General features: G+C 41.5%; 3 protein-coding genes and 2 long non-coding RNA genes across 8 annotated transcripts in view; 2 read left to right on the forward strand and 3 right to left on the reverse strand.

Annotated features, from left to right (window-relative positions):
• Positions 1–13,559: 13,559 nt before the first annotated feature.
• LOC133218366 (uncharacterized) lies at positions 13,560–37,028 on the forward strand. Its single transcript, XR_009727111.1, has 3 exons — positions 13,560–14,826; positions 32,081–32,203; positions 36,564–37,028. It is a non-coding gene; the product is annotated as an uncharacterized LOC133218366 (long non-coding RNA).
• On the reverse strand, positions 15,657–19,691 carry LOC133218363 (interferon alpha-inducible protein 27, mitochondrial-like). Its single transcript, XM_061364740.1, has 3 exons — positions 19,501–19,691; positions 16,739–16,885; positions 15,657–15,840 (listed from the first exon to the last, which is right to left on the reverse strand). Exons 1-3 carry the CDS (start codon positions 19,646–19,648, stop codon positions 15,812–15,814), a joined length of 324 nt encoding a protein of 107 aa, XP_061220724.1. The 5' UTR covers positions 19,649–19,691; the 3' UTR covers positions 15,657–15,811.
• A 3,178-nt stretch (positions 37,029–40,206) lies between the features above and the next one.
• ALG2 (ALG2 alpha-1,3/1,6-mannosyltransferase) lies at positions 40,207–42,104 on the reverse strand. Its single transcript, XM_061364698.1, has 2 exons — positions 41,760–42,104; positions 40,207–41,127 (listed from the first exon to the last, which is right to left on the reverse strand). The coding sequence occupies exons 1-2, from the start codon at positions 42,090–42,092 to the stop codon at positions 40,225–40,227; spliced, it is 1,236 nt and encodes a 411-aa protein (XP_061220682.1). The 5' UTR covers positions 42,093–42,104; the 3' UTR covers positions 40,207–40,224.
• A 183-nt stretch (positions 42,105–42,287) lies between these two features.
• Positions 42,288–75,092, forward strand: SEC61B (SEC61 translocon subunit beta). 3 transcript variants are annotated; one of them, XM_061364742.1, is made up of 4 exons: positions 42,288–42,527; positions 42,628–42,725; positions 43,064–43,165; positions 74,945–75,092. In XM_061364742.1, exons 1-4 carry the CDS (start codon positions 42,525–42,527, stop codon positions 74,982–74,984), a joined length of 243 nt encoding a protein of 80 aa, XP_061220726.1. In that variant the 5' UTR covers positions 42,288–42,524; the 3' UTR covers positions 74,985–75,092. The 3 variants fall into 3 exon arrangements, with proteins under 3 accessions (XP_061220726.1, XP_061220727.1, XP_061220725.1); XM_061364743.1 differs by lacking the exon at positions 74,945–75,092 and adding an exon at positions 73,886–74,932; XM_061364741.1 differs by lacking the exon at positions 74,945–75,092 and adding an exon at positions 47,113–47,447 and having other exon boundaries at positions 42,306–42,527.
• Positions 75,093–122,469: 47,377 nt separating this feature from the next.
• LOC133218367 (uncharacterized) overlaps positions 122,470–144,179 on the reverse strand; it is a 24,974-nt gene continuing 3,264 nt past the window's right edge. Inside the window, exons 2-4 of one of the 2 annotated variants that reach the window (XR_009727113.1) lie at positions 143,374–143,494; positions 137,065–137,137; positions 135,006–135,089 (exon numbers count right to left, since the gene is read on the reverse strand). This is a non-coding gene — a long non-coding RNA (uncharacterized LOC133218367). Of the gene's footprint in view, positions 122,805–135,005; positions 135,090–137,064; positions 137,138–143,373; positions 143,495–144,179 lie in introns of those variants that run through there. The other variant, XR_009727114.1, reaches the window with a different exon arrangement.

A 144,179-nucleotide genomic window follows, 5' to 3' on the forward strand; every position in this document is an offset into this window, starting at 1 on the left:
GAAGCCTAAATATAGCGATCCTTTTGGCCCTCATTTATGTCAGAAACAATGTCAGTTTCTAGCCCGTGTCATTGTGGGGGAAGGAGACTTCAACATGTGACACAAAAGGGAACAAAAGATGTCTCCAAACACACTTAACATAACTCTCTTGCTTTCTTTTGGAGTATGACTCATGAGTTTTAAGTGATCAGTAGAGCCTCCGCTTCATTAACCCTCCACTCAAAATAGTCCTGTTACCTCTGATAAGAGAGGGGGATGTCACTTTATTGAGCGTGGTGTCTGTTATCTACACCAGAGTGGAAAAGCAGGAAGGAAGTGGGCAGGCCCCACGCATTGAAAAGGGACAGTTTAGGTCCCTTGTTGCATTTGCCAAGCTCATTTAATACCTCTAATTCTGGCGAGTGTGATCTTCACAAGCATTTGTAACACGGTTGGTGATTTCGGGCTGAGGGGCAGACCTTTCCGAGAGAGCTGTACAAGCTGAGTTACAGAAACAGAAGCTGACACCAGGTCTGAGTGTAATGCAACCGAATTAAAATTAAGAATGGTTGGGAACGTGCTTGGCTGTATTCTGCAGGCAATGAAAGGCTATTTCCCTAAAAATGCTATCTCGATGATTTGTCCCATTTATATTCTTGTCTTTTTATTTATTAGTTACCTAAACCTTATAAAGCAGAGCTTCCCCCATCCTCATGAGGCAGGTATGTATACAAATGGCAGGTACTGATGAAATGTTTACTGAAAAGATTAGCTTGTCAATGAGGCAAAGGATGGATATTGATCCCCTTTCTATGTTTGTCAACCTGTAACCTGTTTAAGAAATGGCCTACAGCAATGAAATCCAATCAAGCACTCTCTGCAGCTCCAGTTTTCTTGTAATATAGGGAGGGGATTCAATCACAGTAGAGGAAATGAACCACTTATCATATAAATGAGACTGAGGCAATTAAGAGGTTACAGGTTACAAGTGAGAATAGTTCTGGCTGCAATACAGGATTAAAAGATGGGTATTCTTCTGTGCACCTGAGCTTTTCTGTGATCTTTCTATGCTGAGGGGTTGTTACGCACCTGAACTAGCAGGGTTAACAGAACCAAGTGCAGTGTGTGCCTCCCCTAACTAAACCCCTGTTTGTTAACTGTGCTCGACATGTTCTCAAAGATGTGGCCAAAATAGTTTTCTGAGTAATTAATACCACTGGCCAGTCCCTGAGGCCACCTGAAAAACAAGTTTTTAGTTTTATGAGAGTTGTGAGAGTGGAATTTTCATCTGATTCAACATCAGAACAAAACTGAGTTTTTCCTAATGTCATCCTCCTACCCCACTTCCTCCCAGTAATGTAAAACTCAGGCCTAAGCTCTGTTCAAGACCAGTGCTGCAGCTGCCAGGCTGTAGAGAAAATCTTCATTCCTTGAACTGAAACAGTTTTTATTCACATGAATGAGTAAGAGGGCAGCTCGACTTACAGATGAGCTGAAGTAGATGACCTTTCATCTTACCTCCAGCAGGGTGGATACCCATGTACAACATCCAGTTTTAAGGTTCAGATCCCTATCCTGAAACAGAGAAAACAGCATCTGGTATTGAAGGATTTGCCATCTGGGACAAGTGATCAATCCGTTTGCTTTCTTAGGTCTGGGTTTCCTTCTCCAGAAACACAATCCTGGGCCCTACAGGGAAAATATGAAATCAATTTTTCTATTAAAGGCTTAGGTCTTGGTACTTGTGATGTGTTGACCCTGGCTGGCCACCAGAAGCCCACCAAGCCACTCTGCCATCCCCCCTCCTCAGCAAGATGGGGAGAAAATAGGATGGAAAACTAAGGATAAGCTAATAGGATGGTCAAGGTAAGGATAAGGAGATCACTCACCAAATACTATCACTGCCGAAACAGACTTGAGGAAATGAATTTAATTTACTGCCAATTAATACCAGAGAAGGACAGTGAGAAATAAAAACAAAACTAAAACCACCTTTTCCCTGCCCACACCCTGCTCCTGGTGCCTTCTTATAGAAGCCACCCCTGCAGCCCCCCACTGCCAGAAACTTGCCACATAAATCCAACACGGTACTTCTGTGTTTTGCAGCTGTAAAAGTATGCCACTGCAAGCATCTGATCAGTGCTTAACCTAGAGAAGGGAGTTTTCTTCTTACTCTTGCATCTCCAGTGCATTTTCTTTTCCTTTTCTAAATATTATTTTTCCCAGTGGATGCCTTTATTGACTCAAATATGCAATGAAATAGACTTCAATTGATAAGCAGCCTTCAGAGCAGAGATCAGTGTAAGATTATACATGACAGTCAGTAATAAGGGAGAATTTAGTGAACTCATTGACTTGGGGTAGGCAAGGAGATACACAGCCCTCCATCCCTGCTCTTGGCGTGAGCTATTACCAGCAGTGAACCTGGCAGCCTGTCCTGTCTGACAGGGACCTAGCATGTGTCTCTAAGTTCAACCCAACAGTCTGTACCCATAACCCCAAATCCCCTTTTGGGACAATGATTTTAGCACCCAAGAACCAAACAAGCATGGAGGCTTTTCTCTCCCTTTAGCTGAAGGTACAGAGAGACCACAGCTGATCTAGAAGTCTTTCTGAACACGTGCCTTGCATTCACCTCCCTGTGTGACCCTGCCTGGGGAGCAGAACAAGCTCTTGTGCTTAGTTTACCACCGGTGCTGGGTTAGTTTACAGTTTTTAGCAATTCACCTTGCTCAGGTAAATTGTGTTGTAACTGTTAGGGGCTGTTGTAGGTGTATATGTACTGTGCTGCTTAAGCTGCATCCACCCTTATGGTGGTGGCTATTGCCATGTTTGCCACCTTCCAGGTCCAACCTCAACAATCTCTTTCGAGTGGAGCCGAGTCCTGGAATCTTGTCTCTTCTTTTCCATGTTATTAAAACAAAATAATAGCAATTCAGTTATTAAAAACTGTGAAATAAATGACAGGAGCTATTCCTCAGGAGTTTGAAACCTTTGTTTTGTGACTCAGACTGGCTCAGACAACAGGAACGGGATCTGAATTAAAAGTAAATTTAAAAAGCTTGAAATAAAGAAAAGGGCTAAATGTTTCATATCCAATAATGTTGAATTTTTCATAAGTAATAAATCTAATGTGAAATAAAATGCTGAAATACAGCTGTGGCATGGTGGTTTATATTCCAGGAACCCCAAGTACAATAAATATGCACCAAAAAATTAGTATAGACATTGAAATGCTCAGGACAGAGTAAAACCCTTGAAGGGAGTTATGGCATTATCTTGCTATGTAGATACGTTGATGGTCCAGTGTTCCCAGTTGGCAATGCCTGCCACTCATTTGTAGGAGAGAGGAGAATTGTACGCCTGGTTCCTTCTCTTCTCCTGATACCATGTCCCCTAGAGACCTACTGTCTGCTTTGTTAATGATTAAGAGCTAACTACAGAAGGGCACGTATCAAGTATGGACATATTATATTGTGTCAGAATTGAGGAGGAAGCCTCAGCCTTGTGTCCCCTGTGCCTCTCTCCAGTATTAATCTTCTCAGTACATGAAATATTTTTCACCAATACATAACCTCAGTTATTACTTCCTGCCATTAAGTGCAGCAAATACTCAGACACTCTTCTGGAACATTTCCAAATGAAATCTCAGAGTCATTACATTAACCTTTTCCATTATAGAGGAGAAGGAAATTAGCTATTGGCACACACAGAAATACACAGAAAGAGGTACGATATTTTGCATAATTGTATTTTTATACTTTCTGACAATGCAAAGAGTTAAAGAAAAATGTTAAAAAACCTGCATGCTTCATTAAAAACTCTCGATTTCTCTATTTTCAGCAAAATAAGCCATCAGTGTTAGATTCTATAATTGACACCATTGCTTAGGGAACAAACCTATGAATCTTATTAGAGACAAATTCATTACTTTAAGTCCACCCTTAGGATGCAGAGCTCATAAAAGAAACCTCTGGAGGGTTCAGCTTAGGGGATGAGATGATTTCAGGCTGCAAATCTACAGATTTGCTGTAATTAACCTGAACTAATTATTGTCAGGCGATGGGTCAGACATCCTGGATAAAGGACCCTGGCTGGTTCTGTGGTCTACTGGGTTTTCAGTAAGACAGCTGCTTGTTAAACAAAGAAAAAGTACTGAAAGCACAGCCCTATGTATTCTTAAAGTAAGATAAATCTTTCCACTGGGGGAGAATGGCAGAGGCCATTTAAAATGCACAATCAAATGGCCCAACCGAAATATATTAATGTTTAATACTTTTGAGCTAGCTCACAGCAGGTAACAATCAGTAGCAATGGTCAAAAACAACTCCTAGGCAAGCTAAGCTGGTCTCTATATGAAGTGAATGACTGTTTGCCTACTTTTGCACATATCATGAGAAGGGATCTATCTGAACACTATTTATGCACTGCAAACACACTGTTACAGTCCTGCAATGGATGCTGCCCTGTCACTGTGCTTCCACTGCTACTATTTTAACTTGCATGCTTTAATTTTTCTACCATATATACAAACCTCTGCTAGATTCACTCACTCAGCCTGCATGCAAGCAGAGAGATAGATGTGTCCCCAGGGTGTGGGTAGGAGTCCCTCTGTGTGACCTGGAGAATAAGGGGCTCTGGCTGCACTGCTGGGGCTGGCAGGGACTGGTTGTCATGAAGTGGTTTGCTGGGTAGGTGTATTTGAGCTTCTAAGGATTGATATTTAATACGAGGTAATCTTTTGCTTCTGATTACTTCTTATGTAACCCTCTGACCCTGTAAATATCAAGAATAGCTTACAATGCATTGTTTCCGTTTCCCAATTGGGGCATCCTTCTAACAACATTGCATCTTCCTGTTGAGAGAGCAGGAGAACCAATCCCAGGTAAAAAGTTCCTTTTCCCCATTCTTCTGTCCAGGTGCTCCGCTGACCAACTGTACTTTGGCCTTATTGAAGCACAGGCCTTTTGGTCTTGATGTAGACAACACCTCTGATGTTTACAAGCTTGCCTCTGTTGACTATTCCCATTTACAACTAAAAGCTGTAAACCCACAGCCTTTGCTCTACTCTGACCTCAGGTCCTTTTCCACTTGCACTTCACTCATGCTATCATAGTACTTCTGTTGCATACTCCTACAACAGGGGGAAAGTCTCCACAACCCTCACTGCACTGTGACTCACTAGCTCATTAACCCTCATTAGCTGTGACTGGTATTTCAGATGTGGTTTGGTCAGGAAACCATAGGCTGAAGCAGAACCAAACTACTCTGTCAGCCCGGATGGAATGGCAACATGGGATGGAGAAGCCAAACTCCTTTCACATGGCTACATTTAACTAGCAAAACAAGGACAAGAAAAAGAGATTTAGATGATACTAAAGGGATGCTACTCCCTTCGTCCTTCTGTCCTGCAGACAGCACACTACCCATCACCCCTGCCCACCTTGGGCTACAACAGGCTCTCCTAAAGAGACTCTGCAGTGTCACCAGTCCTGCAGTGTGGTAGAGGTGAGAGCAGGTAATACTTGCAATTCTGCTATATGAGAGAAAAGCAAGCATTTCCTTGTGTGTCTGGATCAGTAGAAGGCCCTCTGAGAAGTGGTCTCTCCCTGATAAGTGCAGCTTAGGGCAAGATTATTGCACGCTTGCTCTGTGGCTCTTTATGACAGGTATGACAATAAAAATTAGTTACCAGTGAATGAAAACCTTAACAGCAGCAGGAAAAGCTGCAGTTATCATGCATCACCACTGTATGCCACTGCAGACTAATTACTCTGGTGTATCCCAGAGATGAGGCTATAGCAGACCCCCAGAAACATTTAGTTAATATTAAATTATAATCCTATTACCTTTAGAGGTTCTCAGTGCTATTAATCTCACAGTTTCTAAATCAGCAGCTTAAAACCCGAAAACCACAATGCCATGAACACCTTTGTGTGTACATCATTTTTAAGCACAGAATATATAGTATAAAATTGCTGTCGGATTTATATCCTTGCATCAAACTAAAATGCACAACAGAAGAGTGCTTGGGTTTATATCTTGAAATAGATTCTAGAGTTAATTTACACCTTAATAAAATACTTTTTGGAAACTCACTAGGGGTGCTGCAAAAAATCTTACTACCAGGACCAAGTAAAAACAAACTTCATGCTGACAAAAACATGAAGAACTCGTTAAACATTTGTGTATAAATGCTTCAGTAAGCTTGTAAGTGCTGCTTACATGCTTTTTGAATTACAACCTGAATTAGGTCTCCATTTCTATTGCTTTCTCCTACAGGGATGGAGTCTGGAAGAATACTTTCATTTTTGGTTTCTTCAATTTTCTGATATTCTCATTTGTTGTTTCTATGTCTGGTTATTAATGGATTTAAGCAACTGCTCATTTCTGTCTCATCATACTTCTGTTCCTCTGTTTTCTTCAGTTTTTAGTCTGACTGCAGTTTAAACTACCATTTGCTCTAGATAAATCCTTATAAGATGGGTGGGAGAGGGAGGATGTCCAGGGCATAGACTCCCAATAAATAAATATAGAAATTATTACTTTGCCAAAATAATTTATTCTTAGAATTTTTAGCTTTTCTCATAGAAATTGTAGGGAATGTCTCCTCCATCTCCAAGGGTAAAAGCCAAGTAACCTGGAATTGTAATGCCTCCAAGAGCTGGGACATTTAAATTCAAAACTTCACACCAAATTAATCTTGTACAGGCTGCCTCATCACCTCTCCCAGGGGAATTACAGACCATCTTGGATCGCATCCTCTCCATTCCCCAGTCAGTGAGGAGAATGAGTGGTGCAACCCATGGGCCATATTTCCTTTTATTGCAGAGGTGCCTGCTCATCTTTGAGAATTGGTAACACTAAGATAAAAAGAGGTCAACCCAGAGCCATCTTTCCTCTTCCTCTGCAAAGGAGCTGTATGACATTAAATTACCTATTTACAAAAGAGATTAATATATAAAGCTGTATTAAAGAGGTGAAATGGCTGGAAAATATAAAATAAGAAAATGGAATTTCCCTTGAAATTTTATTCATAGAAGGCTGAGAGCTGCACTTTGCCACTGAAGCAACATCTATGAATTGTTTCAGTGCTGGAGACCTTTTCGGCTGATATTAAACTACTGATATTAAGCTACTACCGATAAAACTTTATGATGCTACTTCTGCATTAACACAATAGCAATTGCATGGAGATGGTACAAATTGATGCATTTTTTCTAAGAACTCTTCCTTGTCCTCTGGGGTTTCTATAGGCAATGTGACCCATGACTGCTGCCAGCAAACTGAATCCTATCCAAAGGTTTAGACCTCTATGTAACTTCAATCATCTCCTGAGCTACGTCTAGTAATAGTAACTACTTGTATGTTTGATATTGTATTTTACACTTCTGCAACAATTCTTATTTCTGACTGCAGTGTAATAGAGCTCTGTAAGGGGTTATTCCAATCCCACAAGTGAAGGAATTCTGAATCCCTTCCATAAGCCTTACCCTCTTAAAATAATTATTGGGAAAAAAATGGAAGAGTAATCATTAGTCCAATAATGGCTTTGGTGAAAGGAAACCTAAATTAAGTCATATTGGATCTCGGAAAATTAGATTAGGCAAATTAAGCATTTTACTTCTCTTTATAATCTTAAACCTATAGAAGGACTGCGACAGTGCAGTGCTGCGTGTGAGAGGGAAATAACTATCAGTTGTGAAATATCTTTAGGCTGTTTAGTAACATTACCATTCACAGCCACGGAATACATTGTATTTTATTGTAAACTTCATTCCTCAGAGAAGTATAAATCTTGGAAGTGTGTCAATACTTGGCAATGTAAATAGCCTCTGGAGGCAAAAAATGTGTAAGACCATCTATCAAGTATAAGAAGTTGATAGCAATTAAAATCAGAAATGTTTATGTATAAACATAAATTGCAGAGGTAGCTTAAAACCGCCCAGTAAAAATCTTGGCTAGGTGGAAATTCCAATTGCAAAAGACTGCAAAAAGCAACATCTGAATTTTAAGAACTGGTTTTGTAGTGTACACCTTTTTTTCCTTAGGAACAGTATTTTCTATAAAATTTTAATTCAATAACAGAAATACATTTTCTTATTCATTTATTTTCACATTTAGGCATTCTTACCCCTCCTTCTCTCCCCCTCAAAAAAACAAACCCCACCAAACAATGGATAAACCCAAGAGTAGTTGGATAAAACAGTGCTTGCATTAGATGAGCACTAAACCAGATTACATTTCAATGCTCACTTTTCCCCCAAAGTGATGTAGAGAAGGATGGGACTGTTTGAAGTTAATTACTGTAACCATTAATGATGAATATTTTTATAAGGCAATGTTTTTACAACCTTTTGTATTATTGTGCATTTAAATGCAATTATTAATTATGTCTCTTTAATGCACATATTCATTTGACCTGATGAGATGCATCCACAGGTCCTGGGCAAATTGGCCAATGAAGTGGCCAAGCCACTATCCACCATATATCCATCCATATATATATGTGGACATCTGGTGAAGTTACCACTGACTGGAAAAGGGAAAACATAGACCCCATTTTTAAAAAGGAGAGAAAAAAGAAGACCTCGGAAACCACAGGCCAGTCAGTGTCACCATAGCGCCTGTCAAGGTCATGGACCAGAGCCTCCTGGAAACTATGCTAAAGCACATGATAAATAAGGAGGCGATTGGTGACAACCAACATGACTTCACTAAGGGCAAATTGTGCCTGCTGAATTTGGTGACCTTCTGCAATGGATTTACATTGTTAATAGATAGGACAGACTGGCATCTTCCTGGACTCATGCAAAGCATTTGACACTGTCCCATATAACAACATTGTCTCTAAACTGGAGAGGCATGGGTATGATGGATGGACCACTTTACGAATCCATTCAGTGGATAAGGAGTTGGATGGATGGTTGCACTCAAATTGTTGTGGTCAGCAGCTTGATGTCCAAGACATCACATCCTTGTCTCTAAATTGGAGAGACATCAATTTCATGGACGGACCACTCGGTGGATAAAGAACTGGCTGGATGGCCACACTCAAAGAGTTATGGTCAATGGCTCAATGTCCAGCTGGAGACCAGTAACGAGTGGTGTCCCTCAGGGATCGGTGTTGGGACCGGTCTTGTTTAACATCTTTGTCGGTAACATGGACAGTGGGATTGAGTGCGCCCTCAGCAAGTTTGCCGATGACACCAAGCTGTGTGGTTCGGTTGATACGCTGGAGGCAAGGAATGCCATGCAGAGGGACCTTGACACGCTTGTGAGGTGGGCTGATGCCAACCTCATGGAGTTTAACCATGCCAAGTGCAAGGTCCTACACCTGGGTCGGAGCAATCCCAGGCACAGCTACAGGTTGGGCAGAGAAGAGATTCAGAGCAGCCCTGCAGAGAAGGACTCTGGGGTGTTGGTCAATGAGAAAATGAACATGAGCCAGCTTCAGTGTGCGCTTGCAGCCCAGAAAGCCAACCGTATCCTGGGCTGCATCAAAAGGAGCATGACCAGCAGGTCGAAGGAGGTGATCCTGCCCCTTTACTCTGCTCTCACGAGACCCCACCTGTACTACTGCATCCCGTACCCCAACACAAGATGAACATGGACCTGCTGGAGCAAGACAGAGGAAGGTCAGAAAGATGATCAGAAGACTGGAGCACATCTCCTATGAAGACAGGCTATGAGAGAGTTGGGCTTGTTCAGCCTGGAGAAGAAAAGGCTGTATGGAGACCTCATAGCAGCCTTGCAGTATCTGAGTGGGGCCTATAAGGATGCTGGAAAGAGACTTTTTATACGGGGAAGTAGTGATAGGACAAGGGGAATGTATTTAAACTTAAAGAGGGTAGATTTAGATTAGATATAAGGAAGAAATTCTTTACTGTGAGGATGGCGAGTTATTGGAGCAAGTTGCCCAGAGAAGCTGTGGCTGCCCCATCCCTGGAAGTGTTCAAGGCCAGGCTGGATGGGGCTTTGAGGTCTAGAGGGTCCTGCCCATGACAATGGGATTGGAACTACATGGTCAAGTACAAGTACAAATAAGCACTGTATTGACAAGAAGATGTGCATGCTCCTGTTTTTGGTCTAGTGGACAGTCTCAGATCATTGTATTTGGGTCAGTTCTTGAGGAGATACAAGGAGCACAGCTAAAACTCTGGTTAATGTGGTGGTAGAGAGGATGTGTTTGGCTGTAGGTGGACCCTGCCTCTTCTACCAAGGCTGCCATGACGTTGGGGATCTGCTAATAGGCACCCTACAGCACCACATCATATGGTAAATAGAGCCAGAGAGGTTATTTCCTTCCTTAAATATAAGGAGGTGGGAGGAGGACACCAACTTCACATGTGACTGTCTTGAAGTAGCTTGAAGTGGAGAGGTTCTCTGTCCACAGTGCGTTTGCTGCAGCAGGTGATGAGGAGTGAGTGGCCTTACAGCCAGTGCCACAGGCTTGAGGAACCTTACTCACAGCAGAAACAGTGCCAGGCTGCTGGGTGGAAGGGATAGGCTGTGGCTGGGAATCTTTGAAAGGAGCGATTCAAAAGCCATGCCTGAAAGTGGAATAAAGCTACAAAAAGTGAAACTGAATGCTGTTAAACAGAGCATAACGTGCAATGTTTATTTGAAATCAATGATGCTTGCATGCCTTCAAACTGCATTTTAATATTTAAATTGCTGCAAATGTGAGTTATAAAAATAAAATTATCACCCCCGATCTTCCAAGTTACAGTGTTAGAAATGAGATGGAAAGAGTGCCTAAGGCAGCTAAGTAAATGACACACTTCCCCCATCTCATGTTGAATTTCTTCCACAATAGGAGAACCTCTTTTCCCTCCTTTTCAGCTGTGGGAAAGATGTCTCATGGAAGGAAATCTTAGAATGGGACCCAAATGAGGAGCTGGTATATAACTGAGATTTTGGTGCTCCAAACACCAATACCCACCCCTGAGGGGACTGAGTGCACTCACATGAGTAGATTAATTCTGTCATTAGACAGGGAAGAAGCACCTATGTCAGGAGGTTCCTCTCATCTTCCGTACTTCCAGAGTAATATCAGCTCAACAACCATTTCTACGTCTGCTCCAGAATGGTGAAAGAGAAGAGGGCTTTGTTAAGCACTCCCAGCTTTCTAGAGGGAAAGAGTGGCTGGACTTCCTCACAGAGTCACAGCAGTACTGCTGTGTGCACATGCTGTGATGAAACCATAACACAAATAAGATGGTGAGATGCAATTTCACTGCAGATTGCTGCTATATGTTGGATCTCTCCCCTCCTTTGTTGGAGGAGTCCTTGGGCAACAGAGCTGTCATCATTCTTTGGCTTCCAAAGACAGGGCTACTTATGGGTCCCTCAGTAACATGAGAGCAAAGGGAAACTGTAAGAAGTAGTAAAAGTATTCTGTATTTTTAAACTTAGACTTTGTCTTATGGTCTCTCCATCAAAAATATGTGAGAATTTAATGGAATAAGACATGACAAATCAATAGAGAAAACAGCATCTGAACCACAATGCAAGCATTTGTTGTCTCCTTGTGCATTAAATTACCCAATTAATGTTTCCTGTTGCCTTAGCCTGTTCTAATAAGACTTGACTGTCGCTTATCAGCCCCTAATCTTCTAAATGATGAACAAGAACTGCAGCTGGATTTACAAGAGCCTTTGGGGCACAATACCAAACTCCCAGAGCGGCAAAGATCCATCCTTGGAATAATGCTTATTAGGGTTTCTCATTCATTACCATTTACTTCACACAGATATCTGCTAACAAGATCAGCTCAGCTTTATTATTTATGAAGTACTATTAAAATAAATATACTGGACAACCAATCTCTATGTATTACACATTTGTCAAAAAATAAGCTTTTTCTTGCATAAAAATGTCATTTCAGATAGCAACACTCCCTCAAACCAACCGAGTTTGCCTATTTCTTTGGCTTGTTTTTCCTGAAAGGGTGATCTACAGCTTAAAACATTTTATGGTAAGGAAAATGTTTCCAGAGTAACTGAAAGTAATTTTTATGGTTTGTGTGAATGAGTTAGCTGATTAGAATAACAATGTTGGTAGAGTTGTGAGTCATGGGTAACTAATAGGGATAAATGATTTTTAATAGACAACGGTCATGTTTTCAGAATGATAAATACTTCCCTATTGTTAAAAAAAAAAATTTTACTAAGAAAGGCTTCTTATGAACTGGGGAGGGGAGGAATAGATTCATTTAGATAAAATGCTATTAAATTGCCTGTATAGTGTCCTGTCAGACAACTATCGACCCCATCCCATGGGAGAAATTGATTTCTGTGCAGAGAGCTATGTGCTTTCTGCAGTGTATTGCTTCAGTGCTATTGCTCTGGTAATCACACACTGCTGCCTCTTCTCCTTTCTCTCTCTCTCTATTTGTTGTAGAAAGATTGATTGAGAGACATGAGGGATTTAAATTGCCATATTTGTTGTTATTTGACCTTTTCAATTATATTCTGTTAAAAATGTAAATACTTCATTTGTAGTAATGTACATATGAATTTGCTCAAGTGGTCTGCAAGTAAGGCTTTCAGGAGGAAGCATTTACCTTTGTTCTCCTATAGAACTGTAAGAGCTGACTCAGTTAAGTGAATTCTAATGCAGCAGAGGATGCTCCCTGCTTCAGTAAAGCTATCTGGGTTAATTCTCAACACATCAAGATCTGAAGATAAGAAAAAAAATCCAAATTGGTAACACCAGAACCATAGGAGTGCTGAAAAGTGAAATGATACAAGGTTAAGTGTCCTTGCTTTAGTTTTAATTGCTTTTCCTTCTTTCAGGCCCAAGTGCCTTTTGTCAGCTTTCACTAATGATAGTCATTTTTTAACAAGACAAAACCACTTGAGGTCAAGGCATTAAAGTTGAAACACAGTTTTAAATCTTCCCCCTTTGCAGGTGAGTAAGAAACAAAGTCTTTAATTGTCATGACACGATCACACATAGTTGCTCATAATACAGCATCAGTTTACTAACTGTCTAATGAGCTATGTATGTGCTTGACTTTTTTTACTACTTCTTGTCATTCTTTCACTAGTTTCATTAGTATGACTCACCTTAGCATCACCAGTGCTAAAACAGGTGTTTGGATGGTGGGAATCTAGGTCCTTGCTGTTCTCTGTGAATATACCTTGGCACTCACACATGGGGGAATCTCTGAATAGGAAAAAGCCAGTATAGAGTTTCTTGTTCTACCTCATGTCAGTGTTAACTAAGGGTATAGGAGGGAATAAAGATGTGCTGGTAGATCACAGTTATACTTTAGAAGTCACAGGCTGCTGCATTAGGCCTTGGGAGGAAAGTATAGGATGACTTTATTAGAGCCTTGCATTCATCCAGACTTAAAGACCAGTGAACTTCTGAGTCCACCAAAGCTATGCCAAACATCCAGAGTTTCAATGCTTTTATTTTTATTATGCTGGGTGGACAAAGCTGCAAAACCAGAACCACTGGTGATCTGTAAAGTCGATAAAGACAGGATGCAGCTTCTCCTTTGCCCTTTACTTGCCCATGTCCTTTAAGCTGTAGTAAACGGACATGAGATGGCAGAACTGTGATGAAACTGCCATGAGCAAGGATCATTAAGTGCCTTATAGAAATTCAGCTGTGCTCCTGGGCATTTAAGCAGCTTTCTCTACCTATGCCCCATCACCTGTTTGGTAAAGCTTCCTCAGTCTTTTTTGGAGGTGATATGAGGTCATGGGGCAAAGTCCAAGCCAGCAAGACGTTCCACCACAGCTCTCGCAGAGGGTGCACCAAGGCAGGAGAGGAAGGTGACAGCACCCTGTTGATGTCCTGCAGCACTTGTAAGGTTGCTGCCTTGGAAGGGATCAAGGATGACTATGGAGCAGGTTTGAAAGTGAGGGGGCAAGTGGGTTGCTTAGCTGGAGGCTAATTCAGTGAGGACAGTGGGAAAGGAAGGCATGTTATAAGGAGGGACAACAGGAGAACCAGACAGAAAGTTCATCGGAGTAAAACAGTCAGCCTCCCACTCCCTTCCCTCTTCAGGGGCTGGTGACATTGGTTTCCAGATCCTGTTGTTTGTGTTTTGCCAAAGGTTTTGCTTTGTGCTTAATGGTGAGTGAGGCACATGTGAAAATCGTTGTTACTGAGCTCTGGAGAAGTGATAGAGGAGAACAGAGGCAAGCTGGAAGAAAAACTTCTATTTCAACATGTAGGAAAAGAATCTCAATGGGGAGAGTGGTGAAACTTTTGAACAGGTTGCCTAGAGAAGCTACAACATCTGTTTCCTTCAATAGTTTCAAAACCTGACTGGACAAAGCCTTGAGCAAACAAGTCTAACATTAAGGCTAACCTTGCTCTGAGCAGAATGCTGGACTAGAGAACTGCTCCTATTCTCCTTGCACCATGGTCTCTTTGAAACGGAATATCTATGATTTTATAACTTCAGCTCCTGATTACATTTAAGCATTTGCCTGAGATACCACCTTGTGAGGGGAGCAGCTCCATCCCATGAAATCGAGACTTTGTTTTTCAATTGCTTTTTAATACTTTGCATAGCACAGCAAGTGAAGATAAATTTCTGCACCTCTTCCTCCATGCTGGCATCCTCCTCTCATTAAATAATTCCTTGTAACTTTGCTGCAACTGGAGTCAGATGCTGACTTCTCATGTCCTTTCAGGAAGGTGCCTAAGCAGGAGGGGGAAGAATGTATCTGGGAGCATAAGGCGCACGTGTACAAACAAGTCTCTCAGCCATGAAGAGATGCAGCTGAGATGGGAATGCTCAATCTGGGTGACAGAAGCTGCTGGAGAAAATCACTCACTGCAGTGCCATAAACCCAGTGCTTCTTAACTTCTGGCCTGAAGGTATGAGATTCTCTCCTTCTGTCTTGGGGTGAGGAAAGGGAAGGAGAAGCTGCACCCTGTGGTTTTGTTAGAAATACAAAGGGAGGAAGGTGATAGGGGAGGGAGGATGAGGAGCCAGAAAGACAGGAATAAGATAGAAACATGGGGGAGAATGTAAGTGGGAATTTGCATAGCAAATGGACAGCATTATGTGTGTTTTGTATGAATACATATGAAAGAAAAGAGTCTGGCATGTGGGTAAGAGCAAAAAGCCCCAGCAGTGACATCTATTCCAGAGAAGATGTCTCTTTTCCTTATCTTTTCTCAGGTATCATAAGAAGTTTACGGGAGTAATTTTTGTCTAGCTGTGACAAAGCTGACACTTCTCAATAAACAAACAGGGGCTTTAAACTAAATTAACGTGAAAGGAACCTTAGAAATAGAGGGATAAAAATATCAGTTGCATCTCTAAGGTATGAGATTTATTGAGACCTGCTCTCAGTTGCTTGTGTGTATTCTTAATTAAATAGGATTTAAGTTGATAGCCCAGTAGAAGCACATCCAAAGGGAGCTGCTGGATGCCCCTTCCCAAGTGTTTCTGTGGTTCTTTCTCACAACAGGGTGACTTTTGCACTCTGGTCGCTTTTTGTAAAACAAACAAAGCAAGCTACCTGTAATTGGAGAGTCCAGTGTTGCTAAGCCCAGGAATTTAGTAAGGCACCCATGCAGTCCAAAGTACCTTAGCGTCCACATACCAGCTTGTGTTCATTATGTGCCCGTGCTTCAGAGGATGTTTAATCAAGGAAGAAACTGCCCCTCATTCCTGTCCCCATTAGTTTAATGCAAGAATCCACAATTGTAATGTACTTTATTTGTGCATGTGTAAAAGGCTTTGCCTTTCATGCAGTGACAGGGAAAGCAAAGAAGGTGAGGAGCTGTCAGATAACTGCTGGTAAAGGATGAACTGCTTGCAGAGCTTACTTCTGGACTGATGTTTTTCTTCTATTCAGTGTCTTCCTCCTTTGCCACCCATTGCTAAGGACAAATACAAACATGGGAGAACAACTTAAAGCAAAATTGCAGCATAGGGGAACACAGAATATCTGAGCATTGGTTACAAACGTTTCCAGGTCAGAGACCAAAGGGTCTGCGTTACACTTTGAAAAACAGTTTTCAAATTCATAGCTTCAATCCTGTCTCCAGTTCTCTTGCAAACCCCACAGGATCCCACTACAATAATTAGCATCCTTATGGTGCATACAGGTACAGACTAAGCCTCCTCATATCTTGGTTTCATTTAACTAGGTGTGGGTTGCATTAACATGGCAGGGTGATGAGGAAAACTTGTGTTGTTCTCTGCTTTGAGCTAGTAAGTGCAGATTAGACTCCATTTACTAGCTCAAAAAGTGTCTGCTTTTGACCCACTGAATTTCCTTTAAAGGAAAAAAAGCTAAACTGTTCTAAAAGGCCACAAGAAGTGGACTTTATGATTACTGGCTCTCAGTCTGATAACTCCATTCTCATGTTTAATTATGTCATCCCACTGTTTTGTATGTTCAAGTGTGAAGCTCTTGGTTTGGTCCTGAAGTTGTGTTTGAAATTAAAAGTTAGTGAACTTCCACTGTGGTGCTGATGAACGCATAACCTAAACTTCCATGGGATTTCTTTCTGTCACTACTTGCTTCAGATTTCTGTCTCTGCAATCCACCCATACCTTTGCAACCTTGTGGCATAGCTATTTCCCTTGGTTCCCTAGTTTCAGCTTCCCAGCAAGTATAAAGCAATAAACAGGAGAAATGTTGCTTCAAGCACAGTGAAGCCACTTCTCTTATGTACATCCCTTCATCTAGTAAATGTACTCTTGAGCTGAAATACTGGTGACTTCTCAGAGGTCACCTGCTAATCATCTATCTGTATGAGGACTCTCACTCACAGATGGATTGAACAGTGGATGTTGTACCACCCCGGGGAGTTCCACCTCCATGAGAGCTGGCCTCCTTGGACATCATCTGGGAGGCCCGGGATGCAGCAGAGATGCCACTGTCGGTAAAACCTGATGAATGGGTTGAGCCTCTGGCACCTAGAACAGATACAAAGGAGATATTACTGACTGGAAAGGACCTTATGGGGTAATTATGAACTACTAACAAGGCTAACAAATGTACCAAAAGTCAGGGGGACTGCTGGTTACTTGCTGATGACTCATTCCATCAGTATACTGCTTTTTAGCTGCCACCCTGGGGAAAGGATGTGTGCAGTGTTTTGTGGATAGTTCCAGAACACAAAGAAAATCTACAACTCTTGTGCAGACTGTTTTTCATAGATCACCAAAACAGTTTCAGCAGTTTGTCTGTGCTGAGGAGCTACCTGAGGACAGTGGAACAAATTCCTACAGGAACTAAGGGTTGTTGCAGGCTTCACCGCTTACTGTTCCAGGTGACAGATATGTTCCTTTCACTTCACTTTCCATAGCATAAACCTGTACATAATAGATACCTGTCAAATTCAAACCCTGTGGTGGCTAGTGGACAATTTCTATATATAACTCCATCTCAGTAAAAATAAGCCCGAAGTAAAGTATTCCACTGCAATTTCTTCTCCTGGGAGAGGAGTAAAGCATTAATGATGACAAATGTTAGTGATAATGCTTAAAGCATTCCTGGAGAATGCTCAAATATTTTGGTGATGAGCTTGTTGTAATATCATCTGTAAAGTGATACTGAACAATACTCATGCCCTGCTGCAGAATCAGCCGCTCCTCTGAGCGTGTTTGTTCTGGGGGGAGGAATGGTTACAGTCTGAACGAAAAGGTTAAGAAGATGTGTTTGAAGAGTGAGAGATTTCAGTGAGCACCTGCGGAAATGAAATCAGGCCCTTTTAGCTCTCAATCAGGCAAAGAATGTGTGGCAAGCTCTCCTGCTGCAGGGAGCCAAAGCTCACACCTGTCTTGGCAACATTACAGAGCTAGCATTTTTCACATGGATAAAAGCTCTTTTGGAGTATCTCCTGTAGGCATGTCTAAGGTTTCCTTGAGTCATGCAGATTTCTCTTCACCAAAATAGTGGGTTTCATTAAAGTCCACAGTTGATACAGACATTGCAAGAATAAAACTAGGTGGTTTTAAATGTTTACTTTGCTTCTCTGGAAAACTACAACTTCGTGTTTTTCAGTGGCATCACCACTGAAGAGTTTGCCACTGACCAAGTACTGCTGTAGGCAAGACTGTGCAGGTGACTCTGTGTATGACTAGATTAAGTAACTGGCCTCTTCTGTGTACCAGGATTTCTCCTGCTAATGCAGCATGGTGCTTGAGGGCATCTCTCAAGCTCTCCCAGTTCTGCTCCTCTCCTGATTCTCTCTCATCTTCTGTTCCTCTGCTGCTACTATCCCTTCATCTCTTTGCTATTAAATATTCAATAAACACTGTACTCAGTAACCTAAACGCAATGATCAAGCCATACAGAATAAATATTAAAACATGCCCCATGGAGTCACATGCAGTATCTCTCTGAAGTAATTTAATGTCACTTAATCCCTCTCTGTCTGGAGGGCCACACACTATGAATAATACTGCAGTGAGAATCATACCTTAAAAAATTAACTTACTTCCTCTTAATTAAGTTTATCACATTTTTTACTGTTAAAAGGTGCCCAAAATCTGGACCCTGGCCAGCTCACTCAGCCAACCACCCATTTTATGTCTGGAAGATTTCAGCTCCATCCTTCAGTAGACTTCCGGCTGCTTACTACGAAAGGAGTAGACCAGAACATGACCAACATGGCAGAGATCCCCACCTATAACCAGCCTGCTGGTTAGTGTGCTCCTGACATGTGGGAGATATGGGTCTAAGGCAGAAAGTGTTTGGAAGCCTTTATCCAAGTCAGCATGCTAACTACTGTACTGCTGGGTAAAGCAGGACTGTACGGGTCACTGTTTTCTGTGGAGTGATGCTTTCTTAGAGATGCCTGCTGAACCAGGTCACACAGGCAAGACTGGCAGGGAGAATATGTTATGCATGAATCCCACGGGATCTGGGGTTAAATGGGTACCAAGCTGCTTAGGGTCATCAGGTCAGGCATTGCTCTGTGCATGCAACAGAAAAGCAAGCAGGGCTAGCTCATGTGAAAGCCAGCTATGCCTAGTTTTAGGACTTATATACATGCTGTCAAGAATGTGTATATATTCCCTTCATGAATTCAGCTCTTGCACTGCAGCTAATTTTCCTTCGCTATAGTGTCTGCATAACATTTTATGGGTTCTCCCTGTATGGATGTTTGTGAGTAAAGAGCAAGGGAAATCTGATAATTTATATGAAATATAAGTACACAGATCATGTTCTTGCATAAGTGTATTGTTGCTTATTGCTACTACAAATTCCCATATTATTGATGATACCTAGCAGAATGAAGAGATAGCACAAACATCAAACAAAACACTGCCCTGAATCTCATAGGCATGTGTATATTTGTGCATATGTACCTATATAGAAAATACTCTTCATAGCATCCCGCTCCTAACACAAAGTTCAATATAGAAATCATTTGTCTTCAGTGCAGTATAGACTGTAAGGTCCATAAGGTAAGAGAGAAGGTAAGAGAGAAGAGATTACTTGCCAAGCTTATTTTCAAGTAAAAAACCCTCTTTGTCTTTATGCAGTAAACCACAAAACCACACACACACAGAATAACTCATACCCATTTCCTGGAGAGTAGAGGTAGGGCCTCCAGAGTGCACACCTCCCCCAGAAGCTTTCGCTTCACGGGACATCATTGATGAAGCAAGCGAATCTCTTGTGATCCCGGAGGGAGAGAAACCAGCGTTGCGGACATTTTGGTCGGACATTTCTCTTTCTGATGGTGAGGAATCCACTGAAGCACTGAGAGGCTCAGGCAGCTTTTTTATACACCGTCTAGCTCACAGCAGAGAAATGAAACTGCTGCCACCATCAGAAAGAAATGAAAACGAAACTTACCCTCATCCATGAAATGAAACTGAACTTTATGGAAATGCCTTTTTAGGCACCCTCACATGAGGGTGGAATTTAGGCAAACCAGCTGATCTCCTCTTATGATACTAAAACAAATTAGTAGCATAATGAATCACTGATCGGAAACCAACGTGGTTGAGAACTTTGCTTCTTCATTCTTTTGCTTTTCACTCTGTTGTGCTGAATTGCACCTGCAGAAGCTAGCCCTTCATTTTAAGAATTAATACAGCCCTGAGTAAAGGCAATAGGAAAAAAGGCAGCAAAGTGGTGGTCATGCAGAAACTGCAACTCGAGTTTGTTATAGCACCCTGAGTTCAGCTGTGGTACAGCTGCCCCTGGACAAAATGGTTTGCAGAGAGCTGGAAATCAGAACTCAATTAACAATGAAATTAATTTCTTTATGGAAGGAATTGTTAGGGTCCCTTGCATCATACAAGCAGACTGACACAGATGTTTTGTTCTCCCTCATGGTAAAGCAGAGCCTCCATCTTTAATGAACAGGCCTTTGCAAATGGCACACATTCCTTTATCACAGTTTTTCTAAGCTAATAATTTAAATAAGGCTATAGACTCCATAGGTCTCCTCCCTCAAGTCAAGAGGAATATCTGGTTAGGTCAGACTACCACGGGGATGGCTCTCAAAGTGGAAATATACAAAATAAAAATAGAGCATTTTTCAGGGTTCTATAATATCTATAATATAATAATCTATAATATCTATATCTTGTACATGCTGGGTTATAGCGTTAAGGACGCAAAGCCCATTTCTTTCTTCTTATATGTGCTATATATCTAAGCAGTGGGATATCTGGCCCATGTACCCCTGAGCAGTACTGCTCTTTAAACTCTTTCAGTCATTTTTTCTTTAATTCATATATGTTAGTTTTCTGTAATTCTAAAGTGTGTAATTTTTCTTTTCTGTTTGCTTTAGGGCTTCTGTATTATGATGAATGTTTATCCCCATAATTTCCTGGGTCTCTCATTTATGATTTTAAATTACTTAATGTTACAAAATATCTACAGTTGCAGCTTAAATGCAAGTAAAATGCCACATAAGAATATGACAGTTAGTGCTATAGGCCCACTTCAAAGTGGCAAAAAAGACAAAAAATGTCACTTTCTTTTTATATATTACTACAGATCCCTCTTTTAAAACTGCTAAAATCTTTTGGTGCTTTTTTAATGCAAGTTATTTAGTACACCCCATCAGGAAATGATTATAGAGTCTGGCAAAGCTTCACAAGGCTTCACAAACATGCAGAGACTTTGTATGTGATGACCTTTCACTCCATCCTAAAACACAATTCATAGAGGATACACACAAAGTTGTTTAACTAAAATTACTTAAAATTAGACAAAATTTAAGTTTTATTGCAAGCAAAGTGCCTCAAGGCAATTCACAACTGTCAGAGACATTAGTGGATAAGCAGGGAAAGGAGAAATTAGTAGTATTATCATGAAAACAAGAAGAAACCCAATAAAATAAGGAGAGGGAAGTCACTGAAGAGATTCAAGGGAAGCCTTTGTTTACAGATGTGCCATGGACCTAGTCAGCAAGGCCATGACTTTAAAACCTGCCAAGTGGCTGCAGTGAGTTGGATGAAGAATGTGTGAATAGGCACAGAGGACACAGTGCTAAAACCAGCTGAGCTCTCCCTACTTTCATGCTCTTGTTACTGTAGTGACATGGCAAATAACAGTTATGGAGAAGTTCTGACCTAGTACGGGTTTGCATTTACTTGTTTTCAGCTTATTATGAAAACCCAAAAATCTCTTGTGTGAGAATGAAGGAAACCAAGGTCAATCTCTTGTACCTTGTCAGGGCTGAGCCTGCTATTAGGTCTTAACAGCCCTGGACAGACCCTGGCTACCATGACCAGACCTGAAACTGAGTTATTGACTCATGCTTCTGGCTTGACCTTGGACTTGCCTTACCACTACAAACTTTCCTGATGATTTGGACTCTCAGCTCAACCTGACTATCATCTCTGGGTTTGCTGTGCTCACCTTGCTCGTGATGGTGTAACAGGGACTCCCTGTGCCCTGGCAACACGTGACATTAAAATCACAGACTCCAGTGTAAGCATACCAAATGTCAACTCTGAAGTGGGATTAGGAACAAGAATTTAGTCCCTGAGCCTGCAGCTTGCAGAGGTCCTCTCTCTCCACCAATTCACCCAGAAAGACATGCTGCTTCTCTCCTCTGCTGGCTCTGTGAAATGTCACCTAGCATTTTTGCTTTGTTTTACTGGCATTTCTGATTAGCAAGTGTGACTTCCAAGGTGTTAGGTGAGTGTAGCTGATATCCAGTTGAGTTTACAGAGCGCTTGGCACAGGAGCACTAAGGCAGTTCTAAGTCTTTGTGGACTGCTTGTCAGAAATCCAAGCAGTGATAATTTAAGAGACAAACTGATGCAAGTTATAGTTTAAGTATGGAAGGAAACAGAAATACACTGAGCTTGACATTAAAACAGTAAATTGGACATGGGAATAATTTCCCTGTCCCAGAAGGTAAAAATCTGAGGAAAGGAGATAGGTCTTGTAAGCTGTAACAAAAAGCACCCAGTGGCACTTCTAAGCCTCAGAGAACAGAGAGTCAAAGCCATGAATACCAAGAGTACAACTGCCTTTATTTTCAGTGTCACTACAATTTCAGTAGCCTTAGGTGCTGAAGCATTTCTACATATAGTCTGATTTTTATACATAGGCTGATTTTTAACTCTCTGAGTGTCAGGTTTCATCCTTCAGTGCCAAAAATCATGTGCTGTCTAGACTGTGTGCTTTTGAAAGGAACTGGTAAATAGAGTCTTGGTTGGAAATAGTCTGAAAATCCAGGCCATAGGCATCCTTCCTTTCTTCAGTTAATAAAAAAAAGAAGAGGAAAGCATGCTAAGCTGAAATCACAAACAAACACATCCACATGTGCATGAAACTCTCCTATATTTTGCTCAGGAATGACCTTACTCACTCGTGCCTGTGGATATATAAACTGCTGTGTCTCTTCAGTATGTTTTCCTTGAAGTCCTCACTAGTGTGCCACTTATGAGGCATTTTCCTCACAGTGAAGCTGGGCAGCTGATCACAGACATTAATCTCTGTATAGCCTCCTTTTGATAGTCACCCTTCTTATTCCAATAACATGTTCATTGAAGTCACTTTTTCATAAATATTTTCCCATAAACCTCTGTTTCAAAAGAGATTATTCAAACAGCTTTTAAACAATTGCTCTTTTGAAGGGTCTAATTGAAAGAAATAAACCTGTAGAGAATCTCACTGAACCAAAGATCTTCAGCATCCAAGATTATCTATCTGTCACCCTGTGACCTGTTTCCTTCACACTACTTTTTAATTTTTGTAGCAATTACAGTGTATATGGATAATACCTATTAGCATATTTATGGTCATTGCTTCATATTTATTGTCTGCACAACTCATTAATCTTCATCTAGTGTTTGAGGCTGACAGCTCAATCTATTTTGCAATCTCTGGGCAGCAGCCATATCCAAAAAGCTTTTGTTTCCTTGTAAATAAACTGTGTTCAGGACCAGAGGACAATGGTACATCACGCAGTGATTGACACAAGCCATGGCTGCTAATCAAAAGTAGATTTTATTACCAGCTGAGTCAAGTGCATTATGGGGCCATTGTTCTAGTGCTGTCAGGGCAAGAGCATACGTAGTCAGTCACCTTCTCAAGATGGGTTGATTGTTCTCCAAGATTAGACAGAGTTGCCTTATTATCCATCCCAGACAACAAGGCATCTCACCCAAACAGACGCTTTAACAGAAACTGCCTGTACATTGAATTGATTTGAATTGCTAATGCATAATCTGTCCAGCACAGATGTGCAATGAATATTTGGATGTTGTTTTGCATGTCAGTTGAGAAGGCTGAATGATGAGGTGATGATCGTTCAGTGATGGGTGCTGGACATTTGCCAACAATTGAGTTTGAGCACTTTCCCTGACAGTAATCAGATCAGCTTCCAAAACGTCTTTTCTTCAATTCACTGACAATTTATGTTAGAAGATAATGCAACACTCTCACAGTTAACACAGTTGGCAGCAATTTGCATTTTTTTCATATAATTAAATTTTTCATTTCACCCAAGAAGAGATATATATACAAGCCACATATGACATACATATTCCAAGACACTTCCAAAGTAACCCCACTTGAATAAGAGGCCATCTAGGGAAGTACAAAATGTTGAAACTCTCCATAATACAGATGGCATTAGTTTCATTAGTTATAAAGCTGCATTTGCTGTGAAAAAAATACGAACCTTGTTATCAAGCTGTATTAGGTAAGGTCTCAAAAAAAAGCATTATTAATATAATACGCATTTAATATAGGACCATGGTCATGCTTACAGTAGGTCAGCAAACACAGTGTTGTGACTGAAAATATTTCAGTCTCTGTCAAGGTTGCATAAAACAGTACCAGAAGTGGACCACGCAGGGCTGATACTATGACATCATGGAACTGATAGGAGCTCACATGATTCACGTGAATGTGAAAGAGGCCTTTATGTAGTCATAATCATAGAATCACGTAGAATGACCCTGGAGGTCATTAGGTCCAGACAGGGACTTACCATGTTATTCACTCAGAGACAGGCTTAGTTGAGTTTTAAGTATCTCCAAGGATGAAGATTTCACAAGCTCTTTGGTCAACTTACTCCAGGATTTGACCACTCTTATAGTGATGGTTTTTCCCCTGTATACCTAGTCAGAATTCTGCAAGTTATGTCTGTTGTCCTTTCTCTGTGAGTGTCTTAAGAGCTTCTCCATCTTCTTTATATCCCTCATTACTTCAGACCTAAAAAGCAGAGTTAAAACCCTACCTTTAGGGCGTAAGTAGCTAAAGTGATATCGATAGCTTAGAAAATCAGGGGCTCATGGGGACACTTCTGATACTAATTAAATTTTACCTTCTAACCTTAGGTATGTGTCTAGTGTATCTTTAATCATACAGTGAAATACGTTCCCTTAGAAATAAATAATAATGCTTCTCAAAAACTTCTAAAGCTCTTTTCAGAATATATATTAATTAATGCAGGGTTGTTATCTGATAAAGGGAAGAATCACTTCCTTTAACTAGCTGGTTTTCCTACTAGTTAAATTTATTATAGCTAGGAAAAGAGTGGGAAGTGTTTGAGCCAAAAGTTTCACAACCAAGGTCAGAAAGATGTTTACAGGTAAGTTTGATTGTTCCACATATCAGCCTTGCTCAGGGTTAGGCTAAGTGGGTCTCATTTGGATTTTTATCATCAATTTCATCTGTCAAAAGCAAGTCATCATTATCCCCGCATTACAGTTGAAACAAATCACAAACTTGAAGTGGGGGCTGTTTTGGGAGGAAGAAAATTCCAATTTTGGATGCTTTAATTTAGTGTGTTATTATAAAGAGAATTAGAGACATGTAACACCTGTACACACTGCATAATTGAAATATCAGCTGAAATTCCATGGATTCCATGGATTTTCCAGCTAGAAATCCAGAAACAAAGCCTTTGAATAAGTGGCCTGAGAAGACTAAGTTTAGACTTTGAACAGAATTAGACGGCAAAATCTTACCAGATGTCCATTTCATACATATGGATTCCAGCCTGTACACTTCAGAGCTCCCGTAGCTGGATTCTACCTCACACTGGCACATCTGCTTTTGACCTTAATACTGTGTTGGTGAGCATAGTCAGTCTTAACGTTGTAGTTTATGTCAGGATTTTGCTCTGTAATACAAACATATCAGATGAGGCCCTCCTCAGAAGGGAGTCTGCAAATGATCTAGCAGTCCTGCCTTGAATGCTCAAGGTTAGAGGATTCACCCAGATCAAGACTCAGCCCTTTGAGAGCTCAGCCACGGTGTCACATTCCCCTTCATTATTTCATTGGGCTTCCCACTGATCCTTCCCTATCCTGAGATGTCATACACTTTTATGACATGTATATGGAAGCCTGGGCACCATTCTCAGGGCTGTTAGTTGATGCTGCGAGTGGTACTTGAAAGATGTCATGGAATAGCCAGTGCTTAATATTCTTAAGTGAAGTAATCTTTTATCCCAAAGACATGTAACACAAGCCATTATTCCTGTATCGAAGGATCCTCTCCTTAGGGCTAAAAGTCTTATTTTCCAAAGCATGGAAAGTTACTTCACCTGCCAAATAAATGTCAGCAGTCTAGTCTTTTCTTTTTTGAGTCTGCAAATGGAGGTAAAGATAAAGACAGATTGTCCCTTTACAGATTATTCTGTAACAGAAACACACGGATAAGTGGTAAAACTGTGTCATCTGCAGAGTAAGTTCCAGTTTATCTTGAGGTTGCAGTCTTCCCATGTATGGTTATATTAACAAAACCTCAGAATACAGACTACTGTAGACTGTAGGGAGGAACAGAGTATTAATTAGTTTATGCAGTCTTCAAGTTGTCTAGACATGAGGGAAAATTGTGAGTCTTTCTGGAACCTAAGAGGCAGATTCATGAAGGTAGACAAAATACGTAAGCCACTAATGGGTTTTACCTCTCCCTTAAGAGAATATGATGCCTTTTTTTTCTTTTCCTGGAAAAAAATGTGGTGAAAACAAAAATAAAACGTGAAAGAAGTGAATTAATGCTCAAAGTGTTATTTTTAGCAATACTGAGCTCCCAGTGCTATTCAAATGTAATCATAATTGCTGGTTTAATAATAGCATTTCGAAATACACCATCTACAAACAGTAAGTAAGCATACATAAAGTAAGCTTAGGAACCTTTTCTAGTCCATAGGCATCACTTGGGGAAGTTTATGTCACAGAATGTGCTCCAGGGGAAGTACTGAGCAGTTCAGAACAGCCCAGGTCACTCAGGGCAGGGAACCTGCCCTCACTTCTCCCTCAGCCAGGGAATCTGACCCACAGATGCTGCCACTGCAGGTTTGGTGGATCCAGTTCCACACAGAAGCAGCTGTCAGAAAAAGAGGCTGTGATGCCTACCATCTATAGTCTGACACAGAGGACGTGAGTTCAGTGGTGGTCTCTGCTATGTGGGTTGTCAGTTCTTTTCCTCATCTCCTGCAGCTTCTGCATCCAAGGAGTACACTCTACTCATGTGTCCAAGGGACCTAAGCAAAGTCATGTTTTCAGAAATGAAAGAGCAAGTCTTGTCAGAAGACAGAAGCTGAACACAGACAGCTTAAAACATATGGTCCTCCCCTTGCCTGTAAGTTGAGGATTGGTATTTTCCTATTCCCAGGAGATTTCTGAGGCCACATGCATTATGCTACTCAAGCATTATGGTAATAAGCATAGTATAAACATTTAATATAGATAAAGAGGTTTCAAATGCTAATACAAGTGAGTATCTATGAAAGCATTAGTGCTGGAAATGTTTTTTATGGATGCTTTGAAAAGCAATTAACAACAAAGTGGCCAATCTGTTACACAGAAAACAAGGGTTCTAAAGACCAGATGGCCTGATTTACTTCTCAGCTCCAGCTGCAAGATGTGTGAATAGGTTTCAGGCCATTTTTACAAAGGACTGAGAGGTTCCCTTGGAAGGACAGTAAGAGTGGCTAGTTCTTTTAGACTCTTCCAGGCCCTAACAACCCCTCGTTTTATGTTCCTTGGTAAGTATTTGCATCTGAAGGATGTTTGGACTTGTCATTAATCTTTTCTGATTTGAGAAGGCAGGCTACATGTTTGTATGACTTCTGCTGTTACGCTGGAGATTGAGTGCCATCTGGTTGAAGCTGGTGAGTCTTCTTACTGTCATTGTTACAAATAACTCTGACACAGCATCCAAGAAATCGTAATGGGTAGACAATTGTAGCAGCATGTGTAAGGATGAAGTACAGTGAGAAAAGCACACAGCAAAAGCCCTCCCTAGAAATATCATGGAACATGTCCTCTTGGCATCCATACTGAAGCATGTGAAGGATGAGAAAGAAATCAGCAGTACCCAACACAGATTTGCCAAGGTCATATTGTCCGTAGCCAGCCTGACTGCCCTCTGTGTCAGAATGGCTGGTATCCCAAGGGCTGTGGAAGCTTTCATAACAGAAAGAAAATAAAACATCTCAAAGAAAGATGCTTGCAGAGAAGTTTGTAACTGTAAACAAAAGAAACAACTTCCTCATCTCTACAGGATTTAGGGAAACAGTATGACCACGAAAGCTTGTCCTGGTTTTGACAAGGCTGCACATGGATAGATGCCTTGAAGCAACAGTGCCTTCAGCAATTAGCCTACTTTTATTATGAGAGAGGTGCCTGTAAGCTTTTGAACGTCACCAATTTATGACAACACAATGCAGGTCTTAAGAAAAGGTTCATTGAATAGATCTGAATCCTTGTGGCTACTTCTCAAATGGAAAAGAAAGTGCTCTCCTATTTATAATGCTAAAGCTGCTGGGCAAGACATACTGAAAGACTTAAATTAAATGTCAAATCATGAGGTACTAACAATAAATAATGGAGAGATTTCTGTTGCCTTTGGTGGCTGCAGATAAGCCACTGGATAAACTATTTACTGCAGGTAGGGTGAGCAGTCCTAGATGGATCATTCTGTCCTAGATGGTTCAGCTATGTGTTTTACTTGAATGAGTGAGCAGACTGGTGTGAGCCTGTGCTAATAACATCTGAGAGCCTTTATGGTGTCAGGCCCTTTCTATACTGTACCAAAGCTTCAAGAGCAATGCTCTCTCCTCTCTCCTCCTTATTCAATACAGACCCATCTAGTGTACTAGCCTTCCCTACATCATGTGTAACCTGTGGTGTGGCAGCATGCTCTGCAGATGGATGTGCTTTCTGCAGGATGCTGATCCATGATCCAGCAGGGCATTAACAGAGAGGGAATATGAGATGACAGGGTGCTGCACATGTGCACATGGCACCAGTGTGTGTAAAAGTGTTAATGTGGAGCTGGGATTCCTTTATCAGGTCTCTCAAACTCTTCCCCTCTTGTGCAATTCCACCTTACTGATTCAGAACCCATTTACTTCAGTCTTACAATATTCTCTCTTGCCTCCACCATTTCTCCTCCTCTCCAAAAGTCCCCAGACACATGTGAGGCAGTCATAGGCTGTAGAACTTGGATTTTGTCATTCAGGCCTGCTCTGTAGAGCATTACATCAATGCCTGAGAACTAGCAGCAGAGGCTGCTGTGGGTATGGCTCACCCATACATACAATCCCAAAGGCTGATACATCTGGAAGGAAACAAGTGAGAGAGTTCCATGAGAAAATCCATGCAGGAGCAAAGGGAGGCTCATTAACAAAAGAATTGCCGAACTTTCTGTCCAGTTTGCCATTTGTGCGCATCTCCTGGGCCTGCTCTGACAGAACAAATGGACAGGCTCACCCCAAATCGTTCTATTGCCCTGAGACAAGTCTGATAATCCATGCTGGAGCCTGTTCTGAGGAATGCTGTTCCTTGTCTGGGATAGCTGTCGGAGCTTAGTTAGACATATGGTGAAACCTTTCTTGGGAAAGGGTGATGGAGCAGAAGGCAACTTTCACCTTTATATAAGGAGGACATGGAAGAGGAAAAGTGCATGGACAGAGGAAAAGGCACAACACGGACTCTTGTGTAACACTTATTACTTCCAGAGAAATAACTGCAGTCCTTCCAGGTCATGGTGGTTCTGCTCTCTGAGACTGTCTCCCACACTCCCTCAGCCACACTAAGTTTGCAGACCTGGTGCCTGTCATAGCACCTGGTCTAAGTGGGGGCGATGGGAGCTGTTAGAAGACACTATTCTGGCAAAAAAAATAATAGTCTGTAGGAGCTGATTAGTTGCAAGAGATCACAGTATCCCCCAGTGAATGCTGGTTACATGACTGCAAGGGGGAAGAAGCTGCTGCAAATTTCCCCCTGTTCGCACCTGACCACCATGATCTAGTGATACTTCAATCTATCTGTTTCTTACCACTACCTGTCCTTCATGCCCAGGTCCGCTCTTACTGGTCTATTTGATTAAGACACTGGTGTGTGATGAGAGCTTTGGAAAAAGGGAAGGAGAGAAGTGGTGCCCTCTGAAGAAAATACTTTAACAAGTCAACATAAGTGGTTGCTTCTTGAGCTCAAGAACTAGCACACAAACACCAGTCCTGATGGCAGACCATCCAGTAACTATTCCCCACAGCACAGTGATATTTAGAAAGGTGTCCCAGTGGGAAAGCCATGTCAAGTTCAGTTTAAATATCGGCAACTATTCTAAAGGAGAGCTTGAATTGTACATGCTTGTAAAGTGCCAATGAAGCTGCTGAGAGGAGTAAGTGCCATGGGGAAAAAGGAGGAAAAATGTGTAGTATTTGCTGGCTTTTCTTAAGTACAGAGGAATAGGAGTTGAAATCTTATATGTTCAGTAAGATTTTGACACTTGTCAGTTCCTGCCATGGTTATGTCACAACTCATGTGAAAGTGAGTATCATCAGCTTAAATGAGATGTCGTCTGAAAGTCTATGGGTAACTTTCCGGCTGTAGGCCCACCTCCATCCATTTCCCTTGCTCTTTGCCTCTTTCAGGGTTGGAACAGTCTTTGCGATTGGCAAAGGGAATCTGTTACTGGGGGAATATTTTGCAGACAACATTGCAAAGGGGGAAAACTATTTTTATTCTTCCTGTCCCTGTGCACCAAGATGAGCACCAAGTACAGTATGATGGGCAATCTGGGGGAGGTGGGAGTTTCAAGTCAGAACTTAGTTACTTTGCTCAGCTTGTTAAGATGTGCTGTGAGTCTGGCAAAGCACCTTAGGAATCAGTTGCTTGGCCTTTTGTGCATTAATTCTCAGCAGCACAGTCCTAGGGTGAACTCTGACCCTAGAATCACTAGGGTGGATGTAACACATATGAAAAAGAAACTCTCATCTTGAAACCCACTGTGGGAGTCTGTCAGACTCAGATCCTGCCTGAGTTCTGTTTAATGCTCTTAAAGATGTTTAACTCACTGAAACTACAGCCTTTGTTATTTGTTCTAATCAACTTTCTATTGCCATTGTAAATGGCCTTGCTCTTTGCCTGGGTGAGAGAATTTGATATAAAAGGGTTCTAAAGAAGGAAGGGGAAAACTAGATGAATCCTGCAGGCAAAAGAGAAGAGATTCAAATTAAGTTGTAAAAAGAGTTCATCTTCCTGCCTGTTTATCGTCTGCTTATTATCCAGAGGAGTTTCCATCCAGGCAGCTGCAACACTGCAGTATCAGATTACCAGGAACCTTTTTTAACACGTTCATACCATGGTCATTAGAAAAAGTCTCACAGATCCTAGTGTGCTGTAGATTTAATATTCCTTCAGTCTTCTATATGGCTTTCACATACTTGTAAGAGAATAGCATCTCGGTGCCACATACAATTATATGCAGCATTAATCACAACAGGGAGCAATCTCTGCTCCTTGCGCATGGTGCCCATGCAGTCCAGTCTAGGATAAAACTGAGATGAGGAGAACAGTTTCCTGGGTATTTCGCAATAAGAAGGTGCCTCTTGTATCATAGTGATAAAGTGATAGAGATGGTAAAAGCATGATAAAAGCAAAGAGTGAGTGTATTGCATGTAGGGAGAAAGAGAGCGAGGAAACACAAGATATCATTGCCGATATAATCACTAGTTACTACAGTGTGACTCTGGACTTGAGGTATAACTGCTCACAGCATGATACAGCTTGGGTTTCGTGTGTTTTTTCCTTTCTTCTGAAGCACTCTTTAGCAGGCACAAAACAGTGTTGCTTGCACATAAAGATCATTTCATGCTTGGCACCCTGAAGTGATGTTATATCAGGTTCTAGACAAGGATATCAAGGATATTGTTTTATCCAGCTGAGTTCATAATAAGGTCTTCTATAAAATATTTTCTTAAATAAGAATATATTTATCTACTTGGAATTTAGGGAAAGAGGCTGTTTCTTCCTCCATTTAATTAAAATAAATCGAATACATGTACACGCATATATAAATTCTGATTCCTATTATTGTGAAGAAAATTATGTGTAATTTCTTGTGTATCTATACTCACTGCTGTTGCTCCAAATTTGTTCTTTAAGAAATGAATGTGGTTAGGGCCTATTTTATGTCTGATGGAGAAAAATGCCTTTGGGATACTGGTTCAAGGAGGAAGGTACTTACTCTAGAGAAAAGCAAATTTCTGGATGAAAAACCTGCCTTTGTTATGATTGCATGTAGAAATCTTCATTTCTCCCAAGTCTCAGCTTGAAGAAGATCCTGGCACAGTGCTTTATTTTAGGCCTTTGCATATCTTTCTAATCATTTTTATTTGCTATTTATTTTAATATTGTCTGTGATTGCTTTGCATTCAGTGGATCTGCTTCTTCAGAATGGATCCTTCTTCAAAGTTTACTGCTCTTCTACTTACAGTGGTCTCAGAATTCACTTTCTCTTGACCATTCATATGAATTGGCAGACCAATTCATCATTTATTGGTAAGTGCAAGATCTGGAGCATATGAGACAGTCTCCTTTGCTCATCTACAGAATTTTGCTTTAAATTACTTTGGGGGATAATATTGATGCTCGGACCCAAATAAAAAACAAGGAATCTACAAACGTAGGTATCAGCTTCTTTGCACCTTAAAGGAAGGAATGTTAATGCTTTATTATTCCTATGAGATGGATGCATGTTCTCTAATCCTTCTGGACTGACGTCTATTAAATCTTTTTAAAGGCACCTCTATAGTCCTTGCTGAAGTGCTTTGTTTGAGATGACCACAGATGGTATTTTAGAGAACCTGTTCACCTGCATGAGTCAGAGTTTGTGTTGCCTGATTTTAGTTAAATGGGTACGTAATCACAATCTCTTTCTTTTGTCAAATACGGACGTTTTCAGATCTGCAGGGTTAGATTACTGTGTTAGACTAATGGCAAGTGGCCTTACTCACTGCAGGGAACATTTTAAATTGAATTCTAATTAATAACTGCTTCAGCCTCTAGAAATGTAGCCTCATGAATAACCCCATAAGCCCCAACTTCTAAGAACTGACTTCCCTTTAAGAATATATAGGCAGAAAGTAAACTTACATCAGCATTTTAATCACTGTGGGGGACAGCTTGGACTGGGCCTTTCCCATCTAAAAGGTCAGATCTCCACAGTGGGCTTGTATATATACAAAGTATTTAGAGATGTGAGCATCCCAGATTATTTATGAAATACAGTAGGAATGCAAGCTGGGGAATTTTACCCTGTCACCTGTCATGAACTTTCATATAGCTTCAGTGATCAAAAATTCATAGATGAAGTTTCGCGATACCATTCACTTTATTCACAGTATGTCACAGATTGGTAGCTTAATTTAAAAGTGCCAATTTCTTGTCTTGCATTCATGCTGAAGTGTTACAAGAATATTTCTATGCAGAAAATTAGATGCTGCTGGAATAGGTGACAAAGTACGCTCTCCTTTAAGTATTATTAAAACAGACACTAGCACTGGATGAATTTAACATCCCCTTTCAGCAGAATTCTTTTGGTGTATTGCTGCTTATGACGATGCACAGATTTCCCACAGGACAGGAACACTTTCAGGAAGGGCGTTTTCTATTTTCATGTCCTTTAAGCACTGCACGTGCTTTTTGGGTGCCTTCTTCATCCATTTTTCCATGTTTTGGGATACTTAAGGATAAAGCTTCTGCCCAAGAACAGAAGAGGTCTGAATATGCATTAAAGATCAGATTGTATTTATATTCTGTTTCCAGCAGTGCCTGAAAGCAGGTGCTTATATCTAGCATTATTTGCATGTTACCTAATACAGTTTCCAGCTCCTACACACCAGTTACTGATAGACTTTCTAAGCAGTGACTGTATTTGGACCATCAATTTTAAATCGACCTATTTGCCAAACCATTTTTTAACGTGTTTTTGGCTTTTAGTGTTATTTTAGCACTAAGAAGAATAGTTCTCATAATAGAACTGTGCTGAGAGGAAGAAGACTTTATGGGGTTTTATTTACTCTGCAGTAAGCCTGTAGAACCTGCAGTCTAGTGCTGCTGTTAAACACGTGTCATCATGCAAAGGAGAAAGCAGCATAATCAACAGAACCAGGAAAAAAAGGACAACTGTATTTTCCTATCTAGTGTTTCTTTTCTTTTGCTTCTAGGTATCTGCAAAACACAAGTTTAACACAGAAGCATGACATTGTGCTTGCTACATGTAAAGGTGAGGAACAGGTTGAAACCTGGGAAGCAGTAGAAAATAACCTCCATTCATACAGTGATATCCCTCCAGAGGCTTTCTTCACATTTTGTTCCCATGCTTCAAGCAGGAATAAATAGTCGTGTTTGTTACTATCACTTCCAAATCCTAGTTTCAAACCACTGGGACTTCTCACAGTGTCAGAATATAGCTACTGTAGATAAATGGAATTAACTGATTGCTCAATAGCTGTGGACAGTGCACATGGAAAGGGTTTTTTTAAAGTCACTAGACAGCTCCTCCCAAGCCAGTCAGACCCCAGCCTGTACTAATGCTTGGGATTATTCTGCCCAAAAGTGTGGGGTTTATATCTATCTTTGATATCTTTCAGTTCTCGTTGGCTCCATCTTCTAGACTGCCCAGACTTGTGTCTGTGATGGTTCTACTTTCCAGCATATATATATCTCCTCCTAGCCTGCTGTTCTGTGCAAACTTTGTGGTGGCAATTTCAATACCACCGTCCAGATTGTTGACAAAGATGTTGAATACTATTGGACCCAACAGTGACTTCTGAGGTGCTCCACTCGTACTCTCTGGCCAGAGCCCATCCTCCTGCTCAAAGCAGGATCAGCTACAAGATTTGATCAGGCTGCTCAAGGCTTTATAGAGTCAGGTCTTGAAAACCTCCAAAGTTGGAGACTGTGCTCCCTATCTGGGCAGCTGGTTTCATGGGTTGTCTGTTCTCATGGTGACCAGAGGTTTTTCCTAATATCTAATCACAACCTTCCTTGATTTGATAGGGTTGGAACTAGATGATGTTAAGGTCCTTTCCAACTCTATGATATGACTCTATGATTCTATGATTCTATGACTCCATGATTCTATGATACACGCCCTTTGACTCTTGTCATTCTGTGAGGCACTACGGTGAAGAGCCTTGCTCCTTTCCAGTAACCCCTTACAAGAACTAGAAGGCTGCTACTAACAAGCCTACTTCCCTCAGCCTCTCCCCACAGATCACATGCTACTCTTTGACCAGGTTCTTCTACATACTCCATGCATAAAGAATTTAATGTTTAACAACAAGCCCACTGTTTTTTAAAGTTATCTTATGTTACATGGGATTTTCATCTATCAGAGTGATACAGCAATGTGCTTAAATCACAACTCAAGTACATATCATTCTTGGGAGAGTTTTGTAACTGTAATGTGCAGTTGAGTTACAATACAAACGCGATTCCATTACTAATCTATAATATATTCATCATCATGAACATGGGTGTTCCCACCCTCTGGGAAGGAACATGTGAGTTGAAAGCCACTCAAGCTTGTTTATCTCTTCAGAGTTCTTCCTGTTTGCTGTTTGCATTTAATACTGTATATTGGGCTGATTCATGCTGGTATACTTCCATTCTTTTTTATTAACTTGGGGACCAACAGCTACACAGATAGTTCATTCACCCAGCTGATACAGCCATTTGCCTAGAGCTGGCTCCCTTTCTGTTGAGGTAAGTTCACAGCTGTGCAACTGCTATGCTTGGCAACTCCCACATCCTGACATCTCCAGGCCTGTCTGGCTCACCCTGCCTGAATAATGTGGGATGCCCATCTTGTTATTACACAGTGGTCCTGGTCCCCTGTCCCTTAGTAACCAAATGGACCTTGCTGCTCCCTGACAGTCTAACTCTATCCTGACTGGATCTGCACAGGTAGTGAGAAGCAAGAGAAAGGATTGAGTGAAGGGAAACTGATACAGGTGGGGATTGAGGTGGCTCTGGATTTCTTCCTGGCCTATATGAGTGCTGGTTCCTCCACTAGAACCAAAGATAGCTTCATTGTCCCTGACTGATGATAAGCCCCCTTTAGAACATCAGGCATCTTCATTCATCTGCTGCATTACCTGTGCTGCCCCTGTGGGAGCTCTTTTTGGACCTCTCTCACCTTAGTGAGGCTCAAATGTCCTGTTAGGCTCCGGTCACTAGGTCCCTCTGAGCAGTCCTTTGCCATGTTAGTGTTCTTGGGCTTTACTTGATTAAGAAAAGGGTTTTTTTTTTAAAGGGTGAAGGAGGCAAATAGGTCTGTCCCATGTTTCAGGTGCTGGAAGAGGGGTGCCAATGAGAGATACATTCCTGACAGGCTTTGTTCTTCTGTATTTCTTTGTACTCTTGTCCTGCATTCCTACAGGAGCTGATGCTCGGATCTCTTCCTGCAATTAACCATTACTAGGTTTGCTTGTTATTTCACATAGCACCTCATTCTGCTGTAGTTTTATTTACAGGGCTAATCCTAGGTGAGGATCAAGATTAAAAAACAGTAAATCAGAGAAGGTGTGATGCTCCTGTGATTTGTTTTACACACTTGCAAATACTTCGAGATGCAACTAAGAATTTTGCTTGGGAATAACTGAAGAGGCATCTCAATTTGTTGTCTTTTGCAAATCTTGCTATACAGGAATTCTGTGTGTAATTGTGAGGGGAAAAGTCCATTAAAGTATGATATGTGCCTGCAGTTGTCGTGAAGGTCATCTGAAGGCTAATTTCCCAGCTATTGATTGTCTTACATAAGGGTTTTAAAACTTGTTCCCTTTATCCATGTAAAGCAACTCCAACTGATTTCTATTTTCATTTCCTCAATCATTACATTTTTCTTCTCTTTCAGTGCACAGGAATTGGAGTCATAAAGATACCATAATGTTAATAGATTTGTTTCAGAGTTCATGAGGACAAACTTGTTGGTCTCCCCATATGACTAACAGTGTAAAAATCTGGAATTGCCTCAGTTTATCTCAGGCATAAAATAACTGCCACTGAAGAATTGCACATCAATAAATCACCTCTGATTTATTTCTTATTGGGTAACATGTTCTAATTTCTCCATAAAAGCAGATAAAGGTAACTCTAATTAAAATGCCTATCTCTTTCTGTGCTATTTGTGTTAACATTCATGCTATTGCATACACTCCTTTCATAATACTATAATTTTTCAGTATTCTACAGTTACTGTTTCGTTTAAAATACCCCTGTGATATTAACTGTATAATAAATTACAATTCAAAATATATCTGCCATTTCATCCATGAGGAAGAATAATAAAGCCATAATAAAAAGGAATCAAGTTTAGCAATATGATCATGTAGCATGAGGTTTTTATAGACTCTCTGTGAATGGTAAAATCTATAAATTTGTTATACTGTGTAAAACTGTAAAAAACAGTAATGAAGGGGTGAGGGGAGGAAAAAAAGCAGCATTAGCAGGCGGGTTTAACCCTGAAATTGGTGGCTTTCCCATTGGTTTTTTAATAATCTGAAAAGAGTATACAAATTATGCATATGAAATTGTTTGTGGCTTTTCTTATTTACTACAGGTACTAAAGGTAAATTGAAGAAAGAACACTGGGTTGCCACTTTCCAGCCCACAGTATTTGTACGTGAAGAAACTCTAAAACCTCGTCACCTCTCTCTTTGCCTTCCTTTGTTCACACCACTACATACTCTACCCTTATTTGTCCAAAAGCTTTAAACAGCATCTTTATTTGGCTTCTTTTCATATATCTGGGTTGCAATTGAAAGTAGAAGGATGTGCAAATATGGGGAGGATAGGACATGACTTCCTCCTTGCAACCATTTTCTTCTTGTTGCATCATCCTTCACACTACACTGGTGGGATATAAATTTTAAAACTTTAATTTTCCTGTAGGCTAATGATAAATTTATTTAATTGTACTAGTCCAATACTTAATATTTCTTTGGAGAGCGGACTGCCCAAGGCATGTGCAATTTTATTTAAACAGAACACTTTTAAATAAATTTTTATTTAAGTAATGGAGAGAGAAGGAAAGACACACACAAAGAATATGGATTTCTGAACCAGGTTCAAAACAGGTACAAATAATTATTGCTTTAAAAACCTGTCATTTTGGAAGCTCAACACTGGTGAGCCTTGTTTTCTTGTATTATGGTGGTCTAGACACAGCACAACAAAACATACTTGGTATCCCCTACATCATGCTGATGTGTAAAATTTGGGGGCACTTGTCATCCCATGATGGAGGTGTTTCTCTTTAATTGTGTGGGTCTCTAAAACAGTAGTGAAAGGGCAGTTGTGATCACCCCACAACTGTTCCAAATCAGTCATCAAGTTTTGGAGCACAGGGCCCTTATCTTCCACATAGTCATAATCTACCCTTAGGGTGCCCCAAGAGCTAAGATTATTACAGCTGAGCATCTAATGTCCCTTGGGATATATAGCCCCTGGATAGGCTGTAAAGATTAGCCACACGTGACTAATAAATCCTGATACCATCACCCAGTCCCCACTGAATGGTTCTGGAAGATCATAGAAGCATGGCATGGTTTGAATTGGAAGGAACCTTTAAAGATCATCTAGCCCAACTTTCTTACAATGGGTAGAGATACATTCCACTAGGTCAGGTTGCTTGAGATGGGGAGCAAGAGATCTTGAAGCAGCCTCAAGTGCTATGCTGTGGCTCTACACGCTGACCATACCTTCCTGCAGGAATTTGAGGTTTACCTGCAGCTGATGGTGAGCCCAAAGGCCTGGCTTCATGAGATTCAGCTCAGGTCTTGAGATGGCCCAAGCTACCTGTCAGGAACTAGCAAGACAGGCTGCTCTACAAGGAATGACAATCCAAAGGTGATCATACCACAGGACAGGGCCCAGCATCCAGGAAGGAAAATTCTGTTGACAGTTCCAGCGGTCACCAGCAGGGCTAGGCACATGCCAACACAACTCAGGAAAGGGCTGGTAGTCATGATTTGAGCATAAATGGAGCTACCACTGCAGCTATGCTGGTAAGTGTGCACTGGTATGTACCTGAGGCTCCATATTAACTCAGTGCAACCTGGAGAATGTAACATTAACCAAAAAACCACAGGAGCTAGCTCCAACTAGCCTGCACCTTCTAACTGGAGCTTAAAACCTAGGCCAAACATGTCCTGAAGGTGTTAACATCAATGATCACAGATTATTTTAACAGTCTCCAGGCCCTTCAGTCACTCATTGCTACCCCTATCCTGAAAAAGTTGCACAAAGATTTAGGAAAAGTTTAAGGGGTGGGGAAGAAACACAAATGCTGGAACAGGCAAGAGATGACAGATTGAGGCTTTCCAGTTCTTCTGACATGAACAGAAATGTTGGATATAAGCATTATAGCACCCCAAATTCCTGATTAAAGACAAGAACAGATTTTGAGGATCTTTATTTGACTTTAAATAAAAGCCTTCTACTGAGACCTAGGTTGCAGTCCTAAGCAACGAGAAGGCTGGACTCTTTGTTGTGAAGTACTAAATGCGAAAATGCCTGAAACTATTTTAAATACAAATTGCAGAATTTAGACTACAAATTACATTTTATAGATAAAATGTGATTTCAAAGAATGAGGAAGTCAAATTACTGTCGTATGTGCAGTCACTACATTAGGATGAAAGTATCCCCCAGCAACATTATTCAGAAAAGTTGTACCAAAAAGTTACCACTAAACCAGGCAAAATAAAATGTCTTTATTGTCTGCTCTGTGTTAACACCTTTAAGTGTGTCATCATTTAGAATGAAATGTTAAATAGAGGGCATATCATTTAAGTTTCTACAAAGAAGGAAATCTCAAAGGAAATCTCAAAGTAAAATTACATCCCCAAGCACCACAGATATCTGCATAGACACAGGATTTCAGTACTAACGTTTTTACGTGAGGTAGTCTGATGTCCCTGGTTTTACTCTAGTCTGTTTCCTCCTGCTCACACCTGTACACTTATGACACCTAGTGTGACCACATGATGCAATTGAAGAGCAGTAAAAGGTCAATCATTTTTAAACCATACAATTCACATGGCCAACAGGGCTGTTTTTTAAAAACATGCAGCTGCATGTAAAATTCTCTCCATACTTCAGCTGAGATACTTTTTACTTAAAAAGTATTCTTGAACATTTTAAATACATAAAGTGGCACTTGTCTTAGCCATTTATAAAATATGGATTTGTAAGGATCGCATTTTGTACAGTATTAAAGTAAAAGGTCCAGTAATTTCCTAGTAAGTTACTGCCATATAACTATCCATTTTTCCAAGGCACTGTACACAAAAGAACTGCAATGGCTGACCAGCCTACCACATGAAAATTTCAAACTTCTGATGAGGCAGTGGGGGACGTTTTGCCTGTTCTTTGTATCAAGTGGCAGAAGGCAACACAAGAATAACAACACAGAAATTCGTATGTCCAGATTCTTCATCATAGTCACAATAACTACCAGTCCCCTTCACAAATGAGAGTCACAAAGCAGTAAAATATAATATCGGAATATAATTTTATTGTGTTAATCTGCATATGTATTGGTACAGCTGTTCCTTGAATGCTTCTGAGGAAAATTTTTCCATAACTCTGGCTCTACCAGCTGTTCCCATTGTGTTCTTTAAGAGAGGATCTCTTACAATTTTTTCCATGGCCTCGGAGAATTGTGTTGGCAGAGGATCACACAAAAATCCTGTAACATTATGCAAGACTGATTCTAAAGGACCGCCTGAATTAACCGCTATAACTGGACATCTCATATACATTGCCTCCAGAGGGACAATGCCAAAATGTTCATTGCTTGGTGTGTAAAGCACACATATAGAGTTATTAAAAAGAGCGATTTTCTGTTCATCTGAGAAGGATCTCAGAAAAGTGACATGGTCATTAACATTAAGCTTGGCTGCAAGTCTCCTCAGCTCTTCATAGTGTTCCACATTTTCCAGAACTCTTTTGTCATAACCGCCTGCCATAACCAGGTGAACTTCATTCCACTCGTGAGAATCAAGTCTTCCTCGAAGCTCATGCAAAGCTTCAAGAGCCAATGCTAGATTCTTTTTTCTCTCATACCTATTAATGGAAAGAAACAAGAACTTTTTCTTTTTTGGTATCAGGTCAGCTATGTCTGCAGGAACAACTGTTTCAAAGCTACTGATGTTGAGCGATGGGTAGAGGACATCTGGGCTTATGTGAGATAAGGACTTAAATGTGTCCTTGAACACACTGGCAGTAAACCTGCTGTTCACAACAATACAGTCTGCCATGCCAGTTGTGTACTCTTCTAGCCAGTCGAGGGGTAATCTGTAGATACGCTTTAGGACAGATTCTCTCTTGGTCAGAAGCTGATCAGGAAAGTGACAGTAAAACAAAACCTTCTTACGAGTTCTGGCCAGTCTGAGTACAGGAATGCAAGCAGACACCTAGTGCAACCAGGAGAGACAGGACAAGAGAAAACAATCATCATTTGGTTTAGTGCTGCTGCTGTGCACACGATTTCGAAGCCATACCCTGAGAGCCAGCCTTTTATAAGCCAAATACCTTAAAATCATAGAATAGTTAGGGTTGGAAAGGACTTTAAGATCATCTGGTTCCAACCCCCTGGCATGGGCAGGGACACCTCACACTAACCCATGTCACCCAAGGCTCTGTCCAACCTGGCCTTGAACATCGCCAGGGATGGAGCATTCACAACTTCCCTGGGCAACCCATTCCAGTGCCTCACCACCCTCACAGTAAAGAACTTCTCATGTTTAAGTTTGAACCCATGACCCCTCGTCCTATCACTACAGCCTTCTTCTCATTCTCCCTTCCACATCAAACTTCACTCTCTCACCCAGGACCTCCCACTGTAGCTCTGCATTTCCTCCCTTACCTCGGCCTGCGAGGCCGCCAAACCCCGCCCCCCCCCCGGCCCTTCCCCATGCACTTTCTTTCGCCAAGGCCCATCACCAGGGAGAAGGGTGGGGGAACCCCCAGCAGCAGCCGCTGCCTCTCCTTACAGCTGCCCCGTTACCTCCCAGCACCCCCGCCCTCCGCCGGCCCGGCCTCTCACCTGGTCGCAGACGAAGACGTCGGCCCACTCTCCGCTGAGCAGCAGGATGTAGAGCGCCACGAAGGCCATGCGCAGGGCGGCACACAGCGCGTGTCCGCGGCCCCACAGGCTGCGCGGCAGCCACCCGCCGGCCTGCCGCACCGACAGGCCGCGCGTCTCCGCGAAGCACCGCCCGGCGTCGTAGTGCGCCGTCCAGATCTGCACCCGGCAGCCCCGCGCCTGCAGCGCCAACGCGGCGTCCACCACCAGCCGCTCCGCGCCGCCCAGCCCCAGGTCCGGGTGCAGGAACAGCACGGACGGGCCCTCCCCACCATCCTCCTCCGCCGCTGCCATAGCTGCTGCGGTGACACCAACGGCCCAGCTGGCCGGCCGCCACGCACTGCAGAGCGAGGCGCATGCGTAGCCGCAGGCCACGTCAGCCTTCTTCCCGGGCCCTGCCTTTCGCCCTCCCATCGGGCTGTCCCGGCGCTGCCTGCCGCTTCGCCCCAGAGTTCTCCACTTGGCCGGCCTGGCCTAGTCGCTGGTGAGGAAGAAAACTTTACCGAGGAGCTACGGAGAGCTTGCGCGCTTGGAAAGGGGCTAAGGAGCAGGGTAGGGAGGGAAAAGAGGCCGGCGGTGTTCAGGCATCACCACTGGCAGCCGCAGGGTCCCGGGAGGCGCGGTGGGGAGGTGGGGCTTGCTGCGGGCAGGGACGTGGCCGGAGCAGCCGTTCGGGAGCGTGTGTGGAGCCGTGTTGACTGCTGAGCCAGCGTCGACACTGCCGCCATGGTGAGGTTCTGCCCGAGGCAGGGGGCGGCTGAGGCGGCTCCTCTCCCTTGGCTGTGTCTGCCGCCCCTTACCATTTCCCGGCTATCTCCTTTTCCCGCAGCCCGGGCCCAACCCCAGCGCTACGAGCGTCGGTTCCTCCGGCCGCTCCCCTAGCAAGGCCGTGGCTCCTCGTGCCGCGGGCTCCACTGTCCGGCAGAGGTAGGTTCTCAGAGTGGGGCAGCTCTCTTTCTCTGCCGCCGTCCTTGGCACTTGGCGACTGGGTACCCACAGCGGTGGGCAGAGGGGCTGAGCCGTGTGCTTCCGTGGGATGCGCGGGCAGAGCTCCAGTGGGAGCCCTCACCGGGCCTCGGTGCACCCGGCTGTAGCCCTAGGAGGTGCTGAGCCAACCATCGTGCCCTCCTGTCAGCATAGGCGGATACCCTCCACTTGCCGAACTGTACGTTCTGATGCAAGTGTCTTCTGCACAGTCTCTTGGGGTGCTTAGTGCAGACTACTAATGTGTTTTGGTCTTTGTTTCATTCTGTTGTACCTTAAAGGAAAAATGCCAGCTGCGGGACAAGAAGTGCAGGCCGTGCCACATCCACAGGCACTGGTGGGATGTGGCGATTCTACACTGAGGACTCTCCAGGGCTCAAAGTGTAAGTTGGGTGTATGGGTGGTGGCAGGCATGAGGGCTGTGTATTTCACCTGCTTCTGTAATCTTTCAGTCTTTGAACTGAGGCATCAGTGTTTTGGTGTGTATGGGAAAACATGCTGAATTGATAGATGCTTAGATCTGGGACAAAGTATTTTACTTAATATGTAAACCTAGACAGGTAGTTCTAGAGTTTATAAAGTTTGTAATGGCTTAAAAAAGGTAGGTGCAAGTTATAATTTGTAATTGTCTAGTCTTGCCTTAAATGGTCATTGAAGACTGTAAACAGTCCATTTAAAGTTGGGAAAAATTTCTCGTCACAGTGAATTTAGCATTTTTGTGCATGTTTTTGTTCTCTTTTAGTTAAAACTTTTTGGTTTTTTTCTTTATTAATAGGTGTATTATGTTCTTTCACCCCCCGTGAAAGCATAACTGATATGCCGCATGCTTGCAGAATCTCAGGTGTTTTTATTGAAGAGCTGAAGATGAGTTATTTTACCTAAGCTTGCACAGTAAATAGCATTGTGGTATATCTCTGTTTTTACAAGGCGACTGTTCCAAGGTTATGGTCAAATAATGGTGGTAGTGTCCCTTAAGCTGTAAGGAGAGCCTAAGTTTTTAGTTTTTGGCTGGTTTGAGTCAATCAGATCACTTTCCCAAACTAGCTTTACAGCCAGATACTTGAATAACAAAGGTGGAAGGTGTATATCAGCTGATGGATGCATGCTAAGTCATACCCTCAGTGGGCGTTTGTGCTTCCTGTAGAGTTACACTTATTGGCCTCTTGGTCTTACTGGGTTAAAGAGAATCCATTAGTGTTTTATTTTGGAGCCCTTTAAGGTGGCTGCTGCTAGCTGTGCAAACAGAACATTTGGGGAAGGGCTTGCAATAGTCTAGTTACTGATTGTTCTGTGGGTAATTCTTCCTCGGAAGCTCTGATGTGTTTTTTTGTTTTCATGTGCGCTTGACTTTAAAAAAACAAACCTTTAAAAAGCAAACCGTTAAAGTAGTGGTGCTCTGGAGGTAAGTTTAAGAAAAGAAGAAGCTAAAGAGCAGTAGTAGTGTTCTAGAGTAAATCTGTGCAGATAGGCAAAGGCAGCAATTTTCCATGTTGTTTGGTCTACTAAAGCTCAATTAAAAGTTAATAAAGCTGAACTGAGAAAAAACAAGTGTTCTTATTGTTAGGTAGATTTTTATATTTTTTTAAATACTGTAATGCAAGCTGTGATACAAGCTGTCAAAGCAGCTTTACCAATTTTAACAAGTTTCATTGTGACTCCTTTGGTATCACTTTCGGTGTTGAATGACCACTTAATTGTTCTAAACTTTAATACAAGCAGGTCAGTAAGTAGATTTTTCCCTTCTATTTACGTTGCAACACAGTGGTTCCAAATTTTGAGGTTTTGGAGCACTGGGGGTGTCATTTGGGGTTTTCTTGGTGGTTTCTTTTTGTTGTTTGCTTGCTTGGTTTGAGATTTTTCTGCAGGCTGCCATAGGTAGCTGTATGGTCAGGCTTTTAATGGAAGAAAGAAATCTGTAAAAGTGGTTTGGTTTTACAGATCAGCCGCACACCCGATGTGCCACCTTCTGAACCATGGCTTGGGAGCAGCATTCTTACAGATTTCCATGTATTTTTCTACACGTTTTTTCCGTAACATCCAATTGCTACGTTCTTTGTCCTGTTTGGTAGGTTTAAAAGTAAATACAGGTTATAGAGGGGTTGTGGTTGCCTCAGTAAAGTGCTTCAGCTGAAGTTTTTAAAAATGTTTGTGATTGCTACTGTATACAGCAGTGTGAGAGTGTGATGGTGTTTTGTTTTAATCCTAATGTTCAAAATATGGGATCTTGAAATTACTATGGAAAAGAACCAACATAAAACCACCTGAGAACAGGCTATTTCATGCTAGTTATGGTTTTATATTCTGTGTAGTTACATTTTAGTCATTTAAAAGCTGTACTCAACATCAGAAATAAAGAGTATGTTGAACAAGCAAGTTTGGTTTGCCTCAGGAAAGTACATTTATCTGTAGTACAAGAGTCTAGAACATAGGAATGCCTTTAAAAATAATATTAGCAAAAGGGAGCTGTGAGGAATCTGGTTGAGAGTGGGACACAATATTTTTCTCTTTAAAACTCAGGTAGAGCCTTGTATACTTTGCAAGGAAGACTAAACCCAAACTTGTTGCCCGTTCTGTGGCAGTTGATACCTGTGGTTTGTGTCTTGTCTTGTGCTTTCTTGTTTGAAGAGCTATTGACGGTGTTTCCTGTGGGTAGAGAATCAATTTGGGCTTGTGATATAGTATACAACCTTATGAAAGACATTCTGAGAATGATCAGTATCAACTCTTAGAGGTGCCTGAATCTGTTTATTTAAACTGCATGGTGTGCGGAGAAGAATCAGGTGTATAGAGGAGAATGGCAAGGTTTCAGCAAGTTGTCTTTGGGACTGGAGGAAATAAGATGCATGTCAGTATTGGAAAACTGTTTATTTTGTCATCTGCAAGTTAAAAAAAATTCAAAACAACCAAACAGCCAACAAACATACAAACAACCTTCCCTTGTTTATGTCTGTGTTGCTCTGTTCTGGTTAGTGGTGCTCCTCTATTCCCATGTGCTTTCAGCATAGAGTAGCTTGCATGTTACTACTACTAAAGGATCAAAGGGATTAAATAGTAATTCAGGTACAGTATAAGATTTTGTGCACCTGATACCATTGCAATTTATATTGTGGAGAACATAAAACTTCAAATATGTATAAAACACTGGGGATTGAGAAATACATTCTGTTGCTTGGTGAAACAAGCTCCTTGGTAGGGGTTGCTTATGTAGTCACTGTGCATGTGTATTTTACTTTTTTATTTTATTTTGCATGTTTTATCACTGGTTTATGTGATAAATGCTTTGTGTCTGTTCAGGGTACTCCATACCCCAATAAGTCTTTGGTGGATAATAAATGAATTTTAAAACTTGATATAAGATTACAGTTATGAATATTTGAAATACATGGACCATGATCTCATAGAAAAATGTTAGTAAATTGTTTCCATCCACTTTCAGCTTCTTTCTAACTTCGTATTCAAGTAACACCTGCTTATAAACAGTAACCTGAAGGATCCAGTTAGTCCAGGCTGAATAACAGAATTCATGTTGAAAATCAGAAGTGAGATTATATGAAGTGAATGCTATGAACCAGTGCTGAGTGCATGTAATTTTGTAATAGTGCGGATAACAGTGTTTTAGCACAGTGTGAAACCACTGATGTAGTCTCTCACCGTGCTAAGATTAAACTGTCTTTTAAAAACATCACCATACAATTTCTAAACAATATAATAATGGGGAGGAAAAAGTTCAGAAGTTTGTTAATTTATACATTCTGGGTAATGATTTAGTAACGGAGTTAACTTTGTCATTCAGTGTATCTTTCTGAAGGAAACAAAGTCTCTGTTTCTCGACCACTGTTGCCATTGTTTCCACAAGAAATAAAACCTCTGGAGGAAAAAAAAAAAGCTAATGTGAATCTTATGCCAAAATTTTGCTAGCCGCTAGAGGACTCTGTTGTTTTTTGAATCTGACTACATCTCTGCTCAGGTGGCTGCCCGAGTAGGAAATGCAGTTGATAATTTTCCAGAGATTGTTTGTACAACATTGAGTAATAATGAACCATTAATGGCTTTTTAAATTAGTGATTTTTATATTTATTATTATTATGTATTGTACTTTATAGTTACATAACAATTAGAGTGTGTAAAGCTATCTCTAAAAATGGGCAGCAGCAGTTATTGGTAGAGATGGATATCTCATTTCTAATACTTTAAGGTATTTCTATGGGAACAGAATAATTTTTTTCGTACAGTTGTTTGTGAATGATGAGTTCATTTGGCTGATAATGACTGGCCTTTGGACAAAGCAAACTTTTTTTTTATGTTAATGCATTTTTTTCTTTATTTTTAGTGGGCCTGTTCCAGTTTTGGTCATGAGTCTTCTTTTTATTGCTTCTGTGTTTATGCTGCACATCTGGGGTAAATACACTCGTTCGTAGACTCAGCTGCCAGCTTAAAGCATACATCTTGGACCAAAAATATGGTGGATCCTGGTTGTTCTTGAAGAAAGACTGGGGAAGCTTCCCATCATCTGTTGAAGTCCTGTCAACTTTGGCTCTAATACTGAATTAATTTCTCAGCTTGCTATTTGGGCAGGTTTAAAGTTTGTCGTGGGTCATTTTATATTTGTATCTGTACACTCAAGAATACAGGAACTGCAATAAAAATTGTGTATGGAAATAGAAACAGTTTTAACTGTATTTTTTCCTCCTGTTCCAGTATTTGATAGTTCAGATTCTTCTATACTGTGCATTGCTATCTAATTGTATGCGAGAAGATCTTTGGTTGGTTGGTTTTTTTTTTTGTTTTTTTTTTGTGAATGGGAGAGGCGAAATCAGGTGCACAGACAGGTGAAGGAACAAACATGTCTGTTGAAATAAAGCTGAGGTATGCTAGCTGAGCTGGTCATGTTTAACTCCAGAAAAATAGCTGGGTTTATTTCATTTATTTCCCAAATGCAAGTTGAACTTTACTCGGTGTTAATTATACATGAAAATATATAAGTGTGCTTGTTTTTCAAACTGCTCTGAAGGAACAGGATGAACTGGTCCCTAACTGATCTTAAAAAGAATAATTGCATGACTGTCAAAGACATATTTCTTTTGGAGGTCCAGACTCTTTCAAGGAAGACATAGTGAGGAAGAAATGGAATGGGCGGACTTGAAGAGCAATGGCTGTGTTTTAGATAAGAGGACATGCAAGTAAGCTGAGATACAGTTAAGGGGCTCTTCAGTTAAGTCTCCAGTTTCCTTGTGGGTGGTGGTCTTTATTTGCCTTTTGAACATTCAGACAGCTCTTCCTTCTTTCTAAAGGTACTTACGTATTGGTGCATTAGTGTTTCAGATGTTTCTTACTGCTGATGTGGTGTTGAGATTCAGATAACCAAATCAGGCCTATCCAAACAGTTGGATAGCATTATTTTAGCCTGTTGTTCATGTTACAATTTCTGTTTGAATATCAGCTTGTAATGGGAAAACTGTTCATGGTTATGCAGCTTTGATACAAATGTTGACTGCTGACACGTTATAAAAGCAGCCTTTCTCTTGCACTACCTTCCTTTAAAGCAATTCTTAAAGTACCATTACTTCTGAAAGGAAGAAGCTTCAGGATAATTGCTCTGAGCTATGCTTATGCCATAATGCCTAGTGTAAATGTAGAGGGTTGAAAATTGTCTTACAAAATATAATGGTAGGAGGATTGAAGGCTGAGCAACAGGGAATTCTGGTGACTAAAAGGCAGTGGGGTAGCAGAATACACTAAAGCAGTGGAAATTGAGCCAAATAAATAATGTGTCAAAAGGAAAAGGATCCACAAATCACTTGCTGCTATGGAAGGAAGGTAAAACCACAAGGGAAAATAAAACAAATAGGTGTATTTGCTCACCATTTTAAAAGGCAGAGATAAGGATCTCATTTAAGTGCTTTGCCTAACAGAAAATGAAATCTGTACAGTCAATATTTTCATTTTAAGGCAAGAAAGAAAATGCTAAGAAAGGACCAAATGCAAGTCAGTTGTTCTACTGACAGTGTGGACAGACTCTGCTGCTGACTCAAAGGGAAAGAAATAATGTACTTTTATTCAAGTAGTGTAAGGGAAAGGATTAATGGGTAACAGTAATACCTAAATAGGTAACCTTTTCTCTTGATGATGCAGTGTTCTAACACAGCAGGAAACAATTTTCTTCAAAATGCTTCTGGTCCTAAAAGCTGTTTTGCCACATCAAGTAATGCCATTTTAAGCTTTCCATATTTTTACTTGCCTGCTATCCGGCTGCTTCTAAAGACCAAAATCAGCTATGAACTTAGAAAAGGGGTTGGGGGTGGAGGTGGAGTAGGCTTACTGCTGCACAGCATAAATTTAATTCAGCTGAATGTAGTATGAAAATGACTATTTTGACAGTGCTGTTCTTGATTAAATATTTTGGTGTTTACAGTTGCCTGTATTAGATTTTTACATACACTTTCAAAGTCTAATGTCTCTAGTTTTGCTCAATTTACTTCCCACTTCTTGACTTTCTATTCTGAAAGTGTGTGCTTTTCTGTGGTTTAGAAAAACCCTTGCTGCTTTAATTCATGAAATAAGTGATATTTGGACACAGCTAGCTGAAGTATCATAGCTTGCTTTAATATTCCTTGTACATGACAAAGACAGATTTCTCCATTGTCTGTTTTCAATTTGTGATCATTTTAATGATCAGCATAAAAGCATTAGATGATTCATGCTCATATTTTTAGCATTTTGTGTACATGACCTGTACAATTGTGTATTCTTGCAATTGATGTTTATCAAAACTTCAGCCCCACAGAAGGACAGATAAAGAAATGCAGGTTGCAGAGACTTACCAGAAGTTTGGCTAATCATGAGTGTGAAATTCTGTTTGGTCTCTGTGAATAAATCATGGCCATGCAGATAAATAGTAGCCAGTCTGTAATACAGGAAACTGTATTATGTGTAGGTATGTGAAAAGTCTTTTCTGAATAGGTGGAAAAGAAGGATGGTTGTTTGCAAAGCTTCATATCAAGACAACTAGGAATTAGGAAGACTGAATTTCTATGCCTATTTGTATGTGATTGAAATACAAGCTTGGCTGAGCTGACTGTTAGAAACTGTAAATGTCTGTATAGTTTACGTAAGTCCCAGAGAGGGCTCTAGGTCTACGAAGAGCTTTACTCTGTCTCCTTAGTGATAGAGGTTCAGGAAATCTGGAAGGACTTGTATTTCTGCATAAGATATGATAACGTACTAGAACCTTTTATTCTTGACTTAAAAAAAAAGTGACCTCGGACTCCGTTATTCCTCAAGTTATTAAGGGGTTTCATAAGGAAACCGTCCTGCTGTACATGAGAACATCTGTGTTGCTTAAGCTTTCCCTCCATCTCCCAGCAATGAATCTGAGCCCAGGAGCCAACTTCAGTCTGATTTAAGAGAGGAATAGAAGCTGAAAGACTATTCTTGAGGGTTAGGTGGAATAGGTAGCTGTCGGAAGAGGGAGACTGTAGAAGTTCCCTCTGACCAAAAACTCACTTTTAACTTGTTAACTGTGGAGAATAGGGGGAGAGGTAGACAATTTAGATGTCCTTACAATAGGAAAAGCTTTAATCTTTGGTCTTGCACCTTTTTTTGCACACTGCAGTCAATCACAGGCAAGCTATGGATCTGTGGGTATGTGAGCTTCATTAGTTCTGATGTTTCAGATCTGCTTTGCTCTGTAGACGCTAGCTGTACTGCACAAAAACAATCTTTGTTGGGGATTGGTTTTTATTTTTCCTACCTCCAGCCATCACTATTTACTGGTATCCAGTTGGTTACATCTGAGCCAACCTTCTTGTAGTGTGCATATAGTGTGTGAACTCCTCCCAGCTTTTGACATTCTGTCATGATAAGTACTGTGCCTCTGATAATCCCTCTCAATGATTTTTCATTCTTGAAGGGACCAAGGGGAAGGGCAGTTGTTCGAGTGTCTAATTTGTGATTGTTCCATGCGTACTTGGCCCACTTGCAACAGAAGGATATTTTTTCTTTTATCACGTCAGACTCTGAATTTGCCCTCCAAGAAGAAACTGTCAGCTCTCTCCAATGTCTCATCTGTATCAAGCTGTTTCTTAACTTCTCTGAACCTATGAGACATAACATAAGCTAGTGCAAGCTCTCTTCAGTACTGTTCACAGTAAGTTATAATGCCTTTCGTGCAGCCTTATATATGTATCTGTAAAGATAGATATATGCAAATGTGTACAGTGCTTTATGAGTTTAGAAATACAAAAGGATGTGTCTCTGAAAATGTAAGATGGTACACCCTCATTAGACACCATGACAGCAGTGCAAAGAAGCAAACAGAACAGCTTGTGTTCTCTTCCTCAGCTGTGTTAGCTTGAGATGAGTGGATGGTACACTGAGATCATGTGGTGAGCGCTAAATGATTTCATAAATACATTAATGGATTCTGTGAGGGGTTTGGTAGAAAAATTTATCTTGGGGTCTTTTTTGATTGGAAAAGAGATGCCTTTTGTTTCTTGAAAGGCTAAGGTTATATATTTCCAGCTTTGATAATGCTGCATTGACATTCTCATATTAGCTGTTTATATAAGTGTGTTTCATAGAAGATTGTAGACTGGGTGTTGTTAGTAATATGTTAAGAGTATTAATGATTCTTAACTTGGGATGTGAGCTGTAAAAGGGGAATGTCTGTATTTTTTTAGTTGGAGGGGAAAATTGTACGACATTTGTGATTTCTGCTTTGATTTCAGAAGTTGGTGGAAAGAAAGGCAGGCAAAAGAAGAGCAGGTGTGAAGTTACTGAGTACCTGGGTATATGTCATTCTTGACATGTATTGTGACTTTCTCTTCTTCCTTCTGTATTCTAGTTGTCTCTTTTTCTCTGAGGGCTGCTGATCATACTGAATTGTGCCATGTAGTATGATAATGCTCTGATAATGCAGAGACATGGCAGGTAGTAACAACAGTGAACAGAACACACCCATTTTACTTACGACACAATCCAAGTTCAAATGTGGATCGCCACAGATTTAACAATTTTATCTCGTGTCTGGCTGCAGGTTGCAAAAAGACTTTACAGAACATTGAAAACTCACGCATGGAGGAACTCACAGTAGAGGATAATAGAATTAAAGCCTTTCCTCTGTCCCAGGTGGAATTAAATAATACTAATCTCCCTGCTGTCTGCATGCAAAATTACTTACTAATGACAGAATTGTCTTCATTAAATGAGGGTTTGTGGAGTGAGATACCTCCGTGCTTCTGAACAGAGAAACAACCTCACAACACCTGTGGGAAGAAAAATGGTTTTGCTAGTTCTGCTTCCAATAATGTTTTCTACCTAGAAGTTAAAATGATTTTCAACCACTTTGTGCCTTGTGGCAAACTCAAGAACAGGAGAACATCAGATAAGGCCTCTTGTCATGGACGATTGCTTGAAGATTGACCACTTTAAGGGGAAAAGTTTTCAGTAAAATGACTTGTTGCAGCAAACCTTTGATCTCTGTGATTTAGGTTGTTGTGGCTATGGCTGTGTAGCTCATCTGAAAAAGCATCTGTGTTCTGAAGGAAGCACAAAGGTCTTTTATTTGTCTTGGTGAGATTTAACATTAGGTTACCTAACTCTAGACTTCCAGAATGTAGCTGCTAATAGTTGTGTACCTTTTGTAGTCACTGGTGACAAACCTGCATTTCTAGGTTTTAGTTCTGCTAACCTGTTTTAGTGTCAGGTGAAGAGATATCCTGTAGGTGCCAGTTGCTTTGGGCAGTTGAAGAACTCTGGACAGCAACTTAGAGTAGCTGGAGCATTTGTTAACATTGTAGGTGCCAGATTGTTTGAAATGAAATACAACCCTGCATTCAACAGCTGCTGCTGACTGAGCTACGGATCTGTAACTTCATGTTGCTGATGAAATAATCTGAGAGTGTCCAGTGGTGATGAAACCCGAAAATCTCATGAAGACATGCTTGTCAGGTTCAGTCATCAAAACAGACTACCCAGAGACCAGAGGTTTTAGGAGCACCATGATCTTTGAAGAAAGAAATAATCGTCAATTCAGGAAAGCACTTTAAACAGACAGTAAGCCAGTAAATGCTGTCAGAGCATGTTTCTTCCCCATGGATATCACTAAACCAGTTGCGTTTAACTTGCTTCATGTTGGATGTGCCGGCGCAGAGTTAGAATCTGTCTGTTAGTGCCTTGCCATCGCTAGGCGGAATTCTGTGGTACGTATGGCTGAGTCACTCCTATGCAGTGGGGAAAACCAAATTGCATGGATATAAATTTTTCCTAGTTTTAGTCTTGTATGAAAATAATTGTGTCACTGGTGAGGAATAAAAAGAAAACCTGTTAGAGAAATGTTAGCAAACTTTGTGTGTGTGTGTCATGGGCTTGACTGTCTCATAGTGAAGCTAATGGGAAAGCTGCTAAGCATCTGTTCGAGGAGGATGAGGCAGCTGTGCATTTGTGTTAAAAAGGAAATGTAATGCTTTTATTGTTCAGTTTCTAAGCTTGCTCTGTACTGCAAACCTGAAATGAATACCCAGGTGCTATACTGATCATTACCTTAAATTTTATTAGAAAAATAGACTCTCCTTGTACTTAAGGTAAGGAATGAGGTGTAATGTGCTTCCTCCAAAAAACTGCTTTTCTAGTGGAAGCTGTCTCTGCCCATGGTCCCTTCAACCCAAACCATTCTATGATTCTATGAAAAGTGCAGTGAAACAGTTTTATTAATGCACCAGAACCTGTTCCTCCACCATCTAGTCTAAGACAGTGGCTTTCGAATAATGTTGAAGTTGGGAACAATACTGCTATTGATAATTCATGGGCCAGGTGACAAGGAACCTTGTAATAAAAACTGGGATATATTTCCAACACAGCATCCGATTTTACAGGAAAAGAAGTATCCAACTGTGAAAAATCTGCAAAGGCAGATAAAAGTGGTAGAGTGATGGCACTGCAAATTCTTGCATTCTGGATGTAATGATTGTTTTATTGTAAACCAGCAAATGTATGGAGTCAAAGCAATATTTCACATACAAAGTCTAATTTTTTTCATTGTGCATTTAACACCATCAGATCCCAGACTTGAAAGTGTTACTGTAGTGCCTAATTAGCATGCCCAGGCTGAATATTTCCAGCACCTGCCGTGACAGAAGAGGTTTCATGCAGTGCTTCCCTTCTTACTTTTCACTTCTCACCCTTAGCTGATGCTGCTGGGTAAAATCCCTGTAGCAGTCTCCCTGGAAGTCTGTTAAGGTGCATCAGAAGACAGCAGTCATGCAGAACTGGAAGTAAGTTTTAAATAAAAGCAGACCTATGTACTGTCTTACAATAAGATAGTAAAGAAAGCATAATAGTCTCAGATATTACTAATTCCTAAGAACCACTAATACTTACTAGCTCTTTGTAGCAAAACCTCACTAGCTCTCACAATACTGTCTCTCACAAGCAATATCACCATCATTTCTTTATTCTCCTGGTTTGCTGCCTTCAAGTTTTGACCAGACTAATCCTTAAACCTCTCCTCTGCTTAAAATAATTGTACAGCTTCCACTCACTCCCCCGATATCCTCACTGATTACAGTGCTACTTTGTAGGAGTTATTTATATGCAGCTCAAGTTCATGTATGGGATATAATTCACTGAAGAACTGTTGTGATGTTGGTTGTGGCTGGGCAATTCTCTTTTGCTTCCTCAGAAGGGCAATAATCGTATGTCCTGTCCTCAGTTGCTGTGTGTGGGATAAAGCCAATTACATCTGAGCAAAGCCAGTGCTTTTCCTCCACTTTAATTTCTGCACTGCATCAATGCCACTCCCAATTTCTTTGTCTATATGTCCACCTTTGTTCATTGCCAGAAAGCACTGCTTGGGTTTCTGCTGAGGCCATCTAGCATCATCCTGCCTTTTCCAGGAAAAAAACAGCCTGAGCTGAAAGCACTTGCTAGGTCCCACCTGATCACACCTGCTTCTGAAACTGGTCCCAAGGCATCAGGGGGATGTGTTCTTTTGTCACATTAAAATCATACATGTCAAGTTGGGGTGAACTTTTTTGTATGTTTTCTATGAGATGTATGCTGTCCTTACATGGAAGCAGTGTGGGAATTGAATTTTCTCCTCACAGCAGTTCAGTGACACAGGCTGGGCTAGAAATCAGGATTTAAGTTACAAATATTCCTTTATGTAATGCTGTGCACCTTACATGAAAGTATGAAGTCCATCTAATAATCAGTCAGCCTCTGCATGAGCTGTCAATACAAGGAAATGCAGGAGAGCGATGGCAGAATGTTTCAGTTTGCAGGAAGAGATGCTGTGTCCAGTTTTGAGCACACTCATGTAGGAAAGAGTGATGAACTGGAGCAAATGCAGCAGAGGTGTTCAGGGTTTGGAGCACTTGCTCTGAGAGCGGAGGCTGAAGGAGCTGGACCTCTGTAGCCTGGAGAATGGGAGGCTTAATAGCAACCTTCCTATACCTACGCAGAGGTCATGAAGAAGTTGAAAGCAGGCTTTTCATAGCAGTACATAGCAGGAGGATGAGAACCAATAAGTCTAAGGTAAAACAAGATAGGTTGGATACAAGGAGAAAGCTTTTCACCTTGAGGACAGTTAAGCATTGGAGCAGGTTTCCCAGAGCAATTGGTCAGTCTTCTCCCTTGGATGTTTTCAAGAGCTGATAAAGCCCTGGGAAGCCTCATCTGATCTCAGAGGTGGCCCACCTTTGAGTTGTAGGTGGCAGGGGATTGCACTAGATGACATTTCAAGGTATCTCCCCACCTGAATTACTCGGGACCATATGATTCTTGTGTAGCCTTTCTGATACAGACTTGAATGTCTGCATCCTCTGAAACGGGGGATATTTCTGCTGGTCAGCAGTTGAGGTAAAGAGCTGACTGTGAACAGAACCTACTTCAGGTTATCAAAGGTCTTGGGGAGTCATGGAAAGAAGATTCTTAGAGATTTTATTCAGGCTCTGAAGCTTGAATTTTGGATTTACTGAGCCAAGTAGATGATACTAGCTAAGAATACAGTATGTGGTCCGAATAAGTAAATCACACGTCTGCAGGAATCATCAAAACTGTACATGCTACTCCATCTGGTGGGGGAATCAATAACAACTTCCAGCGTTTAAAAGGTGGAGACAAAGGCAGGATTTTCCCAATCTGTTTGACTATCTGTAAGCAAGTATCCTTTCTTTTGCAGTACTGACACTACACAGGACAGGTGGGAAATCTTGTTTGGTGAACTTTGGTTTCCAGAAAATTCTACAGGTATAATTATTATTGTTTGTCCTGTTCCTTTTCTTTCAAGGTGAGTAACCCAAATCAATGTGGTTGATGGGTTGCAAACAAAAGACACAGTCCTGAAGAATTGGGCCTCCTCTTTTTTACTGTTGTAGGCTCAGGACATGAGGATGTTTGCTAAAATACCCTGAGCGGGCCTCTTAAGTTAGTCTTTATGGTGCAGGATTGCATTCTGTCTGTTGGTGGAGGGGTAGCTCAGTAGGTCCTGATTAGTACGTCTCTACACAGCATCAGCAGCTGGAATTTTCTTCACCAAATTCTGCAATGACCCTGCGTAGAGGTAAATTAAAATGCCAGCATTGACAGTGCCTGGAAATAACATGAAGCATGTTAGGATGGAACTAAAATCTCATACATTTTTGGAAGATTGTAGGAGTAAAGGTCATGTTACCTCTTTCATGAGCTATGAGATTCCATGCCTGGTAGTAATTTATTTCTTGAGATAGAAAACCTCATAAGAAAAGCACATAACCTCATAAGAAGGAGTAAAGGCTAAGCAAAGATTTATATGGATTTCATAGGTGTCTTTTTACTAGCATTATGTAATCAGTGACAACTTTATTTCAAAGTAACACACATTGAAATGTAGAGAGAGGTCAGAGGTGGTGAGTCTCAGTCTGAATCTGCATTTGTGTTTGGATATACAGGCAGAGGCTGCGGATTATGTTGGTTATCATGGAGACTCAAGCTGTTTATTCCTCTGTTTTGTGCTACAAAGGGAGCAGTGAACACCTTTCAGGAGTATGATTGCTTCATTATGGTGAGAAGTAAGCTTTCATTTGGACCAAAGAGGGTGTTGCAGTGTTTCACAGACATGAAATCTCAGTTTTGCTCTCCTTTTGCAGTGAATAAGAATGTCTGTTTGTTTACTGTATGATGGCAAATTTGTAATTCAGACATTTGTTGTAGAGACTGACTGATGAGCAGTGTGATCTCGTCTCTTCTAATTTAGTTTGAATTGAATATCTGATCTCAAAAATAAAGGGTTTGCTTCACAGCCCCTAGCACTTGCCAGAGGTCCACTTGATCTGAAGACATAAATCCTTGAGATGCTTTTTCAAACTGAGAATTTGACTAGAGACTTCACTGCTGTGGGCTTTCAGATCTCTTTCATAAGGCCAGTTCAAGGGAAATCTGTAGCCTTGTAGCCCAGTAGACATGGTGTTACAGTTAATTGTAAGAGGCCACAGGCTTTGTCTGAAGTTAAGAGCTGAGGCCTCTGGACTTTCTGGGGTTTGTATAGACTTGCCTTGGCCTGCCTGCAGGTTTCTTTTAGCTTGTTTGGCTGTGTCCTGGGTTTAGCAGCAGCAGTCATTTTTTCTCCTTCTTGGTAGCTGGTGCAGTGCTGTGTTTTGACTTTCGGGCTGGGAACAAAGCTGATAGAGGTGATGTTTTGGTTTGGCCAAGGACTTTGTGAGTCTCATGCTCTGCCAGGGAGGAGGGAGGCCGGGAGGAAGCAGAGACAGGACACCTGACCCAAACTGACCAAAGAGGTATTCCATACCACAGCACGTCATGCCAGGGGGGAACTGGGGGGACCCGGAAGGAGAGGGGGTCGGCGGGTCGGATGGTGGTGGCGGTGGTATTGTACTCCTTTCCTTGCTGTTTCTTTATCATTGTTTCTTGGTGGTAGCAGTGGTGATTCGTATTGTACCTTAGTTACTAAACTGTTCTTATCTCAACCCGTGGGAGTTGCATTCTTTTTGATTCTCCTCTCCGTTCCCCAGGAGTAGGGGGAGGGCAAGAAGGGGGGGGAGTGGGTAACAAGCTGTCTGGCTGTGGGTTAAACCACGACAGGCTGTAATAATGATTGCCTAATGACAGGGTATCTATTATTTTGTTTTAGCTTTTGATCAGCTTTGAGCAACTTGAATACTGATAGCTCCAGTGCAGGGGAAGGGAACTGTAAGCTATCACAGTTAAGACTCATAGAAGCAGTGGAAAGGAAAGCATACCACCAAAAAAATGGGTAGATATTAAAATGTGTGTATACAGGCGTAACTGAGTATAATTTGAACTGTGACTTGTTAGCATCATTGTAACTGGATGGGTAATTCTTTCATTAGATTCCTTAGACTTTATCTAGACTCATGGTAAGTTTGTGATTTCGCGTATATGGTGTGTTCCTTTTGCCATTAACATTTCAAGTGTTTCAGACTTGAATTCAAGCAGTCTATAATGTAACCTGAATGATTTAGTAGCAAAGATTAGGAAGCAGTCGTGAAGGGTTGTATATCCCTGTGATACAGCAAAAGCGTCTTTGGATGACCTGTCATGAAGGGGTGCTGGAGCGGATGGATCTGTTTCCAGAGGTTTTTCTCAGAGCAGAGTAAAGGGGAAAGCTCTGGTCAAGGAAGGTGTGTGATTATGTCATGAGTTACTCTCATCCTAGAGAAGCAAGATGTATGACTTTTTTGAGTCTTTAGGTAAAGAGTTGCACATTTGGCCTTCAAGCACGTTACCCAAGTATAGTGAATATGTGGTTTATTTTATGAGATATTATTTTGGGATGATTCAAACAGTTACCATCCTCTGATACCAAGATCTGCTGTCTTTAGAGAAAACTTTTAAATGCTTCTAAAGTCTGAGGAAGCAGGAGGAAACCCACCATATTTAAAGTTTATTTACTTTGTCTAGCAGTAAATACAGTGATTTGGGCAGAATAGTCATTGCATTTCAGCAGATGTCCGAAGAGAGCAGGTCTGTAAAGGAGGAGGGTCTGTTACGGTGTTCAAAGAACAGCAATGACAGAGGAAGTGAAGCAGCTACTGTGTCATTTTAAAAGACTGGAGAACAAACCACACCAATATTAAAAGGAAATAATGTAAACCATAGGCTGTTTCCTGTGAGGCCAAAATGCAGTCTCTACAATTCAGATTGTTCTTCATATTTGTGAAGGACAGATTTAGACCCACGAGGGAAAGAAAAGCTGTGAAGAAGAGAAGGAGGGCTAACAGCTTACTTCTTGGCTGTTAACATTGAATAATTAAACACTAACAGCCAAAAGGAAAGCTGTTGTTTTCCTAGTCCAAATACCCAGCCAGGAATAAAACATTAAGCAGCTATACAAATGATGTCTTTCATTTTCTTTTCATAAAACAAACCACTAAGTTAAACAACATATACTTTGGATACATAGAATGTAAGTACATTTCATATAGCCAGAAGTGTAATTTCTGGAATTTGTGCTTTGCATGTCACAGGTAAACTGAACATTACTTACTGTGCTGAGTTTTTCCTTTAAAATTCATTACTCATCTGTGGAAATTAAGGCTAGTACCACTTAAAGCCATTACTACTCTATGATAAAGAACCCCTAAAGGGCTTGTGTGTCTGAAATCTTACCCGTTTGGGGATTTTTTCCAGCTATAATATTTGGTCCAAAAATTTTATTATTCACTAATCCCATCCTGCTTCTGGAATGTGAATCATTAGTCTGTGCTTTTACTGATGGAGACTCTTAAGATGCTGTGGCATTAGCCTCTGGCCCCTGCTCCTTTTTGTAGTCTTTTCACAAAGGCTGAACTTTTGAGAAGTTCTCAAACCTCAAGCTTACCATGGAGGAGAATAAAACAAATTGTTTTGCTGGTAGTTTTTGCTGTGTGTAAAGGAAGGATTGTAAAAATTAGAGTGGAACAGACACCACATTCATGGTTTCAGACTACAGCCCATTCCCATTCACACGTTTTACACTGTAAGAAAACTCAGAGGAGAAGGGGGGGAGGGGAAGCTAGGAGAAAAACAAGACATATGAAATGAAGGAGAGATGGTGTTTAGAATCCAGTATGTCTGACAGAAGAAAAAGCCCCCAGAGCCAGAAAATTGTCATCAGGTAGCGGTGATGTCAGTCTAGAGCTCCTTCCAGCTTTGGATCACAAGGCCCATCAGCAGAGCTCCCCGTACACAGCACCCCTTCACAGTCACTCATCAATCAAACAACTCTGAAAATAAAGAGCACATGTCATCAAATTTGTGGAATTCTTCCCTTCCTGTTTATGCAAGAACTGCCAGATCACTTATGTTGCTGCTCCAGCTTTCTGTCCTCGGAGAGGCGGGTGATTTTTCTTTTCCTAGTATTAGAGTAGGTAAGTCCTTTCAATTCTGGTGTGAGACTTAAATGTTGTTCTTACAAGACAATTTCACACTGCACAGGACACTGGGGACCTTTGTGGGAATGCAGGGGTTATATCTTTGAAAGGCTATTTATTCATCTCCATAAAGCTCCTTTGCCACCTTGGATGAGGAGGGATAGAATAACACATCCAAAATACACTGTTTGCCTATGCAAAAGCCTTCATACTTGTTTATATTGGTTGGATTCAAGTGCTGGAACTGGCAGATTGCTCCGAAGAGGGCATAGGAGCAAAGTATAGAGGCACATACAATATATGGAGTAGGGACGCAAAGGCTGTATCTCAGTTGCTAACTAAAATGGGCCAGGGACTTCTCTGAGATCCTGGGTCCGACAGGCATGGTTGAGGTCATGTTTGTACAGATCAATTCCCTTAAGCTGTCCTGCCCATCAGAAAGGCTAGGTACATCTGGCGTGGCTGTTGACCTGCATTAGCTCTTGAAGCGTTGCTGGGATCAGCAGTGTCATTCTGCCTGGGCCAGAACTGTGCTAGAACACATGCTGATGCTTTCATGGTGAGGCTGGTTGCTTGTCAGTGCTCAGTTTGCTTGGGTAGGCACAGTCAGAGGTTCCCATATTATGCCTGAGTATCAGGTACAGGACAAAATAGTCCTTTTTCAGTGAACTGTCATCTGTATATACTTCACTCCTACTCTACCTACATCTTCTTCAGAAGTGCCATAAGAAGAAGAGATCACTCTGTCTAGTAACCAGCACTCCTTTCTCTAATAAAGCTGTATACATAAGGAAAAGGTTGACATTTGTATTAAAAACATTAAAAAAATAGCAGTACTTCTGCTGGCAGTTTTCCCAGCACACCATATGTCGACCTTCACTGGTCAATGTAAAAACCGCAATCAACTGTTTTGGGATTAGTGTTTCACATCAGATGTATCACCCCATGCTTTGCTTTCTCACTGATGCCACCCTTTCCAGGTGACTTCAGGCTCCCTTTGTGTGACCTTTTGCTCGACGCTGCTTCTAACATGTGTTCCCACAGGAACCATCTCAGGATCACAAAACATAGCCTGCATGTTCCCCAAAGCCAGGATTTCATTCATTCTCATGCATGTCTGGGCTTGGACCTAGTTTCTCCAGTGTTGCCAGTCCAACCTTAGAATATTCTTTGCAAAGCTTTTTTCTTGTTGGCTTCCAGGTTTCTTTCTTTGATTATCAGAGGAATATCCAGTTTCTCTTCCATACCTGTCCGTGTTTTCATTCTCTTTGCCCACAAGACAAATTTTTGAGGGTTCTCCACCCTCCTGGCTCATGAGGACAACCTTGATGCCTGTTCTTTGCTGGTCTTTGCTCCGTATGCTGAAGATGAAAGCTTTGTATATTTTAATGTTCTTCCATAGCATTAATTCTTTATATCCAATATGAATTATTGGCAGATTAACAGCAATCTGGAAAAGCAGATGGTGCTTTCCAGACCTCCCTCCTCCTTCCCTGTCATGGTTGAAAGGAAACTAGCATTAATGCAGCCCCAACCTTCAGTGAGAGCACAAGCCTACTCAGTGTGTCAGGCTGCCAGTTCTTTATGTCCAACTGTATCTTATCTATGTGCTTCCTATTTCTTCTGGATATAGAAACAAATCTCCAATACATATCAGTATTTTTATCCTGTAGTTATAAATGCAAATATAAAACCACCATATAATTACATCCATGTATAATCACATAAATATATATCAGTGGCTCTGCATTTGTACTACTAAATAAATGGATGTGTGTTCACAGAAATGCATATGTATATATATGTGCATACATAATATACATCAGGTATTTGTGTGTACTTCCTAAATCCATTGGGCATCAATATTGACATGTTTCTCTGTGGAAACTGAAATTTAGTCTGATTGAAAGTTGATAGCATGGCTTGGGATGGCAAATGTCCACCAACTACTAATTAATCACAGACATCTTCCCTGCATAGAAACAGACCTGCATAACACTTTCTCTGCACAGTTGCACTATGCTCTGCCTTTATGCTTACATTGTGTTTGGCACCTTTTCAGTCTTTCTCTGCTGGACAACTTCCTTCAAAGATTTCATGTCAGGAAAACTCATCATACTGGTTGTACGTGTGCCTTTTCCCTGTACCTGCAGAATTATTTGTCACTGATTATACTCTTAACAATGCATAAGAACTAGTTTGGATGTGCACTAATACACCTCAAGCTCTTTCTTCAAGCTGCTGCCAGGAAAAGGTGCATCAACAATTCTTTTGTTTCACAAGATAAGTTTAGTATGAAATTGAGTATGAAAGATTAGTATGAAATTCACTGAAAACAGCAGAAATTGGTAGCAGATAATACATGCACATGTATATACACATCGACACAGAGGTTTCAGTCTGAGATGTACAACCTCTTTGTGGCAGACACTTTCCCTTTGTTTTCGGTAGTCTATTTTTTGCTGTCTTTCCTTCCACCCTACAATTAATAAAGTCAGTCACAGGGGCAGGGAAATTATTTATGCTCTATTCTTCATCCTTTGGTATACTGATAGCCTATGTTCTGTTCCTTATTGTGTTACTTGTAAGAAGAGTTTTAATGGAAACCTTTTCAAGACAGAAAGGATCCCACAGCACTGGGGAGTTAATGAGGCCCGAGGTGCCCTCCTAAATTCTGCACTACTTACCATATTTACTTTTTCAAGAATAGTGTTCAGTTGCTTGGTCACAGCTTCCCTACATCTGATGGCAAGAGGCTACCTTGCCAGTGAATATAGCATCCATGAGTATGGAGTCTTTGATGGTAAGCATTGCAGGGAGAGAATGTCGGCTGGGATGTAATGGAATTTGTGAGGTTTTCTTGTGTTTTATTTTGGCTTTGTTTCTGTGTTTTGTTTGTGTTTTGGATGTTTGGGAAGTAGGTGTACTTGAGGCAAATCTTGAAGGATAACTGGCTTTCCGTTCCCCCATCCCTGTGCAAGTGCCATGTCATTTAAGGTCAAGCAGATTAATGAAATAATTAAAAGATAATTCAGAGCCCCATGGTCTAAAGCAAAATGTATTTATTACTACTGGTTTCTGGTGTTCTTTCAGACTGTTACATGCTCATCATGTAAACAACCCCTTGCACTTACTCAGCGATATACTTCAACTGCAAAAAGAGTAGCATATGGGGTGAAAACCAGATGCCCATGCCCACATAAAAACTCTATACGTTTTTTTGAATGTACTCAGGAAACAGTCACGATCTTCTTCCCACTCTCAGAGGAGTCAGCTGAATGCAGCCGAGCCCCTGTTTAGCTCTTTGTGACTGCTGATGTTGCCTAGGCTGTCCTTGGTGGGAAAATGAGACGTACCGTCTCTTCTCGTAGGATGTTCCATCATGCTCCTCCAAACTTTCCATACTTTGTGTGTTAATTCTCCGTACTAACATAATCTTCCTTTTTCCCTCAAAGGCTGTCTGGGTTTTTCTACAGAAACTTTCTACTTCATTTATCTCCAGTATCTAGCTCTGTATCTCATTCTTTGCATCTGTGGAGCAGTTAACATCATCAGGGACCTTCTTCCCAAAAGCACCCTATATGCAGTTTTGGCCCCTGCGCTCAGAGGCCATGTTTGCATCCTATCCAAAGACTGCCTTTAATTCCTCATCTTGTTAAATCAGTACTTCAGATGAGAACCCATCACAAAGCCTGTAATAAATCACAACTTTCATTTGTCGCATCTTCATTTCTGACCACTTTCTGTGCAGAGGTCGCTATTTATATTAGCCATTAATTTTGTATAGACTCCCTCCAGCTGCCTTGCTTCTGCAGTTTGCTGGCGTGTGCAACTGTAACAGAATATGCTGCTCTGAACACCAACACAGGTCCCCTTCCTTATGGCATAAAATCTTTGGAGTGCCTTGCAATAAGATGATGGGTTTGTCTGTTGTGTGAAGCAGAGGTCTGGTTCCATGCTCTGCTAGTGACCCGCCATGCGGGGGCAGAACAGCTCCACCTAGGAGCATGAAATGAGTGCTCCCAAAGAGAGCTGGTGGCTCTGCCACTCCACAGGAGCAGATATTCCACTGAGGAAACCTGCAGTATAAAATTACTTCCACAGAAGCCCTTTGGGTTCAGGAGAGTCTCATCAGTCTTGTGCTGTCCTGATGAGCGTTTGCAATAGTGATTTGGCTGATTTTACTATAGCCCCAAGACATAGGAAGCCCACAATCATGAGAAATTTCATACCTTCTGCTGCACCTGGGTTGTCAAACAAACCAAATTCAGCTCAGAATATTTAGTGAAGATCAAAGTGAACCAACAGCACACATGAGTACGGTGTGCTGGAAGCATCATTCTGTAGCCTGGGTGAGGTGTGATACCAGTGGGAATTGGATACATAGAGGAGCTGCGTGGCATGCAGAAGTCTCCAGTGTATGAACCTCTAACTCTCCTGTGTATTTATCTGACTCTCCTGTCCATTTATAAGCTATGCAGAGGCATGGCTTTCTGGTAGGACCTATATTTTTTTAATAGTCTACTTATTTCAAGAATTCTGGGCATGGGCAGTAGGTCTTTAAAGGCACTGGGCTATTTTTAGTGATGCTGTTCTGAAAGTCTTCCTGCAGAAATTGAAATACTGTTTTAAAAAGTCTCTACAGCTCTAAGTCATATGAGTCATTAAAGGTTTTCTATCTTCCTTTTTAGATTTTAAGAGTTCATTTCTCCAGTAGATTCTTACTTTGCTTTCCCAGAAAAACTGATGGGTTTGTTCTTTCAGTCAGGATAAAAGGTGTTATTGAAGGCCCTTTGACACGTTTTTCTCATGTACATCAGATGATGGAGGTAATGAATGGACACATACTGTCTATCCATTACGTGCACATGTTGGCGCTATGACTAACACTTGACTTCAAAATACCATTCAATACTGCGCTTGGACTGTCATCTCTCCTGTTGGCAAAGGGACATGTCATTAAAAGCCTGAATTCAAGCAAAGAGTCTTTGTATTTCCATCTTTTATTAAAAGTGAACATACATGCAAAAAGGCTTAACTGGAGGAGGAGGCCACTACTCCTGCTCTCCCCTCCACTTCCACCTACAAAGGAGCTTCCCTTCTGAACTGAGTGACAGCTTATTTCTGGTAATACCTGAATTTTGGTCCTCCATATCCTAGTATGGAAAAACTTCCCACTGAAATCAGTGAAAAATGCTAAAAAATCCTTTTGCATCAAGAGCAGCAAGAAATAATGCAAAGCTTTTAAAAAAAATCTGAGTTAAATCCAATTCCTTAAATCCCTGATGAAAGAAATCTTATTACCTTCAACACTATTATATACAGGACAAAGCCTGTGAGCTTTCCTGAGTGATTGAAAAAGGCAAATTAATGGCAGCACTTGAAATTACCTGTAATTATCAGTGACACCAGGTCAGCATCATCGCACTGGCAGTCTCACGAAGTGGTGACTCTGACTGGCTTGGAATTTATACAAAACTGAAAAACAAAACCTGACCTCCACAATCGGTGTTAAGATATCTCTGGAGCATTTAAGCATCTGAATTCACAGTCTAGTGTGTAGCCGCATTCATCTTTTGAAGAGCAGTTAAATTCTGAAGCAAAGAGTCCCAAGCGTTTTCCCGGTCAAAATCACCTCTTCTTTCCCATTCATATTTACTCAGGCCTCTCCCTTTGCTGTCACCATCACACAATGTCTCTGAAGCAACTATAAAAACTGCTTATATGGAAAAGTAATAATAGGAAGGCATTTAATGAATTTTAAGCTGAGTATAATGTAATTTAGCAGCTGGAAGCACGGAGAAAAGCCAGCACAGTGTGACCTGACAGCTCTCTATGGATCGTCAGTGGTCAATGTAGCACGTACTTCAGCACTGTTCTCCAGGGTACGCTGGCGATGTTTCTTTTCTCCAGCTACATTCCTGATTTCAATTAAATCAGAGTCTGAAGTACTCTTTCTGATATAGTTAATACCTTCCAATAAATGCTCTTGGCTTTGTTTCTCCCCAGAGGCTGGCCTTCCTCACACTTCTTCACTCAGTGAGTGGAGCAGACATCACCTGAAAAGCAAAGATGTTGTTTTTAGAGAGACTAGAGCCGAAGTTTCGTCTTCAGAAAGCAGAGAAGGAAGAAAAAAGGTCCTTTGGTTACATAACAATAATTTCTCCATTCCTGGGAACCTCTCAAAATCTTTCTTTTGTTCCTTCAGTGTTACTGGTTCAGTGCGAGGCCCGCAGTGTTCTTGCATTTTTCACTCTATCTGTAACTATAAAGGAATTTCCAGCATAAAGCTACCATCGAATTATGCAGCTGAAGTTTTTAGTTTGCTGGGAACAAGCATACCTTGAAGTTCTTTTCTCTTTATTTTCCACTAAGTATATGAGCCAAATTGTTAACACATTGACCCAATGCCTTTGGGGCATTATAAAGTTTTTTATGACAGCCTACAATTAGTGTGATATAGTTTCTTTTGAAGGAGGCTTGCAACAGGTGTCTTATTAGCTTTCTTCTTCTTGCTTCCACCCCCTCCAGTTCAATGCAGTTTAACACCATTTATTAAGATCACCCTTGTTTCCAGTTCAGATGTGTCTGTGTTAGGACATGTGAGGAAACTGGTTATATACTAAGCTGGGCAAAGGACTGCATTTGCCCTCATTTTTGCAAAACTTCATTTTGACGCAAATTAATTGTTGCAGTTTTCAGTTGCTTTGACCTTTAAAAACAACACAAAAACAACCAACCATAAAAACCCTCCATCACACTATTGTGATGAGCTCCACAAGCAGCGCTTTGTGGTGGTCCTGCTACTGAGATCCAGAACAGCACATAGAGTTGTGCTGGTCATATCTGAGCCATTCAGCTGCTTTGAGCTTTGCTGAAACCATCCCAAAGAAGATAGTGGCCCTGTGACAGTTTCCTTTGCTTGCTGTGGAAGGGTTGTGTAGATCAGGTTCATTTGGCTGGATACCAATATAACCCCTCATATCTGTGGCATTCTCATTTTTCCTGTTTGGATTGATGACCAACCTGTGGTAACCTATGGCTGCTGTGCTACGATAACCAATATGCCCATGGCCATGCACAGCAGATAGCTGTAGTTCTCTAGGGACCTGACTGCTGATGACTACCATATCTCCAAAGGTGTTAAAGCAATTGCAGATTGTACTAGCTGTACAACTAACATTTGAGGTAGGGTGAGGATGCCTGTACCTCCTGGCCTTCGTGTGTTGTATGAATCGCAAGTCCTGGGAGCTGTTCTGATCACAGCTGTGCAGTTGGGCTACTCAAAGCCGTATTTCAAAGGTTGCTGAGGGCTTCTTTCACTGTAAACCAAGCTCAGTGCTGCTACCCCTAAAGTGAGATGCTGGTGTAGCACCCATGCTGTCGGAGAGGAGACAATATAAAAAGAAGCTAGCTCAGAGAGAAAGGGGAGAGCCAGGGGAATGCAACTTGTTGCTGCTGTTAAATGGGATGAGTGTGAAGATCTTAGTTGAAAGCTCTGTCTCCATTCCTTCACTGGTGTCAGCAGCTGCATTGACGTGGCTCTCTGCATCTTTGATATATTCAGAGCAGTCATCAAGGCTGTGTTCACTTACCAACCTGCTGCTCAAGTTAGCTGCATGCTCTGTGCTTAGGATTGGCCCTGCAGTGCATGCAGGTGGAAGGCAAGTGGGCAGAGGTGCCCCAGCTCCCAAATACGGGATATGTGAAGGCCATTGTGTACTGACCTGTCACTTCTATCACTTCACTGCACTTTGCTGGATAGACTGTAAAGTCTCAGCCTGCAGATAAACAACATTTAAGTTGGGACCACTGCTGAATATCCCTCCCCAGTCACACATTCTTGTCAGTTGTTTTGTGATGTCTCTGGCACCCCTACACAGTGAGCAGTTCAGAAAACTGGCCACATAACAGGAGTGAACCCTTTTGGATCACCAGTAAAGTAGAGGAACATGAGAGCTAAGGCCAAATTAATGTACAGCTGGAGTGAGACCAGGTGGGATTGTGGTGCAGAGCAGCAGGCTCAGATCAGCAAGACTGTTTTGTTTACTAACTTCTGTTCCAGCAGCTCTTTTTGGCATCTGGACCTAACTTTGCTTTGGAGAGTTTGGGCACAATATGGATTATTTCTGGTCAAGAATTTCTTGTTTCCAAATTGGACCACTGTCACCATAGAACAAATGCATTTGTCACTGAAACAAAAGGGTTATATGTGATGAAGAGCAGTGGTATGACACTTGTCTGAAAAATAAGCTCAAAAACCCCAAAATGTAACATTTCCATTTCCTTTGCCCTCTTCAAATTGACCCTGTCTCCCTTAATTTCCCTTAAGCATCAGCTTTAGGTTTTCTGGTTTTAAAGAAAACCACCCAGGCATGTTGACAAATTCAGTGAGCAGTGTAATTAGTACCTATAGATGGAAAACAGCTTGATGCATACAAAAAATCCTTGTGATTCTGATAAATACACATGCAGATACAAGTTCCTTGGGACATTGAAAACCCTATATGCAAATTTTGAGAACAACTGATTTCAAAGTTTGTAAACACATATGTACTTACACTGTCTTGTACTGTTACCACAGGTTTGAAACATTCAGTTAATAGATGGGTTCTTTTCTTAAGTATATACTAAATTGTAAGCACTGTATTCTAAAAGTCATCTTTATTAATATGAAATGTGAAAAAAAGGGAATGTTTGACTAAGCCTGTGGGCTCCTGAGGAAAGGTGTCCACAACTGTTAGGGCTAGAAATGCCTAAAACTATTGCTCAGAGCCCAGAGCTGAGGTGTGAAACACACCACTAAGTGCTGGGGGATTCATAGTTACTTGCAGACCACAGTGTGAGTGGGCAGGCTTGTGAGCCTTTTTGAAGGGAGGCATGATGCTTTGGTGTGCCCAGTAATTGCATTATGAGTTCTAACTGATGTAAGCAACGAAGAGAGAGTGCCTCATGGCATGGAAAAAAAGACTGGCAGATGCCTCTAGTCATTTGCTGTGCTTTGGTAAGAGATTGTCCAAGTGAACATCTCTCCATTCAATCACATTTTCCACTGGAAATTCCTCTTTCCTTCGCTTATCTTACAGCATATGAGACTCTCTGTGGGCTCATTTGAATAGGTTGCCACACAGGTACATCAGATGAAACCACAGGCTGTAGCCTCAAAAGGAGCGGAAATACTATTTTAAAGATCTTGTCTCTCTCTGAGAGTCAGGTTGGCACCGTCTGTTGCTTTCCTGCTTTTACATGTACTTGCCAAAAAAAAAAGAAAAGTCTGTACTCTTTAAGGACTTAAAAAACCCCAACTAAATAAATAAAAATTGCTCTCAAACCAAAATGTGCTGCCATTATGCTGCATCTTCAGAAAATCCAAGGTAATTTCATGAAACCCTGCATGTTTCTGGTTGGGGCAATATTTAAACCCGGAGGCATGTCATAGGATTAATTACTATATCTGTCTCTGCATAACGGTGGTAGGTCTGTGTGAGTAATTGGGGCAGGAGCTGGTGTCTAAAATCCCCTTTCACACCCCAGTTTAGCAGCGTCACACAGGTGAGGAATCAGAAATATGACTCACATTGGTAGTGATCACTGAGATTAAACTGGAGAACAACCCTTCTTCTAGCTAGAGTGCTGGATGGTGACAGCAGGATCTGTATGGCTCTGTTGTGTGCCAGCTCAATAAATCGCCTTTTGGGGCCTCTGGTTCCTCACCTGTGAAATGCTGGGCAGGAAAGAGTGGGACAGCACTGTTCATCTTGGCAAGAGCAGTGAAGAAGAGCTCTGCACAGAAGCCGCCTACTACCAGAATTCTGCCCTTGATTATTATTCCTCACAATGAAGAATAAGGAGAAAAACTGAAGTTAAAAGATATTTCTTTTAGGCCACAGAGGGAGGAAAGAGGGCCTAAGAGACAGGCAGATGAGTGTCAACCATGGGTGTGACAGTGAATTCATTCACCAGGTTTTCTTTAATGATGCTCCTTGAAGAACTGCATTTTAATAGACATTTTACAGTGGGGATATCACTTGCAACTTGACATAAAATCTGAACTGCACCATACTTACAGTGAAAACTTGTAAGGAGTTAATTAAAATGTCAGTATTGTTTTACTGCTTATTTGTCTGTCAAATGCCCTTCATAAAAATAATGACCCCAGATGTGGTGGTTCATCTGGATGATGGTGATTCCTTCATCACCACCTGAATCCAGCACAGCAGCCACTGGAGAAATAGATGTGGCCGCTGGTGTAAGGAGGCATCAGTATGTATGAAGCGGCTGGGGAACACATGCTCTGTCCAGATTTGCATACACCATCCTGTAATTCAGGCACTTTGTCATGACATGCTATTTCTGGGCATGGTGGGTCATTACTGGCTTAATAAGAGCTTCCTCTGAAGCTGGCAAATCCCCTCTCCTGTCCCTAACTCAGGCGCTATTGGTAAGGAGAAAGACTTGGAGTAGAAGGCGAAGGTGGGCATGGAAGGGTGGGCTCAAAAAGAGCTGTTACTTCATGAATGCTGCAGGTCTTATGGAGCTCACATTTATGGTCTGTAGCCTCCTAGATCTTGGAAAGCATGCCTTGCAAGTGGCACAGAATAGGGAGAAGTCAGTAGCATCTGCTTTCACCCTCTGGAGACCACAGAGTTGTTAATTCCTTTGAATATTTTTTAGGGGGCATTAATTGCTATCCATCAATAACTACTAGGGTATTCTGTTGGAATATTAACAGAGAAACTTCGGTGTCTTTATCCAGCTTTATCCTCTTAGGTATCATAGAAAGGTTTGTAGAATGTGATCAATAGAAGTAAAGGATATTATTTAATTCATTTTTTGTTTCAGTACAACAGTAGCATAATTATTGCACATAATTTTGCAATGAATTTTTTATGTAAAAGTAGTATAATTGCAATCTCTTCACTCTTCTTGATCACCTTCAGGTCTGTCTCCTGTTCATTTGAATGGATGCAAAATTAACGGTTTTTCCTGTTCTTTATAATGATAAATGACCATAACTAGATCACAGAGTTTTGCTTACATATGTAAATGATGCTAAATCAATTTGAGTTGCATTCATCTCTTTTGAGGTTGATGAATTGCAAATTATGAGTACTGGCAACCTATTACTCCTCTTTTTCTGGCCGCCAGCCCCAACAATCACCCCAGTTATATTATATTATGCTTTTTAAAAGATGATTGTTACATTAATGCTAGTGAGGATAGGAACTCAAGTGTGTGAAATACATATGTAGAAGGAAAGCTTAGCCCTAAAGAGCTGAAAAACTAGTTAATAGGATGGTAGGAAGAGGTCATGTAGGAAAGATGGAGAAAAAAGTGAAAACAGAGCAGTAATACTTTATATTACATTGTCTTACACAAAATGCATGATATGAAGACTTCTGGTGGGAGGTCTTCTGAAACTTCATAAACTCTGTGTCAGATCCTGACCAGAGTGCTCTCAAGACAGAGCAGAGACTGCTTATGGAAAATCAGTGGGTTTGCAGTGCTCTCTGTAAAGGTGCTCCTTGACTTTGCAGAACTCTAGTAGAAATCCAAGGATGTGCCTGTTAAGAGTCAAGGTTTAAGGGCAGAGTGATACTGAAGAGGCTGTGGTGAGGTCTGACGTAAAGGCCCTAAACAAGATGTGGAGGATGAAGCTTTCTCCAGACAATTATATAAGTCTCCTGATTGCAGACATTTGAGTCCCATTTCTCACAGGACATTTCAGCTGCCCAGATTTGTACTGCTAGGCTTGCACCATGTAAGCAACCAAAGAAGTCCCTAGACTATGTTGCTCACAGTTTATAATGCAAATGGTGGAGGGGCTATGTTTGACCTGCTGCTTGCAAAGTGGGGAGGACTGTCAGAAAGTATGGCAGAAATGGCAACTTGAGCTGCAGCAACCATGAGATGATTGAGTTCAAGGTACAGAGGAAGGCTGGGAAGAAAAGCAGCAGAAAGAAGGATCCTGGACTTTATAGAACAGAGTTTGGCCTAGGGAAGTTGTGTGCAAAATTCCTAGGGAAGCTGCCAAAAGGGAAAGGGGAACAGGAGCTCTGGCTGATTCAAAATGGAAAAGCATAAATAAATTAATTAAAAAAAATCAAAACCCCAGATACAAGTACGCAAAACCCCTAAAACTTACTGAGATGTGAAGAACAATCTGCCTCATTGTACAGGATGGGCTTTCAGCAGAAGGCTCTCCTGACCAAGCATGGAGTTGTATGGTGAGCCAGTAAGGCGACCACACAGCATGCTAGAATTGAAAAGATTAATGTGGAACAAAGGAAGAGTATAAACATATTGTTTGAGCCTTTTTTTGGCAAAAACGAGTAAGGTCAAGGCCCATGTGGAGCTAAGATGAGGAGAGGGCATTTAAAATAACAGGAAGGGATTCTGCTTAACAAGAGGTTCAAAGAGCATGTAGGCCTTTGGGGGAGAACAAAAAACCAGTGGTTTTTTTTTCAGTCAGACAAAGCCTACTCCCAGCTTTATACATACCAGCACTATTTGGTATAGAAGACAGCCTACAGGGAAGAAGCAATGAGGTAGCGGCAACTACAACTGGATGTAATCAGATCCATAGGGCTTGATGAGGTTCATCAGTATTGAAAGAGTTACCTGTTACCTATCATCTGTGAAAAATCAGGGTGATCTGCAGAGGCCCATGAAGACTGGAAAAAGGCTACAGACTAAAACGCCTGTCTTGCATATGGGCAAAAAGGAGAATCCAGGGAACAATATGACAGTTATTGTCACCTCATTCACTGAAAAAGAACATCTTGAAATTCATTTTCAAACATAGCAAAGACAAGAAGCCAGTGGCCTGTATGAAGAGGCAGATGGCACCGTTAGCAAATTTACAGACTGTGTTAAGTGGGGGGGAGTGATTGACACACAGAATGGCACAGCTTTAGTCCAGAGGAATCTTCAGGAAGTTGAAGACTGGGACAACAGAAGTTTCATGAGTTTAAGCAAGAAGAAATGCAAGTTTCTGCATTCAGGGCAGAGTAACTCCAGCAGTGGTACAAAGTGGTAGCTGGCTAAACAGCAGCCTGGCTGGAATGGACCTCAGGGTTATGGTGACCTGTTGAGGCATGTATGGTTGAGCCAAAGGTAAAGGCAAGGTAAACCATGCATTGGGCTAAAAGAAGCATAGCCAGCAGATCAAGTTGTTGTTCTCATTCACCTTTACTTGGCACTGGTTAGGCCATACCTGGAATCATGCATCCCTTACTGAGCCTCCTTCCTCCCTCCAGTTTGAAGAAGGCTGTAAAGAGGCTAGAGGCATTCAGCAGAGAGCTGCCAGGATACTGAAGGACCAAGAGCAGAAGCAGCGACTGACAGATTAGTCTGTTGAAGAGGAGGCCGTAGGGAACATGTTACTGAGAAAGACTGTGCAACCTCCACCATGGGACATTTTGAAGAGCTGGCCAGACAAACCACAGCTGATGGGCCCCAGTGCAGGTGATACCCATGGTATCAAGCAGGAGGATGGACTAAATGATATCCACATGTCCCTTTCAAGCAATTTTCTATGACTCTATTATAAATATCATCTGTAAGTAATAAGAGATACCTATATGATTGCACAGATGCAAAGACAAGTCTTATCAAGATGAGACAGGCTTCTGGGTCAGAGCAAAAGCAAAAATCTCTAGGAATGTTATTAATAATGTTTCATTTTTCTTTTACATGTGACCTAACAAAGGAAAGTTCATATTTTTGTGCCTCCAGGAAATGTTTCCTGAAACACTGTTCTTCCTCTTCCTGATAACCACTGAGCAAAGAGTTTGTTCTGTTTCCCAGTATTAGTCTGTGTCTGCCTGCAGGTTCCTGCTTCTTTGTAGAGTTTGAAGTCACTTCTGCTGAACTTTTCTTTGTTATACACTTGTAAAATCATTTGGTACCTGAGTTATGACTCCTGAAACTTTCTCTTGATTTTTGCCCTTGAGTGTCTTTATTGGGTTTGGTTGGGTTTTGTTGCTGTTGCTGGTTTTAACAACCTTTATCCTAGATCATACAACTGCAGTCAGCATAACTTATAAAAGTTTGATTTGTGATCTTCTCATTTACTCTGCTTGAGTTTCCTCCATATTAGGGAGTGTACAGTTCTCATCCTTTGCAAAGCCCAGCCAGATTTTTTCCAAGTGAAAAAATATTGCTTCAGCTAATGTATTGCTCTTCTGAGCTCTCCGAGGAGAGGAGGGTGTAGTGGAGACACCAGGATTGTATTTTTTTTGGGTCTATGACAGAGGAAGAGCATGGAAGTAGGTACAGAATAGCCATCAAACTCACTGGGGCATTATAAATATTCTCTCTGCGTTTCAATGTAAAACTGAGACAGTTCAATGTACTTGCAAGTTCCTCCTCTGCTGAAACTAGGCTGTGGTCTCCCTCATCTCCAGACAGTACCTTTTGCAAGGGAGTGTGTGTGGGACTTTCTCAGGCTTTCCAGTTACGTCTGTTCTGCCTTACATTAATAGTCATTGAACCACAGAAAGACTGACTTGGCTTCCTTCACACTCTTGTTGTAAATCAAGCAGAGCTGGGACTTGTGTCTGGTTCTCTCATATACTACATGAATTTCCCTGACAAGCAAATTACGATTATCCTGGCATTCTTCCTAGTTTTGACCCAAGTTTGTGCCTCTCCTTGTTGATGCTGCCTTATTTTCACCAAAGCTTGTATTTGGCTAATGAATATTTTTAACAGTAACAGAAATAACAATTATTGTGTAGCCACACAACTAAGAATCCTAGAATCTTAATTGGGATGGTTATTTGTACACAAAAGGAACAAAGACTATGGGAGACCCCAGACAGCTGATGAGTGACAGGATTCAATAGAGTGAAGCAAGAAAAGAAATGGAAAGTGGCTGTGTGCACATTCATGAGAAGGGAAATATGTTGGTGAAATGGTGAAATGAGCATAGAAGATTGGAAAAGTTATTCTTTGTTGTCTTTCTATCTGTACCCCTTCCTCCAGTCTGCCCTTGTTAATAAATAACACTCATTGTATTCAGCTTCCAAAAGTTGTGTGCAGTTCTGTGGGACTGATTTGGACCTTTGCTGGGGTTATGAATAGTACTATCTAGATTTTTTTCTATTATATTTGGTGGTTTCCATTCCTTTGTGTTATTGTTACATTATCTTCCTTGTTTTCTCTTGTTATGTACGACTTCATATTTGACGTGTGCTACTCTGTCACATGCCATTTGATTATGTAGTTTCTGATCTTTTTACATATTCCTCCAACTTCACCTCCTTTTGATTGGCTATTAGTTGGATCATTGTTCTCATGCATTAGTTTCTGCCAGTGATTTGCGATTTCATTTTTTCAGCTGCACATTTTGGTTTTACTTTGATACTGCTTCTGCATGCTCCATTACTATCCCCAAACAGTATGAGCCCATAGTGATTTCTGTGATTCAGCCACAGGACTGATATTGCTGTCAGTGAAACTGAAAGCAACTGCAGGGGCATATTCAGAGGGAAAAAGAGCTGGCCCTAAGTTTTTGCATTTATGTCCTGTATTAGTCTAAATGGTGGAAGGAGAAGAGGATGTTAGACAGTAGCAACACGGTAGCATCTCCTTTCGCTGTGTGAAGCTGATTCCAAGTATGACAGTAAGTTCTTACCTACTGAAGCAGTCTCTCACTGCCTGCAGAAGAAAGCAGCAGGACAGAGTTCTAATTGTGTTTGGCTGCTCCTTTGAGGTTTCATGCAGAGCGTAAGTGGTACAGACTGGAAATCTCTGAACTGAAAGAGCTGGCATTTATCAGCAATTTGGAAGGAAAGGTATACTTGTCACATAGATGCAGATGATATAGTGACCCAGTAGGTGGATAGCAGCATTTAAGACCTTCAGGCAGAGAGTCCAGTTTGTTCCACTCAGAAGAAGGGTATTGTTCAAACCACTTTTCATACCACTCTTCCAAGTGCAAATACATAGCTTGGCATTCCTCCACCCACCCCCAGCCCCAGTGTGTACTATTCTATGGAAATTACTGTGCTTTCAACCAGTGCTATTTTATGAAGGAAAGGGTTGGGTTCATTTTGTGAGATGTAGCAGGTTGTAGGTAACAGAATTTCACTCTCTGCAGGTGCCAGTGGGCTTTGATGTACAACCAACGTAAGTGGGGTTGTGGACCGTCTCTTTCCCTTCCCTACTTTAAGGAAGCTAGTATTGCCTGTGATTTATCAACACACACACACTTTTATATGGAGTCAGTGTTACAACAGTACACAGCAGAGCAGGAGGGCAGGATGCTGTTCACGTTCACTTCTATTCCTTACATATTATAACACACACAGCCAAGTGTGCTTTCAGTTCAGTTTCTTCTTAGCAATTAATAACTTACAGTTTGGTAAACAGCTCACCTATGGCAAATGTTTAATGTTTAAATTAACAGGTTTCCCAGGGAATCACCATCCTTGGATAAGGCCCTTAGTGACGTTTTTTTGGTGGGCTGGGAAATCCTGGGTAACGGTTTGACTTGATGGTCTTAAAGGTCATTTCCAACCTAGCTGATTCTGTGTGATTATGGCTGATTCTGCATGATTAAATTAATATTAAATGCCAAGGTATGGATGGAAAAATGTGGAAGCAATGAAGATTTGATCCAGCAGTATATATATACCCCACAAAGCACTTATCATGTGGATCAAGCAACTTACTACATATTCTGAGATTAGGTCTTTCAGAAGGTTCACCTGTGTTTGCTGTCAGGTTTTGTTTGCACAAGCAGAGATTGCTGGTGACAGAGTGGTGTTATGCTACCAGGGAGATACTTGGGTGAGCTCCTCATAGGATTCTTGCATTTCCTCACATGGACTTACACCTAGGGAGTTCTCTAGTTTTGTGGGCAATTTCAGCTAGAAGGAGGTCTTTATGGAAGTGTGTCTTCTTTATCAAATACAGAAGACAGTGTGCTGCTCTGAAGGAAGAGTACAATATGAAAAGTGGATGGGAATTTAAATATTAGTATAATGAAGACAGAGGGCCTTTTCCTTTCCCTTTTGTCTTCCTCTTCCACTTCACCTTTCTCTTCCCCTTTCCTTCATTGTAATCAGGCTGACATTCCCAAATAAGATGGGGAAAACATTTCTGCTCCTGTATTGCTACTTCAATCCATTTGCCTGCTTGCAACACCAGATTTAACATTCAGAGCTAAACCCGTGTAAGGAAAAAGTTTAATACCTCTTTACTTCAGTTTGATGGTGTCTTTACTAGTGTCTTCATCACTAAAAAAAAAAGTAAATATGTTATTACAGTGTTAATGTGCATCTACACCAGGCACAAGTTTGAGTTTTGCTCATGATTAGTTAAAAAAGATGCTTTACCTCTAACATAATCACCACCTCTTTCCAACTGGAAGGATGCCAAACACACCTTTACTTTCTAAAGTTCGGTCTCTCGTTTATTTTCGCACTTCTCAGTTTAATAAGCCTCTGATATAAACCCAGGTTCCATAAGGGTCTTAGTGCCATCCATTTTTGTCAAGAAAATCAAACAATAAGGTAAGATCCAGCCCTAGAGAAGGCAGTGGGGTTGGACTTGAGTGAGCTCGATACCATTTCTCAAAAATCACCACACACCTGAATGTATATTTTAAAATAAAATGTCACATCATTAAATGGGATTTCTTCGGTGCACTGTAGAAGCGTTCTAGTGCATATGCTGAAGCTGGCATTGAATCTCGAACTTCTTTTCAAGGTGATGAGTGCAATACCAAAATATTAGTATATTTGTATGAATAATGCCAACAGTTATTACAAGCCCACCTTTTGTTGAACTAAGCAGCCACTTTGTGAAACAAATGTAAAATTTGAGCTTAGTCAGGAGATTTTGCCAAACACGATATTAACTGTAACTGCTTGCCATCTTGTAGTGTTTAGAAACTCTAAAACTCCTGAGAGACACATACACACGCCACATTACTCAGGACCGCTTACCAAGTCCACTCTCACTGCACTGTCTGAGCAACCAGCTCATTTTCTGGGTACCTGGGATTACACCGAACTTTTCTCTTCAGCAGATGGCATGGTAGTCATGACACTGAGGAAACTCTAAGCAACAAATCAGCCATGAGAATGGAGCAGATGAAAATACTTCCTTTTCGTAACATTTTCCATGCTTTCCTTGCTCTTACTTCTCTGCATACATATGCTTACATGCATGCATGCGTGCCCCACTATGTGTCCAGTGCTTTGCTGTTAAACTTGTTCCAAGATAAGCATCTGGCATTCACTGTGTCCTGCAGATGGGCCATGAGTGACACACACACACGGTGCAGCTGTCTGTATCTGGCACTCAGGTGATTATTTGTTTGCTAATCAACCAGCAGCTCTATTAGTTGAGTTGAAGGTTAGGAGAAGGGTGATTAAATATACAAAAAGAGAGGGTGTTACGTAGTTGTGGGTGAAATGCTGGGTTGTAATTACAAGAGAGGTAAGGATTGTTATTGTAACCAGGGCTGTAGCAAAAATTAATCTATCTATTCAGACTGCTTGTCACTGAATATCCAATGGCAGTTTCCTAAAGCAGAACAAAACACCAAACCCGCTCTGTTCTGCAGTGAGAATAAAGAGGTATCTCCAAATTTGCATTAAAAAGCTGCAGTCACCTGCAAAAATGATCAAATTTCAAACCAAATCAAATATGCAGTTTCTCACAACCTCTTGCAAAGGACGTCAAGAGTTATGTGTGAAAAGAGGAGTGCAACCTGATAGCTTTGTGCTGCTCAGTTCAATTAGCTTAGCTAGCTGACCAAAACCGCAGGTGTTAATTCTGCAGGTGCCAGTTCGGTTTAATCAATCTGCAGGTTTAATCTGATGCTTAGTGTAGCTCAGCTGGCCAAACAGCAGGCTTAATGCCTAGCAGAGAGGGATGGTCACCTGCTCTAGGATGTGATTTGTTGCTGTATTTAATGCATTTTATAATGTAGCTCCATATAATTTTTAATTTAGTGTGGGTTTATATGAGCATTTAACGTCTATAGAATGAGGAAAAAAAAATCCTCAAATGATTCTGAAATGTCATCATTTTATCATTAAAATACACAAGGGTGACATCCTGAGGTCATTGGTTTTGACCTCTGCAGGAATGGAATGGTGTTATTAATTTTAAGTAAAATGCTCCTGTGCTGTGGGCTGGAGCATGTAACATAGCAGGGTGGGCTGACAGAACTTGGGTGTTTGGCCCAGAGAAGAAAAGGCTAAGGGGAGATCTAAGTGCTATCCTCAGCCTTCCAAAGGGGTTTACAGAGGAGACAGAGGCAGGCTCCTCTCAAAGCTGCTCAGCAAAAGTACGAGAGGTCTCAAAATGCAGCAAGGTGAGTTCTGATAATAGGAATGAAGTTCTTAACCAGGAGATTGAGTCAAACACTGGAACAGATCATTGGGCAGAAACATTGGAGTCTTTGTCCATGGAGATATTGAAAGCTTGCAAGGCAACTTGGTCTGTCTTGAGTAAGTAGTGGAATTGGAGACCTCCAGAGACCTCTTCTAACCAAAATTGTCCCGACATCCGCATTGCTGTTCTAGGTTCACTTGGCCCTGCTCTTCCCTCTTGATTTTCCAGAAGGAGATGGAGCTCATCCTCACCTTGGGATCCTAAAAGAGAGCTGAAAGGATGGCAGAGCAGGCTTGATTTGTAAAAGAAGCTTTTAAAAAGTGACTGTGGCTTTGTTAGTTTGCTGTTTCTAATTGAAAGCTCATGAGGAGTATGGTTTTGCTTTCTAGTGGTTAGCCAGCTGACTCGTGTGCCATCACTTGTAAGGACCACATAGGACAAACTGCACTGAGTTATGCTCAAGAGACCTTGTAGGCTTCATCGTATCTGAGTATGTAATAGGGGCTGTGAACAAATATCTGGTTCAATAACAGTATTTGGCTTAAGTTAACGAATTGCAGATGTTTATCTGAAGAAACAGCATCTCTCCCTTGGGTGCTTGTAAAAGCAAGAAGGCATCTGTGGAAGCAGAGATTAGCTGTCCCATCCATTTCCTTTCCAAGTCCTGCATTTGGCCAGGAAATGCAGGGGATATTATACACAGGTCTCCTACAATGTTGCGTCTTACAACACCGCAAATAAGCCAAATCCCAGTTCCTCTTGGGCACTTTCAAAATTATCATGTTAGGTATAGATGAGGGAATTGCAGGACTTTTAAAAGCCAGAAAAGGAGCTGCACAGTTGTATATTCATTTTGTAGGCCTTGGTCCGACCTTACTATCTGCCTTCCTCCACTTTTCTCACAAAGAGGAAGACAAGCCATCTCCTATGGTCACAGGCTGGGACTCCCAGCCCAGATTGCCCTGTTCTAGGACATTTGCTTGTGCTGCTGTCTTGCATTCAAAAACTGCTGTGTTTCACTGGCTCCAAATGCCTCTAAAGAAGAGGGAATAGATAGTCCTGGGGGGTGCTTTGGACTTCTGAAAGGAGTTAGGGGATTGTGTTTCTTGTTGGAAGCTGTTTTCTTTCCTAGAACCCTGAACGGAGAGATCAGTATATTTATTTAGTGCAGGCACATTTCATGGGACAACTTCGCAAACCTGCCTTGAATCATCTGAAAAGCTGTCACTGTGTGAGGGCACAGGAGCTCATGTATTCAAAACATCTGCCTGTGCAAGACTTTTTCTTCCTCTTCAAGACTGAACTCTTATTTCAGAAAAGGAGCATTTTGACCCTCAGTTGGTGGCAAAGAGATGATGGATGGATTGAGTTCCCCCTGCCTCAGCCCCAGCACGCCTGAATGGGATCAGCTAGGTATGCTGTTGGGTGATCTGAACTAGCATTCAGTAACGCAGGACCCCTTTGCAGGGCTTCATGGTGAAACTAATAGTATTACTGTGGTGCCTTTGCCTTGAGGATGAGATGACTCAAGGATCTCCATAGTGGACCCCTTCCTTCCTGGAGGGCTTTGGAGGTTGACATCAGGCCAGGTAAGCACAGAGCTGCTCTCTACCTGAGCAGGGATTTGGGATGCCTGAAGGCCTTCAACGTGGACACAGGTAGGTCCCACCATTTTGGAGCACCCTGAGTCAGATGGCCTTAGGGGTGATCGAGCAAGGCTTCAATCATGACAGCCCTGTAGGTGTGGCCAACACCATCCTTTCTTGGTTATGTGCACAGCTCTGTAAATCTCTTCCCCCAAGTAATTGTTCCGCAGTGGTTCCCAGGATTTAGGAACTTGCAAAGATTTAAACAGGTTTCTCTGCACAGCACTAATCTGCTTGGGAGGCATGGTAGGTTTAGGAGAGGTACTGGTGGGGCTCCTGCCCTTCGGCTTAGCTGCTGTGCAGCCATACAGGTTTACACAGTGCCTGCAGCTAGTCCGGGGGCTCACAAACTGCACTTGCTCCTCCAGGAGCACAAAGAGCTGCTTTCCCTTCACACACTTTCATTTAATGAGCAGCAACTTCCCCCCCCACCCATACACAAGTCCTGGGCTGTGGCAAGCAGCCATTGCTATTCTGTGTTTGTAGGGTGCCTGGCAGGGCCTCGCTTTAGGTTGGTACTTAGGCGGTATTGTAGTAAATTATAAAAGACCCTCTCTTTGATGCTGTGTGGGAGAAGGCACTGGGCCTGGTTTCCCCCCGCCTTGTTTCTTGTGCTGTGATTCACTCAAGTCGCTATGAGCTGCTACCATGCTGATTTGGTAACCACTTTGCCACAGGTATAAATTACAACCCTGGGTGCACAGCAGCAGGAGAATGAGGCCAACTATCTCTAAAGGTCAAAGGAACATTCATCACACCTCCAAGTCTACTGTGACTTCATTGTGACTTCACATCAATCAAAGTGCTGTTGTTAAAGAATTCCAAATCGATACAAAATAAATAAATATTAAAAAAAAAGAGACACATTTTCCTTTTCTACTCCTTTGTTCTCCATAGACATGTCTTGTCCTCTGGTCTTCTCAAACAATGTTCCTGGGTGTACAGGTTACAGATGTAAGTGTATTTAGCCAGAAGCAGAGTATAAAGGGATGGCATCATTCGCAGCCAGCCTAAAATAGAAGGGAGCAGCGGTTAGAAACAATTGCTGTAACTGTGACTTCCTCAAACAGCATGGCTCTGATGTCAGATACCGGGAAAGAGGAAGCAACAGTTAGCATGCATGATGGTTTAACCAAAGGTGCAATTTGTTCCAGCTTTCTGATTAAGTCTTTCCCCTGTAAAAAGGAAATATGAGTGGAGCGAGCAGAGTACTGTTAGAGATCCTCAGCTGTACACAAGTGAATGAGGAGCAGATTTGGTCACCCTCAGCTGCCCGGCACTGACTGCAAGAGTACATGTTTGCTCTCAATTCTCTCCTCATATGCCTCTGCTTTGATCTGGAGAGAGCCTGCCTCCCAAATCCCCAGAAACTCCTAGAGAAGGTTAAATTACAGTTCCTTAAAAAAAAACCCCACACAAACAAAAAGCAATAACAAATCTGAAATAAAGTAAAAGCCAAGATTATGCTATATTTGACAGCCATGTTGGGATTTTTGTCTGCTGCTTGTGTTTGGATTACAGCATGAAGTTTCCTATGTTCAATTTATTGCTAAGTTTGAGCAGCCTACAATTGCTGGTTTCAGTGTATGTTGCATTTATCTGAGAAAGCTAACCATGAATCAGTGTCACTTTAAAATATGCCTTTAAATTTAAGGTAGTGGTTAACTGAGAATGTACATATGAAATTCTTCTGAATTCTCTATTTGATGCTGCACATCCAACACACGTGCGCATCCCCAGTCTTTCTGTTAGGTTTCATTTTGTGTTAATTAGCCATGATCTGACTTTGAAGTTGCCCTGCTTGAGCAGCAAGTTGGACCAGGTGACTCCCAGGGGTGCCTCCCAGCTGAAGTGTCTATGTGGTCCTGTGCCCACACTGACAACAGCTGGCAGACCAGAGCAGCAGGCAGGAGGATCTGTGGTGAACCTGACTGTATCTTGTGACCCACCACACTCAGCTGATCGGAGTGCGTGGTCCCCACTCAGTAATACAAAGGAAAAGTGGGAAACCTGAAGCTTCCTGTCCATCAGCCATACAGAGCTGCATATACAGAATAGTGCAGAAAAAGGTAATTTCCCCTCAGTATTTATAAACCATGTGATTGAATTTACGTGTGTTATAGACCAGTTGTTTTCGCAGTTCAACTGAAAGGAGATCTTCCTGTATCAAAACATAAATTCTACTGACTTTTCACAAGTCTTTATATGACCACATTGATCTCATGCCTCCTGCATTCCTCAAGTCTTGTAAAAGTAGATTTGCTCGGCCTTCATGACCTGCCAAACAACTGCAGCCATTCTGTTGTGCCCAAATTGGAGGCAACAAAACATGGCTTCAGTTTCTAGGGGTACTTTTTAACAGAGTTGCATGGCGTCAGCTCAAATTCTCTTCTCTGCAGAGAACTGAATGTCTAAATTATGTTCAGTGGGCAACCAGAAGACAGTGACACTGACCTATTCACACACTCTGAATGATATTAAATAAGGTTAAAAATAATTCAGCAGAAGATGGTAAAGGGAAGAAAATTGTATCAGCAGTTTGGGAAGCATCTCTGTTCTTCTCCTTCCTTTGTGCCTCTCATCCATAGACCCATCCTCTTACAGGTATGAAAATTGTGTGGCCACAGGACTGTCTCATGGACAGGCTGATGTATTGTCCACTGGAAGAGAGTATCTAAATTTTGGGAATACCAGGAAAACGCAGTGCTGCTGTTTGGGCTCTGCCTTGGAACCGGAATCTCAGCTTTGCTGTGAGCAGCTCTTCTTTCCCATGAACAGCAACACCAGCCTTGTTCACCATTAGTCATGACTTCTAGTGGGCTAACTGGTCATTCCCACTGGCTACATGCTGCTCATTGCTTTCTGCCTCCTTGTGCTATAGCATCTCACAGAGCAGCCCAAACAGCTTTCGAGAGAGGGGATGGTGACAGCAGCAGGAGTAAATGAACTCCCTACTGTGACAAGCATTATATACATGAACTAACATTTTGTAAAGCCAGAAGCCCCAGACATGATCACTTACCTTGCAATGCCAAAGAAAGGAAATTTCCCAGCAGCAGTTTTCAAGTGCGGAAATGAGATGCCATTGCAGGATCTCTAAAGCCCCCTGCCATGTGAGGGCTGCTCTCTCCCTGGACAGGCAGAACAAAATGCCCATGGCTGAAAATGGAGCGGTTGTGAGGGACAGTAACAGAGGAGTAGGGCTCACAAAGTAATGGCTTGTTTTTCTTCATTTTTATGAACACCTCTTTAAATTCAAAGCCTATTCAGCACTTGGTACGAGAGACAAAGCCAAAAACTTTGTCTGTCAAAAGCATTTTTGATGTGCCCCTTAGCATACCATTTAGTCACGCATTGCTCCACTGTAAACATTTTAAGTGGAATTCTGGCTTGAATTAAGTGGAGCTGCAGACTGTTGCCACTGAGAGTTACAGAGAGCAAATCCATGTCTTTTGATGAAAGTGAAACTGAGATATTTTTGCCAAACCTGAGCATCCTTTGACCAAGATAAAGGCTACTCATCCCCAAGTTTGGAAGCTGCTGCACCATCAGGTTTTCAGTCCACAATAACGGCTTCTCTATTCTCCTGTGTGTGATCTGAAAAAACTACCTGGCTTTTTCAGCCTCAGTTGCATAACTCAAAGACAGCGCCATGTGCTATCATGTGTTGTTACAATTATCGAAAAATCATGCGTAAGGTCGAGAGAAATGTGCTGAGTGAACCGAGACATTTGGAGTCCATAGGCACACGGCCTCAAGGCTGAAGGAGATTAATGCTTTTGGCATCACACAGAGCCAGTATTATATTCATGCTGTGGTAGGGATTTCTTTTTCCATAGACCTCCTGATTGTAAAAGGGGATTCCAAAACTCACATGCAAGCAGCAAATGTCTCCAAGTACACTGTGGCACCTGTCCAGGAACAGAAACCCCCGTTACTGTCTGCTGCCCCAGTACGCTGATTGGAAATCAGATAGCCATCCGAGCGCGGTGTATCACGGCACTCAGGAGTCATGTGAGAGAGACATCAAGAAACAGTAGCTGACAGTCACAGCACTGCCAGTCAGAAAGGGATAGGTGCTTAAAAGGGAGCCCTGGATGCTTTCAGCGTGACTGAACCCGCTGCTAATCTGCATATGTCTGGATTAGAAGTCACACCATCATAAAGATGCCATGAGCCAGGCAGCACCCATATGTCATTCACGCAGTGACAATTCCTAAATATCCCGTCCCCCACAGCTCTGTTCCTAAGCATAAACAACAAATAGGAGGCAGAAGGCAGAGCACACAGACTGTAAAGCATCCCAGTCCTGATCCCGGAATCCCTGTATTGTTAGGATTGCTAGGCTTTTATGATCCGGGTGTATTTGCACATGCTCTTCATCATTTGAAACAGATAACTGCACTCACCAATAGTTTTTCATTTTAGTCCCAAACCAACATCATTGTGTGGGTTGACTGAATATATCACTCTTAATCAGATGCAGAACGGCATGCCCTACCTTCCCGACAGTGTTATGGACCACATACCATTTGATTTAGTCTGGTGACAGGGTTGTAAATGTGGAGTTTCACATCAAGCTCCCTGCAGGGCTGGTGCCTCCTATACCAGCCCAAATGCAAATACAGCTGGAGGTGGGGGCTTGGTTCTGAGTAACCAGAAGATGAATAGGGGTGCCAGTGCATGTTTGCCTCTGGTTCTGAATGCTGGTGTGAGCTTGGAACAGAAAGGCAGGCAATTTTTGACAGATTCATATGGATCATTTTGGCCATGTGGCTAAAATGAATCAAAGCTCAAATCTGATGAACCCAGATCTGTGCGGGAGAGATGAGTAATATACAGGATATACTTTTTTTTTGGTGCATTGACTTCTGGGGAAGGCCTGTGTGATGTGACTTCCCAAAATCTTTTTCACATGCTAGTAAGATGAGTTCAGTGGTGAACTGTGATTTCTACAGGAGGCTGAAGTTAAGAAGCACAAAAAGGTTTTTGTTCTATTTAATATAGCAATTTAAGTAAATGCAGGGTTCCTGATGAAGACAGCTGTGCTGTGCACACATGAACAAGTACTTCTTGAACCAGTACCAAAAACTGCACTTCTTGCAAGTCTTTGTTTACACAGGTAAAAATCTTTGCCCAAGAGGTTGCCAATGAAGTGTAGTCTCCTGCATTGCATGTGGAGTGACAGGCAAAATGGTGGAGGGCGGATCATAGCCCACAGCTTGGTTAGGACTCCCAGGTGAGAGGCATCCTAAGTGCAGCTTCGGGTTGCAGGCTACCTGGCAGTCCTTGCCAGAAAAGCTCCAGGTTAGCAGGGTGGGAAGAGGGAACAAGCTGTGGAATTGCAGAGCCATTCTTTTCCCCTTTTTCATTCAGAAACCAAGTACATGAAGTAGCTGTTCCAGTTGCAGTGCCCTCCACTCATCATTCCTGCTTCACATTCTTTCTGCTGTCAGTGTCTAGTTGCCTTGAGGGTGCTCAGGCTTCAGTAAAACAGTGCTAGTCCAGTTTCTGCTGGGTCTGAATCTGGGATACAAATTGTATAGAGCCAAAGTTAAAGCTGAGTCAGCTATTCTGGGCACTTCCATGTAGTGGATACTGGGCTCTAGTCAGTCTGGGAGGATTTTATATTGGTTCGAGTGTGTGTCTGGGCAGACCTCATCTGTAAGTAAGGCCAAATATCCCAAAATTCTTATTCAGAGATGCTTGCAGCAAGTTTTCCAAACATGACTGAAGAAATTCAGTACACAGCTCTTACTGATTTCAAGAAAGCAGTGGGAGTAGGCCAGCAGGCCTGTTTAGTCACATCTGAAAATCCCACAAGATACCAGTAGCATTGAAAGTCTCTCTCCTGGTGCTTTCTAGAGTGTGTTGTCATTGATATTGAAAGGTCAGTCAGGGTTGCAGTATTATTTGGACAGGGCTGCTGTGTGCGGAGGAGACACATGCACATCACAGAGGAAACCTGAGTCCTGCACGGGAATGCACAGCTAAGGCTGGACTGGACTTTGCTCTGCATGGATTGAGGCAGATGGGCACCTCTTGTTGGAGATAGAAATGTAGACTCAGGGTAATATGATTTAAATAAAGGCATAAATTCTGGACCAGGACCCAGATATTTCAAGTTGAAGCAACTGATATTTTTTAGGCACTCAATGCAAACTTTACTCTAAATTATTCAGCAGCTGTGGGCCCTGTAGGTATTACTGCATGGTAACTAGCTTTCCTGGGTTAATGTTGCTTAGTCTACTTTTGAATAAAGGTAAAAAATTAATTGTTACAAGCTCAAAGCTTACCTTGTTTGATTTCACATGCCCTCCCTGCTGCAGAGTTGGAACTACAGTGACTTATGAGGGCTGGGTACCCTGCTTGTCCAAACTCAGGAAGATGAATAAAAAATAACGTATGTATTTACCTCTAGGACACACTAACAGGAGGCAAGCAAAGTCACCATCATGTTGGTACAAATGCTTCTAGCTGAAATGACATTCTTGGGCTTAGGCATTTATATTTACTTTACGGGCTGTTAACCAAGGACATAATATTTTGCCGAGGAAAAGGACTTACATGAGTTGGATTGCCGATTTTGTGGCTTCCATGACATGGGACAGCATGAAGGAAACAGGCTTTAGGAACCACTTGAGATTCTTCCTTTTAACCTGTCCTTGCCACAATGGCCATCTCCTTAGCCCTTGTCCTCATTCGCCATGTTCTCAGTATCATTCCTGGGAATTGTTTTCTCCTCCTTCAGTCTTCCACCATAAATTTCCTCTGTCAGAGTAGGAACAGGCAAACAAGAGGCATACACATCAGAAGGAAAAGTAATGTCAGGAAGAAGGAAGGCCTGCAAAGCCTGGAAGAAGAGTGATGTCTGGAATTGGAAGAAGGAAAACAGCTGGACAGCGGAGAAGGTGAAAGGGGAGTTGGCAACATGGAGTTACTGGCTCTGCAGGGCAGCAGTGACAGTTTTGTTGGTCAAGAGCTGAGCAGGGCCTCAGGCCAGAGCAACTCAGCTTGAGGGTGAGCTCAAATTTTCATCCTTCACTTCTGCATAAGGTCTGTCTGTCTTAGTGGTGTGTTGCCTACCAAACCTAGTTGTAAGTATACAGCTTAAGTCAGGATATGCACATCTTCCTCTGTTGGCATCTCTCGCCCTGATCTGCCTTTATCCTTACCATTCGTTTTCAGCGGCTGTGAGTAGTCACCTGAGTGCAGGGTGCTGTCAGCACACCAGAGCATTTCAGGATGAAGGGCGTTTGTGATGATGTGGTGGCTGATCATACAGCAGGGTTGGTAAAATATATGTCAACCTTAGGTAACTGGTGACTTCTGTCTTGCAGTGATTGCTGCACTGGGAGGCTTCAGTGTTGGGCTTGTCGTGTTAGAGGAAGGAGAGTGCCTGTGATCGGGTCTCTGGTGAGCGCATGTGTGTCTGTCCTTGTTGGACAGTGCTAACCAAGCTGGGTGGAGAGGTGAGAATTTCAAGGAGTTACGTTTCTGCACGCTTCATCAAGGCAGGTGGCCGGGTAAGGAGATCAGAGCTACCTTTCTGAGCCCAGTACAAACTGGGTGCTCACGACTGGATGCTAGAGGGTGCACTTGGTACCATATGGGCCTGGCATGGCCAGGTGCCGAAGAGCTGCCGAGGGGAGCCCTCTCGGAGGCCGCAGTGGCGGCAAGAGGAGGCGGCAGCCAGCGGGAGGCTCCACTGCCCCGCTATGCCGAGAGCTCCGCGCTCGCCTCGGTGACCGGCGGCGGCAGCGGGAGAGCGGCAGGGAGCGGGGCCTGCGGAGGCGGTTGCGGGGCAGCCCTGGGAGCTGCTGTGCGTGCGGGACGGGTGGCAGCAGAGCACGGGGCAGATCGCTGTGCGGCTCCCACTGGCAGCGGCCGCAGCCGGGTCCGGGCCAGTCCCAGCGGAGTACCGGCGATCCGGGCTCCTCGCTGCCCTGCCCCCACGTATTGCCCCACCGCATTTTCTAATGGAGGCAGTTTCTGCTTCCCCTCGTTCCCTCTGTACCTTTGTTATGGCTCAATCAGTTCTCCTCCCACCCCAGACCTTTTTCTGTTTTCCTTTTTACTTATTTTTTTCTTTTTTCCTTCTTTTTTCTTTTCTTCCTTTCCCCCCCTTTTTTTTTGGTTTTCCCTCTTTTTCTCTTTTCTTTTTCATTTTTCTTTCTTTTTTACTTTTTTCTTTTTCCCTATTTTTATTTTTTCTTTGCTTTTATTTTTTCTGTATTCTTGTGTTTGTTCTTTTTTTTTTTGTAACATACCCTGGAGGCTCTCGCTTTTCTTGCCTTCTTCCCCGGCGACATGAAAGAGCAGTGACTCCCACAGCACAGCCAGGGAATGAGGCAGAGGGGAGACAGAGTTGGGCAGTTTCATTATCTTAATAGAGTCATCAGAATGGCTCCCATTTCTTTAACATACCGGCAGAAGCTCTTCCATCCCTCCCGAGCTGCTCCATGTAACTGGGCTGCCTTCATGCACATTTTGTGTTGACAGAAGGTCAGGTTTTTTTCACAGTCCATCTTTTCACCCCCTAGAAGGGCAGTCCTGAAGAAAAAGGGGGTCAATCACTGGATTAGGGTGTCCGAATGTCAACACCAGGAAATCAGTAACGAGAGAAGGCAAGGGGCAAAAGTGTACGAGGAATGAAAAGAAAAATGCTGGATATGTCGTAGCTTTGAGATGATAGAGGAAAAGTTATTTGCGAGACATGTGGAACCTGGAGGTTAAGGAGCAGCAGATGTTAAGTAAACAAACACATTTGAGCTTATATTCTTCTTGCTTTCCTACCATCCACAGAAGATCTAATTAATGAAGAACCTGGCAGCTTGGATCGCGTTGTCTGGAGAGCAGACCACAGGAAAAACACGTAAAGTTTTGGCAGTGTTTTAGTTATAAGGTCACTCCAGGCGAAGGAGCACTGCAGTGCATTTACTTACTTTGTCCAAGGAATTTACATTAAAATTGTCTGCATTTTTAACAGTCAGCAAATCTGAGACTATGCCCTCCATTCAAAAGGTTAGAACTTCATTCACAATTCTGGTTTTTTTTCACCGTATACCAAAACAGCACTATAGCTATCTAACACAAATCTAAGTTTGCTTTTATTTTTTAAGCACCCTGGTAATATACCAAGAAGGAAGAAATGAATGAGGGGTATGTAAAGAGAACAGTGACATAATCCATTAGTGGAGACAATAATTAGCAAATTGTCAGCAAGTAAGAAAAGAGGCGGTGTAGAGATCTCGAATTTAAACCTAGGAATGAGGACACATTGTTAGACCAGGTTTTTTTATAAGCACTTTCTCATAGTTTTAAATAGCAATGTCCTTTTTTAAAGTATCCTGTTGATTTTGCCTGGGGGAGAGGCCTTCTTACTAATGCCACAGAACAGGCAAAAGCTGCTGGTGTAAAAAAACCCCCAAAACACAACACTGTGGTGTACTGAAAACCAAGATTACTAAACAAAGGAAAAGTGATATTTGAGGGAGTAACAGTGATACCATTGCACCGTCCTCATTAATCTTGATATTTGTTTGATTAAACATATCTTTTGTTACAGTAGAAAAGACGCAGTGGCAGAACTGGCTTTTGCCTCCACCAGATTGTTGCAGAACCTAGGAACTTTGCCAATACAATTACAGTAGACTTGGTTGGCTGTGGAGTATGTGTGGCCTCTGTCCCAAATCTAGGTAAACCGAGGCATAATCATATCCTCAAAAAGGAGGACAAGACAGTCACTTCAAGCATGTATTTACTATAGAATGATCAACGGGAATCGCAATACATTACATTTACTCAAAACGTTAATGCTACTACCAGTCTGGGTTAGAAGTCTAACCCATTTCCTCACTCTATCTGATCTTGGCTGGATTTTACAGCAGTTACAGAACAGAAAGGGATGTTAAGGAAGTGTAAATATAGGATCAGATATGTTCATGTTAGAAAATGTAGCATTCAAACAGACATGTGTACAGGCATCTTTTTGTGAACAGAGAGGAAGACGGGATGGAAACTCCCATCACTGACAGGCAAGAGAAAGGGGTACAGGCAACTACAGGTCAAGAAGTTGTTGAACCTGACTAGAGCCAATGTTCCCTAATGATTTAAACATTAAAGTGGCAAAACCAGAGTCAGTCTCCTTTTCTCTGGCATGAGGCAGGCAGTATCGCTGTGTTTCTGCTCATTTGCTTCCAGCTTTCTGAGCAAGTGGCCCACAACAATGATCTGATGCTCTCAGTGTCACTAAAATGGAATCCCAGATATTAATCCCTCATGTGCACAGGGTCACATGTTGTTTTTGGGACACCATGGGTAAGGTAAAGAAGGACAAGCCTGAACAAACTGTGCAGCTGAAATACAACCCTTTTTGATCATATCCATCACATGTTTTTTCCAGGGGGAAAGGCATGATCAGCAGGGATGCTAAGCTTTTTAACCTTGAATGACATCCTGTGATAAGCCCAGGCACACAGGAAAAGAAAGAGGCAATGGTTTCCACCCACCAGAAGTCTTATATTTCTACAGTGCTGAGGCTGTGATAATTATGACGCATCCAGCTGGTGCTATTATTCAGCTATTCCTGCAGGAGAGGGTCGGTCTTAAGCAGCGTAAAGATTGCAGCAAAACTTCATGGCAGCAAAAAGTTAATTAACAAAAAGGAGTTAACTATTCAGATGAATGGCAGGAACAACTTCCACAGCCATGTGATTATATTTGCATTCAGTGCAGTGCTTAAGATGCCTCACTCGTGGGCCAGAAGCCCACTGTGCTAAATGCTGCATGAAACGGCTGAATGGAAAAAAGAGAGAACAAACTCATAGTGGCAGTTGTCAGCCTGCTCTCAGAGGAACAGTTGTTGCAATTGAGCCAGTGCCAGTATAAAACTTGCAGTGGGAAAAAGGGGGGAAAGAATCACAGCATCACCACAGCCTCAGAAAAGCTATTAGTAGTGGGGAAAGGACAAAAGGTTGAGCACAGGTGCTGATGGACTGAAAGATGCCAGAATGCCACCTGAGGGAGCAATGGATAATGCTGAAAGTGACTTGGTCACACTAGGGAGTGGAATTTGACAATGGAGGGAACAAAGAACGGGAACAAGGGTTGGTGAATGGCTTTTAGGTGAAGGGAAGGTTGAGGCATGGCTGCAGACAGTATGATGACACAAGTGCAAAGAAACCAGTAGGATTAGCTTGTCATGAGCACACAAGGACCTGCATCTGAGGATGAGTGAGGGTGGAAAGAGAATGAGGAACTCGAACATTTCTCAGGTGACACAATCTCAGGGCAGTCATGGCTGAGAGCAGTGTAGGAGTAGAGGAAAGGCTTGGACACAGGGCTATTCAAAATAGCAGAAAGGAGAAGGAAAAGAAGAAAGGGAAGGGAGTGTGAGAGAAAAAGAGGCATCTTTGTGAAAAGGTGGCTTTAGTGACAGTGACAGCAGAAAAAATGCATGTCTGTCAGGGCTGGGAGATGATGGAGAAAATAGTTTGGCTGTCTGCATTTAGAAATGGTGTGGTCATGCAACAGACTGCCAGGGAAAAGAGGGAAAAACTGAGTAGAGGAGCGTTCAGGCAGGGTATGTTGTCGTGAGAGGTTATAGCAGGAGACGCTCATGAGGACAGCAAAGAGGAGTGTGGAGATAAACAGGCGGCCAGGTTGAGTCAGGTGTCATCAGAGGTAGGTCAATGTAGGGTCTGGGTTTGTGTTGCTGAGTGAGGTGAGAGCTGGGAAGAGGAGCAGACAGAAGAGTGAGTGACAGAAATCAAAGAAAAGGACTCAAGAAGAGTTTCATCTGTGGGGAAAGGGGAGCACTGTGAAGGTTATTCTGGTACTTCCTTGTGTAGCCAGAGGGTGGGATTTTCTGGAATGGAAGTTGCATAGAGTGAAAGGGGTAGTTGAGATTTCTTATCAGGCATACATGAGAATTAAGCCTGAGGAAATAAACTGTATTTGTTCATTTTACCTTGCATGTATGTTACATCTGCCTTTGAGGAAAATTGTACATAGTGACCTTTTCTGCAGTCTCCTTTCCAGCACTGTGCTTTGCCACCTTTTGGAGAAAAAGAACCTGGCTGAGACAGACCACTTCTCAGTTCTTTCCTGAGCTTCTGGGCTCCGGTAGCTGTCTGCAGTTATTTTTAGATGATGTATAGATTTGCATTTCTTCAGCTGGAATTTCCTTGTTGTTTTCAAGCATGGTTTTCAGCCCCACTACGCTGTCAATCTCAGATCTCCCCAGAATGCCTGAAATCATTCTTAAAACACGCTTTAAAGACTTTTCATATTCCCACTGTTCATCCAGCTTCTTCCCTTTCTGCCTGTAGACCAGCTGTACTGGCTAGGATGTCATTGGAGGAATCATCACACCAAATTTCTGTTAACACTCATAAAAATGCATGTTCTGTCAATGACTAAAAGTGTTCATTTTCCTTGCCTTTGTGTTCAGACAGCTTCCTGCATTCATACTTTACCTTCTCTTCTGAATCTTTTGCCTCAGACAGAGTTAATTTTCTGATTTACTTTTTATGTTAGAAATACAGGCCATGTCATTTGAGTTAAACAAAAAAAGTCTCCTATTCCTCTTCCCCTACACTGTTTGAACAGAGGCCTGTGTAAGAAGCCCTGCCAGCTTTGAAATGGGAAGGCTGGTAATTTTTTGCTCTCATTAGGAAAGATATAAAGGACATTCCATTGTTTCTTGAGTCCAAAACACTCCTAAACTGACACATTTACCACTTGGTCTCAGTTTGCACAGCACAAAGCACATAAGAGCGCTTTGTCTGCAGTGTTATAATGCTGTTCTTTCAGAAAGCTGATAATTCTCTAGCTTGCTCTTTGGCATGAACTCACTAACAAAGCTCAGCACATGGGTAATGGGGTACATATCTGAGGGATGCCTTATGTCAGAGGCCTTAGTTTGTTATAGCACTAAGTGACCCTTGTCCTTTCTGTATGCCTTCAGTGATATGAGACAAAGTAAGCTACAATCACAAGCATCCCTTACATGCCAAAACTTCAAGCCCAGATTACTATCATCAACTGCTTGAAGAGCCATTACATGCTAATTGGGGTGCAAACATGACTTTCGGATCTATAGGAGCTTGTTTACAGCCCTGAGAAATTCAACCTCAGCTTTAAAGAAAGGCCAAAACCAAGGAGGGAGTCTGCTCAGGTCACCATTGGTCTAACCACTGACTGGTCTCTTCATGCTATTAATTGTAGTCTTTAGAAAGAGGATGATTTGCACTGGGCAGCAAGTGTCAGTCTTTCTGAAGAGAAGACATAACTTTGCCTCTCTGAGGATGCTTGATAGTTTTCTACCTGCCAGTCATACACGTGAGAAGGTGATCCTGCAGCTGTCTTCACAGGCTGCTCCAGTTCTTTGCAACCCTTGTTAGCATGTAGACTATGACATCTGCCCTATAGTTGCCAGGCACTTTAGCTTTTGGACTACATACAGCTTTTGAACCTTACCAAGTGGGAAGGTATTTGTGAATAGAATGAAGAGATTTGGCTGGAGAGCAGCTGACAGGCCATCTCTACTTTGAGATGTGTAAAATACCTACCTGTCCTGTAGTTGGGGCAACAAATATTCATGGAGGATCTGCAACAATACTCATTCCAACTCATGTGAAAACGTGGCTGCAAGATGTTTTAACTGACCGTACCTAAGAAGTCTAAGCATAGCTTGAGAGAGGCTGGTTTACTCTTTCACTCCAAGGATTAATGCGTTCTGAGCTTTTACTACATGTGTCATAGATTTCAACAACTTGCTAACACTGCATTAAGTGAGATGACAGTCGGTCTTTCAAACTTAAAATTAAACATTTTTCATCTCAACCATTCCCTGTGGTTTGAGAGTTGATGGATATGGTTCAATATGTGGATTGAAATGAAAAAGAGACCATATTTTAGCAGACGGGATACCCTGACACATTGCCTCTGAGGAAATGAGTTGGGTTGGCAGAACAGAGGCTAGAAAACAAAACTGTTTTGAGAAAACAACCTTGTGGTTCTCTGAAAGGGGCAGTCTCTCCTGATAAGTAGACTCTGGAGGCAGCTGTCTCCCCTATCTGTGCCACGAGTAGGATGCACTCCTACTTCCTGTCTGAATAAGAGATAGACAGCATGAAAAGCCACCGTGACATTTGACATTTCCTTTAGTTTCCCTTTTTATAGCCAGACAGTGTGATTCACTGGGTTTCTTCCTGAAAGTGGAGAGGTCTGAAAAGAAAATTCATGCATAGGGCTCAGATATAGAAAGGTGATATTCCTACCCTTATGACTGTCTCCAGATGAGAATAGGTCCCATTCGTAGCAATGGGTACCTCATCTTCTACTCCATCATAGACACAATTCCCTTATGCCCGCACTTCTGGCTCCTTAACGTCTGTCACACAGGAGTAGATGGGATGAACCATTCACAGCCCAATGCTCTGGGATGATCAGGACATGGAAGGGCATGACTTGTATGTGAACATCTGTGTAGTGAAGGTGTACCCTGCTTTTGCATTTTGTTTGAGCATGTTGAGAGACCTGCCTGGTCAGTGCCAAGCACAGACACTCTATCTTAGTTCCTAGCCACATCCCTTGCAGGAGAACTTGTTTATCTTCTTGGGAGGTAAGGACATTGATAATACCTCCTAGCACTAGCAAAGGACTCGTGCCAGCAGAGCACTAGCAAAGGACTTGTTTGTATGCAAGTGTACATATGTGCAAAAACACACATGCACATATCTACAAACATACACACACACATGCATATGTATATACAATATGTATAGTGAGACATATATAAATGAAACTATGTCTGTATAGGTTTGCCAGTGATTTTGCCTTTGTAGACAAGCTGTGGGTATGTGCGTGGAGCTCCTGAACAATGTCATTAGCAAGGAGCAAAGCAGGTAGCTGATGAACTCACAGAACTGTAGAATAATTCAAGTTGGATGTCACCTCTGGTGGACACCAGTCCAGCCCATTGCTCAAAACCAGGCAGGCCTCTGAGCAACATGAGGTTGCTCAGGTCCTTGGCCATTGAATTGTAGAATAGTTTGTGTTGGAAGGGACCTTAAAGCTCATCTGCCATGGGCAGAGACATCTCTCACTAGACCAGGTTGCTCAAAGCCCCATCCAGCCTGGTCTTCTGGGTTTTCAAAATCTTGAAGAGTGGAGGTTCCACAACTTCAATGGGCAAACTGTTCCACCATGCTTCTTCATCTCCAAGTCTTTTTTCTGTGTGCGTGTGTTCTCACATGCAGAGAATGGGGGTGGCAGTTGGAGGAGGGAGTGCATAGAGAGGTGTGTATGTGTTCACAAACAGAGCTGTGTTCATGAAAGAGCAAACCCAAATCCTGTCTCCTCTTTGCCAGGTAAAAAAATTGGCAACCAGGGCAATTGCTGGGCAGCTTTTAAAATAATCTCCATATTAAGCAAAGGTGCATGTTGTGATCAGTGAGGTATTTTTAGAGAGGTGGTGTGGTTTAACCGCCCTGGCAACTAGGCACCCCCCCAGCCATTCACTCATTCACTTTCCACCAGTGGGACAGGGGAGAGAATTGGAAGGGTAAAGTCAGAAAACTCAGGAGCTGAGATAAAGACAGTTTAATAGTTAAAGCTGAAGCCATGCACACAAGCAAAGCACAAGGAATTCATTCAATGCTTCCCATGTGCACACAGGTGTTCAGCCATCTCCAGGAAAGCCAGGCTCCATCACGTGTAATGGTTACTTGTGAAAACAAGTGCAGAACTCTGAACATCCCCCTGCTTATTTCCTCTTCTCAGATTTATATGCTGAGCATGATGCAGTATGGTGTGGGATATCTCTTTGGTCGGTTGGGGTCAGCCATGCTGGCTGTGCCCCTTCCCAACCTACTTGCTGGCGGGGTGGGGTGAAAAGCAGAAAAGGCCTTGACTAAAACATCCCTGTATCATCAACACTGCCCCCAGCACAAATCCAGTATGTGGCCCCACAGCAGACACCATGAAGGAAAGTAACCATCCCAGCCAAAACCAGCACAAGAAAATATTCTTTTAGTTTGGAATTAGTCTTGCAGTTATGCAAGGATTCACTGCTTTTAAATAACTGGAAAAATGAGTGCCTTGAATCTCTTGCACATTGAGATCTATTGTCAGTTTATTAAATTCAGATTTATTGCTGACTTTCCTAGCCAAAAAATAGCTGTTAGCACACTATAACAGAGCATAAATTTGAGTTCACTGAATCAAAGACATTATTAGAGAAAAAAATTACTTAATGACCTGTCTGATCTAATAAATCTTGCCATTCGCATAAAACTAGATGACAAGAATTTATGTCCACTAGATGTGTAAAATGAAGGCAGTCACAGTGGTTAGGATTTGAAATAGTTTCTTTATCCAACTGGTCTTTACCATAGGCTTTTGAAGGTAAAAATAAGGTAAGGATAGAAATGGCTAGAAAAGATGCTGTTGAGATGATAGAGACATTTTCTTATGTAGCATTAAATCAAAGCAGCCAGATGGTTTGAGATTTCTTGAGGGTATCTGTGGGCTACCATGCTCCATGACTGGCAGAATCCTCTCAACAAAAGACCTGCTTTTAAACTGCAGGCTTTAAACTGCAAACTGCAGTGTGAAAGGAAGCTAACCATAGTCCCCATTTGGGAAATCCTGTTTAACAGTCTGACATGAACTTGCTGGCCATCAGCTCCAAGTGATAGAAAATCTGTTAAGTGACTTTTCTTCTTACTTAGCATGGGTAATGTCTGACTGAAGATGTCCATTTCTGGCCTGTCCACCACTTGCCTTGCAGCTGCTCCCTCTAGCCACTGTGGTGGCCCTCATATGTGGAAATAGAAACCACCTTGCTGACAGCCTGTTCAAAGCCTGACTGAAATTTGCCTTATGTTTTGCTCTGATGACCTTCAGTGAGCTAGGAAAGAGCACAGGGGTTTCAGCTCCCTCATATCCTTGTTGAGCTCCACTTGCATGAACACGCAGGTTCACAATCACTTTTCTGGAATGAAGTCAAAATAGGAGAATGCCTTTGCTTCTGCCACATACTTTTGCATTTAGCCACCACCTACCATTCATTGTCTGAAAGTCAGATAACTAACTGTAGTTTCACCACTAGGTTTGATTGTACAGACATATGATTCAGATTCCTTAATACGTGTGTGTATATATACACACATATATACACATTATGTTGCATTTAAGCAAAAAGTAATTCTGAAGACCAGTTTCTGTTGAGTTACAAAGCTTACATACACCTGGAAAATTTAATACATTTATGGGCCATACCTAAACTTTATTTAGAGTCAGGCATGTTTTTGTTGAGGCTCAGCCATCACTCTTCTAACAGATGCCATAGAAAGCCAGGCACTTCTCTTCTGTTCTCCTGGAGCAGCATTGCCCCAGGGCCATCCTTGGAGGCATCAGCAGAGACCCAAGTTTCTTTGTTTGATTCAAAGCATATCAGCATCAGTTCCTTGATTGAAATGTACTTTAGTTCCGTTCATTTCCACACATGTAGTGCTCCCTCATGGCAAGGTCTTGTAACTGTGGCTCAAGCATCACAGCTTTTGCTGTCACATCTGGGCTGAATTTTCCCAGGAGCATAAACACTTGAGGATGGGTTTCCTAGCACAACTTCAAAGTGGGCACTCCTATGACAGCATTTCAAAGTGATTTCCTTTTTTTTTTCCCCCCCCTAAATTCTGAAGGTTCTGTGAGCAGCACAGTAACTCTTTCCTTTATCCCCTTAAAGGCAAACCTTGTGCAGCCATCAATTGCTTTATCAAATTAGACCCACAGAGTTTTAGAATCCTTCCCATTTCTGCCACTCTTTGCAGTCCTCAAGAAGACTAATTCACATGCATCATTGTAATCTCTGTTCAGGACTCGTGTGTGTGTTATGTGTGCGTATTTAGGAGTGATGTGCCTCAGGTAAGGGGTAGTGGTAAATCAAAGAGAGGGGATCGGCTCAGAGGGAAAACGAGAAAGAGAGGAAGGGAAACAGCTTTGTGAAGAGTAGCAGCATATAATAGTGAGCTCATTGAGACTGGGAAGAAAGGGGAAGCAAGTGGATGACAGGTTCAGGGAGGCAGTGCAAAACCATCTCTGCTTTCTTCAAGAATACAGGATTTTTGTCTGGATGATTCCTTGCAATAGCTCAATTGTTTCTAAGACAGGGCATCCCTCATTTACCCTCTTTAATTCCATCTCTACAATCCTGTAGGACATTTAGGAGCAGAAGAATTTTCCACCCATAAGAAACAAGCCCAGATGGCCTGGCAATGTTGAACTCCCTTGCCTCAGGGGTTGCATTGTTATGTCTTTTCTGGTGATAATATGTCAAAATGCAAATATAGTTGGATTTCAGGCCCCCATGTGGAGCTTTTCCCTAGGAAATGTAGCTGATGTTCACATCACACTTTCATGTATTTATTTTTGTTGGTAAGTTTGAACATATTTTCCTCAGCCTGCAGTTCTCTTCCTGCTGGTTGTACACATGTAGTGAATAATTCATTCCTGATAATATAATTTTGCTTCCTTAGTCCTGATGTTTTTCTGCTATAAATCCAGATGTGTTGCTCCATTAGTTATGTTCTTCTAATGTTAGCATTAATAATCATAGGATTTGCCACAAATGGCAGGTGTATTTGAGTGTTTCAGCTCAAGGTTCTATCAGTGGACATCTGTGTGCCTTGAAAGCATGCACCACAGGCAGAGATGTGATTTTAGGGTTATACTAGCTCTGTCAGTTGGCAGTTGTGCAAAGGAGACTTTGGGAAAGAGACAAGTTAGTCCTCTGAGGCTTTCTCATTTAAGAATAAGATATGGCTAGTTACAGAACTGATAGAAAACTCATTCAGGTCAGTATTGTCTTTGTCCAGTTTCAGCATATCTTCCCATATTTGAATGAGATGGAGCATATCTAAATCTGAGTCCATGACATGTATCAAGGCAGGAGAAGCAAACACATTTTAGGAGCTGACTGTTATGAATTTTCAGTTGGTAGAAGTGAATATGAGCATCTAACTATGAAAAAGTGTAGCCCAGCATCTAGTACATTTAAGTCTCACAGTCCTTTGCCACTGGACATGGGTTCCATCAAGCAGGGTACCAGCCAGAAACGGCTTCTAGGTTCAGCATGCCAGCAGCAGCAGATATGGAGGTTGACAAATGAAGAGATCTTCCTTGCAGGGAGTCTGTCAGGTAGCTATAGAAAGCAAGAGGATGCTGTCCCTGAGGACCAGAAAGTCTGAGAATATCTCCCCTCCTGGAAGCTTGTCTGGCTGGGCTTAGGGCCAAATAGAGGAAGTGCATTTGAGGCGTCCCCTTTTCCACTGGTGATCTTGAAGAAAGTGCTCCCCAACTGCTCAAACCCTTTTGACTCAGTCAGTGGTTGGTGTTCCCCAGTTATAAAAAATGACACCTTCACAACTTAGAAATAGACATCCCCCCCCCCCCCCCCAAAGCCACATTAGATTTCTTTTTTCATTCCCAAAGTTAACTGTGAAGCATGGTTCCCAAGTCAGGCCTACTTTTGGTAATGTATAGATGCATACTAAAAATATATTGGGTTTTCTTTTTGTGAATGTTGAGGTTGCTGTTTCTGAGGGAGAAGGCATATGGGATATAAGGAACATACTGTGCATGAAGGATGAGTAAATAAAGCTGTCACCAAGAGTTTTAAGTCTTAGTGTTAAGGTGATCCGTACTCATGGGATGGCCTTGAACTTTTAATGAAAATGAATGCTCTAGTCCAGAGTGATCTAGTCCTCTAGTTAAAAACATAAGAAATGAAAGAAGAAATTGAATGTGGTCAGCAAGAGTCCACACTAGCTTGTGGGTAGCAGTCTGTTCTGGCCCTCAGAGAAAGTGGCTGGTTGATTCAGAATACAGTGAACATATGTAGAATTGTAAAAGTATCGGCAAAAGAAGCTGATATTATCTCGGTTTCTCTGCTGCAACCCCTACACTCATCCTCACTCTTTCTGTGTCTCTGAGTGAATTGAGATATTGTCTGAAGAACAGAGCCAGAAAAAAAGACTATCGCAGGAAAGGTGCATAGCACATTCAAAGCATCATCAGGTTTTACAATCCTGTACCAGTGTTCCAGTCATTTGGGCTATCCAAAGTGTCTTGCTTGCTCCAAAAAAAGAGCTTCTATTATTAAATCTATTAAGGCATCTGAATTCTCAGATGGTCCATGCAAAATATTCAACTGAAAGTAGGGCTTTTCCTTTTGAATCTGGCTTATACACTATGTTTCTGACATACTTGAAGACACCCTGTACATCACATAATTCATTTGATATGACTCCATTTAGACTGTCTCACACCCAGAGACACGCAGCTGATCAGGTGCTGAATATGCATTATAGCAAGAGGAATTGCAGACATGTCATACATCTAGACAGCCTCCAAAGAATAAGCAATGAAAATTGCATGCAAGGTCAGATGGGGGAGCAGTTGGATCATGGGCAGCAATTAGAACATCAAGAGAGGAAACAAAACATTCTTGTTGCAGGTCTCCCGTGTGGTTGCAGTTGATCTGTGAAATTCAGGTCACTTGCCAGGTTTGTGTTGCTACATTAAACAGCATTACAGTGGAAACAAGACTGTAGAGCACAAGCCTTAAAATGAAGTCGTTGCAATACAAAATGAATGTGAGAGGTAAGAATGAAGAAAAGGGACATGTAACCTTTTGAAATAAATATATGCTCTTCATTTCTAAATTAAAAGCAAAACCAACTGGGAGGAGAGTTTAAATTTGCCTTTTCCCCCTTTCTGGGAGAAGTTCCGCCTGTTGGTTTGGTGGGGCCCAAAGTTGGGCCAGAAATAATCACAATTAATCTGAGAAGCATGCTGAGCCAGGGTGTATCCAATGGCAATCGAGGAGTAGTAAAGGAATTTCTTTGAAAAAAGACAATTTCCAGAAAGAAAAGAGGAGCCAGCTGTGTCCACTGAGCATGGCATTAAGGGAGAAAGGCTGTGAAACGGGGAGATTCAAGTGATGGTGTACCAGTGCGTGCAGGGCTGGGTTTCCGAGGTGACCTGACGGCAGGATGCTGCCCTCACAGCAGGGAGGGAGAACAGGAGCGCAGGCTCTGTCCGCTCTGCACTGTTGAGTGGGATCACAAATAATTGATTATAGGCATCTGCCTGTTTGATGTGGGTGTGAAATTTTAAATTAGCTAGCAAAATGGTGCTTTGTATTAATAACATGCATGCAATTTAGTCTGTAGTTTCCCTGAGAGAATGGCAAAGTTAAATAATTAAGCATGCCTCAAAACAGGATTATTATAGGGATTAAGAGAAAAAATATAGCTGCTAAAATTAAAAAAAGGAATGTAGAAACAATGCCTCCAAACCATGGCTATTGTACATAGTATTTTATATGTTAGTTAAACTAGAAACAGCTGAAAATGAAGAATCTGGATGCATCTATTAACCTCACTCTTTAGTGAGAAGACTGATCTCTAAAACACGGTACAAAGATCAACTGGTGCTGTTGTTAGTCACCCCTAGAGTGTCTCTTTCTAGGAAGTTTAGAGCATTTTCTCCCAGGGAGAGGGATGGGATTTCACCTGTTTTTCTTAGAGATGCACCAGGTTAGAGGCAATTTGTTTGCCTTTATTTGAGTGGATCTGCTGATCATTTTTCGTTTCCTCAGAATAATTGTACACATTTGCTGTGTGTTATTTTAAGCCCTCCGATCTGTGCTGTGCTGTTGATTATTCCCTTTATGTTTTCCCAATGTATTTTTGTGTTCCTTTTTCACATATATCATTTGGTTTTTAACTGGCATATTTTTTTCAGATTTCACTGAATCAGAAAATAACAGTTTTTTAAATTCCTCAAATACATGGGCAGAAACCAAACAAGATAGGTGCAAATCCAAGACGAATTAAAGATAGCTTTAGTCACAGTTACAGAACAGGTAGGTTACAGATAGATTTGAAAATGATGATGCTCGGGTTATTCAGTCAGTATGCATCCTTCCCTTTTCTTCCCACTTCATCTTTAATTCTTAGCTCTGTTTACTTTACAATGACAGATAAATACTCCCTGTTGTCTTGTACTTCCTACTTCCTACACAGTGGATCATCCACTTAGCACATGTAATTTACATCCAGTGTTGCAAAGAGTATCAGCAGAACAATTTTCATTTGTGATGCATTCCTCTGAAAAGAAAATATTTTTAAAGGGAAACTAAAGGAAAGCCACTGGAATTAGTGAAGGCTAAATTAACCTGTAGAAGTCTCAGAAATCACACTGGGAATGCTTGCCATTGCTTCAGCAGCTGCATGCAGAAGTTCATCATCACTGCCTGGAATCCCAGCCCCACTAAAGTCAGTGAAAGTTTTGCCATTGTTTTCAGAGGAGCCAAGATTCCCATGCTGTGTTTCTAAGGAGTTTTCTTTCCCTTCTGATGTAAGTCCCCAGCCTTTACATTTGCAAAACCAGTTTTGTCTAGGGAACAAAGTGGTAATAATGTCAGCTCTAACTTATAGATGATAAAATGTTTCCAGAAGGAGAATGCCTTTGACTCAAACCAATGATAATTCTGAACATATTCATACAAACATAAATATTGGTAGTATTTGGCATGAAGACCAATACTTATTTTTCCAAGCTGGCCTATGTGATCCAAAACCCAGGAAAAAGAAAGGACCTGCCTGATGCATTACGTTAATAGTTCCTATGCCCAAGTCTATTCTAAGCATGTTCACCATTTACTGAGACCTGCACTGCACAGTGGGAGCTCACATGTGTGACATCTGCATGCTATGTACAAAGGCTCTAGTGGGAGTCAGTTTCACCCTCAGTCAGTGCCTCAGACCAACATCAAAAGTAAGCACAATCTTCTGCTTACCTAATCTTTTACTTAACCCTACATTAATGAAGTGCACTCTAATATATGTAGGTGCACATACCTACGGTATACCCCTAAAGATAATGTTTGGTTTCCAAATCAGAAAAGATTAAGAGGAGAGCTCATTCAGCTGTGACAATCTAAAACTGGAGTTTAGTCTATGTTAGTGATCTCAGCTTCCTCTTTAATTAATGCAGAGAAACAGGAGTCAATTCATCCCATCTATAGCTAACTGTCCAACAGCTGAGAAGAATCGACCCCTGGAAGGACCCATCTTTCACTATGGACTCCAGTAAAAGAGTATTTGACTTCAAGATCTGAGAGGACCAAATAATTTCTGTTACTGCACATGTTTAGAGTACTTTGCAAGGTTTTTTCAGATAGCTCTTTTAATATTCTTTGACAGGTCAGTACACATCCTCTTTAATTATTGATCAGATAAGCGAGCAAAGTTTTCCAAAAGATAGTATCTTCAGAAAAAAAATGTTCTCCCTTTGGTTATGTACTGCTGTAGGCCAATATTGCAGGCCCAGAGGGGCCATCTCCTAGATCACCTAGTTTGGTTACAATAACTGTCATATATTATGACTAGATTTCTCTATCATAATGTGATTGTGTAGAGTTAAAAGCCTTGAATGATTCATTTAACTATCCAAGTTCTTAAAGACTTTGTCTTTGGTATCTGATACATTCACCTCAGAAAACCTTTATTAATAAAATGAGTTGAAACACCAGGAACAGGTCACTGCTTCCCATTGTGAAACAGATTAGCTCTGTTGAGTTTTTACAACACACAAGAATATATGAAAGTTATTTTTCCTTTCCAATAACCTGTTACAATATATTTACACATTTTTATTAGAATCTAGTTTTTAAATTACTAAAGCTTTATTCCTGATTTCCAGTATGTCCCACAAGTGATATTTTCTGGTCAGTGTCCACTTTTCCACCTCTAACCCACAGTACACTAGTATGGCCTCTCCCTCAAATGAGTTATGTGCAATTTCTGGAAAAATCAGCATTCTGATTGATCCTGGTTGCAATATGGATGTATCTGAAGGTCCCAATATTCCACAGAAAAACTGAAATTGAGCAGTGGCTGTCACAGGTAAATTCAAAGAGGAGAAATACTGCACACCTCAGAAGAAAGAAAGAAGAAATACTACACACCCATACATGCAGAAAGTGATGTCCCTTGACACTGATTGGTTAAAAAAAATCCCAGAAAGCTCTAATGTAATTCAGTCTCCAACTTCTGGATGGCTGATAGCAAAGCTTTCTTAGTTGTTCACACACTGAGCATGAGGTGTCCCTGCCCATGGCAGGGGGGCTGGAGCTTGATGATCTTGAGGTCCTTTCCAACCCTACCTATTCTATGATTCTGTGATTCTATGATGCCATAAAACAGATCATGAGGTGTATTTGTAACAAGATCTTAAACCTGACCTATCAAATCAAGGGAAGAATTCTTTGTTCGTTCTATGTTTTTCTTGCAGGAATCACCTATTTCGTTAGTGTATGAGCACATATTCAGCCTTTCTGTGACTACGTTCTTTGCTCAGAGTAGAGCCAGTAATAAGTCTTCTTAGGAAGATCAGAGAAATTTTGAGCAATTGCTGGTACTGACTTTTCATCTAGCTCCCATCTTTCCATGTGGGTGTGAACACAAGGTGGGAACTATCTTATCTCCTGGCTTCCACGATAACAGAAGACTCAGCACTCAGGTTCCTCATGCCTGAGGAGCCCAGCCAGTGTTTCAGTTGTGTATTGTTTGTTTATTTTCCGTACTCATTAAGTTCACTCATTAAGTTGTGGGTGGGCAGGGTTTTTTGCATGTGAGACTGAAATGGAGTTTTCCCTTTGTGGCTGGGTTGAACTGTGCAGTGGTTATGACCGTGGCGTTCCCCGTAAGACTAGAGATTTGAAGATCAAAAGGCACCTTTATGCCTGTTCTCCTTTACCAGACAGTGTCTTTGGACAGTGCCTGGAGTGCCCATTGCTTGATAAAAGGAAGTGGAGATGTAGGCAGGCATCTTTTGCAGAGACACAGGAGGGGAAATTGCTATTGCTACAGATGCTGCTCTTGGTTCCTCAACAAATTATGCTTATAAGCACCCATTTTAGAATACGACTGTGCTGACATTTGGTCTATGCTTTTAGCTGTCAATAGAGACCCTAAACCACAATTTATTTTTGTGGAAGCTTTGCTGTCAGATGAAGTCTTTCAAAGGGGTCCTGCTGTTCAGTCTTGTGCAGGAAATTAAATTCCAGCACTTTCTTTCCTTCACAGCTCTGTTCTGCAAGTTGGATTGCTCAGTAACTTTGGGTAACTGCAACTGTGGAGCAGCAGTCTTTCAAAGGCTTTACTTTTCTGGGTCATATTCCGTGCAGCCTTCTTACCCTCACTTCCACCTTCCACTTACTCACAAGGTTTAGCAGAAATGCACGTTTTGAATCCCAGCCCAGCATTCCAGGGACATGGATAGCCTAGAAGACAAATTCCCAAAGTTAGTGTACTAATGTGACTGCTGTCAGCACTCAGGGTTTCTTGTGAGGTTGCTGGAGTTGATCTCACCAGCTTTTTAATTAAAGGCACAGGTCAATGTGGAATAGCTTTTGACCACCAACCAGACTTGTGGAGCATGGCTTAATATCAGTGGGTTAGAGCAATACACCCCACACAATTGCAGTAGTAGTAGTAGTGGGCTGAGAAAAATAATTTAAAGCATAGCAGTGTCATGGAAGAATTTCCAAGCCCTGAAGCACCTTAGATGGTGGTATGGAAATCAGTAATGGAACTAGAAATGCTGGATTCATGGGAAACTGAATGAGAAAATCTATTTCAAAATTTGCTGAAGGGAACAGTCCAACAATAATGGGGAAATGTGGGTGGATGGAAAAGGCTTCCCATGGGTCTTTTGCATGTTTCCCCATCAAAATGACAAAGGACCAATTGTCTCCAAGGAACAGTAGTTGCAAGGTTGGAATGCATTAAAAGCCAATCAGTAATACGAGGATTGGTATATATGTAAGATGTGGTGTTAGTGCTTTAATTCCAGTCTCAAAGTAGCACTCAACTTCAAATACTTTGTTCAGATTGTTTCATCGCTGTGTTATACCTGGGTTAAGTAACCTGTTCTTATAGGCTGGGTTCTATAAAGTGAACATCAATCCTGTGCTTACAAAGGTCCTTATTCATCTAACTGTTGTCCCTAATGGAATTTTACCAGCTGGTCTGAATGCATCAAATTGTAAAATACAGTATCTAAGAAGATCAGGATTTCCATTCATATCCGAAATTTGTACTGCCATTTGAAATTACACAACAGCACACCACTTTACAGCTTTTATTTATCTTTTCCAGGTCCTCATATAGCAGGTTCCTCTAAAAGGTGCATGAATCTTCTTTGTGTATTTACAAAACATATCCTTACTTTAGAAGGTAATTTTCATTGCAACACCTTCGTATGGCATGCAGTGAAAAATGTATACCAAGTTGTGCAATCCTGAGAACATCCCTTCCAAAGAATGGTCAGTGAAAAAGCTGGCAATTGACCGAATTAAGTGGTTAATCCAGTTTTAAACCAAATTTCAAGTACTATGTACATGATGTTCCTCTGCCTCATGTTCTGGAAAAGACTGGCAGTATGTAGAGGTGCTGCTGCTTAGTATGCTTGTCCAACCATGGGAGTCAGGTTGACTCACTCTTCCAGCCCGGAGCTGTGGTGAATGGACTTAAATCCAGCTGGTGGTCAGTCATAAGTGGTGTTCCCCAGGGCCCAGTATTGAGCCCAGTTCTGTTTATTATCTTTATCAGTGATCTGAATGAGGGAATTGAGTGCACCCTCAGCAAGTTTGTAGTTGACACCAAGTTGGGCGGGAATGTTGATGTGCTTGAGGGTAGGAGGGCTCCACAGAGGTATCTGTATAGGCTGGATCCATGGGCCAAGTCACTTGGATGAGGTTCAACAAGGCTCAATGCTGGGTCCTGCATTTGGGCCGCAACAACCCCATGCAATGCTACAGACCCGGGGAAGAGTGGCTGGAAAGCTGCTCTGTGGAAAAGGACCTGGGAGTGCTGTTTGATGGCTGCTGAACATGAGCCAGCTTGTGCCCAGGCAGCCAGGAAGGCCAACAGCATCCTGGCCTGTGTCAGCAACAGTGTGGTAGCAGGGCCAGGGCAGTGATCATCCCCCTGTACTGGGCACTGGTGAGGCTGCACCTCGAACACTGTGTTCAGTTCTGGGCCTCTCACTACAAGAGGGACATTGAGGAGCTGGAGTGGGTCCAAGGAAGGGCAACAGAGCTGGTGAAGGGCCTGGAGCACAAGTCTGATGAGGAATGGCTGAGGGAGCTGGGGGTGTTTAGTCTGAAGAAGAGAAGGCTCAGGGGGGAACCTTATAACTCTCTACAACTGACTGAAGGGAGTTTGTGATGAGGTAGGGTTGGTCTCTTCTCCGAAGCAATTGGACAAGAAGAAGTGGTCTCAAGCTGCACCAGGGGAGGTTTAGATTGGATATGAGGAAAAATTTCTTGACTCAAAGGGTTGTCAGGTATAGGAACAGGCTGTCCAGGGAAGTGGTGGAATCACCATCCCTGGAGGTATTTAAAAGACATGTAGATGTGGCACTTGGGGACATGGTTTAGTGGTGGACTTGACAGTACTAGGTTTACAGTTGGACTTGATGACCTTAAAGGTCTTTTCCAATCTAAATAATTCTGTGATTGTGTACATGTATCTGTGTCTGCCTTTTGGGAATACACACTCTGCCTCACTAGTGGCAGGACCTGGAGACATGGAGCTGCAGCAGCCTCACTCTGTTGGGCTACTAGATAATAGGCAACCTCTAAGCTTATCCTGTTCTTCTTAAATAAGTGAGTTAGTCCAGTCTGGGTTTTGTGCATGGCATCTCTGCTTGCGTGCTGTAGAAATTTTGCACAAGGAGCCAAACATGCAGTTTCATCTCTTAATCATACCCACAAGAGGAGAGAGAAATGTTTTGGGAGTCTCACAGCCATGGGCTTTGATTACCCTATCATCTTAAGGCAAAGAAAGTGGATCATAAGCCCATGCTGAAGTGAAACAAAAGCTTAAATTCAAACACTACCTGTCCTGGCTTGAAAGCACTGGTTCAAGGGTTAAAGACTCTGTGGGCAACCACAGAGAGCTAAGTTCAGAAGACAGTCAGGATTTACTCTGCAGTAAAAAGACTTTGGATTTTTTTTATTTTTTTTTTTTTTGTCCTAAAAGCTCCTCAGAATCCATAAATTTCTGTCATTTCAAGTATATTGATCCAGCGCTGACATGTGTTGTTTATAGAGATCGGAGCAGGCACTGATGCTAGCGAAGACAGATCCACATTACTGCCTCACTCTTGTCCTGTGTATAACATGTCAGCTGGCATGCGTTATGGTCATGTTGTGGAAACTCACCCTCTTTCCTAGGTCTGGTGTTCCTTCACTGAACAAGCCAGTAATCTTTCCAGGGACCCTGCTCCTTGGGATTATACAAGGCTTCAGGAGGTGCAAACAAATACGAGTGTTGTTACCTTCAGTCTTCTTTCACAGCTCTTTTCTCATGATTCTTTGGAGTTTGTCAGAGCTCATACTAGTGCCAGTGAAAAGAAAGATACGGAGATTATCATAACTGATTAGTCCCTATGTAGGTAGTCCAGCGTCCTTGAATCAGGGCTCGATTTTAAGTGCTATGGCAAAGCATTTGGTGTCTCCAGTATGGATGTCTCTGTCCACCAGAAAACATCCTTTTTCTTGAAAGTCACTAATAACTAGCTTATGCTGTGAGGTATAACAGGTGGCTATACCAGATTTGGATAGATGTAGATACATTACATCTATTTAATATTTAATGGAAGTTTGGTTAACACATGCACTAATTTATGAATAGGAGTCAGACAAGGATTTTGGAAATCAGCCTGGTTTTGCCCACATAATATCTAACCAAATGGCCAACAGTGGAGTTTTCAGAGATCTTTTTCAGAGAGGTGAAGTGCTTTCAATGGAGCTAAACTTACCAAAGTATTTCTTATTAGTAGTTACACATACTTCTTGCGTTTCACATGCAGGAGCAAGGGCAGACCAAAGGAAACTTGTCTCACTCAGGTCACTCCAGCTGTCTTTTCACAACAAAGCAGCTATGCCCAGTTTCCAAATACCCAACAGTTTCCATCTCTCCCTCTTTGCATGGAAACAATTCCTCCTCTCCCTCAAAACCCCCACCCCTAAACAGAAAACTAGTACCAAATTATCAATAAAATACACACAAAAATGTGTGACTTATTACATTTTATGCTTCATCCTGAAACCATTATAAAAGTTCTTACAACATTTTGGCAGTCAGTTCTAAAAAGCTGCTCTGTATTGGAGAGGGAGCATATGCACCATGTGATATGACATCTGCCACAGTAAGTAAGCTTTTAATTGAATATTTGAGGAAATAAACATGTAAAACCCATGTAACTTGATGTCAAATAAGTTATTGTTGCCTCAAGGCTTTCTTGATTTTTTCCATTTTTATTTTTGGCAGGAAAGTTTGAAATATTGTACATATTGGAGACAGGAGCACTTCACATACAGTCGTCCGTCAGGACAGAAAACATAATGTCGTATTACTGCTGCTACAGCAGCCCTCCCCAAATCTTGGCAGTTATCAAAGTGGCATTTGGGATCTGAGATTAACAATGTCTCTGCTCACATCTAAATATATATATTGAGTGCAGAGAGGAAGAAAGGGAATTGACACACATTCAATTGACTGCTGTACCACTACTAACTAGAAACATCTTTTTTACATTACCTCTGTGTTTCTTTTTGCTCCTGTAACCTTTTACAACAAGCAGTGTGGTGTTTTCTGTATCCCTTTCTCTTACAAACACACACATACAGGCGCAGGACGTTTGTGCAGCTCAGAAAGGAACAGTGTCGATCCATCCTTCCCTAACCTCAGCATCTTTCATTGCCCCTCCTTTTCGCTTTCCCTTATGCTGCACACTGGCTTCAGATGAGAAAAGAGCCAAAGATCAGCTCACCAGCAGGGAACACACCCCTCTCAAAAGGCCATCCCAGCTCATTTTTCAACTTTTCCACTTACCTGCACTAGTTAGTTGCTTCTTATGTCCTCGGTGTGACACCTGCCAATGCAACACACTTCAGTCCTGTGGTAAGATAATTGATCTAGTGTTTTCCTGCCCATTCCATATCTGGTGGTGCTGCAAATCTCATATTCTCATTTGAGCAGCCTATGCTGGTGGCACCTGTGGGTCTTCTCAGGCAGTGTGCTCCCTACTGGGAGTTCTCTCTACAGGATCAAGCTTTCTCTTTCACTCTTCTCCAACCCATTGACAATGATGTCAGAAGTGATGATCTGTGCAGCTTCTTATGGGGTGATTCCCTGCATCATCACTGCATTTATAGCCACACTGCAAATCTGCAGTAGCCCATTTGAATTAATTTAGTGGGTAAGGTTTTAGGGGGGGTTTATTAGATATTTTACAAAAAAAAAATCCCTGGACCCTTGGTATTTCAGACCGAATTCACTTCATATGTGCTGATCTTATTCTCTTGTAATTCACTTGAACCAGGTCCTCCTCTCGCTTAAGAGTACTATAAACTTTGATTTCCACAAGCTCAGGCTGTGACAGGCGTGAAAGACTAGACCAAGGGAGTTCCTGCTCCCATTAGCTCTACCTTTCTGCTGTAGAAGTTCCTCACTGATATTTGGCATGGATTTACCTTCTACAAGCTCATAACACTTAATGGCCATGAACCCAGTATTTCCTAGCTGTTTAAAGAGCCTTCTCTAATAGTTAGTCCATTTTTTCATTGAGCTGAGAAGCACTACAAAGCAAACACAAAATCAGACCAGTAATACCAAAGGAAGCACAGGCTCACTGTGGGCCAGACATGTTGAGAAGTTAGAATGAGGAAAGGTGCAAGGTTCTCTGGAGCAAGGTCTTAGTCCTGCAGCAGGACCTCAGCATGCCCACAGTGTGCAGAATCACCCCTGAGCTCTGAGGTTGCAGAAGAGAACGTAGGGGATCTGTCACAGCTTCAAGGAGGCTTAACAAGATAACTGACTTCAGTCTGAAAATGAGGATCCTACGCATTATGGTTCCCTCTGTAGTATTTAATTGGTTATGAAATTCCATCTGTTTTGCTTCACTTTGTATTTTCAACTTGGCGTATAAAGCTTAGAGCAGGGACATGTGCCTGTTCTGGAAAAGCAATTAGGAGGTCTAGAGGGTATGGTAAGTGGGTAGGTGGATCATGGGATGGAGAACGTTGGGATTTTTTCTAGGCAAAGGCCATTAATAGAGTGCTAAAAGGGCTTGTACTGAGACAGACACCTGAGGTTAGGGATTTAGATATGAACACTGATACTGGAACAGATGAATGGCATCCTACGCACCCACCAGGCCCACTGTTTCAGGGCCTTGTCTAATTTAGGCAGCATCACTATGTCTAAAATCAGTTGTAGACTGGGTTCTTTTGTTTCTTCACAGCAAGAAAGGCTCAGAAATTGACTTTTCCTAAATGAGAGCATGTGATTGAGAAGCAGAGCTGTGCTGTGAGGCGTGGCCTTTTGCAGGCAGCTATACCAGACTGCACCCTTGGGACAGGAGACCTGTTCACAGGATGTTGTTCTCTCCTTCATGCAATTTATAGACTTCTCTTATCAAGGGGCTCCGTAAGTACAGCAAACCACTGCCTGTAAAACAGGACATGGGTAGATCCACAAATAAGGGCCATTTATACTGATGTGCAGGGGGAAACCATAGGAAGAAGGACTCAGAATTCCTGTGGTTCATCTGGGGTCTCATGTGAAATATGGTTTACAACACTGACAGTGATGTGTACCTTTAGCCGTCTGATAGGTCACTGCAATACAGATATCTCATTACCAGAGGCAGCAGAAGGTGAGCCAGAAAACTTGTCACAAGCCTTAAGGTCATTCCTAAGCTGAGTTATTAAAGAGGAGAGCAACTCTACTGATGGCAGAGGCTTGAAAATGAATGATAAAAATCTATACTGGAAATCCTGGTGAGACTTTAAATGATAACCTACTCAAAGCACAAGGAACTCTTAAGTGATTTCTCTTGGATTTTAGGATTAGCAAAGCACAAAATTTCACACATTTTGATTTCATGGGAGGCTTGTGTTGCCTTTCTTCCAGCAGACTGGTGTTGAAGATGGCTATGTTGAGTCTTAAAGGTCCATCTTATCTCCTGTGTCAGTCAGGGACTTGGCAAACATTTCAAATGAAAACAAAACAAAACAAAACAAGTCTTAAATGTGTTGATGCATTGTTTAGTCAAGTGTATATTTAACTAGGTTTATTTGGACCCTCACATCTGTTTATTGATGGGTACTTCAAAGCAATCTATTTCTGTAGGATGCAGTTGGCACTGTCAAAGTGTATTGTGTGCTGCAAAGGAGAGAGAAGACATTAAGAGCTTTGGTTTGTCATTAAGGAAAACACTGAAATTAATTTCTTCAGAAGCAAATACAGATGACGTAGTAGAAGCTGCTAATATCCTAACCACAAAACAAATAAAATGGACTCTACAATACTGATAAGATTAAATAGCCTCTCTCTTAAACACTTACAAACACACACTTCCTCACACAATGCAAGTGTTAATATGCACTTGAATATCCTTATTTGCCCATTTTAGCATGCTATAGAAGGTTACAGAAACCACTGTGTAGCACAAGCAGGCAAACAATAGCCTTATCCCTCTTTATTTTCAGGGGCAGTATAAAATAAATCTCCTTGTCTGACCCAGTTAGAGTTATTTGTCTTTCCAAAAATATTTTCCATATGGAGATCTCCAAGTCTGAGTGCCATCTGTGAGGACTTCTTGGATTTCTTTTACAGAGAAGTCTCTGGAGGAAGCCCAAGTGCAAGACTGGGCTGTGCTGACAAGTTTTCTCAGGGAGAAACAAGGACACTTTCTTGTGGTGGGTCCTACTTCCTTGTCGTTCAGTTCAGGGTAATTCCTTAGTTAGGACTGTATGGCTCACTGGGAATGCTGTGCTGCAGATAGACTTTGAACTTCTGGAAGAGTAGGTGTAGCCATGCAGTTGTTCCAGGGTCCCTAGGATGGATGTTTTAAAATGGCAGTCAAGTTTTGAAGTGGGTGCCCCATCCAGTCATTCTGGTGTAACTCAGTCCTGTTGGTCATCCCCTTGGATTTTCATTTTCCTGTATATGTTTCTACCTTTTGAGTTACAAAGCTGCACAGGTGGAAATGCCTAAATTTGGTTTGAGGGGGGATATCTAACTGAAGACTTTTGAGAAACAAGAACTGAATATTGGATTCATGTTTTGGAAAGATGCAGGGAAACATCTGCATCCCCAAACAGATGGGATGTGGTGTGCTATGTTAGCTGATGGTTCATCACCTTATTCATATGGGATCACTAATATAACCAGGACATAGTGAGCGCTCAGTGTTAAGACAAAAAGGACAAAAATTACTACATTTTATGGCATTTGAAAAGCCAAAAGCAAGAGATTGAGGGGACTATAGGGAACTTTTAGCAGAACTACCAACAGAGATCTGGAAATCCTTAGCACAGTCTCCTGGGATTATATCAGCTTGATCTGCTTCAAAGGCCTGTCAGCTTTTTGAGACAGCAGTACCTTGACTGAATGCTGCAGAGATCTGGCAGTACAAGCACAGCCACTGCTCTTCCTGGACAGAAGTTAAGAGAAGCTACTACCACCACCTGTGTCCTATCCATATGGAAAGCTTAATTGTGAATAAATTAAGAAAATGTCAAAGGTGGAAGGGAGCAGCTACGTTTGGATTTTTCCAGCTGTGTTTCTTGGGAGTAGGAGATTGCAAACTAGAAGGCAGACAGCAAGTCTTGTTTGATAGTCATTGTGCTGTTTGGATGTGGGCTAGAAAACATCCTGCTGTAAGGTGAGCAGCAAATGTGTTGTTAAAGGAGCACTGGGGTCTTCTCTTAGCAAAAGGCACAGGTATTAGTGTCTGCCTTTTCAGTGCCTTTGGAGAACACAGTTTTTGTCCTAGTACTGAAGGGACTGTCCAGTTTGTGAAATAGTCAGTCTCAGGAATGGAGGATGGCACTATAATAGGCTCTACAGAAGGATTTTACTGCCCTGGATTCTCTGGGTCCCAGGCAGCTGCCCTGACTCGGACTCCTGCAGCAGGAGATACGGGTCCCTGGAGAGGAGCAGAAAATTTTTGGCTATTCAACCAGCTATATGGCAACCTCTGGTCACCCTGCTGGGCATGATTTAGGACTCTCCTAAACAGGCAAATATGTAGACAACACTGAGCTAGCATACATCCTGGTGCAGACACTCTGTTGCTGTTGCAGCATGGCTGTGCTTTTTCTGCTCTGTTACTCTTGTCCATGGTGGAAGGCTTGGAAAGACAAAAGTCCTGACAAGTGCACTTCTTAAGCAAACTGTTCCATCCTCTTAAGTGTGGTCTCAGCATCCTTTGCACTACCAAAGTAGGTGAGTTGGTTTCTTTTAATGGCTCCGGTGCTGTCCCTGAAACATGACAGGTCTGCACCTCTCCCACTGCCAAGTGGTCTCTTACAAGGCACATTCACAGCTGCAATAAAATATAATGAATTTGTATGAACAGAAAGGTCACACTGATGTCAAGCAGAATGAAAGGGACCCCAGAAATTTGCCTTTTTTTTTTTTTTTTTTAAATAGCATTGTGTATTCTGTTTTGCAAAAATTAAAGCAGACTGGGGCCACAGAAGAGTAATGATTACACTTAATGAGGGGCAATTGAAAGGCATGAAGTAGTTCTCCCAAACAAGTTCTAATCGAAGCTGGAACCATACAGATACTGCGCTCAACAAGCTTTCATATGAATAATGCACCTAATTACCATCTGCTTTTTCATAACATGGATAAAAATGTGATCACATATAAAATTCTCACTGTGTTTCCTAGGATACAAGGTGATCCTCATTTCAAACTAGCTTGAAAATGGCAAATGAGCAAACTTAATTTTAATAAAAACAAGGAAATTCACACATGTGAAATATAATCTGGGCACTTCTGATTTCAAGAAGAAGTGTCTTTGCTTTTCATAGAAAACCTAGTGAAGAACTTGATAGTATAACACAACAAGGTACTCCATATCTGTGGTTTAGATGGTCCACGTGGATCGATGGCAGCACTTCTCTTAATGGACAGACAGCGTGAGAAGGTTTCCATATTAAACAACGAAACAGTAGACTCTACCAAAAACTTTTTTTTCAACAGTGTGAGTCAAAAGATGGGCATAAATGACTTTCATGATGCAGCCTTTTTTTAATTACCACCATAACTGGCTAGCTTTTTATGCAGTGACACTAGTAAGTGCACTGCTTAGTGAAAACAGAGAAAGCTAAAATTATACTTGTTTTACTTGCACCAGCTCACAGTGAAAGGCCTGTGTCACAGAATGAATCTTTTTAAATAGTGTGATATCTGCAAGACACTCTGATCCTTATACCGTGTTTGAAGTGTGCACTGTTTTAGATTAAGGAAGTCAACTGGGATTTTATAATCTGAGCTCCCAGTCCTTCCAACAGTTGCTGTCAAGCATAGCTTGTACTGTTCACCAGAATATTCACATTATTTCACTGATGTTCCTTGGACAAATTGAATGGGAGGATGGAGAAATGAAGATATTGCTTGCTCGTGTTAACCAGCACAACCATGGTATTTTATGACATGCCTTACGACAGGGGGTATGGCTTCTTAGTGTTCATGGCTTGTATGCAGCACTAAAGGTTAAGAAATATCTCAAGATTTCTATCTTTTCAGTACTGTATCTTTTTACACAGTAGATAGTGAAGATGTCTATTGTGCTGGATGAGAGTGGCTTCAGACAATATGATAATTCCATTTCACTTCATCCCTTAAGCTTCACAAATAAGCTGAAGGCAGTTAGTTGGCTACCGTTATGCCCTTTTGACTTCAAATGTATCCTAATATGACATCAACCTCCATTTACCAAACAAGACAAACTTGGATTAATCTGCTCTGCCCTGATCTTAATTGACAGGAAGTTCAACTAAGCTATTCCCACACTGAAGACAGAAAGCTGCAGCTCTGGCCTATGGACTTTCACTGCTGCCCTGGGGCCAAGTGGGAGCAGTGGTGAAGAAAGAATAAAGCAGTTTCCTTTCTGTCACTGAAGGGAAGCTCTGCTCTCATGCTTCGCAGAGCTTAGGAAATGATGCAAAAGTCAGAGCTTAGAGACCAACTGTTTCTGAGACATCCCATGTGATAACTTTTCCCATTCTTTCCATTCTCTCCATTCCCCAAAGTGGAGAGGGAAGGAGGAAACTACAGCAACACAGCAGGGCTGATGGGATTACATATTCTGCTAAGGAGCTTGTGCATACTAAGGGCAAAAGGCTCAGCAATGTCTGTGACTGTGTGTATCTCTCAGAGAGGTGTTGTAGATAATGCTGAGTCTGGTGGCCTTCCAGCTCTCCTCCTCTCACATTCTTCTGCCCTGAGAAGCCTGTCCTTCATCGGTCGTTCTGGAAGAGAGCTGAAGGTAGGACTATTCACAATGGTAGGTGTTGACCCCAGCTTCCCAGGACATCAGGGTCCTCTTTGCTCCCCTCTGACCCTCCCTACGTAAAACTCCGTGAAGCAGGCACAAGATTCATGTGCACAATTCCATCCTCTTTACAACCTCTTCTTTGCCAAGGACTGTGTATTTGTTTTAGTTAAAGAAGCTTGTGACTGAAAACAGCTGCAGACTGAGTGGAAAAATACCACCTAAAAATAGCCCCAGCCTGAGAGCACAATGTGCATTGATTTTACTATGAAGAGTACAAGAGCAGGGAGATGGTGACTAGGCTGGTATGTTCTAATACGTCTCACCCTGCCATATTTAGAGTGCATGTAGTAAGCCAGGCAGCCAAGTCAGTCCATGTAGGTATTTGACTGCTTTGGAAGGGTTCCCAGCAGAGCCACTCCAACTACAACAAATTAGTGTGGTATTTTTATAAGCTGACAGTGAGGAAATCACCCCACAATATTACCATGTTCTGCAGAGAGCAGAGAATACGTAACTGCTGAATAAGGAAGACAAATCTCTCGCTGATTGTAGCCACTCAAAACATTTTCCTAGAATAGATTGTAAAGTAGATAATGTAACTTCCTCCTGTTCGCTGTATGCTGGGATGGGACCTGAAGCAGTATTCAGTTTTAGATGCGGATCACAGACCCAGATGCAGTAATTTCTCTTACAGTTTTGCCAGGTTTAGCAAGCCAAGCCCATGCCACAGCTTATTAGAAATACCTGTTCAGATTCAATATTACAGACAACAGGGGTGATAATAGAAAGCACAGCTCTGTCAGAGACATCGTTTTTATGTTATGACGACTGCGACTATCCCCTTAAGATGTTGGTGTCGGGATCATGTGCTACTCTCTTAAGAGATGGCATCTGTATAATAAGGACCCTTGTCAATGAAGACCCAATCCAGCATGAACTTGCCCACTGCCCGGCCACCTCCAGGTCTTAAAGCCATGGAAGCTGAGAGTGAGTGTTGAAGAACCATATTTTGGTTCTTCAAGTAATAAAGAAGCCAGAGTTTTAAAAATGGAAGCAATGTGGTTCTTGTATCTGTGGTTGACAAGGGCTATAGTTCTGCCTTCACTTATCTTTTCTCCTTAGGCTTTGAAATGTTATTAGCTCATTAACAGAGCAGTGCAAATCCCCTCTGAGAGGCAGAAGAGTGCCCTGTCAGGAGATTTCAAATTGTTTCTATGCCAACTACAGGTCTGTTGTGACCTGAACTCCTAACAGAGGGGACTGCTGCCTGAAGAGTGAGTTGAGAATATCAGGCCCAGAGGATGGGTCTGGGTGAAGAAATGCAGTTCTGAACAGCTCAGGGCTGTTAAACCCCTTTAAAATCATCGTGTTTGTTACATATTTGTTTGCAGATTTCAGACAAACAGATTCAGCGACTTGCAGGATAAGCTTCCAGCACCTTGTAGGTGTTTGTGATATGACCAGATATATTTTTTTAAACAACTAAAACATCTTAAAACTAACTAAACCGCCCCTCACAGCATATACACAGAAAGGTTTTCTCCTTAAAGATACAGCTTGCTCGGTCTATGTGAAAACAGGAAGCTCAGAGGAACCCACCACTTCACCTGTCACTGATGGACTGTCACCCCATTGAAGGGATATTCAGATCAGTGCTTTCAGAGAAGCACCCCAAACTCCTCTCTGCAGTTTGCAGGAGAGAGATCTGTGTGAGTCTACAAACATATAAGCTTATTTCTGACTTGTTTACAAGTAGACCAGTGCAGTGGTACTACTGTCAGAGAACCCACTGAGGAGGCATTGCTACCTTTACTGACTTTACTGGCAAGTCAGTAAAGGAAGGTGAGGTGAATTCATACCACCATGAGGTAAATTCATACCACTGGTGGACTTGTTCAAGGGCAACAGAGGCAGATGTTGATCTTTTCAGCCCTCTTTTCAGCCTGGTGTTGCCTGAACGAGCACCCATATCCTGACCAAGGTTTCACTTCACTTTTGAGGAAAGGTGGACATCTGACACTCAGAGTCTCTGAATTTTGTGTCATTTGGACTTTTTGCAGATACTCAGAATAGCCTTGTACACTGATGTACAAAACAAAGCTTCGCTTGCCTGCTGCATGGTTAGCATCCTCATAACCTGACAAGATAAATGTAAATGCAAATGTTAACCAAAACACAATCCATTTACCTGGAAAGACACAAGTGTGTGTTTTTCTGTAAACACTCAAGGGCTGTCCACTTACTGACACTAGTATTTTTCTAAGTAAAGAATGCTTGTGCATGACATGACTCAGGGTTCAGCAACGAAGTGACCTGACCTCGCTGCCTAACTATAGAGTGAAGGAAATGAATTGCTGTTTAACATATTTGTAATTAATCCATATAGCAAGAAATGAGCTAGTGTTGGGAAACTATAAATAATTAATAATTGAGAAATAAGTGCAATCTGGTCACAGATTTCCCAGCAGGAGAGCGAAGATAAAGTGTTTGATGTAAATTATTTGCTCAGCTTTACCATTTTGATAAAACATTTCTTTACTAAGAGCAAAACCAAGTGAAATATAAATGACTGCATGGTTAATGAGTCAGACATAAACAATACAGTTCTTATTGGAATAGCTGATTAGGAAAGATACACCGAAAAATAGCAAAATATATGCACACAGCAGATAAAATGAAACCATGTGACAACATGTGTACTGTCGGAGAAACAGCTTTAAGTAAAATTGCTAAAGGTAAGTTAAAACTTGTACAAATGATAGATAATAGAAGACCTAAGGCTAAACCAAGACAAATGTAAGAGTTCAGCCAGAAGTTTGCTGTATATGATTTGCATGCATGCACATCCCCAGAATTTTCTACAAGACTTGTAGGTTGTTTCCATTTAGAAACTATTGCTACAAACTGTTTTCTATGCAAATGTCATGAAGCCACTGGGTTCCTGTGGTCCTTGATAATGCAAGTAAGCAGTGGACTGAGTGTTTATGAAAGGACCAAGTCCCTGCAAAAAGGTTAATGAGTCTAAGAAAAACTTTGACCATGATCTGAGTCTGTGGTAAAACCCAAAGGTATGTGAGTTTCACAGAATGCTAGACTTTGCTTGTTAAGAACATCAGATGAACATCCCCCAAGGAGTTAACTTCAAAGTTAAGTACTAGGGAAAAAAGAAACAAGGTACAGAGTAGAGACTCGTGGAGCAAAGGAGGAATGGTTGTCCAAGAGAGGAGGTGGAAAGAAACAGAGATAGATAGACAGATCTGCCAGCAGCATCAGAGGCAAGTTAGTAAAAGCTTCATCAATGACATCTGAATTCAGTTCCTAAGCAAATGAACAGAAACTTCAAACTATCAAAGTGCTGATTTGAAGCCAATAATGACAATTTGATATGAGAATAAATGTATTTCCATGCCTATATCTGCAATACAATGTGAAGGTTTTCTCCCACAATGCACCAGGCACCATGCTAGCCTGCATATTGAGTAGCAAAGTTAATCAAATATACATACAGCATGAAAATCCAGTGTTCTGAACTGTAGTCAGTCAGTCCTCTAAAGAAGATTGAGCCTCTGGCAGTATTAACTGGGCACCTAAATTTGTAATCTGCAGTTGCATTAGGCTGTATACAATGTCTTGAAAATGTAGATCGAAGTCCTATACGTATCTGTACACATTATTCCAAATACATGGTTTCCTATCCTGTTTGTCCCACTCTGTAGAACAAGCCCTGGGCTGGGTAACCATCCAGAGCGTGTTCCCCTGCCATGAATACAAAAGGACAGTCTCTAAAAATGTGAAAGGGGTTGGGTGATGACAGTGGGATACTGGAGGAAAGCCCTTCTTTGACAGCAACTACAGAAGTCAATTTTCTCCACAAACTAGTGACTCCAGAAGAAGAGTTGCCCTGTGGGCACAGTTATTCACCAAAGCACCCTGCAGACTGGCTGTTCCCCATAATACTTCCAGGCATGCCTGCTCATGGATGCTGGGTCATGTCTTGAACTTAGGCTGTGGACCATGTCAGGGCTGTGAGACAACATGCCTTGGCTAAGGTCCCGGGCACTGCGCTCCATCCAGTGTGCAGGTGGAAAGAACATCAACTTTAACATCTGACTGAGGGTCCTGTGAATTGAACACTGGCTTTTTTGACCTGGTTTGATTAACTAGGAGATGGCGAATTTCTGGTGAAGTACTATGTTCATGCTTGTTACCCTGACTTGCCAGGGCTCAAATTTCCTGATTTCAAATAAAAAACCTCCAAACAAACAAAAAAAGCCCTTTTGTTCTTATATTTAGATTTAGCTTAATCTCCCAGCAGTCTGTCTCCTCAAATAACTGAATGAACTATGTCTAATACATGCCTCCAAATATTTTCATGAAGATAAAGAAAATGAGTGTTCTTTTCCCATAATTTCTCTACACAGTGCTTTTAGGTAAACATTAACATACACCTTGTGTCAGGTATAACTAAATAAACTGTACATGTAATTATGTCTGAGTTTAGTGCACCTGGTTTGTCTTTATTCTTCTTCAGTTCTATTTTCATTGGCCTGTCATTGAGCTCATTCTTACAGAATGTTTTCAGATTGGGTATCTATTTTCTAGAATAAGTCTGACTCCGTTGCTGTTTCAAATCACAGGAAATCCCTAGGTTACCTTGGTGCTTTATTTTTAAACTTGTACTTTCTATAATTTCTCCTCTGGTACCTTTGAATAGTCTTTGCTGTAAGGTTCAGGGGGTTTATTTTGTGTCAATGTGCCAAAACGTTAGGGAATTTTTAATTAGCTTCTTCAATTTACAGTAATTACTCTGTTATGACAGCACAATGTCTTCCCTAAGAGAAATAAATTGAATATTAGTGGGATCCCTAACAATAACCCCTTCTTCCTTCCCTGTAACCCTGGAGTAGTTTTATCCAGGCAAAGCAAGCATACTGCTGAGTCTTAACAAGTCCATACATACTTTTCCAGAGTTGCATATCCTTTAGGTGCAACAGAGGTCACTGAAATTCTCCATTGTCACAGTACAGAACCAGAGATAGATAGGAGCAAATTTGGAAGGCAGAAAGCTCGTTGGTTCAAAGGGATTAATTTAATTTCAACTCTGCTAATTTCAAGCCTTCTCAGAATATCTCATCTTTACTTTTCCTTGATTTGCATGCTTTTTTTTTGCAAAATAACATTGATAATACATCTTTGCTTCTTCATATCTGCAAAGGAATAGAGAATTGAATGTTATTTTTTTACAAATAGCATGCTCCTCAGGTGACCTGCCTGGTATTTTCTTGCATTAATTTGCAGAGTTAAATGCAAGGAACATATAAGGGGAAAAAGAAAAGACACAGCTGTAAATGAAACAAGGGTCTTCTCTAACTGTAACAACCAGGTGAGATTTTTAGAGCTGTCTTAACCTAATTCAACTATTTTGTTCTGAATAAGAGCCTTCCCGCATTTCTCTGATCCTCACTGTGTGTTCCTGCTCTTTCCTTTGGGTTAGCCCAGCTAATCATAGGGATGAACAGTGAGTAAGATTAACCTTTCACTAAAAGGAGCTGGTGCAGCTAGCCCAGACTACAGTACTTTTGGCTGATGAGGTAAGGTTAAATGGATTTCTGCCCCAATTAGTTGTCTTGTGCTTTTCTGAACTGTTAAATAACAGCCATGTGCAAAATGTGTTGGCATTTCCGAGATGGGTGAAGGGATTAAAATTTGTAAAGTCATTAGATTTCAGATTTGTTTGGAATTATATGTACTATAACAATAAAGTTATTGTTAGTCTTCCACTGAGCACTCCCATTTTGCTTCATAGACACCAGTAAAGACATTTGAAAACTTACTGTATTATTATTTATGATATGTACAAAGCAAATAGTGAAGAAAAGCCACAATAATAATTTAAACATACCCAGTTTTAGCACAGAAAGCAAGATCAAACTAATTAAATCCGTATTATCACTTTCTGTACAAATCCCACACTGTTCTTGTGTGCTCTAAATTCAAGTCCCATTAAATAAAGACCTGACTGTGCATATGTATGTATGCATGCATGAGAGCTGGGGCTGGAGAGAGAGGAGATGCAAAGAGTCCTTCCATCTCATGGGACTTGTTGCAAACCCCCTGTTAGCTGTAAGAAGTAATGGGCCAGGGACTTTTGTGCCTTTGTGCAGTGTCCAAGTGTAAAAACACAAGGGTAGTAGCAGTGCTGCTTCTGTTGTTTCCTAAAAGAGGTCTGGTAAAACTGGGTAGGTGTGAGGTAATGAGTGATTTGGCACAGAGCATTCTTCTATGTTCTGCTCTGAATCTCCAAGAGACATATTGGCTCAGCTGATCAGATTCCTTTAATAGCACAGCTTCCAGGTCTACACGTGCTGCTGCTTCTCTGCTCTATAGCCAATGATGGTCATGGCTTGAGGCCACAGTTTAACACTGTGTTCTCAGGAAGACTGGCATTTCTAATGTCGATCTAGTGTTGTTTTAAAAGAGAGACAAAGAATTAATGTTTTTCCCGGGGGCCCAGATTTCCTGTATACTTTTCAAACTGGTTGAGGACTTAGTATTTGCTAAAAGCTGTCAGTAAGGTTGTGACAACACTGCAACATCTCAGATGCAGCAGCCATGGAGCTAGTTGACAGAAATGTGCTGAAAAATGCCAGCTTGCTGAACTTGAAACATTGCCTTCAAAGGACATCCACTATTATTTGCCATGGTGAAAGCCAGGTGTTAGTCTTGATCATTTCCTTGTGAGTTTGTCTACCTGTTTGGGTTATTGAATGTTGCTGTGCCCACAAGAATAGACCAGATCTGCCAGACTGAACTTACCTGCATTCAGTTGGGTGACTGGATCGCAAATAGCACAAATAGGTGAATGGATGGGTGAATGAAAATATTGTTTCGAAGTATTTGGTAAGAACAGTTATGATGGCTTATTGCTCCTGTCACAGTTATTTTCCTTGAATCTTCTTTCAAGACAGTCACTGGCAAAAGTTACTGAAATCGGTATGTTTTATACCAGGCAAAAAGTGAATTTCTAGTACAGACAGCTCTGATTCCAGGAGGTACTTGCATCCAGTCAGGAAATAGGAGGAACAGCGTGCAACTTATTAAACTAATAAATTGGATATCAAAGAGTTACTTGCATAACCAAAGTTATCCATCCTCATATCATGCAGCAGATTTTCTAAAATGGGTAATTTTTCAAAAAGCATCTGAAGATGTCATCACCCTAATTTGGAAACAAAGTTAACACTGAAATGTATTGAAATATGTATTTGCTGTAAGCAGCTTTCTCATTTATAAACATATTTCTTCTCCCCAAACTATACAATAATAGTGGCAATGCAGAAAACATTCATTTACATTAGCTGTATATTTGATACATTTCTGCAGTCCAGGGTAGATGACTGTTCAAGGCTAAAAATTCAGTTTTTCATTATTAAAAAATACCAGTCCTTGCTATAGGTGTTGATGATTCAGTGAGAATTACAATTCTAATCAAAGCATAATGAGTATTTGGAGCCCGTTATAATTGCTGCCAAGAAACTATTTATTCAGCTAAAGAATTAATTTTTGTTTGTAAGCTCTTTCTTGTTCACAATAGAAATAAAAGTGTGTGACTTGGCTCATGAGCAGATACCAGTCTGGCTGTTTTACTAAGAGTGAAAAATAGGCATTCATACAGAAAGACTTATGATACTTAAACCAATTATTTATACATAACGTGCCTCTATAAAATCCAGAGCTTAGCTGCAATGAAGCTACTGGCTGCTCTTTTCCTAGAAAATACCATAAGAAAACAGACATTTCACACAACTGTAATCAATTTACATCATCAGGAAAAATAATCTGACTTGATATGAAGGGTCTTTTACTTACTATCTTCTCTAAATACAAAAATATGGGAGTAAATTTATCAGGCAGTCTTTTAATTTTCAGAATAGCAGGCAGTTTTGTGCAGAGTCTGATGGTTGGAAAAAGGCAAAATCTTCAGAAGAACATTGCAAAGTAAGTTCTTTTCAACCCGAGTCATTCAAGACATGCAGTTTGCTGTCAGTTGGTATAATGGAAAACATAGCTCCATGAAAGGAAAAGACATCAATGAAGATAAGAATGTACATGATGACTACACTAAGGGCCTTAGTAAGGCAGAGGACACCTTAGTGGCTGTTTATTTTAACAATGTCTGCTAGTACTGTACTTTCCTAATTGGATGGGATATCCTAGTTTAACTCAGATGGCAATTTAGCCCTCAAATTCATTATTCATATTGAGGTAAGAGGCCATGGTAGAAGGGATACCTCATATGATCAAATCTTTCTCCCATCATACAGTCACAGAATGGTTAGGGTTGAAAGACCTTAAGTTCATCTAGTTCCAGCCCCACTGCTGTGGGCAGGAACACCTCACACTACCAAGTCGCCCAAGGCTCTATCCAACCTGGCCTTGAACACGGCCAGGTATGGAGCATTTACCACTTCATTAGGGAACAAAGAAGTTATATACAACAAAAGAATAATGCATAATAATATACAACAAATATAATTTTATATGATAAGGGAAAGAAAGGAACACAAAAAATGCCCATCATGACATAGGCACAAATGTGCCTACGTTTGGCTAGTTTTTCTTTTTGTATAGTTTGGCTTTATCTATGCAGTTATGCTTAACAGAGAAAACTTTTATATTAGGGATCCAAAGTTTCAAAGCCTTTACCAGCTGCTAAAAGAAAACAGGAATTTTCTGAGAAGCCTATACTTGTCCTAAAACAAGGACCTTCACTTGTTATCTTCTATCATATGTACTTTGCACTGAGGTAACTTATGTTAAAATATCCACGCAAAATGTTTGTGGGAATTAATGAGAATTTATGTGCATTGTATATCCAGGTAAGAACAAAATGTGAGAAAGGCTGCTTTGAAGTTATTTCTTATCCCAGTAAAATGAGGGATGCTGTAAGGCTGCTTTTTATTTCAAGATGTCCTGCTGTTTGGGTCATATCCTAAGTCAGTAAGAATTCTTCCTTTAACTTCAAGAAGATCAAGATTGGAGCAGCCACAGTAGTCTTAATAAATGTAAATCTTATTAGAAATACCCTCTTTCATAACAAGTGCCAAGCTGTGCAAAGCTCCAGGCTACATTACCTTACAACATTGACTGAAATGGCAGAAGAGTTTACCATCCCCACTAATGAATTTTTTTAATTGCTCTTTGCAAAGAGGGTGATACCAAAACTCCAGTGAGAAGCAAGTTAATCCTCAAATTGAAAATACACTAACAAGGCTTAAATCAAATTAAACATATATATATATATACACACTCACATATTTTTTGGTTGGCACTGTTACTTTCTAAACCAGTCTAGAAAATGCCAGATCTTTTTTCTCTTCTGTTTATCAGTCATTGAGGGAAAAGTGCTGCTAACACTTTTGGAGTATGTCTACTTACTCATTACAAACAAGGACATAAGCATCAGAAATTAAAGCTGAAACACACCATCAAGTGTGTTTATCACCCTATCAGCTAAGGATACAGTGACAAAAGAGAAGCATAAAGGGATTCTTGGATGCTAAGGACCATTCCAGTGGTCTTTCTTTAACTTCAACTTCCTTTGGGTTGTTACTGAGAAATGAAGCTGCCAAGAGCCATTATATGCTTCAGTCTTCCTTCTTACCTCAAGAGATGTGTATCCATAAAAGTGGATGCTAGGATCATAAGGACAATAAAAGGGTGTGAGCATAGGAAACTGTGGGAGCTATAAGATGGAGACTACAGGATCATTTGGTCTTAGACCAGCCTTCTGAGATGCTGTGGGATCAAAATGATCACCAGTATAGATGGCTTTCCAGACTGATGGTGCCCAAGCCTGCACAAGTGCTTTAGCTGCCGGGAAGGTCATTGTGTGAATACTTTTACTGGCAGAAAAATTAGTGAGAACTGAGCCAGAGGAACATGGCATTCTACCAGCCTTCCTACAGTCATGTCTTGGGAAATTCAAGTATGCCCAGTTCTCTTACAAAGAGTGGGTGCCCAACTGGGAGACAGATTTTTGTTGGGGAGATAGATATAATAAAGAGGGAGTTTACAGTAAATGTGAAAGGTAATATGATGCTTTCATTTTCAACAAAAACCCAAGTGAATCAATGCAGGTTAATCCTGAGTCAGCATAATTTCCCCCCACCCCCAAATGTGAAATTAATTCATATTGGAATTTTTAAAATTTTAATGTAATTTATTTTCTTATTGGAATTTTAAAATTTTTAATTTATTTTCTTTTTTCTGAATTTCTGCATTTTCTAGTAAGAAAAACAAATATAGCTGCTAATTTTCTGAATTGTTTACAGTCTTGGTAGAATAAACAAGTACCTATTATCATTTATCTTCTCCAGTGAAAATATTTTGAGTTAACCAAGAGGTCTTTGAAGTCTCTAATCTGTTTTCTAAAGAAAATCATGCTAATTCAACTACTTGCTCCAAGCTAGCACTCATGCATGGAATAGCAGGAAATTCTTCAGGATGTTACAAAAATATGCTAAACATATGACTAAAAGAAACAACCACTACTTAGGTAATTGGCTCAGCTATGACAGGTTAACTTTTTTCCACGCTCCTATTACATACAACAGAGTACCTCTCTTTGCAGATCTGAACAGTAATCAGATACAGCTTGCCAGTGAAATCATAGACAACCTGTAGAACCATAATAAGACAGTAACAGAATCAGAATAAATCCATGGGAAAATATATTCTCCTCTTTTAATTTAATTAAAAAAATACATACCTAAAATAGATTGCATGTCTCCAGAAAGGATAGACCTGATTCAAGCATGAGGTCAAAAAACTTTAGGTTTTGGGAATGTTTGGATATTTTATTTGCATTCAGTTGTCCCTTTTTCTGCCATGGCCCCAGATGGTCCTCTTGGACACAGGACTGACACACTGAGTGGACCAGGGGAGATCAGAACATGACCTTGTCCTCAAGTCTGAGCTGAGTCCACAGCACCACTTTTGTGCTGTCTAATGCCAGGAGACTTGTACCCACCGTTTCAAGTAGTGTGTCATGCAAAGAAAGCAACATAAGGTTTTGTAATTAAAGCTTGATTCTGATCAGCTGTAGAATAGGCTTCCACAAGCACAACCCATGCTCAGCTGACCACAGAAGACCATGGCAGTGAAGGAATCACCTGGATGGCCTAGAGCTTCCATCCTGGCTCCTGGATATGCTTTGCCTCATGAAGAGCCACATTAGGGGGAAATGTGCTGTTCCTGAACCAGATCAAGGTTTGGGAATGGCAGACATCCTGGAGGGGAAATTTCCTGGGAACTCTTCTGTGCATACAGCATATGAGTACTTGGTATCATGCTATTGAGAAGGAAAAAGACACAGCAATTAGATGAGGCAATTAGCCATTCTTCAGACAGAGAATCATTTCAGAAACGTGAAAAGAGGACATGGAACTATTGGAACAAGTCCAGAGAAGGGCCACGAGGATAATCAGGGGACTGGAGCACCTCCCGTATGAAGATAAGCTGAGAAAGTTGGGGCTGTTCAGCCTGGAGAAGGCTGCATGGAGATCTCATAGCAGCCTTCCAGTATCTGAAGGGGGCCTATAGGGATGCTGGGGATGGACTCTTCATTAGAGGCTGTAGTGATAGAACAAGGGGTAATGGGTTAAAACTTAAACAGGGGAAGTTTAGATAGGCTATCTTTCCTGTTAGGGTTGTGAGGCACTGGAATAGGTTGCCCAGGGAAGTTGTGAATGCTCCATCCCTGGCAGTGTTCAAAGCCAGGTTGGACGAGGCCTTAGGTGATATGGTTTAGTGTGAGGTGTCCCTGCCCATGGCAGGGGGGTTGGAACTTGATGATCTTAAGGTCCTTTCCAACCCTAACTCTTCTATGATTCTATGAAATTCCATCTCTAGCACCTACACAGCACCTACTGGAAAGAGTGCAGGTAGTAGCATCTTTTTTTTTTAGGTAAGTCTTGGTTTTCAGGTGCCTTCCAAGATTGTCATCAACCTGTGTGAAAAATGAGACTGCAAAATCCAGATTAATTCTTTAGTTAAAATAATGACACTCCCTGATTTTGAAACTGCTGCTCTCACCGAGCTTTGTCTGGCTCTACCCACAAACAAACAGTGCCAGAGAATGAACATTACCAAACAGCAGAGAACTTTGGTCTGTAAATGTAGAAATTGGAAATGGGAATTAAAGTAAGATGAATCACCAAAATCTGGAGGAAGAGATACTTATTGAGATGAATAAAAGAGATATTTCAGCAAAAGTCAATACTAGGAGTCATTATCCCAATCAAATTATGCAATAGTTTTCTCTATGTGGGATCAGCAAGAGACTAAACCTAATTCCAGCTGAGCAGAGGCAGCCAATCTAATCTTGTTTACACATGATGACATCATGAGTCACAAATACTGAGGAAAAGAGGAACACGAGATAATAAAATGGCCATGAGGATTAGCCAGATCATGAAAAAGAACAGAAATAATTTAAAGTGGATGATACAAGGCCTGCCTAATCATCCTCTAGTTTTATCTACTAGTACATTGCTTCGTATCTCACCTTATACAGTGAACACTAAGAAAGTGGAAGCAAGCAGACAGGACTATGGACTTTCATTTAGCAGGGACATTTTAGTGTATGAGAACAGGTACTCTGTTCCGAGCAAAATCTCCCCATGCTGGAGATAAATACATGCTTAAGAGACAGGAAACTTTAACTGCCCTTCATGGAATTCCCTTATGATCTTGCTGAGTTGCTGTAGGAAGGGAGAAGACCAGGGAGTTAAGTTCTCTATGCCAAGCTGTCTCTGGGAGGTTAACAGGCAGGCAGAGACATCTATGGAGAGCACCAAGACTTTGATGGGCATCACTATTCTTCTTAGTGCCCTCCCAGCCCACTGGCTCTGCCTGCTACTCATTGAGCATAGACTCTCTGAGGCCAACAGAAAAAGCCAGGTTGTTCACAAGACAGAAAAAAACATTCCAGATATAAGTGCAGGCTGAGTTACATTTTAAACCTACCTTCAGTCTGCTCTGAGGTATAAGGGGCTGTTTTCACTCCTTTTCCCTTTGTTCATACCTAAATCCTCATGGTACTGGAAGAGCCAACTTCCCCTTCCACATAGGCACAGGGAGAGCAAAACAGAGAGGAAAGGTCATGAAGAACCAGTGGGCTACCAGAGCCAGGTACACCCTTGCATATTTCCCTTTTTTCTTGGACAAATATCTGAGCTCCACTCCACAGAATATTCAGTGCCTACAATGTTTTGACCAATGTCCCTGTACCATCACTATGGTGTTTATTTCTGCTCATTCTTGAATTCAAAATGTTAATAAATAAAGGAATATGTGGAAGTGTTTTCAGGTAACTGTGCTTTACTAAATAAAAATTACACTAGCAATTCTTAAGACTGTTTAATACTCTGTAAAGCATAACAGCAAATAATAGCACCGTAAAGAATTTGGAGAATCTAGGATTTTTTTTGTATGTTACAACATGTTTTTATAAATGGGTAATGTTTTACCTTACTGGTCCTTTATCTCACTCATGTTCTTTCCAGAAATTCTAATTTGTAAATTAAAATATACCAACTTCAGATGATCATCAACTTTTCTTACTTTAGCAACTTGTGCAGGGAAGTAAGTTAGCCTCTAAACATGACAAGTTTATTTGTTCATTTATTTATTTTTAAATTCTAATTAGAGAAAGGAAAAGGGTGTCAGGAGTCTTTAGTGATTCACATTTTAACAGCCAGGTTATAATTTATTAATTCCCAACTTATAAAATTTTCACAACCTCTTTCCACAGGAGTCCAAGAACAACTCAAATTTATTTATTGTTTCTACGTAGGGTGTCATTAAATATTTGTTATCTCCTAAAGTTCGTTGGGAAACGGGATTATTTTCCACATCAAATCACACCAATGCTAATGGGAAAAGCATTAGATGTTGACCCAGCAAATTAAACTGTAAAATATGAGACTCATTGTTATTATTACATACAGACACATTTTCTGTGTTCCTTATTAAAACCATCTTAATCAAACTCATTGTATTTTAGTCATGTTTTAAAATACTCATGCCAGAATATAAAACACATGAATATATAAAGCGAACAAGTTCTACTTGAATATGTTCAATTTAACTTTATAAAAAGAATTTTCCAATTGGTCTCCTTTGACATTTAAATTGATCACCTACCAAGAGAAAAAAACCACCACACTGAGAGTTGTTTGTGCTTTCCTTAAAGCTTCCTAAGATACTGCTTCTATTATATTTTCCAAGGGGAAGAAAATAAAAGTCAATTCTGCATAGATTAAGCTCATCTAAAGAATATTTCTGAAAATTCTCATTTCTAAGTCTTTTTATTATATTGCCATTGTTTCGTTAAGAAGGATGAAATTATCCCATCATGGGGCTCAATGTTCTCTCCCTCCGGTGGTTACTCTTGCCTGGGAAATTACTGGGGAAACTCCTTCTCCTCTGATTCATTTATGGATCTGCACTCCACAGTTTGCCCTAATTCACAGAAGTCTTACTGGGACAAGTTCATTTTTAATGTTCGAAAACTAGAAGTAGGATTCCTGATACTATCTGCAGAGTCCACTTGGTGGGTGGATGTCCTGTCTTTATCACCAGTGGAGACAGAATTGATATAGAAACTGGGGTTTAGTGGATGATTCATCTGGCCAAGCATGGATATTTACCTTAGGATAGGAGGGATCATGCTCTGTGTTGTGGTGACAAACTCTGCTGGGTTTAAAGAGAGTCTGAGGTCTGGCTCAGACTGTGTTTGCAGATATCACCTGTGAAATCAGAACACGTGTTCCATGTTTGCTATTGTTTTATGTATGTGGCAAGTGGTGAGGGGTTGAGGGCTTTATCTTCTCTGCTTTTCTGATTAGAAAACCAAATTAATTAATGACAACTAAAATGTTTAGCACCAAAGACTCTTAGTAATTTTGTTTTAGGAACCAGCAGATTACTACAGCAGACCCAACTCACCTGGGGTTACTCACCCAATTCCTGCTAGAAACACGGAGCTTTCCCTACATACCAATTCCTGATCAAAGGATACAAATGATTGACCCTTTATGGTACCTCCCATTTACAGTACACAAAGCCAAGATATTTGTTTCTGTGCCTCACGGTGCTCCTCTGCATGTGAGGAAAAAAACTGCAGCCTAAAGGGCATCTCCATACTTCCTAATACTCCAGACATACTGCAGCTGGAAAATTCACTTGCCACAGTGCATTTGGCCTCTTTTCACACACCACACACTTGGCACTGAGCTCTGCCTTCACTGTTTTGGCTATGGCACTGGTCAGCACTGCTCTGTTCTCCCTGGTGTTGAGATGTCTCTTCATCTGCTCATTCATTCACAATTCTACAGATGCACAAACATCTCACTTCTAAATCAGGGTGTGAACCATTTGCACTCTAACACTGCTGAACATTTATTTGCTGCATTAGAGCAGCACTCCCATCGCTTTCTTACCGAATGCTTCTCAGACTTGCTAAATTTTGCTAAATTAATCTCTCTTCTTTAAAAAGCTGTGCATTCCCACTGCTACTTGAGACTAGTATTTTTGCAAGCCAGACCCTTAATTGTGACAAGCTGCAGAGTTTGTTAGGAATTTTGCTATAGGCTCTGAACTGAGCTCTCAGTTCAAGGTTTGGTTCAGCAACACGGGGCAATGAGGATTTTACCTTCCTGATGGTTGATCTCCTTGCCCAGGTCCCAAGGAAAGGCATCACTCGCCATGTTTTTGGAGCTTTTAAAGAAAGAACTAGTAAGTTCTTCTGTAATTTTCTGTTAAATAATTGACTTTATTACATTCAGAAACTCTACATAAAGGCTTTACGCACCCATGTGTATGTATTTTCCACTAACAAGTGCCTACCTCTTGAAAAATTAGGTGGAAATTGAGTATTAAAATTTATAGTGGAAATGCAGGTACAAGAAAAGACGGAAGAGTCAGTACTGAACCCGAGCTAAGGAGTCAAACCATGAGGTCTCAAAAGCAGGTGTTAGGGAGCAGGTAGAGGAACGAAACAGGAGCAACTGACTGGACTATGTCCATACTCCATAAAAATTCAAGTGAAAGATCTAGTGTCTGCATCCTCACAGAGCAGGCTGGTGGGCATCCAGGAGGTAAATCTAGGCCAGATTCTGTTGCGTAGGCATATTTTCACACTGCACTCATAACTGGTAGCTTTATAATCCCCTGACCTTCGTGGTAAAAGCTCCAGGAAAACCCTCTGGAATTTAGCCACATACGTTTGCTGTAGTCACAGGAGTAACTTCTGGCGTGAACACTTGCAGCTGAGGCACAGCATGAGTCTCCAAGCAGAGGAGTAAAGTATGTCCTACCCTTCCTACCTGAAGACCTGAGACATACGTAAAAGTTGCACACCGGTTTTGAGAAAATGCATCCAGAGAGGCTGTGTAATCTCTGTCTTTGAGATTTTTGTTAAAATCTCAAATTTCTTTATATCAGTACTTGGCAGGATGCAGCTCTGAGCAACCTGCTCTAACTCTGAAGCTAGACCTGGACTGAGCAGGAGCTTGGATTAGAAAACTAGGAAGGCTCCTTCCTGTGTAAATTTTGCTATGATTTTAGAACCTTGTAGTTCTTTTGGGGACTAAGGTTCTTTGTTGTACTAGACATTTGCCATTAGAGTAACTTGAACTCATGAACTCTGATGTAATGAGACGTGCTACAAGTGGCACATTGCTCAGACCAGCAATCCAGTCTCGGTGCACGCACAGAAGAACCTCCTGTTGGCATTTAGCTAAGACATTGAAATATACATGAATACCTGCCTTGCAAAGAGCAGTTGCTGTAGTGTCAGCAGCAAGTTGACAAGGTATCGAAGCACAACAGCCAGATACACAGTACCATAAGCAGCCTTTTCCAGAAAGGAATCTTACCAAGAAGCCAGCATGGGGTCAGTGACCAGGCAGGCCTGCCAAGGCATGCTTTGCTCAGTGACACAGACTCCATGTGGGTCACATGTCCCACTGGCTTATGCCACCACCTTGGCTGCTATCCCTCCTTCTGTCCATCACCCTGCAGCCCTCGGACAGCCAGCACAGAGTGTACAGGAGGGACACACAGGGTTCTAAAACAAAATAATCTCTTATAAAAATAACTCGGGAGACTCCTCACACCAAAGCTGGAAATAGCAGAGAAAACACCTCCCATGCTGATTCAGAGGGGTCTGCGTGGCAGGGAGGAACTTTTGCTTGCTGAAGCTCCCAGTTGTCACTTTGCATTTTGACTACATTGCTGCAGGCTCCCTGAAGCTGTAACTGTTCCCTCAGGGGCACTGCGCATTTACCAGCGATATAACAAGGTGATCCAATCAGCCATTTAACTCAAGTGGTGTGGGGAACAATACTGGAGATAAGCGGTTGAGGTAGAAGACAACGGTTAGATGTGTCGCAGTTGGAGGAAAAGAAGAGCCTGAAGGAGAAGTCCTAGGAAAGAGGAAGGGGCAGGATGAGAGCATGTGAAAGATTAGTATGAAAAGGGATGCAGAGTCTTGGACCATTTATGTTAGCATATTTACTGAGAAACAGCAGTGCCTGCTGAAATTCAGAACCTGCTCCAAGCAGGATACATGTGTCATCTGTGAACTTGCGGTATACAGGCTTCCTAGTTCAACCTCGTGGTACCCAGGAGAAGCGCTATAATATTTTTATATCTTATATCTTTTTATATCATGAGAGGAGACAGAGTGGGCAGTGGTGAGGGAGTGGAGAGTTGTCGTGCTCAAACCACGACAGGAGTGTTGATCAGTCAGGGCATGGGGAATATCAAAATCTGTGTGTGCCTTACAAGGAAGAAGAATCTGGTTAAGATGTTTTTTTCCTTCTTTTTAATCCCATAATAGGTTAGGGGCAATATTACTTTCTAAGGATTTTACCAGAGGAGCTAAAGAATGCACTCCTGAGCCCAAATTTTTCTTCTGTAGTTTCACAAAACATATCAAAGCACCAGGGTATCTGATTATTCAGCCCCTGCTTTGGCATCACACAATACAAATGAGTGCCACACAGCATGAATTGAAGATTCAGAGAAAAAAAGCTGTTGGGGTTTGATAGTGTTTTGAATCTTGCAGAAATCTAAAAATACCAAATACAGCCGGCACATGTGCGGTAATTTAGCAAGCAGAACATCTGGGAGCATTCTCAAACACTCCCCTTTTCTGTTACTTGTTATGCTACCAGAGAGCAGCAAAGTGCAAAGGCAAACTTAGCGGATTGCTGTGGTGCTTCTAAGTTCAGATACAAAACATCAAAAACAATAATGGGGAAAATTAACATATCCCAGTTTACAGCCCCCATTTATTCCAGTCTTAGAGGATGCTTATGAGTGCTGTGCTGCATTTCTCTTTAGTCTCTGGATGAACTATTATACTCATTGTATATGCACATTTAAAATGCGTACATCGGTATTTCCCTTATAGTGTGATTTAACTGAGACTTGTGGAATGCTTTGCAAACTCAAAATGAACTTCACATAATGAGGTAGAAATAGTAATCATGTCACCCACCACTCAAAGGCATCACTTTTTTTTGACACAGTACTTGCTTTTGGTACAGTAATGTCAGTGTAAAAAGCTTCCCTGTGACTCAAAAGTGTCAAAACAGAGATCCAGGTCTAAAATAAACAAAGCAGTTTTGCTGTTCCATAGATGGAGTTTTGCTATAGACTCAGTCATTTAAATTTTGCTCATTTATATTGCACAATCTTATTTAATAAGACTACTTAAGGGAGTAACTACAACTGTATGTGTCTGGGTGTGCTTAACAGGTGGGGATCAAAGAGCATAGCATCTGCACAAGCCTGTTTTCAAGGGGGGTTGGAACTTGACGATCTTAAGGTCCTTTCCAACCCTAACTATTCTATGATTCTATCTTGCAGCTAATTGATTGGGTCTTTTCTTTGGGTAGTGCTTTTCCACACATCATTAGGTAGGCGGTCAGCGCTATGTCTTGGAAAATAAATACTCATGGAAATAATACTCAGAGGACAGATCAACACAACCCCCCCCCCCCCCCAGTTCACATTTTTTGGGCTGTAAGTAAACACATTGCTATGGAGAAGACCAACAAAAGAACTTCTGAATAATATCTGCTACATACTTGTTTCAACAAATGAATGGCTTCAAATTGCAAAGGGATGAAGACAAGATAAGAACATGAAAGAGGATCCTGTTTGGTACTGGCTTTGGCTTCCATATAGCCAAAAGGTAATGCAAGAAATGCTGTCATCCTGTAAGCTGAAAATAAACCCTATTGGAAGAAGCCATATCAGTAAATGCTGACAGTATAAACTGACTTGACAAGACCTTTGCTGACTTACAGAGTTAAAGAGGAATCATATACTAAAGGTATAACTTCAAAGATACACTTTTTCCACACCAACATCTTCCACATGCTTACAGACCAAGTGGAAATCCAGTCATCCTTCTCCAGTGATGGATGCTCTGCTTTTGCAGGCTGGCATGTTTACATAGCCACTGAGAGACAATAACAGAAGCAGCAAAGAAATAACAATACCCATGTCCGTGTAACTAGACAGATCTTGTATTTGAAGAGAATGCATGTGCATGTTTTTATGTTCAATAATCAGAATCAGTGGTAAATTTGCACAGACCCTGTGAGCCACCACTTAGCAAAATATAGAACAAAATCATAGAATTGTTTATGTTGGAAAAGACCTTTAATATCACTGAGTCCAGCCATTAACCCAGCACTGCCAAGTCTACCACTAAACCATGTCATGGCCAGGGTTGCAGTTTTGCTTTCTCGGTCCCCTTCTCCTGAATTGAAAATAGAAATAAACAAGTAACATTTCCTTTCTTACCCCTCCACCCCCATTAAGGACACCAAAGTGGGATCAGTGCAAAACTAAGCAATAAATGAAGTGGAATATTTTGGGGGCATCAGGTGCTCCATGTCTGGATCATCTTTAAAACATCCATAGGGAGAGTTGCAGGCCGGCTGCAAAAGCTGAAGAATGGCCAGATCACAGGATTTGTAATTAGAGTGAGTACATGGTGCTTCCTCACTGAAAAAAAAAAGAAAGATGAGCAGCTGTCTCAGCAATATTGGAGTCAGTGAGGACTCCCAATGAAATCAGATGCTCGTCTGCAGAGAAAGCAAGTACCGTACATCCATCAGCTGGGCATGTGTCACAGCTAGTTGAAGTGAAACAGCTTCTAGAAAGTTAAGCTTCCTCTGAAACCTCAGCACATCTATTAATAAGGGAGAATGAAAAGAAGGCTAGGAAATAAACTAGAAATACAAGCAGTAGTCACCTGAGGCTGCACATGATTAACTTCACTAAAGCACATTACATGCTTCTACAAGGAGAAAAATTCAAAGGAATACTTTATTGCGTTAGATAACAGTAAAAATAAACTGGTGTGGCTTACGTACCCATGTGTAACGATTTCAAGACTCAGACAATTATTTGGGACCTGGGTTTTATACCGATTCTATTTTGGTATAACTACGTTTATATTGAGATAAGTTTCAATGGAGTAATTGCACACATCCATCAATTTAAACAGAGAGGCTCCCAAGCTTTTGTCTAAGCTCTGAAAAAAATACAAGCGTTTGTCTGCAGAACTCAGAGTTCCAAATTTTATCCTGCACCATGCAAATATTATTTTACTGTTCCAAAGTGATGTCTTCTAAATGGTCATTAAAGGAGCCTGGGAGCCAGGATAATAACCAACACAGTTTTCAATAGATGCTGACCCAAGGGGTCTCAGAGATGAGGAAATTCACACAACTGGGCCTTTTCTGTGTCTGCTATTAGCCTTATGCCTCATATCTATTCTGCATAGCAGACTAGCTTCGCTCTCACTCCAGGACCCCATCTGCCAGACATAACCGGTCACTGCCATAACAGCAGCTATCCCTTGGAGACAGTAGGGACAACATGTACCATCTCCTACCACATCTCAGCTGAGACCTGCTGTTGTCACCGCTCAGCAAGGAGCAGCAGTGAGAGGCACAGACCCACAGACCCCCCTTCTTGCCTCACATACTCTTTCTCATCACGTTCAATAAAGTCTCATCACCATTTTGAACTATGACTTGAAGACCTCCTTCGCTGCCAGCTAAGTGGGTCGCATAACATGTTGACAGCTTCATCCACCTGCTGGACTCCCAGAGCAGGCACAAGGGGCAGGGGTGCTAAGTACTGGGGGTTTCCTCTGAAGCTAAGCAAAGGGGCTAGCGTTGAGCAGCAAAGATGATAGAAACATCTACCCTCTTTTTTTTCTTTTTAACCACAGAGAACTTTTATTGTGTCTGTGTTTCCATAATGTTTCTAAACAATATGACCAGAAAGTGAAACAGAATGAAGTTGAATCTAATTTAAAGTGCTTTAAAAACAGGTAATTGGCAAAGCAGACTAACACAATTATGTGCCTGCAGGATGAGGTGCTTTTATTTCTCCTCAGTGGGAAAACAGACTTCCATGCAGTACTGTGCCTCTTCCTCTTGCAAGCAGAACAAGAGAAGTAACAGCATCAGACAACTGTTACTCTGCCTTGGAACAGACACTGTTTCCCAGGCAAGTGAAATTGGTACCGTTCTGCGAATATCAGATAGCAATTAATCTGCTCTCCCTCCACAGCTAGATCCAATGGGGCTTCCATCTGTCCACCCTGAAATGCATGGCAGGCTGGGATCTGCAGGGAGATAAGCCATTCTCGCTGTTCCTCCTCATGCAGACAGCATTGCTGTGAAGACTTATGCAGCAGAGAGAGCCTGAACGGACCATTGTAGCCCAGCCCTGCCCTTCTCTCTCCTGGGAATGGAGGATTTTCTCAGCAGGACTATGCCAAAGGGCTTGGCATGTTCTCCCTTTTGGTTGCATAATGCAACTGTTCAGACACTGGTGCAGGGACATAAGCTGGGCCTGAAGGCAGAAAACTGCCCAGAGCTATGACAACACATGTACTGTGTACAGACTCTCCCATCTGAAATGCATATGACAACAGACCAAAACACAACTACACAAACATAGAAAAAAACTTCCTGACAATTTATATGCTTCCTGAGGATGGCCAAGACCTGAAATTAAAGATTTACAACCTAACAAAGTTACTGCTCCTCCAGAAGAGAGTGTCAGGCTGTCAGTCTCGGGTCCAGGGACAGGTGAATCTCCCTTCAGGTTAGCTATGGGAAAGCTCACCATTCACCAAAGTGATCAGCCTAAGCTGCCTCTGCAGCTGCTGAGGACCAAACAGCAGCACTGTGGGGTTACCACTTCCCCAAGGGTTGGGTAAGTCACCCTTCTAGAGCTGACCTTCTCTCACTTGTCAATGACTGGTTCAGATTCTGGTTCGGATCAGATATCAGATGTTCCATGTCTTGGACTAGAGGAGATAAATCCTTCCTCTTCTTCTGATTGAATCCAAGCTTCTATAGCAAAATTTCATTTCTTTCACTTCTAGTTTTTTACCAGATCAGCATTTTGGGTCTCAATTTGGTAAGCTTTGTAGTAGAATTTTTGCACAGTTTTTTAATTAGCAGTTCATATAAATGGTACTAATTAATTACATGTAATGAATTTACACCGCATGTCACAAATATTAGGCTTATATGTTTCCAGCAGAGCAAACATTCTGAATTTCCCAGGCAGACAGCTGTCTTCTCACTCACAGGTCCACTCATGTGGTCCACTCATGTAGTCCACCCAACCCTGGCAGCAGGCCTAGCTTGCCCTCTGTTACAACACCCCAAAGCAGCAGAAGTTTTCTGTGAACACAATACAAAAACTTCATTTCCAATGATCTAGTGATGCTGTGCTCTAACTGAATTTTCAAAGTCTTTCATAGTATTCAATCCTGCAAACTGTTATTCTATACTCTTAACGAAGCTGAAAGATGAGCTTATAAAGTTTTCTACATTTGCCTATTTTGCTTATAAAAAGAGTGCATAATGGCATATGTTCTTTGAACCAGCTCTTAGCAATTAAAGTTGTTTGTTAATAAAGGTTTGTTGGTTTAATAATACAGACAGAAATGTGTAACTGGGCTATGCAAGCAAACTTAAACACACGCTTCCTTACTTCATTTGTAATACATTGCAGAATATGTTATGAAAAATTCTTTAAATATATGAAGTGACAAAAGAATGCTATTAATATTTAATTAATAACTAGAAGATTCATTATACAGTCCCGTATTTTGTAAATTCATTGATATAAAGTATCATAAAGATACTACATAGGCAAGTTAGCACATCTATTTTGATAGGCTTGCTTACAGGAATGATTTTTGACAATAAAAGCATTTGCTGCAGTGCTGGCTTTGTCAGCGTGGCACTCTTGCAAAATACAATGGAAATCGAGAATGCTGAATTTTAACCTACAATACAAAACCAGACTGAGAAGACAAGTCAGAAGTTTGTAAAGAAAATCCAATTGAGAGAAAAGGCTTTTAGTGAGACATTGCAGTGAAGGCCAACATACATTAACCTAGTGAGGATTTGTTCCTTTGCCCAATAAAAAAAGGGCATACCACAAAAGCACACTGCATAATCAGCTGAAGGAAATGCACTAGTTTGTTTTCTGCTTGATGAATAATTAACATGCATTTAATTAAGAGGCATTCAATAGTGAAGTTTTTAGCCACTTCTATATACGTTTCAGCAATTAAGTGCATGCAAAATAGCTTATTTTGCAGAAAAAGGGTACTAGTTGGAAGCATCAGCTGTGCTTAAATATAATGCCCATTATATGTTACCATTTTGTGACTAAAAAGAACTTTAGTTGCAGAAGAGTACTGCAAAAACTCTGTATCCTCCAGCACTGAATTACATAAAAGTGAGCAGAATCCAACTGAAATTCAATTAAAAATGAGATAAAGCAGAAGCATAGACCTCACTTATATATGGGACTTCCTCCAGCTTCATCCTTTGCATTGTCAAAACTCAAACAGACGGAGCAGAAGGAGTGCATTCAGTTCTGAAACTGAAGCCAGAACAACAAGCAGAAGATCCAGGCAATCTGCTGTGTTCCTCACAAGGAGAATTTACAAATAGTGGGAATGTTTTTAATTGTCCGTCTCTCACAAAAAGAAAGGAAAATAGCTTAATGGCAATGCAAACTTTTAAAGTCAGACACATCTAGGAGTATCACCTTCATAGTCAGTGTACAAACAACAGGTGTAAAATTTAAGGCACCAAAAACTAACATACTGTAAAATCAAGAGGGTAAAAAACCCAAGGAAAATCAAACTGAGAGCAATACTGGGGCAGATCTACTCTGCAAGTAGCCGTAGATCCATTGAGTGATATGGCATGAAATGTTTTCTTGGGAGTTAATGAAGCCCAGTGCCCTTCTTATTCACCCTTTTTCCGTACACCCTCCAAGTTAGGCCCTACAACACATTTACTTGTGGACTCTGAATATTTTGTCCACACGATGTGCGTTGTTGATAGACATACAAATTGCAACTCGTATTCATGCTTTAGTTCATTTAATTCAACAGGCAGCTGTGAACCTCACTGACTTTCTAAAAGTAGATGAGCTAGGCCCTGAAGCTTCATAAAATCAAACAGGTAACTAAAATCTGATTCAATAGTCTATGGCACCTATGACATACCCTCTCTCCCCTGCCAGCAATCAGTGCAATTTCCTTTCTTCTTGCTAGGTATTACTCAGTTATCTCAACGCAACATTGTCTGTGAGGACAGGTTTCTACCATTTGTAAATATGTTGGGTTTTGCAGCTCTCCTCAGAGCAATCCTCCATGTAGTAAGCAGGCTCCAAGGTGCTCCACCACATCAGAAACAGTAGGTACTGACTGAATTCTAAATTTTGATTGCTTTCCAAGGAGTAGGGAAAGAAAAACAATTTCCCCAAACCCTACCCTGGACATCTATTTTGTCACAGCTATGTTGATGTATAATCCATGTGATTCACATATTTACTGTGGCATGGGTCAAAGCATACACAGCTAGTATACACGCAACCTTTTGTGCCTAAGCAAATGCATATTGAAAAGGGAGCAACTATAAAACCTATATATTTAAATGTGAATATTATAATATCATCTTCATAATTATCATTCCCCTTGCTAGTTTCCAAGATGCTCTGGGAGGATCAAAACACAGCTGCTTCCCTACTGAGAATTTTCACACTTATACCAGCCCCAGGTTTGTTTCCGTCCCGGCCAACAGACGGCTCGGAGCTGCTGGTCCCTGGGCATGGCAGAGCTACGACTGTTGACTGTTACTTTCAGAAGAAGGCTAAAAACTGACAGGCTGTTTGAATACAACTAAAGAGGAAAAAGGAAAAGGACTTCACTCAATCCAAATGATGGTCTTGCAAATCTTGACTGTTTTCCTTTAAGCCAACTCCAACTAGCAGGTTTTTTCCTCGTTTCTACAAGAACATCAGCATCTGAAACACCAGTGTAGGCTTAAGGAGAAAATGGATTTTCACCATATGAACTGTATGCATAATTTCCAGATAGGAAATGGCATGTTACTTTATTCACATACATTCACATTCATTTATTCACATAAAAAATAGTTCATATTCTCAGCTATGATTGACATAAGGTATGAAGAGGATTTCTTCTGCAAAAAAAAGCAAACAAATTACAAGGAGTAGGAAGCAATAAGGTTGTTTATTAACACTCTTCTATCTTCACCCTTCTGCCCACCCCATCACCCATGAAATGGCATTCCAAATCCTTGACACAAAATGATAATATATAATATCAACCATACGTTCTCTGCCATTCCCATCTGAACCTCCAGCACTGCAAATGTAGTCATCTTCTTTCCACAGTGGGAAATAGCAAACATTCATACTTGTGCATTACCTTTATTTGGCACTGAAACCCCTGTGAAGTAGAAATTTTGCCATTTAACACAATCCCAGCCTCACAAAATACAGCTTTTTGAAGGATAAAGAAAAGCTTACAGTTTCTGAACATGTTTGAGACACTTTACTAGCATTCTTGCAAAGCTCCTGTTTGAATTGCATGATTATTCAGGTAATGGAGGTTAACTACCCTGAGCAATAGGAGGAAATCAAGCTATGATCTTACATGCACAAATATGCATAGATTGAGGTTCTTTATTTAGTTTCCTGAAAGATTATTGGCAATGCCTATAGTAACGCCTATTTTGTTAATTTTAGCTTTTATTACAGCCATCTCTAGGAAACAGCAACATTCCCAGAGATACTCCTTGAGCAGAAAAGAAACTACTTTCATGGAATACATTTCTTGTTGCAAATTATTTACCCGAGGCAGAAATGTTTATCAGCCGCTCTGATTTGGTGGCATAGCACAAGCTCCTGCAGCACGGTGAGTTCAACAATTAAGTGGTTGCCCTGTTTGATGTTTAAAAAACACATTATACAAGTGGTGCTGAATGCAAAAATAGTTGTCAGCCATTTACATCAAGGGACAACATCATGCTCCTTTTACTTGTGCAAGTTCTGGCACTGAATGAAGCCAGACTGATTTATTTTTTTCTTTTTCCCATGGTTTGGGTCAGAGATCAGAAAAAAGAAGTGTAATG

Source organism: Neopsephotus bourkii, unplaced genomic scaffold, assembly GCF_033783945.1.
Source record: "Neopsephotus bourkii isolate Nb327-2 ecotype Australia unplaced genomic scaffold, CSIRO-AGI_Nbou_v1 NB_1248, whole genome shotgun sequence".
Lineage (NCBI taxonomy): Eukaryota > Metazoa > Chordata > Aves > Psittaciformes > Psittacidae > Neopsephotus > Neopsephotus bourkii.

What these genes read in the sequence shown, in the direction of transcription:
- LOC133218363 (XM_061364740.1), bottom strand. Translation starts at nt 19,648, where the DNA reads ATGTCCGACCAAAATGTCCGCAACGCTGGTTTCTCTCCCTCCGGGATC. An exon ending in CTCTACTCTCCAGGAAATGG is followed by an intron (nt 16,886 to 19,500) that starts GTATGAGTTATT and finishes TATCTGTTCTAG; the next exon opens with GTGCCAGAGGCTCAACCCAT. An exon ending in ATCCACTGTTCAATCCATCT is followed by an intron (nt 15,841 to 16,738) that starts GTGAGTGAGAGT and finishes ATTTGTCCTTAG; the next exon opens with CAATGGGTGGCAAAGGAGGA.
- ALG2 (XM_061364698.1), bottom strand. Translation starts at nt 42,092, where the DNA reads ATGGCAGCGGCGGAGGAGGATGGTGGGGAGGGCCCGTCCGTGCTGTTC. An exon ending in ACGTCTTCGTCTGCGACCAG is followed by an intron (nt 41,128 to 41,759) that starts GTGAGAGGCCGG and finishes TGGTTGCACTAG; the next exon opens with GTGTCTGCTTGCATTCCTGT.
- SEC61B (XM_061364741.1), top strand. An exon ending in GGCTCCACTGTCCGGCAGAG is followed by an intron (nt 42,726 to 43,063) that starts GTAGGTTCTCAG and finishes TGTACCTTAAAG; the next exon opens with GAAAAATGCCAGCTGCGGGA. An exon ending in GACTCTCCAGGGCTCAAAGT is followed by an intron (nt 43,166 to 47,112) that starts GTAAGTTGGGTG and finishes CTTTATTTTTAG; the next exon opens with TGGGCCTGTTCCAGTTTTGG.